The following is a 114,624-nucleotide window of genomic DNA, read 5'->3' on the forward strand; positions in this document are numbered from 1 at the left end:
TTGGGGAAATAAAAGATCAGGGTTCATTTTGACTTAGTAATAGCCTGGCGAGTCAGGGGTGAAGAGCCTGCGCTTGCACGTGGGGCAGCGCTGTGTTGTTTTGTTTGTTTGATGTCTGTTCCCCAGGGCCCAGGATCCCGAAGTTCGTCATTCAAGTCTCGACACCAATACCCTGCTGGTTCTTTCAGCGTTTCTCATGGCCAGCGAATTGAGTTCACCGGCCATTCAGAACAACCGGGGCGAGGGCGAGCTGTTAGATAAGGGGCTGTTTCCTGCGCCTACTTCGAGTTCCCCAGACCACATCGAATCGCAGCACAACTAAATGAGAAGCGCAGAAACGCGGAAAGCACATTCCAGAGGAGCTCTCGAGCAAACAAGTTGAAGGCCCCCACTTCGTACCGCGGGGAGTAGGTGGGCCCTCGGACAATGGGGCCCAAGCGTCCCCCCTTCTCCGCCTTTGAAGAGCGCATTGCACGTCAGCAAGGCAAGACCGCAGGGAGCCGCCGGGTGTGACACCGCCGCACGGGAGCCTACCATTGGCCGAAAATGGCTTCATCTGAGCGGACTCTCCCATTGGCCGAACATGACGCGACTTCCAGTCCTCGAAGGGTTTAAAAGGAGCATTCCAGAGAGACCAGAGCTTTTCCCTGATTCACCTCTCTCGAACTTCTTGCCGCGGGCCGCAGCGTCCGAGTTGCTGCCGGCCCGTAATGACTGTACGACTGTTACTTGCCTCTCACGTCTCTGTATATAATGTAAAATAAACCCTCCCAAGTTTTTTTCATCGCGACGTCCGTCCTCAAACCCCTACGCGACTAAGGAATTGTTGGCCCGTAATCTGTCCGTCACGTAGAAAGGGCAACTTGTGTGTTGGGCCGGACCACTCGTCGCCATTAGAGGGCGGCCGGCCTGTTTTCCTGCCAAGAGCAGGGACGCCGACAGTGACGAGCGTAGTTTCCAAAATGGTGGTGGTAGTAGCAAATGCCAGAAGTTGTAGTTGATGCTTCATTGCGTGTGCTTCATTGCGTGTGCCCGTGCGTCTTGATTTGCTGGAACTAAGACTGCATGGGCGACGAGCTGACGTGCAGCAATGTTCTGCTCCACAGATGATGCGTTCCAGGCGCTCACAGAAGGTGTGGAGCGGAGATTGCGCTGCTTAAGAGTAGCGAAGGGTTTGCAGGGCGGTTGTATTGTCACCCGGAGACGATGCCGTGGCAGCGATGGTCGGGGTGGCTACTTCCATGAATTTGTCAGCCAAAGCGGCCAGTCCAGTAAGGTCCATGGTGGCGGCTGCCGCCAGGACCATCTGCACATTATCCGGGAGTCATTGCAAAAGCAATTCGCGCAACAGCGCATCGTCAATGGATCACGCGTGTTTTCCGAGCAGCTGCCTCATTCGGCGAAGAAGCTGATTAGGGCGTCGGTCACCGAGTTCTTCAGCGGACAGAAGCTGATGGATGCGAAACGCTGTGAATCTGCTGTGCGCTGTAGCAAGGCTGCCTTGAGATCGTCATAGGTGCTGGTAGACAATGGGGATGACATAAAAACTGTTTACAGCGCAAACTCATGCAACCACAAAGTATAAGGGACAGGACACAAGCGCTGACTGCCAACTAACTTTTATTAACGGAAGACGGGTACCTTATATAAGGGGAAAGGCAGAAGTGAAGGGGGAAGGGAGTGATAGAACCGGGGAAAGTGACGATGCGCATCGATGAACGAACGTGCCAGCAGTCAACGCATTCAGGCGCGAAGAAACAAGAAAACGAAAAAAACTAGACAAACACTAGCATAAGGCAGAGCTTCATTTTTTGGAAGCGGCTGCTTACTGATTTCATTGTATCTTAGTATCCCTCGCCTTTTGCTAGTGTTTGTCTAGTTTTTTTTCGTTTTCTTGTTTCTTCCCGCCTGAATGCGTTGACTGCTGGCACGTTCGTTCATCGATGGGCATCGTCATTTTCCCCGATTCTATCACTCCCTTCCCCCTTCACTTCTGCCTTTCCCCTTATATAAGGTACCCGTCTTCCGTTAATAAAAGTTAGTTGACAGTCAGCGCTTGTGTCCTGTCCCTTATACTTTGTGGTTGCATGTGTTTGCGCTGTAAACAGTTTTTAGGTTAAATATTCACCAACTGGCCCAGAAAGAAGTTTTAATGAAGACAATGGAGAGTTCAACAAATCTGCTACCTCGTCAATGGCAGCGGGCGAGAGCTCTGCGATGGCGTAATGAAACTTTGAGGCTTGAGAGCGAATATTAGTGACTTGAAATTGCGATTCGGCCTCAAGAAACCACGCCGAAGGATGCCGGTCCCAGTACTGTGGGAGGCGGACAGCGATGGCGGAACAGGAGGGCTCACCGCGTTCCTCGGAAGGGTTCTGGCCTTGAGCTCTCGTAGCGTCGGTCTGGTCCATGGGCGTCTCCACCACAGGAGCGTATGGCAGTATCACGTCCGGAGTCACCAAACTGTGGCGACGAGCGACCACGTAGACCGGTAAAGTCTCGGGCTCACGCAGGAGAGGAAAAACCGACACTCGATCTCTTAGCGTAGCATTCGTTTTAATGCCCTCTTCAATACGCTACCCGTGCCGGAGTTGGCTTTTTGGCTTCCCTACGTCTTGATATGTTTAACTGATGGATACATGTCATATAAACGAGGGCCGTTTTTTTTTCAACCTCCGATAGGCTATAAATAAAAGACAGGTTCATCTAAAACAATAATTTTATTACCAAAAGATTAGTACAGTTACGCTTACTTTTCGACATAATCACCGAAAAGATTGAGGCATTTGTCATATCTGTGGACAAGCTTTGCAAAACCCTCTTCAAAAAAAGTTGCCGCCAATGAATTCAAGTAGTCCTTGACGTTGGTTTGAAGGTCACCATTGGTTTGAAAGCGCTTCCCACCAGGCCACGTCTTCAGTCCAGGAAAAAGATGAAAGTCACAGGGTGCTAAGTCTGGACTGTATGGCGGATTATCGAAAATGTCCCATTCAAAATGTTCGAGAAGCCGCTGGGTTGCTCCAGCAGTGCGTGGACGGGCATTGTCATGGATCAGAAAAACTCCAGCGGTCAGCTTTCCTCTTAGTTTGTTCTGAATGGCTCTACGCAAACGTCGTAATGTTTCACAATAAACAGCTGCAGTGATTGTGGTTCCGGGCTCCATAAACTCCACAAGCAACACACCTTGTTGATCCCAAAACACAGTAGCCATGGTCTTTCTGTTGTTGAAGGCTTTTTTGAATTTCTTTGGTTTGTTTGGTGAATTTGAATGCATCCATTGTTGTGATTGTCGTTTTGTATCCGGTGTGTCGTATTGAATCCAGGTTTCATCCCCAGTCACGATTGATTTCAAAAAGGTTGTCTCCTTCATCCTGATAACGCTCAAGGAACTCCAAAGCTGACGCCATTCGTCGAGTTTTGTGGCCGTCCGTCAACATTTTTGGGACCCAACGTGCACAAAGTTTTTTGTAGCGTAACCGTTCAGTAACAATAGAGTACAAAACGGTCCTTCAAACGTCTGGAAATTCCGTAGATAAAGCAGTAATGGTGAATCTGCGGTTTTCTTTAACCATTCTGTCATCTCGTTGAACCAGGTCATCTGAAACGACATATTTGCGTCCTTGGCCCCCTTCATCATGCACATCATTACGTCCATCTTTAAAATTTCGACACCATTCACGCACACCACCATCACTCATGAAGTTTTCCCCATACACTCGACTCATTCTCCGATGGATTTCTGCAGCACCATGGCCTTCAGCCTGTAGAAAACGAATAACACTTCGCAGTTCACACTTGGCGGGAGCAACAATAATGGCAGCCATGTTTACGTGGCTGTAGCACAATGCCGACTGACGCCTGAATGTCAACAATGGCGGAGTGTGTAGTGCGAGAGCTGCGCAGTCGCCTACAGCGCATGTCCGCCTTCTGCTGCCCGCGTAGCGTCTGCACGGAGCGATCGGAGGTTGAAAAAAAAAAACAGCCCCCGTATATGACATGTAATGTCCTGTCTTCGTTCAGTGTGCGTTTGTGTCACATCACGCTACAACCCAAGGATATGCCCTCTTATCATCATCATCATCATCATCATCATCATCATCATCATCATCATCAGCCTGGCTACGCCCACTGCAGGGCAAAGGCCTCTCCTTTACTTCTCCAACTACCCCGGTTATGTAGTAATTATGGTAATGTTGTCCCTGCAAACTTCTTATTCTCATCCGCCCACCTAGCTTTCTGCCGCCCCCGCCTACGCTTCCCTTCTCTTGGAATCCAGTTCGGAACCCTTAATGACTATCGGTTATCTTCCCTCCTCATTACATGTCCCGCCCATGCCCATTTCCTTTTCTTGATTTCAACTAAGATGTCATTACCTCACGTTTGTTCCTTCACCCAATCAGCTCTTTCCTTATCCCTTAACGTTACACCCATCATTCTTCTTTCCATTGCTCGTTGCGTCGTCCTCAATTTAAGTAGAAGCCTTTTTGTAAGCCTCCAGGTTTCTGCCCCGTAGGTGAGTACTAATGAGACACAGCTGTTATACACTTTTCTTTTGAGGGATAATGGCAACCTGCTGTTCATGATCTCAGAATGCCTTCCAAACGCACCCCAGCCCATTCTTATTCTTCTGATTATTTCCGTCTCATGATCCGGATCCGCCGTCACTACCTGCCCTAAGTAGGTGTATTCCCTTACGACTTGCAGTGCCTCGCTGCGTATTGTAAATTGCTGTTCTCTTCCGAGACTGTTAAACATTACTTTAGTTTTCTGCAGATTAATTTTTAGACCCACTCTTCTGCTTTGCCTCTCCAGGTCAGTGAGCATACATTGCAATTGGTCCCCTGAGTTACTAAGCAAGGCAATATCATCAGCGAATCGCAAGTTACTAAGGTATTCTCCATTAACTTTTATCCCCAATTCTTCCCAATCCAGGTGTCTGAATACCTCCTGTAAAGACGCTGTGAATACCATTGGAGAGATTGTATCTCCCTGCCTGACGCCTTTCTTTATTGGGATTTTGTTGCTTGCTTTATGGAGGACTACGGTGGCTGTGGAGCCGGTATAGATATCTTTCAGTATTTTTACATACGGCTTGTCTACACCCTGATTCCGTAATGCCTCCATGACTGCTGGGGTTTCGACAGAATCAAACGCTTTCTCGTAATCAATGAAAGCTATATATAAGGGTTGGTTATATTCCGCACATTTCTCTATCACCTGATTGATAGTGTGAATATGATCTATTGTTGAGTAGCCTTTACGGAATCCTGCCTGGTCCTTTGGTTGACAGAAATCTAAGGTGTTCCTGATTCTATTTGCGATTACATTAGTAAGTACTTTGTAGGCAACGGACCCTAAACTGATCGTCTATAATTTTTCAATTTTTTGGCGTCCCGTTTCTTATGGATTAAGATTATGTTGGCGCTCTTCCAAGATTCCGGCACGCTCGAGGTCATGAGGCATTGCGTATACAGGGTAGCCAGTTTTTCTAGAACACTCTTCCCACCATCCTTCAACACATCGGCTGTTACCTGATCCTCTCCAGCTGGCTTCCCCCTTTGCATAGCTCCCAAGGCTTTCTTTACTCCTTCCGCCGTTGCTTGTAGGATGTCAAATTCCTCTAGACTATTCCTTCTTCCATTATCATCGTGGGTGCCACTGGTACTGTAAAAATCTCTATAGAACTCCTTAGCCACTTGAACGATCTTATCCATATTAGTAATGATATTTCCGGCTTTGATTCTTAACGCATACAACTGATTCTTGCGTATTCCTAGTTTCTTCTTCACTGCTTTTAGGCTTCCTCTTGTATTCATATAGAAGGTTGTCGCCAAGTCCTGCACTAGGGTGGCCAATCCTTCTCTGGTGTGCGAGTGCGTTACCGGTTCTGGTCACCGGGATCAAGGCGGACTCCAGGCCTGTTTATGCAATTTTGTCAACACGCGGTTTTTTTTATCCGTTGGAAAATTGCGCGGATCAGGGATTCGAACCATGGTCCTTTTGCACGCGAGGCGGATGCTCTACCTCTATGCCGCCTCTTATCAAGCTCGGCTAAAACCAAATTGCTTAAATGGGGCGATATGTACACGAGCCTATGCACACTCCCTTTTTTGAAGGTATGCGCCACAGGTTATATTCCACAGGTTATTCCACAGGTATGCGCCACAGGTTATATTATTTTCCAGGTTATAAAAAAGAATCTAAACAATATCTGAGCAAACGCGAAAAATAGTACAGAGATCGATATACTGACCTAACTAGAAAATTTAAGCTGCTTAACTTGTCAATGCTGTGTTCAACACAAATCAGTACTAGGTAGCGTGGGAGGGGGTAGGACAACGCGGTAACGTCAACGGGAGGTTTCAACCTCCTGTCGTCGTGAGCTGTGTTCAAGTCAAGGACTTGGTCAGAGCAGTTTACAGAAAATGGGTCCTTAACCTCTAAAAGTTGAAGTTTGTCTTACAAGAACATTGCTAGTCCTTTTTCCCACGAGACCTTCTCCGACAACATGACTCAACAAGGGACATCATCAACATCGCCAATGCAACGTGTTGTTCTCGTGTGCGAAATTTTTGCATTCGAAAGAACTTTCTTCTTGAGACCATGCTGGCCCTGTTCGGGGTCATCATGCTTTCTTTTGGCCACGGGAAAGGAGTGTTCATGATCTTGCGCGCTGAGTGGCAGCGTGAGATTCGTCTTTCCAAAACCTTCCTCGGCGTGCAACTGCAAGGTTTGGTTGGGCTGCCTACCACCAGCGTCATGCTGGGGAAGTACCTGCAACCAGGTTACTGAGTTTCTCTGGGTTCCTAAGTTGAGGCCAATTCGTGAACGCGTGGCAAGTAAGTTCCGCAAGGCGACTGATAGTATTCACGTGCATAAGGGTAATCACCTTCTGGACGACATTGTGCAAGTCCTTGGCTTGCGACCGAATTCGGCTGTCGGTAGGACAAGGACGAATCCTGAGCTCCTATCTGTCATACGGTCAATTTCTCGACGGGTTATTGAAGGCGAGGAAGCGAGGCTGAACTGTGAAGTGGTTTATGCTTTATTACAATGTTAGCTACTACGTTCAAACTCCCTATAACACGTGCACCATTTTATCGGGTTGATAATGCTTTGGTTGTTATACAGACTGACTGAGAAGCAGGCTTTGCGGTGTGCAAAAGCAATTAAGTGTTTTTTTTTAAAAACTAATCATGCATGATGTTTTCGGCTTCACGCAACTCCGTTTCTTTGCCAAAGTGAAAGCCAGGGCCTTTCAGTTGCGCAAAGACACGAATTTAGAAAAAACTTGGAAAAAGGCGAAAAAATTGTCTAGAAGTGCTTTTAGCGCTAAAACGCATAAAAATGGTCTCCCTTTCATGGTGATAGTGTCAGAGAAGGATTAATGGTAAAAGGTACTAGCAACGTTACTGTTAGACAAACTTAAGCTTTTAGAGGTTAGGGACCCATTTTCTGTAAATTGCTCTAACCAAGTCTTTGACTTCATGAGTGTTCACGATGACCGGAGGTTCAAAGCCTCTTTCGTTGATGTTACCGAGCTGCACTATTCCCTTCCAAATTCTTTACTGCGGAATTGTGTGGAATACGCCATTGTCGAGTTCGGGGCGCTGAAGTTTCCTAGTGAGGTAGCCCTATCTCTGGACGATTTTTTGTGCTTCTTGAGATGTTATTTAGATTCTACCTTTCTCCAGTGGAACAACGGAACATAAATTAAAAAAAAGAGTGTGCGTTGGCTCGTGTATCGCCCCTATGTTAAGCAGTTTAGTTTTAGCCGAGCTTGATACGAGGCGTATGTCACCATCTCGAAGGCACCAAATGAACAATAGGTTTGTAGACATTTGGATGATTTTATTGTTTTTTTTACTGCACTTCTGATCGTTTTCAAAATGACATTGCGAAAATTTTAGTTTCGTTTTGTGAGCATCTGAGTCGTCTTGGTGTTACTGTTGAAAGGTCGTTCGAAGGGCTCATTAGATTCTTCGATTGCAAGCTTGTTTTGTCTTATGAACGGTTATGACCCTCGGGGAAAAAATCGCTTTTTGCCTTTCCATTCCGATCATTCTAAGCTGGTTGAGAGGTGTAAAGCGAGCATGTGTTTTAACAATAAGGTAAAGAAGTTATGTCAGCACTCCTTGAACAGTAATTTCTAGCAGCAGACTGGAACGGTAGCTTCCAGCAGCAGCCTAATGGAGGTTGATTAATCCATCTATGTCAGTTACTGAAAAAATAGCTAAGAAAACTTCGCGTCAAGACTGGAGCACACTGACTCTCACAATGAGGTTGCGTCTGATAAGAAATGTACAGATGTGATCCCATATATTCATCGCTCTTCGCGATAACATAACGCTGTTTTTTTTCACTTCCTGCCAGGATAAAGAACCTGAGGTGTAAAACTAATCCATCAAAAACAGATAAATAGAGGGTCTGTTCGATTTGCTGGTATAACTGTCAACCAGTTCACGGCGGTTCACGAGAAGTTCAGAAATTGTACAACTGGATTCCTGTGGTGCAGGCCCACTATAGACATTCGAAACGAATGCAAAGGTGCAAACACGGTATGGGCGTTATGTTATTTCAGACTAATGTGCATGGTGTGTGTAAGTTTGAGAGATCCTGAACTGCAGGTATGATCGGTTTTTTGGGCGCAGATAAACGCCACACTTGCGTAGACACATCAGGCGTGTGTAAGCGGAGTTTGAAGGATGCTCGTGCCCGTGTCCTGCGTCGTCTGCTGCGCCGCTGCTTCGCACATGTACGCCTGCACCAAGTCGGCACCGATAGTGGAATGGCTGCAGCAGAATCATGAACCAGCCTTGCACCTTTCCTGAAACTTTTGAAACGAACGTCCTGGTTCAGCGGGCGCCACTGCTGCACCGCTGAAACGAATGACAAGGTGCAGCAGCTAGTGAACTGGTTCAGGTGGTGTAGGCGAATCGAACGTACCTAAATGAAAGATTAAGAGAACATAGCAATAAAATTAATAAGTTACCATCTGATGACTTTCTCGCCCTTCATACTGATGCGTGTGGGTGCAGCCCTTACTTTGATAGGAACGCCATCCTAAGACAACATAGGGGGGGGGGGATATCGACTCGTTTAATCGTTGAGGTGGAAAAAATCCATTCGGTGGGTGGTTAATGCATAAGCGAACTTTCGATAGCGACATCGTCAAAGGAGTTATAATTCCCACGGACGCGGTGAATGTGCACCTAGCTGGAAATTTGAGGTAGTAATGCTTCTCGTAGTGTTTTTGTGCTCATGTGATGTGCTTCAACACGTGATCAGTGTGTGCCATTGCGTAGGGGGGAGGGTATATAGCTCGGCCTGTGATCGAAATAAACATTGTCGTTGCTAGCAGTGGTGCGTTTGTCTCCCTTGCTCTTCTGTCCTTGTGCCTTTTAGCGCTACAGCTAGTCCTCTAAGTGGCATTGCACACTAGTTCCAGAGATTGTGCTCACTGCCAACGGAAGCGGTACGGTGCATCTAGGAGCATTATACACAGTTCCCTGGATAGTCTGTACCTAGGTGACTCGGGGAAACGAGGGGCATTGCGCACTAGTTGTGGAGATTGTGCTTATTACGAAGGCCTGGTACCTCAGACGTGAGAGACGTCCGTTTATCCTGCCAACAGAAAAGCGATCGCTCAGTCCCCGCACACGCCCCTGAGCTCCGGTGCCGTCAGTTCTCCGAAGGATGCTGGCACACTCTTCATTGCTTCGTGCCATTTGTTGTTGTACATTTTCTTGGGAAGGTAGAAGTTAATTAGACGTTGAAAGGTGTAAAATTTTTGCACGGGGCGATTCACAATTGAACCAGTGGCAAGATGGATGGAGCAGGCGCGCACTTGAGTACATTGAGGACTTTCCTCAATTTCCAGAGAAGTGCCTGTGCTGTGTTCTGGCTTAGACAATGCAGCTGCTTTTTTCTGATGTGATAGCGCCATATGACTCACCGAGGGGAAAACTGTGCAGTTCCAAGCACTGTGGGAATCCTTGTAAGTGAAGCTTTTGCGTTGTTCGCTTTGATTGAAGATAATTAGCGGTGATTTTGTTGGAGAATGTTTCATTTCTTCAACGTTGATTCCAACACGAGAGTGATGAGTTGATGTTAAACGTTATCTCTTGAGCACCACTGCTGTTTGTCTGCATAGTAGACAAAACACACGGAGAGATGCTTGGTTGAGGCGTTGTTGTGCGCCATATTTCATAACCTCTGAGAGGTTTGAGCTTTGTCATTGGCTCACATGGCGCATTGCACCATGGCAGAAGTATTAAACTTCGATTGAATAATGGGACTGTAGGTGCCAAACCACAATCGGATTAAGAGGCACGCCTTAGGGCGAACTCCGGTATAATTTTGACGCCGTTGTTTTTTGACGCCTCCCTGAGTGTAAGTGCACGAACGCTTTTTATTATTTCGCCCTCGTCGAAGTGTAATTGCCGTGGTTGGGACGGAATCCGCGAGCTCGAGCTGCCATACCGGCAAAGCTACCGCGATGGGCACAAAAGTGTTGATTTGACGTGCTGCCGCTTCCGTAGACCCTGCGGTGCGTTTTGATTAATGTGGCTCAGCTTCTGCACGCCCTGCGTAAGTTGTCCGCTTGACATATTTGCACGGTATTTATTTTTCAAATATAGCAGAAATTTACCCTACCGTGCCTTGAACTTAAGTTTATCCTGTTTCCCCGCATTCGCTGCCCTGTCTACAGTAGTAGCGTTTCTTTTCCTTCTCACGTCACGTTTTCCTTATACCCCCTCCCCCCCTCCTCATGTATGTACCTTCGAGGTAAGTCCGAAAATACTGCACAGCTTTCAATATAGCCAATGCTTATTTTTCTGTTGTAGAGTAGTTTATTTCAGTTGGCTTCAGTGTGACATGTTGACTACTCCTCTCGACACGATCGGTAAGGGGACACGAACTTTCTTTTAGATTATGTGTTGGGCTGGGTGATAGGTGGTGAACCTATCGTTTGTGTTCAGCTCACTTGAATTAAGAATATCTCTTGTTCTGCAGGCCTCTGGTTCTTGCGTCGATTTCGTTCTTGGTAACAATAATTGTATGCACTGCAGGTCTTCAAACGCCACTGGTGCTTTTATCTGAACTTGGTTTCGCACATCTACAGGTAGCCCTTGTGTAATTAAAGCTGTAACGACCGGCGATGTGAGCTTAGGTTCCGTTTAATGCAACAAACGGCGTTTTTCGAGGAAGTACTGTAGTAGGGAACCACATTGGTATGTAAAGCGTAGAGCCGCATCCCAACTTTCTACAAAATAAACTGTTGGAGATAATTTACCCATCTAGCGATGTGTCCTGTTGGTTGTGTCATGCCAAGAAGGTGAGTCAATGCCTGGTGATCCGTGAAAAGGCTGAATTTTACGCCTTCTAGGTGAGTTCGAAAATACTGCACAGCTTTCAAGACGGCCAGTGCTTTCTTTTCTGTTGTGGAGTAGTTTATTTCAGCTGGCTCCGCCCTAGTATCTTCTTCTTCCTCCTGTTCTCCTACTTCGTCTTCCATGACTCTGCTGAAGCAGACCGCTTCAAACATCACTTACGAACGAAAATATTTAATTCGTTCCCTGCTTCACAGGTTTCAAGGTTCAATATAACGGATGGCCGTGAAACAAAGCCGAAACGAACTCGCCGCTGCCGAAATATTTTACCTGCTGTCTTTGTCCGGGCTCCGAGCGAGAAAGCGAGAAGAGGGTAAAAGCAAAAGAAACAATGACAAACGCATAAGAAAAATAAAATAAAAGGAGAACGTGCGCGTCGTCTGCTACCGGAAACGCGCGCCGCCGACGCCACCTGCAGCAAAACTCGCCACGCCGCCACGCCTCGTCACAAACAAACAAATGGACGCGGCGGTGGCGGCGGCAAGAAGAAAAAACACACGCACAAAAGAAAAGACGAGTTGCGCGGGAAAGGAAAAAGAAAGAACCGAAGCGGACGAACCAGAAACAAGTGGCGCGGCAACGCTTCGATGTAAAATGGCGCCGCCTGCTTTCTAGAGGCGCACCGCGTCGCTCAACGGCTCCTTCGCCGAGTTTTGCGAGATCGACTTGGCGTAGCGCTTTGCGTCGTCTGTTCCGTAGTGCGCTGTTGTCGCGGATGAGGCGTCCGTGTTCGCGACGCTGGTTACTCTTTTAAGGCAGTGCTCGCGAAGTGGTCATCCGTTCCGCTACTGGCGTACCGCGCGAACGTCCGCCACACGTCGGCTATTGCGTGTGATTCTCCCGGTGGCTGCTCTGTGGATGCGTTGGCCGGGCCCGAACACGTGGTGAGCAAAGGCTAGCCGATCCGTGGCAGCCGTTAAATTCGAGACTGCCAGCGAGCGCCGTCGTGTCGTTGAACAACCGTGTCTGCTGGTCGCCTTGGGAAGCTCGTCGTGTTTCCACCATGGAGCTCTACGTGTTCTGCCTCGTGTGCCTTCTGTGAGTACGCGTACTCGTGCATACTCATGCGCCCCGAGCATTGTAGCCATGTTCACCGATAGGCATCTTTCTTCGACGTGGAGTCTACGTTGATTTTCCTCACGAATTGAGCAGTTGCAGCCAACGCCCCATTTTACGCTCGATGTGATTGCAGGTTGAGTGCTACCAGTGTGCACTTAGGAATTTCAGTTCAATGCAGCCACGTTATACGCATACCAACCCTTGGTGAGTTGAGACGGTTAGATGTCCAATTGCTTAGCAAAGGTGCATTTTGATTTTTCTGGTCGTGCCATTTGCGGAGGAAAGAGGAATAAGCGGAAGCATTGCGGATGCAGTCATGGCGACAACTGATGTCAGGGCTACGAGCAGTGCTTTCAAATGCTACATGCGCAACTACGACAGAATGTGTCATCGAAGAGCTTTGGCGGGATTGTCGATAAAGTATTGATGTTTTCTTAAAGTTTACAATGTTCGGCTTGGTCCAAGATTTTACGAATATTCCTAATATTCCTTACAATCTTCCTAACGCCATCGCTTATAAGAGTGATCAGGAAAATTTCCATCATGTTCTAAGAACGCATTTTTCAAACTCAGCATAACCTAACACGTTATTTTTTTCTCGCTTCCCGTTATTATTCTGCTACTATCCCTTAAATACTGTTTTCTTATAGCCAAGTATCTCCCGCTGGCTCTGTAATTCTATTGATTATATTTTACTTTGTGAAAGCTTCGTTCAAAAGCGTTCGGTTTGTCCATTGTACAATTTTAACACCACATTACTGTATCATAGCGCATTTATTATACTGTATTTGTTGTATACGTATTCACATATGTAATTCTAATTATTGTATAATCTTTGAGTGTACTCTCCTCCCTTACACAATGCCTCTAAGGGCCTGTGATATATTTTTAAGTAAGTAAATAAATAAATAAATAAATAAATAAATAAAGGAAACGAAAGAACTCGCCAAGGGCAGTACTGCAATATCAACAACTACTTCTGAATGTAACGAGCAGCACGCGGAGCCAAGAAGCAATCTTTTGAGGTATTTTCAATTTAGTTCATGCGACCTGTGAACACCTGGTTTCAATATGAAATTGCGCGCAATGACGCAGCCGTCTTGAACCCAGTATTGCTAACTGGCGGTGACAACGAATCCCTCTGAGACACGACACTCAACGAATGCTAACCCAAATTTTACCTTCGTCATGTTATACCAACCTGCTGTAAAAGGATGAAGTCGTCAAATCGGGGCTTATTGCGAAGAGGGCATCCTTGCAGTGACGTGTTTTGTAATTGCTGATGAATTGTCCAAAAAATGATGTGGCTGCTTGTCCCTTCAGGTTGGTTGGGATGATGGGCCGATGTACTAGCTAGATCTCACTTCGTTTTGTTTAAACCTGTAGTTTAAACTGAAAACATACTGGGACATGGCAGATTTCGGAATCCCGACGACGTGAAGCGTGTTTGGGTTTCTTCGGAGGAGCCCGTCGACCAGTAGTGATAAGTTAGCGAGCCGTAGCGCCTCCTCGCCTGCATGGCTGTCCGCGCCACGAGGACGAAGGCGTTGTACGATGGTTGTCAAAGGAATAGTGGTGATATGTGCACAGAAATGTATGCGACAGATATCTAGATTCATTTAAGGTTTCTTTGGCCTTGTTGTCAAGGTGTCGTAAACCCAATTCTACGCATTGCTGTGCCCAAGAATGGGTACATGCCGAGTGGCACATGCGCAATTGCCTAAATTCTTGCCTACTGGGCAATACGAAGTTGGGCGAGTGAAGGAAAGCTGTGATATACGAACTGAGCAAAGGAGAAATCGCGTTGCTTTTTTGTTATTTTTGTGCCGTTTGGGATGAGTGTTCACTGATCTTTCTTGCATGGAGCAGCTAGTGCTAGGCAGAGCTATTGCTCTCAAGTCGATGGACTTAAAATTTGTTAATCAGGCCTTAGCTTGAAGGGTTTAAGGCCCAAACAATGAAACGTTCCTTTCCTTCGAGCGCTTCCTAACCTTACGTGAGGCCTCCTTACAGCGAAGGACCGATGGAGGAAGCAAGCGTACTCTGAAAGCTCCCTTCACCCGTCCTGACGTAAGGAGCGGTTGCCGCCACGCCTGGATTCGAGATTATCTCTTAAAAGCTTTAGGCGAACACCCGAACACCACTATTCAATAAAAAAGGTTGTATCGTCGCACAATCTTTAAGTTGATGAGCTATTATAGAGAAGCGTGGACGCTTTTTTCTAATTTTGTTTACTAATTTTAAAGAAGTAGCGCATTACAGCGCAAAACTTGATGTGCTCCAGCAACGCTGGCACGCCGGCGTCTTGCAACGCCTAGCAACGCCTAGCAATGCTTTCATGCCGCACGCGTGACTGAAACGAACATGCCTGGCAAGACGTACCGTGCTCGCGCTTCTCCGCAGGTGGGCGACAGTGCGCATGCGCAAGCGAATGCCACGTGGTTAAGCAGTGAGGTGAAGCGCTCGTTCAGGGCCAGGAGCGGCGTAAGGACGCATGAAGGTAGCTTTGGAGCTACCTTACGCTGAGGAAGCACCAAGGAAGCCTTCACCGAGGGCCCCTCAGTAAGGAAGCTTTCAGAGTGACATAAGGTAGCCTCACCGCAATGAAGGCTTCCTTAGTGAGGTAAAGGAAGACTTCATTGTTTGGCTGCTTATGCTGAGGAAGTACCAAGGAAGCCTTCACCGAGGGCGCCTCAGTTAGGAAGCTTTCAAAGTGACATAAGGTGGCCTCACCGCAATGAAGGCTTCCTTACTGAGGAAAGGAGGGTTTCATTGTTTGGCCCTAAGTTTCATTGCGTGATGGAACTTGATGAGTTCCATTGTATGGCATAATTTCACATACGACTTCCATCGTACTCATTATATTCCAACGCATCTGCTTCTGCAATTGCCTCTAAAAACCTCTTTAGCATGATTCTTTTTCTCCGCCTATAATTTTAATGCAAAGCATTTTCATCCGAGTCAACCCCGTTTCTGTCGCGTGTCTGGTATTTGGCCTCTTTCGCGAAGGAACGAGTAAGCGGAGCAGCCAGCAAAGGGAAGAGCGGTATGGCTAGTAATGGTATGTCATTTGTGCCCGAATAAATGTAACGGATTTGTGTACCGAAAGAAAGTGCATACAAGTACAAAACCACGATGACGTGAATGCCTCTCTTGCAAAGCTACTTTGCACCGAAACTATGGACAAACTTGCTCTGCATTTGAGGTTGCACGTGCAAGGCTCCGCTTGACTGCGAATCTGCTATGCTCGAGCTGCTCATAACGCTCTGTAGCAATTCTATTCGCCTTCTTGTATGTCTTCAAGGCAGTCCTCGACTTCCCGGGGGACACTTTGCTATCCAAGCAGACCCTAGGTCCTGCTGTTCAACGCCACATTCCCCATCGAATGCTTCCTCAATCTTCTATCCTCCTTCTTCCCACTTCCCTCTCGCCACAGACACTGAGACGTGCACCTATTAGGGCTGCGGAAGTATGCCTCTCTTCTTCACCTCCACCCTCGTCCTAGTTGACGAACTCAAAGCTAACGATCTTGATGCCGGTTGAAGGCGTTGGCACACACGTTTTTTTCGTAATGTGAGCGAGAAAAATTGAGGTTCCGGCAGTCCTGTACAGAAACAGCACACACACACACACACACACACACACACACACACACACACACACACACACACACACACACACACACACACGCACACACGCACACACGCGCACGCACACACACACACACACACACACACGCACGCTCGCACGCACGCACGCACACGAACACACAAGCTCAATTGCAGTTAAAGCGTCGATAGTCTACTATAGCTGGCATTCAGGGACGGAATTCAGTAACATTTGGATTTGGCACTGAATTATATGTCATGCAGTAATTAGCTCGAATGAGTTTCTTTCGAACATTCAACCTGCTGCTAACTTAGCGGCTACATGGGCATTCCGGTTTCCATTTCACCACTGTCTGTAGACACCCTGGAGCTGCCAGCTACTCGCAAACAAGCCCATCGGCTGCCTACAAAATCCGATCCCTCGTCCATCGAGTACTCTCCGGCGCCACATAGAAGAAGCAGACGCCGCACTCCCTATGGGCCCACTGGTGTGACATACCGATGCGAGCTGCACGGACGTGCAAGTGGTTACGTCCACCATGGCGCCTGGGAACCCAAACCCAAGTGCCAATTATGTGTGCCGTATGACAACTGTGGTCCCATCGCTTAATGCTGGACTTTGGTCGTACGAGACGCAACTAACTTGGCGACAGCTGCTTCCGCATCGCCTACATCGGTCACAATAATACGCGCAGATTCGACCTCGGCCATAGAGGAGATTCGGAATGCCAGACGAAGTAACACCGCTTGCAACAGTAAGTGTTGGTATGCACAGGCGCCCGGTCAGGGTCGGACACAGTGCATTCCATGGGACGCTACCACCTACTTTGAAATCACCTTTATTAAGTGGCCGACAAGGTGATTTCTTGCACCGCAAGGAGGTTGTCCGCCGCACCACGCCAGATTTAATCATTTGGTTCAAGCCTCCCAGCCGGCCTTACCCGCCGGGAGTAGGTGGTGTTGCGGAGACTCCGTGTGGGAATGGAACTTACCCCATCGGTCACCTGTACCTGGCCACATCCTCTACGTGGACCTTTATGGGATACGTGCACACATTGCTGAGCTCGAACTTCCGTGGCTACAATTAAACAGCTATTGCCGACATATGCCCTGGCCTAAACCTGATCCGATGGCGGCACATGGAAACAGTGGGTCTCCATCCCACATGACCGCCTGACTATGATTCTTGGCTCTATGGGACCAACCATGGAGTGCTACTGTTGTATATCGCTTAGTGGTGCAGGTCGAGGCATTTCTCCTTTGTGCCTCTCTCACTTTCTGTTGTATATCGCTGAAATCATCATGCATCCCCGCAACAATATATTTAATCGTGTATGCCGTTGGGCAAGCTTACGAAAAAAAAGAAAAACTACAACATTTCATTTCGTCTGGCCTCGACTACACAGAAAAAGTATAAATGGCAGCGCACGAACCATTTCGCAATACTACGTCATCGAGTTAACACCGTAAAATGATCCTTCTTTCCTCTGCTGCATGATAAGAGTGTAGTAAAGATGACAACTCGATGGCTAGGGTGGGTGTTTCTTCCTGGCAGTAGGTGCACTCTTCTGTGCAGTCGGCTGTGTTTTCTGGGCCTTGGGCTCTGCTGAAAGCCTTTCACGAGGTGTTTACAGAGCACACCCATTGGTTTAGTGGACCTGGCTCACTTTGATTCAAAGAGTTCCAGCGCTTGAATTTTTGTTGAGATTCGAAACTGATATTTCTTTTTGTGAGTTGGCGTTCTGATCGGGCATTGAGTTATTTTGATTAGAAATGCTTCTAAAATGAAAGATGCCTTTTTACATTCCTGTCAAATTAGCCAATTTTCGTTTTCTGTATTTGGCTCTTTAGTAATTCATTCATTCATTCATTCATTCATTCATTCATTCATTCATTCATTCATTCATTCATTCATTCATTCATTCATTTATACATCAAATACCCCACTTAACGGGTATTACGTAAGTGATGGGACTTCTATGAAAGGAAACATTTTTCAATGCGCTTCTTGAGGGCGCGGCTTGATAGTGCAACACAATGTCAGGAGAGAACGCATTCCAATCCTTTCAAGTTTGTGTAGAGAAGGATTGGAGATGAGAGGAGGTGTGAGCGTGGCCAGGATAAACAGCTTAGCTGTGAGTTGCACAAGGTGATCGGTGGCTAGGGGTTATAATGCAATTATGGAGCTGTGAATCATAGAATTTGTACAGAAGGAAAGGCGACATATTTTACGTCTAGATTCCAAGCTGGAAATGTTAACACGTGCCTTGAGTTGGGTGGCGCCGGAATGATGATTCGCCTATATGCGACATGCACTGCCGGCCTTCTTTGCTGTGGCACTCCCCTGCGAAGGTCGCCCGTGAGGACGATGGCACGACGACGACTGCATGACGCACATGCAACGACGACGCAGTGACAAGGATAGAATGACAAAGAAGGAATGGCGTCGGTGGAATGGCAAAGGTGGTATGACGACATTGAGGCGGCAATCCTGAAATAATGACGGTGATATAATGACAACGTGAAAACTACGGCACGAGGACAATGACATTGCGACGAGTGTATGACGATAACGAGATCACTAAGCTGGAATGACGACGCGGGCATGGCCACGACGAGATGACGCGGATAGCGTGACACCAAATGCATGTTAGCGATCGAAAGACGACGATGCAATGATGGCGACGGTCTGACAACGGGGGTACAATCCCGTTTAAGTGACAACACGATTAGCAAGGATTACAGAGAAGGAATGGCGTCGATGGAATGACGAAGGCACTATGACGGCGGCGGCGTGACGACAGTGACGAGTCTGATGTTTCTGAAGTTTGTTTCATTTATTTCACAATACTGTCAATCCCGATAGGGATTATTAAAGGAGTGGGCACAGGATCATCAAGAAAGTACAATACGAGCAAAATAACACTGAACAATCAAGAAGTAAGCATAGAAAAACATGGACGCTTACATTCATTGAATTACACATTGGTCTTCACACTATTGCTCCTGCAAAAAAAGAGAAAAACAAATTCTAGGTTGTGATAGCGAGAGTTTCTTCTAAATGAGTTGTAAATGTTTCTAATATTGGCTGGGCAGTAATAGCAGGGTTGAAGCAGTTCCACTCTCGCACAGCTCGCGGAAGGAATGGAAAGAGAAAAGCATTGCTGTTACAAGGAAATGCTTCTAGCGTGAGAGCGCGCTTATGTCGAGTCTGTCTGGTGTTCGTACTTTACAAAGGCGGCGGCATCCAATTTCAGCGCACTGTATAATACTAAGTATAGTAACTTTAATCGTTGAACCTTGGCTCGAATTTCGAAGGTAGCGATGCCTGCGCGAGAAAGAAGTTCGGTTGGTGAATCTGTGCGTTCAAAACGATTGTAGATAAATAGGGCAGCCTTTCTTTGTATGCGCTCGAGCGTATGAATGGTTTTTGGTATGTGGAAACCATACTATGTTGGCATATTCGAGTGCCGGTCTGATAAGGCTGACGAAAGCAACTTGCTTTGTCTGGCTGGTGGAATGCGATAAGGTGCGTTTGATGTAGAACAGTTTATTTATGGCTTTTTCAGCTACGTACTGCATGTGCGCATTCCAGCTGAGGTCGGATGAGAGTATTTGTTCTGCCAGTTCATGATCTGAGAATGCCTGCGAAACGTACCCCAGCCCATTCTTATCTTTCTGAGATGCAGTATTCCCTTAGGGCAGGTAGTGACCGCGGATCCGGATTGTCCTTCAAGAGAAAAGTGTATAATAGCTGTGTCTTACCAGTACTCACCTACGGGGAACAAGCCTGGAGGCTTACGAAAAGGGTTCTACTTAAATTCAGTACGACGCAACGAGCTATGGAAAGAAGAATGAATGATGGGTGTAAATAAATTATGGGGTTTTACGTGCCAAAACCACTTTCTGATTATGAGGCACGCAGTAGTGGGGGACTCCAGAAATTTCGACCACCCGGTGTTCTTAACGATGCACCCAAATCTAAGTACATGTGTGTTTTCGCATTTCGCCCCCATCGAAATGCGGCCGCCGTGGCCGGGATTCGATCCCGCGACCTCGTGCTCAGCAGCCTAACACCATAGTCACTGAGCAACCACGGCGGGTGAACGATGGGTGTAACGTTAACGGATAAGAAAAGAGCAGATAGGGTGAGGGAACAAACGCGAGTTAATGACATCTTAGTTGAAATCAAGAAAAAGAAATGGGCATGGGTAGGACATGTAATAAGGGGGGAAGATAACCGATGGTCATTAAGGGTTAGGGACTGGATTCCAAGGAAAGGGAAGTGTAGCAGGGGGCGGTAGAAAGTCACGTGGGTGGATGAGATTAAGAAGTTTGTAGGGACTACATGGCCACAATTAGTACATGACCGGGGTAGTTGGAGAAGTATGGGAGAGGCCTTTGCCCTGCAGTGGGCGTAACCAGGCTGATGATGATGATGATGGTTTGTACTAGGTGACGCTTTGGACGACGGTGCCCTTGAAACCGTACGGGAACTGCAGACTTGATTTTTTTTTTGTGACCGACTTGCAGACAGTTTTGTCGGAATTTATCACCATTTGCCAGTCTGCGACACCACTGCAATACGTTATTTAGGGATTGGTTCAGTTTTGATTGATCTTCGTGGTTATTCACTGTATGGTAAAGAATGCAATCGTCTGCAAAGAGGGGAATGGCTACTTCGACTTGCTTTGTTATATCATCTATGTACAATAAGAGCAGAAGTGGGGCCCGAACAGAGCCCTGGGGAACGCCGGACAAAACAGGGACAGCATCGAAAAGCGGATCATTATATTCTACGTTTTGGGAGCGGTTTGACAGAAAGTCATTGATCCAACGAACAAGAGGGCCGTTACCAAGCAGGCGGTTATGTTTGTGAAGCAATTTAACATGGGAAACACGATCAAACGATCAAACGCTTTAGAGAAATCCATAAACATTATGTCACCTGTTGTTGCTCATTAATGTTTTGAGCTATAGGTCCTGAAGGGTTTCCACGAGTTGGGTGACTGTTGATAAACAGTTTCGAAAACCGTGCTGGTTTGAATGGATTGAATTGTTGCTTTCCGTGAATTCTGTCAAGTGTTTCAAGATTATGTGCTCTAGTATTTTGCAGCACGTGCATGTTAAAGAAATTGGCCAGTGATTAGAAAGACAAGATGTGTCACCTGATTTTGGTATGGGAATTATTTTTGCAATGTTCCACTCTGCAAGAAGGCGGCTCTCACGGAGTGACTTTAAGAAAATTAAATGAAGAAACTTGCTTACTGATTCTGTGTACCTTTTCAAGAAACTGTTCGGAATTTGATCTAGGCCATTGCTTTTCTTTTCATTTAAATTCAACAAGAGAGGTAATATGCCAGCTTGTGATGTATTTGGGGTGCCCAAAACGCTTTGTTGGCAGTGGCTAGGGACGAAATGATTCAAGGAACCATTGTCCACGGTGAAAATGGATGGAAAGTACTTGGTAAATACGTTAGCTTCTTGCTTACTTTCCTGAGCATTCAGAGAGGGTACGTTAGAGCGTTTGGCGCTTAGGTAGCGCCATAATTTTCGAGGCGAGTTCCTGATAATGCTGTGTAATGAATTTTTGAGGAAACTGTTTTTGGCACAGCGTATTTTACTTTTTAAGGACATCGTTGGTAGTGTTATTTCTGAGTGAGTTTTTCTAAACATATGCGATTTTCTTTTCCTAAGTGTCTTTGCGCTTCAAGTGGATTATATCTCGACATGTCCAAGGACTGCGTTTTCTAGTTTTTCTTTGTACTCGGGGGACAATGTCGTTTATGCTGTGCCTCAGAATGGTTTTAAACTTGGTCCACACCACGTGAATAGTTGACTGCTGGTCGGAAGTGAGGTAACAAAAGTTGTGATATTTGTAGGCAAGGCAGGTCATGATAGCTGCATCGTCTGCGTCTTTGAACGAGAGCACTCGCTTTATACGACCGAGTGTTCACACATGACTTGGGAATTATAAAGAACAAAATAACAAAATATTATGATGTGGACAGATAATCTTCAAGAGGTTCACCGTGAACAGTATTCTCACGAAAATGGTCGCTAATTAACGCAACGTCTAAGAGTGAACTTGAGGTACCGACAAACAACCCTGGTTGGGAAATCGACAATTTGCGTCAGGTTATATGCTAACTGGATATCTGATATGGTGTCAAGCGTAACATTTTCCGGGGCCATTGAATTCCACCTTATGTCAGGCAAGTTGAAGTCTCCCGCCATTATTATTTTGCTGGTTATGTGTTGTTGCTTTTGTAATGAAGAAGAAGAGCACAGGAACAAGGCCAGCCAGATCGTCTCTTCCATGCCTGCTGTGCAACCAGTGGGCCACTCGGATCGCCAGTGCTTGGCGCGAGTGTGAGTCGTTCGGGCAAACAGCTGTTCCTGCCCTGCGTCAGCTGCCTCCTCGGTTACGAAGAGACGTTACCCTTGGAATTGTTCAGTGCACCCATTACAATTGGTGGAAGGTGCGGGGTACTCAAGAACATCTACAGCCTGGAACTCCGGTCTCGGACTCTGCCTCCCGTCATGCCTGACTCTCCCCAGCCGACGCCGCCGCCACCGCCTTTGCCTGCTCTGGCGCTCTCCCGCAACGTCATCCAGCGGTTTTCAGCGGTACGGATGAACAGGACGTCACTGACTGGTTGGCTACGTATGAACGAACGGGTGAGCTTGCACAATCGATGGGATGATACCGCCAAGTTAAATGCTGTCATATTCTACCTTGCGGGAGTGGCTCACCTGTGGTTTAAAAATCACGAAGCCGACTTTCAGTCCTGGTCCGCGTTCAAGACCAGTTTCGTTGCAGTTTTCGGTCGCCCTGCCGTCCACAAGTTGCGCGCCGAGCAGTGGTTACGAGAGCGAGCGCAACAACTCGGTGAAACATTCACCTGTTATATTGAAGAGGTTCTCGACCTATGCTAACGTGTGGATCCGTCTATGCCGGAAAATGACAAATTGAAGCACATTTTGAAGGGCATCGCCGATGACATTTTCCGAATGTTGATCGCCAAGAGCCCGCGCACCGTAGCAGAGCTCATAAACTTGTGCCAAAGCTACGACAAGTTGACGAGGCAGCGCGAGTTGACTAGGCGCCCCTCAGCGGCTGACGAGGCCCTCTCTTCCATGACGGCCTTCTCTGATCGTTCCTCCTTGCTCACACAAATCCAAGCTTTCGTGCGGGAGGAAGTTGCACGTCAGCTTTCTCTGTTACCCTTCGCTGAGCTACAGCAGCCGCTGCCGCAACAGCCTCCTACACAGCTCGCTCCTACGCTCCGGCGGGTTATTGAAGACCAAGTTGCTGAGGCTCTACCAGTGCAGCAGCAGCTGTACCCTGCCGCCGCGTCGCTTACATACGCATCCGTCACCGCGCAGCCCCCTCGTCAACCACTCGTTGCGCTACATCCTCGGCCGCCACCACCCGTTCATAGTCCCGTTCATCGACCTGCTCCTGCCTTTACTAATCCGTGGCGCACGCAAGACAACAGGCCCATATGTTATGCCTACGGTATTCCCGGCCACGTTGCACGACTCTGCCGCCGCCGCATGCTGCACTCTGATGAGTTTGTGCAGTCGCCTCCCTACGCCAACGTGCAGCCTTTCCACGACACTTATTTTAGTCGGTGCTCAGACAGGCCACCAGCCGAGCGCCCGGTCCTTACACGTCGTTCACCTTCCCCGCGTTGCCGCTCGTTGTCCCCCATGCGTCGGCGCCCTTTACCCACGCAAGAGGAAAACTAAGCGCCGCAGTTGAGAGTCAAGAACTGCGTCGCCATCGATCTGTACAAGTCCTCCATTGTCGCCTTCGAACGTTGTCGATCTTACTGTTGACGGCGTCCCTACCGTTGCGCTAATTGATACTGGGGCAGCCGTGTCTGTCCTAAACGAACGCCCCTCTCGCGCTTTGCGAAAAGTTACGACGCCACTTTCTGGGTTTTCCCTTTGCACAGCAAGCGAGGGCTAGCTGGTTCTCCATGCACTCAGTGAAGCGCTTGTCTTTGTCCGCCTTTCTTGTCTCTGAAGTTACTACTTCAATTATGAGTGAATAATAAAACAGCCTTGCCGCTCTTCGCTCGCAGTTCCCATACAAATACAAGGAGGGGAAGTGGGGATAGGGAAAAGGTGACGTGAGAAGGCAAGCAAGCGCTGGATAGAACTAATTTGAAGGTAAGGTGCGGTGCGTTTCTGCTATTTCTGAAAAATAAAGCCATGGAAAGATGTCTAGCGGACAACTTACGCAGCGCATGCAGAAGCTGAGCCGCATTAATTAAAGCGCACCGCAAGGCCTGGGCGACGCAGCGGAAACTGTCGACCGTCCAATCAACACTGCTGTGCCCGCCGCGATAGCTTTGCGGTTATGGCACTGCTCGAGGTCGCGGATTTGGCCGAGACCGCCGCATTTCGGCAGGGGCGAAATAAAAAAAAAAGCTCACGCAGTTTGATTTAGGAACACGTTAAAAAACACCACAGTGCCAAAATTAATCCGGTGTGCGCCACTACGACCTGCCTCATAATCCGATAGTGGTGTTGGCACGTACAGCCCCATAAACTAAGTGTAATACTTGTTCCACGGTGCGGTGTACCATGTGAACCAATGAAAAAGGTCGACCCTCTCGGAGGTTATGAAATACGGCGCACAACAACACCTTTCCCTTTGTGTTTTGTGTAGTACGCAGTCAAGCAGCAGTGGTGCACGAAAGGTAACGTTTAACGTGAAATTAAACATTCGCCGTCAACATCACCGCTAATTATCATCAATCTAAGGAAACAGCACAGAAAGCCTCGCTTACATCGATTCCCACAGTGCGTGGGATCTGCATAATTTTTTGGTTTTGTGAATCGACTTGCGCCTTACTATCGGCGCGAGCACTGAAGTTCGCACCTGCGCTGCCATTGCATACGTGCCTTTTTTCGACTGCAGAGTGCGCGTTGGTAGCGGCGGATATCGCAAGCTTGCTCACCTTACGAACAGTTTTAGCTCTGGTAATAAGGCTTCTTCTCCTTCGGTGGCCCCAGGTAGTCAAATAACTGTTCCAGTGCATCGTTTCTCCCACCTAGACAACCAGGAGCCCATTTATACGTTCTTTCTTTCCCTTTTCCTTCTTTTTTTTGTAAGCCCTTACAATGGTAGCCTCCGAATAACGTCATCAGCAGCAAAATTTCCCTTTTCAGGCTGTTAAAAAAGGCGACCACACATCAAGTCACGCCACCTAACGTGACGCGCCACTTTTTGTGCGCATCGCTCGCGCAATGTCCCGGTTCTTGGAACCTTGAGTATCTCTATGACCTGTGAAAAAATTATGCTTTGTACTTGTTATAATTACTCCCCCCCCCCCCCTTGCAGTGATGGCCTGTATGGTAGATGTGGGTTATCTGTGTAAATATATCAAGTAAATAAAGAAGCCATTGAGGTATTATAAAAATAATGTTTAAAAATCGACCACTATGTCTGCTTGTCAGGACTGGGTGCTTAACTAATGCTAGCCGGACCTAAAGAAGCGTAGGCTGGCTCGAGTGACGATGTGCGGAAGTGCTGAATGGGGGCGTTCTCCTTCGTGCAGGGTGCTTTCGACGATCGTTGTGCAGGGCATCTACTGCGCCATGTACTGCTCATACCCTCTGCCGGGCGGGTACGACCCGTGCCCTCTGCTGTCCCGCTTCCGGAGGAAAAAGCGATCCAGGCCTCCGCCAAGGTCCAACTCAGCCGAGGTCATGGTGCGTGCGCAACGGACATACTATGCGATGCGTCAGCGATCAATATGGACGCTAGTACCCTGGTCCCTGTGAATTGGCAACTTGAATATGTGAAATTTGTTCGCATTTGAAAGCTAAATCTCGCATTGCCTATGCGATGCAAGGCTAAAGTGGAAAGCAGTCTCCTGATTACCAAGATGCCCTAAAATCTACGCAATTTTAAAAGATCCATCCTTAGATAAAATATTTGTCTGCAAACATTCGCATCTTTGCACCTCGCAAATGTACGCAAAGTTGCCGGGCGACTGGCCACTCGAGGCATTGTGCCTGTAGTCGCGGGCTTCTTTCATGTTCGGAAAAACACATTTTGTAGTACGTATTGAGGAACAGAAAGCTGTATCGGGAGCTTTTCATGTCGCTCTGTAATTTTCTCATTGACACTTTTCATCTAACTGTAACATTTGAGAATTTGATAAATTATATAAAGCTAATTATCTAATTAGGCGGAATGAAAAATAGTTTGAGCATCTCCAAGCGACGGCAAATATTTCCTTTGTTCTGTCCAGCTACGTGTCATTTGTATATTTTTCAACTCTGGCTAATGTTCGCAGAGGAACCCTGTATATACCGACCTGCCCCCCCCCGCCCCCCCCGCAGGGAACCCTGAAAATTCGCACCTGTATATAGACTGTGAAGAGTTGTCAACGGGGCAATAAGTAATACGTAACCTTTGTAAATGAGCCAGTCTGCATTGTCTGAATTAATATTGATAGTGTATTGCTTGTGCATACATGCATGCATATATATATATATATATATATATATATATATCAGGATAAGGATGAATTAATGGCAATGAAAGTGGATGACAAACAACATTGCGCAGGGGTATCTTCTTGTTCTTAACTAACGAGGGTCTCAAAGCCGGCAACATTTATGCCTTGAGGTAGCGTGTGCGGATTTATTGACCAGTTGCCTTCACCCAGAAAAATCACGTACTCGTGACGCCTGCGGCAGAAAGGATGTTCAGGGTGTCTACCAACCGGGAAAACCGGGAAAACCTGGAATTCTCAGGGAATTTGAACAGTCTGGAAAAACTCAGGGAAAACTCAGGGAATTTGTGCTTCCATCAGGGAAAATTAGCTGTAACTTTATTGAAAGGGAACGAAAGTCGTGTTAATGCTGGCTCCAGTAACAGAGGAATCGCAACGAATCGTCATTGACGCCGTGTCATCGGCACGATGTATTGCCAGAGTAGTTAACGACCGATTTTCTAGACGCCCGATTTTTCGGACATGCCCGATAATTTGCATGGTTTTGCGGCACCACCACGTACTCCATATAGTCAATGTATATCGCCCTGACTGCAGGTCTGAAATGGCATTAATCAAAGCCGCCACCGCCGCTATTTTGATTATCTCGCTGCCTCGAACCGGCACTCTCGCAGGCAGATCCGCTGGCAGCCGTAACCAACGTTACTAGATTAGGTTCAGTTGTCAAACTCTCCGTAGGCGCCGTACATCGCGGGTGGCCCCTTGTCTTGGTTTGCCGCCAGAGGGCGGGAGCACCGCAAGTAGCTCTGCCAGGGCGCAGCTCTGCGTTGGCGAAGGGGCTTGAGTCCTCAGACTTCGCAACTTACGTACTCAGCAAGTGTTTTCACCGATGCGTCTTTAAATGTTTGTATAGTCTCGCGTTTAGGAGATTGATTTAAAAACTTTACGTAGCCGTGAAAATGCTGCTTCGCTGCCCCAGAGTGCGCTGTGGAGTCCTTAGTCCAGGGCCGCAGCAGCCCCGGCCATCCACTGCGCTCTATATTAATCAGCTGTTGCTGATGAGTAGCTGTAAGCAGCTGATTAGTAGTTGTAATCAGCTGTTGCTGCTTAGTACTAATTAAATATTAATGCGAACGCATGAGGCGATGTTAGCGCGACCACACGATGGTCCAAGAAAGTCACGGGAGCCCAAGCGAACCAATCGAGGCAGTTCACGAGGCCAGTCAAGGCACAGTGAATTAGGCGAAGTTAATTAAGACACAGGTAATTAAAATAGAGTTAAGGCCTGGACCTTTGGTGGTGGCAACGAAGTACATAAATAGACGAACTAATTTATTAATTAGTGAATTAAGAAGTACACTAACAATTATTGGATAATTTTTAATTAATAATGAATTCACTACGCATTACCTAACTGGGCGGATTTATAATAATTTGAATATCTCAAAGCTACGGCAAACATTACCTTGGTTGTGCCCAGCTACGCGGCATTCGCATATCTTAAAACTCTGGCTGAAGTTAGCTGGGACACACGGTATAACACACTCTCAGCACTTCATTTCGGGATAAAAAAAAATGAAGCTAGCACTATTTCTTTCATCAGAGCACCGCATTCACAAGTGCAATGTTGAAACCTACGTGAGCTTTGCTCCCTTGCGAGCAGACTTGCACATTCAAAGTAAGTTATCGCTGCAGGAACGGAGCATATATATGCATTCGCGTCACTAAATAAAATTGTATGATACGGCCCGTAAACTCTTCAAAACGCACGCGGCATTTAAAACGCATAAGAGTGTCGCAAAAATGCACCGAGGCTGCAGCAAAACACGCATATATACAACGCGCCAAAACACATAAACAACGGACAGTGCTTCGTCGCCCTGTCCGCGCCGTGCTGACCGAGCAAAGTGCGACAGCAGCGCCACGAGATGCGAGGATCGGTGGTGGGTCCACGCAGTCACGGGAGTTTGAAAACTGAACCTAGTCTAGTAACGTTGGCCGTAACCACCACCGCGGCAACGTTAGGCCTAGCTGCTTCTATGTTCGCTATTAAGCTTCTTGCCGTGCGGTGCTGTTTTTTTTCATTGAAAGAATTCGCCGCTATCACCAATGGCACCGACTCCGCCTTTGTAATCCTCGCGATTGGCTTTGAAGCTCGCAGAGCACAGCGCGTTGCGTAATGCCAGTCTCCAAAAGTTGGCTTCGCCTCAGCACACTACCGTTAGGCGGTGAAGCATAACAAGCGTGGGAAGGGGACAATTGTCATGTGTTCCTTAATTACACATGCGTGCACCCCGTCTCCTGTCACAGTACAAGCCCTGATATGCCTAATAAGCATACTGGCAGGCCTTCAGAGCTTTTTCAGACGTGCCTGTGGTAATTTTAGCCCTTAAAGACAGTTAAAGACATGCATTAATTTTTTCATTTCAGACTGCCCGTTTTTTTTTTCATTTTTTTTTGCGGCCCCTCGGAAGTCCGAAAAATCAAATGTTGACTGTACAACTGACCAAGAGGATGCTTCAGATGATCCATGTGGTGAAAGCGTGGTAGAAGGAGGATGAGAAGAGAAAGGACCGACGCACTGAGGAATTAACGGGAAAGGAAGGATGCCGCCGCCTTTTTGAAGGAGCTTGAGCAAAAAAACTAAGTGTTGGCTGACGCTGAGACACAGGTGTCCCTCATCCAAACCAAAATAAATTGTTTAAGCAGTGAAACCCAACACTGAGATGTTGTGTACGGGCTGAGAGTATGTCAGGACAGTTGAGGTTGACTTCCCAGCTGCTGAGAGAGAACCTTAGTTGTGACAAAGTTCAGGACCTCATACAGATGAGCTTGCTATCAGTTGATAGAAATAGCTCATATTAAAACAATATTTACTTATGTATGCATCTCCTTTTCATTCGTATTTGAAAATGTTCGACTCAATTTGGAATGGGCTTTACCATTTCTTTCGCTGTGCATTTTACTAACACCTTTCTTCTGTTTTCTTTTTAAATAAAATATATATTACTCCTTACTATTCAAACTGGATTAAGTCATTTTTTTTGTTTCAGCATGCTTACTAGAGAGTGACAGCATCGGGCAACGTGGTGTCAGCCTGTCTTGACATAAAACAAAGTTCTGGCTCATTCAGGAAATTTCGCAAAGGTGCTCAGGGAAAACCTGGAAAACTCAGGGAATTTGGAAATGTCAACTTGGTAGACACCCTGATGTTCCACATCCGTCGCCAAGGTTTGTGAGTGCAGGCGCTGGCTAAGACTCCCAGAGGAGTCAGGATACCTCGATTAGAAACTGTAATAAACAGGATACCGCAACGCTTCCTATAACTAGCGATGAGGTCGAAAGGTCCTTCCAAGACATGAAACGAGGAAGAGAGGCAGGAGAAAATGGAGTAAGAGTCGATTTAATCAAATATAGAGGAAACATAATGCTTGGAAAACTGGCGGCTCTATATACGAAGTGTCTATCGACTGCAAGAGTTCCAGAAAACTGGAAGAATGCAAACATTATTCTAATACACAAAAAGGAACACGTTAAAGAATGGAAAAATTATAGGCCCATGAGCTTACTCCCAGTATTATATACAAAATTCACCAAAATAATCTCCAGTAGAATAACGGCAACACTGGACTTTAGTCAACCAAGGGAACAGGCAGGATTCAGGAAGGGATACTCTACAATGGATCACATCCATGTCATTAATCAGGTAATAGAGAAATCCGCAGAGTGCAACAAGCCTCTCTATATGGCTTTCAGAGATTACGAAAAAGACATTTGATTCAGTAGAGATACCAGCAGTCATCGAGGCATTACGTAATGAAGGAGTACAAATCGCTTACGTAAATATATTGGAAGATATCTACAGAGATTCCACAGCTACCTTGTACACAAGAAAAGTAGGAAGATACCTAATGAGAAAGGGATCAGGCAGGGAGACACAATCTCTACAATGCTATTCACTACTTGCTTGGAAGAAAGAAGTATTCAAGCTATTAAACTGGGAAAGCTTAGGAGTAAGGATCGACGGCAAGTACCTCAGCAACCTTTGACTTGTCAATGACATTGTCCTATTCAGCAACACTGCAGACGAGTTACAACAACTGATCGAGGACCTTAACAGAGATGGTCTAAGAGTGGGGCTGAATATTATTGTGCAAATAACAAAGATAATTATGAATAGACTGGCAAGGGAACAAGAGTTCAGGATTACCAGTCAGCCTATAATGTCTGTGAAGGAGTACGTTTACCTAGGTCGACTAATCACGGGCAACTCTGATCATGAGAAGGAAATTCAAAGACGAATAAAATTGGGTTGGATCGCACACGGCAGAAATTGTCAGCTCCTGACTGGAAGCTTGCTATTATCACTGAAAAGGAAGGTGTATAATCATTGCATTTTACCGGTGCTGGCATATGGGGCAGAGACTTGGAGATTCTACAAAGAAGCTTGAGACCAAGTTAAGGACCGATCAAAGGGCGATGGAACGAAGAACGCTAGGCATAACGTTAAGAGACTGAAAGAGAGTGGCTTGGATCAGAGAGGCAAACGGGTCTAGCCGATATTCTAATTGACATTAAGGAAAAAAAAAATGAAGCTGGACAGGTCATGTACTGCGCAGGTTAGATAACTATGGGACCATTAGGGTTACAGAATGGGTACCAAGGGAAGGGAAGCGCGCTCGAGGATGGCAGATGACTAGATGGGGCGATGAAATTAGGAGGTTCGCAAGTGCTAATTCGTATTGGTTGGCGCAGGACAGGAGTAATTGGAGATAGCAGGCAAAGGCCTTCGTCCTGCAGTGGACATAAAATGGGATGATGATGATGATGGTAATGATGATGATGATGATGATACAAGAAAGTGGATGGGGAAATGGCGCTGTGGTAGGTCAATTGATTAGAGTATCGCACGCGACTTGGGATCATATCCCGCCTGCGGCAAGTTGTTTTTTCATCCACTTTCATTGCCACTAAGTTATCATTTCGTTTATTGAAATTGTGAGTACAAGTAATTTCCCCTATGTTGTCCTTGGCGTCTTCGTTTGTTGGCTTCTCATGATACGATTAATAAAAATTAATAAAAGTAAAATAATGAACCATCATGTTTACAAGTCAGTGACCCTCAAAGCTAAAATCTTAGAATGCATCATACCTCTACGAGTCGCATTACACAGAAGTGATCGATAGGTTCACCAGGTATGACATCTTAAAGCAACACTCACTAATTGATATGTGAAGCCATCAACATCTACAGAGAGGGACGATATCTTGCCTAAACTCACATGTAAGACCCTGAGAGTGTATAAGCATAATGGAAACTTAAACTGCATACATGGCTAACAAAGCCACTTTGAGATTTTCAAGCTTTTTTTGGAAGAGAAGGCGGACCAGCAGCATCCCCTGTTGAGTTGCTAGGGTCTAAATATAAAATAAACTGAAGATATATTTATTACTGGAATCGCACCTATAATCAAAAGTGGAATCTCTGTCGTGCGACTTGTGTTGAAAATTCACAAACTGAAATATTATTTACAGCTTGCTTGAAATTGTTCTTTCGTTTACACAAGTTTTCGAACTGCAGTTCATATTGTCGTGCTCTCTTCCAGTGTCAATTATGATGCAGTATAAGTTTTTACTGTTTTGAATGCTTTAACGCATTGATAGTTGGTTGCGTTTTGCTATCTCGTTTCGTTGACTGATATTTTTTTATTGATACGATACTGCGGGCTTTGCAGAGGCCCAAGCAGCGTGTGTACAAAAACACTTGAATAGACACAAGAAAAAATTAGCACATGTCAATCAGTAGCAGGTACACTTGGGTACATCATCGAGTAGCAGTTCAGTATGTGCAAAATATGGGGTTGAAATGTGAGCGTGGTGGTGCCGGTATGTCTGGTTGTTAAGGCTTAATATATATTGATTAGATCAATTATTAATTTATTACTAATAAGTGCTGAAAGAAAGTCAAGGCGCGATTTTTTTTCTTCGTAAACCTAGTAAGCGCATGACATTTTTTACCACAAGTTCCATTGGCGAACCATACTGCGAAAATTTAGAAAAAATAAAACGAACTGAATGTTCCATGATAGATTGTTAGTAATGGTGACTCGCAAGTAATTGTAGTTAGTAACCTCTTGTATGTCTGATGAACCTAGCTTATAAATGTGTATGAGTGTTTTTTTTCTACGTGTAATTCGTAAAATAATTCGTTCGTAAATGCGGCGTTTCAGCATTTGAAAAACTTACAATTCAAGCAGAATGCATTGAAAGGCGTAGAAAACAAGTAAAAAAAATGCTCCGATTATTTATCGCGATTGTTGTCAATGGGTGATCTTTCTGAATTTGGATATCACTAGGACTGCCAACTTTCCCGCCATTTTGTGACTTGCGGAAGCTATTGCTTTTCTTTAAGATGATGCATACAACATATGAAAAGCCGGAATACACTGATCAACCGCCGAAAGGATCTCAATAGAACTTTCCTCCTTAAAATATTTTTACGTAGCCAAAACAAATTTCTCGGTGACGTCCAAAATAATAATAAAAAGAGGAGCCTGGCGAGGCCGCGTCGATCATCTTGTGTACGGAAGCAATGCGTCTTCTGGCGGTGTCATGGGTCCGTCGTGAAGTAGGGGAGAAACGCACAAACACATGATGACCTTATGTTCTTTCTTTGGCCTGCTAATATATTTCTGAGCCGAATCTAACGTAGCAGCCCACTTCACTTTAAATATCAACCTCAAATTAACGTTTAAGTACACGAAACAATATTTGCATGCGTTCGTCATGCCTGTAGGAAATCGTGTCAAGGAATATAACAGTTTCATGGAATTGAGCTGCACGATAGAAGATGAAGAAACGTATGAGGGGGAAACGCTTTTCGTAACGGCCGTTCGAAGCATACGGAGCTCTTGGTACCGACGGTTGACTGTCTCGCATGAAAATTGCACAGGCACATATAGCGCGACGACCCTGAAATTCGACTGAACTCCATCGAAAATTTCAGAGCATATGAGGAAACGATTCTGGGGAAAGCCGCATGGTGTCGGAAACTTCGTGAAAAAAGAAAGATCGTCATCCATGCAAGAGTAGCATGAAACTACACATGCAGTACAAGTCCTTTAATTAACATTAACTCAATTCTCACCGTCTGATAATGAGACACGGCTGTAGTGAGGGGACTGCTGATTAATTTTAACTACCTGGGAGTCTGTAATGTGCGCCTAAAGCTAAGTACGCGCGCGTTCTTAGATTTCGCCGCCCTCGATATACTGCCGGGATGGAACTGTAACAAACATGTGACGCCCCCAAGGGCATAATGTTCGTTGGCTCGCCAGGCTTGGTGGCCTGCCAGGCTCAGTAGGCAACAATGGTCACCGCACCGCAATAAACACCGACGAGCACAGCTGCTCGGGCTCAGTCATCGTTGATCACCACCACGCTGCGGAGCGTCCGTATAACAGAGGGTGCCTCGAGCCCTCCCTTGTTCATGAAATCGGGCGAATCGTGACACTGCTGACGAGTACCCACGGATCGTCCTATGCCACTGCGAGCAGCGAAACACCGCCCCCTGTTGCTGCCGCCATGCCGTTGTACGGAAGGCTCCAGCCGCTCGCGGGAGATGGGTCCGCCTGGCCAATTTACGAGGAACACGTCCAAGTGTTCTTCCGGGCAAACGACACACCGGAGGCGAAAGAGCGGGACATTTTCCTGGCCAGCTGCGGGACCCACGAATCAGTCTCCTGCTCGACCTTCTCAAGCCAGCCACGCCGCATTTTAAGATGCTGGGTAAGCTGCTCGCCACACTGCGCTCGCATTTCAACCCAGCACCGTACACACTAATGGAGTGTTTCCGCTTCAACAACCGGAGCTGCCGGGAAGGAGAGAGCCTTGAGCAGTTCGTCGCTGCTCTACGAGGGTTAGCGACTGCCTGCATTTTCAGGGACCAGCTGGGCTCGCTCCTCCGGGACCGTTTCGTCTGCGACATCAACAACATCGCCATGAAGACGCGGCTCCTGGAGCTTCCCGATCCTTCGCAGGACGACGCCGTGAAGGCAGCGCTGGCAATGGAAGGGGCCGCCAAGGATTCCGGTGAGATCGCCCGTGCCACTGGCTCACCGCTGGCAGAAGCGGTAGTCAACAAGTTGGCGACAAAGGGCAGTACATGAGGTCGCTGTGGTGGTGCCCACTCCCCCTCACAGTGCCAGTTCTCTCGAGCCCAATGCTTCACGTGCGGGAAAACTGGGCACCTGGCACGCGTATGCCGAAGGGGGAGGACGAACAGCAAACTGCAGCAGCAGCCTGGTTCAAGCCCAGGTACCACACAAGCCCGCGGCCAGGGTAGTCGTCGCAAGGGTACGCGGCGGGGCGTGCGCCAGCAGGTTCAAGTTTTTCCGCGGCCAGGCTCCACTTCGTGGCTGAGGATCCGCCGATTTGCGACATGTGGCACACAGGCTTTGTACCGTCGTCTGTGTTGTACATGCTGACCGTCGAAATCTGCGGGCACCCCATTTCCATGGAGCCTGAGCACAGGGGCTAGCGGGTCTGTAATGGCCGGGAAACGGTTCAAGCGTACCTTCCCCGGCGTGTTCGTCGAGGCTTCGGGCGTAATGCTGCGCAGCTACTCCGGGCAGCTCTCACAGTTGTAGGGTCAGGAACATGTCAGCGTTCGCTTTGGCGACAGGGAGGCAACCCTTCCCCTTTACTTAACTTAGGGGTCGTCGCCGACGCTGCTGGGCCGAAATTGAATTCATGCACTGGGTGTTCGTCTGCCACAATACGAGGAAGCCAGCCTGCATGTGGTGAAAGACGTCGCCAGCCTCCTAACCGAGTTCAAGTCCCTTTTCCAGCCAGGGGTGGGCACATTCGCCGGCACGACGGCTGGCATCTATGTACCTGAGGGAGCCCGGCCACGTTTTTTCAAGCCTCGCCCACTGTCGTTCGCCCTGAAGGATGGGGTCAACCCGCAGCTGCAACGGTTACAGTGAGAGGGCATCCTGGTGCCCGTCAAGACGTCTGAATGGGCCGCTCTAATTGTACCAGTCCTCAAGCAAGATGGCAGTTTCACTTTCTGCGGGGACTTCAAGGTTACCATAAACCCCGTCGCTGCCGTCGAGAAGTACCCGTTGCCCCGGATGGAAGATCTCTGGTCAGCGTTGTTGAGTGGACAGAAGTTCAAGCCTGACCTCAGAGATGTTTACCAGCAGCTGGTGCTCCAGGATGCCTCCCGGAAGTATGTCACAATATCGATAACACTGGCGCTTACCCTTTGGCGTGGCCTCTGCCCGAGCCATATTTCAGAGGCAGATGGACAACCTCTTCAGGGGCATGAGGCAAATGGTGGTGTACTTGTATGACATCCTGGTTACTGGCAGCGACGACGGGGACCACCTGCAAAACCTGCACAACGTCCTCGCACGCCTGCAGGGTGCCGGCTTAAAGTGCAATGGCCTAAAGCTGGAAAAGTGCATTTTCCTGGCCTCCAGTGATGAGTACTTGGGACATATCATTTCCCAGGCTGGCCTCGGCCCGGCTCCCCGCAATGTTTATGCTGAGCTCAAGGCGCCTAAGCACCAGAACAAGAAGGAGCTTCAGAGCTACCTCGGCCTCATCAACATCTACAGGAGTTTTCTGCCGAACCTGTGGGAGCATATACAACCGGTCCATCTTTTGCTTCGAGATGGTCAGCAATGGGTCTGGAAGAAGGAGCAGGACTGGGCCTTCCAGCGCAGCAAGGAGCTAATCATCAAGGCTCCAGTGCTGGTGCACTTCGATCCTACCAAGCCTGTCGTCCTGACCGTAGATGCCTCGCCGTACGGTGTGGGAGCCGTCTTAGCGCACCGGGACAAGGATGGTCAGGAACTCCCTGTGTCGTTTGCTTCTCGTCGGCTTCATGCTGTAGAGCAACGTTACAGCCAGCTGGACAAGGAAGGCCTGGCCCTCGTGTTCGGTGTCGAACGCTTCTACCAGTGCCTGCGGGGCCGGAAGTTCGAGGCGGTCACGGACGACAAGCCGCTGTTGGGGCTACTGGGGCCTGACAAGGCAGTTCCCGTGCAGGAATCAGATCGAGTGGTACGCTGGGCCTTGAGACTGGCGGCTTACAGTTACCAGCTGGTTTACCGTCCGGGAAGGGACCTAGCACCAGCTGATGCCCTGAGCCGCCTGCCCCTGCCAGAGGTGCCTGATGCTGTTCCGGAACCTGCTGAAGTGTTCATGCTGGAGTGCGCGTACGCGGAGGTGCTCTCCAGATCTGCGGTATCGCAAGCGACCAGCCGGGACCCAATCCTGTTTCGGGTGGTCAAGGCGGTGTCCCGTGGGGAGAAATTGGTCTAGCAGTCCTATAGCCTCAAGGCCGCCGAGCTGAGCTTGCAGTCTATTGGGTCTATCGGGCTGCCCATTGTGGGGTTCCAGGCTGGTGATCCCACAAAGGCTCCGGCCCAGGGTCCTGCAGTCGCACGTGGGTCATCCTGGTGTGGAAAAGACGAAGTTGGTGGCCCAGTCCGTTGTTTGGTGGCCTGGCCTGGACCAGGACATCGCTGACATGGTGCAGAGCTGCCAGATCTGCCAGGAGCATCAGCGGGCCTCACGTCATGTGGAAATCACCCCCTGGCCGTTACCACAGAGATCCTGGCCCCGCCTACATGTGGACTTTGGGGGCCCTGCAAGGGCCATTACTTCGTGGTGGTGGTGGATGCCTTTTCGAAGTGGGTGGAGGTTCTACCTTTCTCCACTCCATCAGCAGGTGGGACCATTGCAGCGCTGCGACAAGTCTTCGCCGCCCAGGGGTTGCCGGACGTCATCGTGTGCGACAATGGACCTGCTTTCGCCAGCACAGAGTACCTGGCCTGGCTGACGAAGAATGCAATCCGCGGGATGATGGTTCCGCCGTTTGGCCTCATTCATTTGGCCTCCCAGTCAGCTCGAAAGACACAGCAGCTGACAGGCATTGAGTTCGATTCCGGGACGTGGGCAAATTTTTTTTAACGAGGAAGCTCTTTGGGAAACACGTTATTGGTTTCCTTTGCAACTTTGTACACTGCCCTCTGGTGGATGAAGATATTTTTTTCCCTTATTTTTCTAAGTAATTTGTTTACTTTATATTTTAGTTTTTGATGTTCCTAATGTCTTTCTAAAAACTAATTTGTCATAATGTGATCTTGGCACGTGTTTGTATTTATGAGTTAAGCCACGTGATCATTGAAATCACCGACAAAAAACCGACTCAGAGTGAGAGGGCAGCTTCCTGCCTACGTAACGTCGTGGGCATTTAACGATAGTTTTTCGCTGTGCCACTGAGGCGCTTCTGCTTGATTCATAGTGTTTGTCTTGCGAAAGTCTGTTTTGTTATTTTTTATTCCTGTTCATGCTTATTCGCTGATATTATTATTATTATTTTTATTGTTGTTGTTGTTGGTGGTGTTCTTCTTCTTCTTATTATTATTATTGTTATTATTATTTGCTTTTCAAATTATCACACTTAAGGACACTTCCCAATACCACCTGATCGACATACAACCGCCATAGTGTGTGTGTGTCACTCTCTAAAGCGAGATATAATTAAAGCAGTATTCCTTGTCGACCGTGCAAATACTGGAAAAGACCGCTGAGTTAAGCGTTGCATAACAAACACCGCAACGGACGGAACAGATTTAAGAAATGTTTCACGCTCGACTACAAAGCGAGCATCGGAATGGAGCCCAGCGCAGTGCACACCACGAAGTCTCTCGCGACGGCTACACGTGCGGTGCGGCCATGGGCGGCGCTCAAGTGCGCTCACTCACACAGGTTTTCGGTCGAAATATATTAGATTTCAATGTCCGGTCAAGCAAGAGAAAAGTGCAACCCTCATTGAGTGCTATTAAGAGCTGGCAGTTTGACAGAAGGCATTAGAATTTTTAAAGCTCCCTAATTACAAAAAAAACTTTGCGTAGTTGCAACTCGTGGCTAACGTTTCACGTAAAATGCACGTTTCGCGTTCACGTAACTGGATCACTTTGTTTAAAAAGGCATTAGGTTGAATCTGTATCTTCGCGTCTCCTCTCCCAGATCTCCATGGAAGACATGAAAGTGCGGGAGCCCGAGACGCCGTCGCCTGTGCCGGAGTACAAGACGCACCGGGGACAGACGGACGTCTGAACCTGAGCATCCTGGGAGCATCCGCAGATCTTTCTTTATCTCTGGTCCTTCGAAGATCGTGGTACAAAAGCAACGATGTTGAATTGGGAGCGTACAACAAGTCCAAGACGTTGTGCGCTGTTTGTGCGTAAAACATAAGACCGTCATTTAAGCCTGATGTGTTGATTCTGAGCCACGTGTAATCCATGCCCCAGGAAATTTTCACCGATCTCGTTCCCGTTGTATAGTAACCTTGAACGGAAGTGGTAATGACGAGGCACGCTCAGGCGCTGGAGGCTGTGCTCTAGTCCTTTGGGTTTCACACAAGCATTACGGACGGGCACATCCAGGTGACCGCGCTACTGGTTGGCAGACGGAAGTCTCTGGCTTCCGCCGCAGTGCGCCGTCATTGAGAGAGTACTGCCTCCCGTCCATTCTGCCGGCCTCGCCGTCCCGTTGAACTGCGTCAGTCGCGGATCGTGCACTAGCCAATACGACAACAAAGAAAATTTCACGCATGCTGATGCCAATACCTGCGTTCCGTTATCTGGGCGACGAGCTCCTTAGCACCAGCGCATGTTCTCGCGAGCTACCGCTCCTTTCGAAATGCGTAGTGCGTGCCGGAAGGAGTCGATAGGACGACTTGCAGTTAGCGTGTCGCTGAAGGGCCGTGTAAAGGAGGGAACATTGGGCGATCTTCGGCGTTAAGCACGCACAAAGGTAGTCTACTGCAGCGAGAAAGACAGTTGTGAGAATGAATGATAACGCATTACGGCCTACATTAGGTAAAATTCTTTTCCTACGATTCATTTCTTATTACGAGTGGCAGAAAATAACGATTACTGATAATCATGAAGTCAAGGCTTCACATGACCCACTGACAAAGTAGAAAAATAATGATAATACGGCCCCTGCACAACTGTTAATTCGACTATACGGATGCTGTATAAACAATCTTATCATTTTACGCTACGGGGTCGTTTTACTGTTATCACCGCTTATGAGCTTGTAAAGGGGGCAATCGTGTTCGTTCTTTCATGTACGGGTGACGCATAAAGAAAGCACACCTCACCTCGGATCGAACGAGAAACTCAGCCGCTTAACGGTAGAAAAAAATGGCATTGTGCGCTGAAAAACGCCCATGGTGTTCAGCTCGCGAAGATCTACCACGAACAAAGGGTGAACTCAGTAGGGGTTACCTTGCTGAGAGCTAACTCACCGCGATGTGTCCGCGCATCTTGCAAATGGATAAATTATGCGTGAGATAATTATTGTGCAAGACGACTTGCATACTTCTGCAGATGGACGGCGAAGTTCTTCTGGTTGCACGTGGTGCTGTTAATGTTTCCCAGGAAAACCGTGCAGCTTAAGTCCGTACAACGTGTACCTAACAGTTCAGCGTTCACAATGATTTTTCTCAGTAACTGCGTTGGGGGAACCAAACAACCAGTGAAGTGTGACAGTGTTTGTTTGTGCTTGTGTGCAATTCAATGAACTGTCTATGCGAGCGCTTTACTTTTGTCAAGCTTCCGAACCGGGACCATTCACCCAATAGCAACAAAAGATGCATCGTTACTTTCTCGTGTCTCATTGTTACGGTCCACATTGAACCTTTGTCGTTCCAGAGAATATGGTTATTACGGTTTGATCTCGTTAACTGCTTATTGTGTAGGGACAGTTTTCAGACATTCGTAATCCTCTTCAATTGCGCTCCGGTATCGAGCGGTGGTTTTCTTTTGTCGATGTCGATGCTGTCGCGTGCGAGGAGAAAACATTACGCGCGAACTTGCATGTTTAAGGTATTCGTCCCTTCCAGCAGCATTTCTCGAGATATCACTGCCATGCTACCTGTCCAAGCAATAGTGTGTTTGATGCATTATCGCGTTAGCACCGGACAACTGAAGTGAAAAGAAATGTGGCGGCGGCGGCCCACGCTTCGTTCACATTGCTCAGTTGCCTTGACACTGCGTGCGTGATAAAGCAGTAGGAACAAGAATGAGGCAAGTGTGCAAAGCCGTTATCGTACAGTGCACATTGGCGTTGTGTCGTGGTGCATGAGTTATTAGATAACAACAGCACCAAATAATTAAAGTCCATCAAATACAACACACGAGAAGAAAGTGACAGGACTGAGCACTCAGCGTTAAGGTTGTGCGGCGAAAAAAAGAAAACAAAAGAAAGACGCGATGGAAAGTCCACAAAACGAAACAAAGCGCCTGTCCAGGTTGTCTTGTGCTTTCTTGTCCTGGTTTTTAATTTTTCTTTGCGCTGCGCAATTTGGTTTTCCAGTGAAATGTAACAACTCGCCCGTGAGCGAATTCTTTCGGCGCTCCGTCTCGTCTATTTGTTGTTTTTTATATAGGTTGAGGAGGTTGAAATTTGTCTTAGCCTTTTAAAACGCATGAACTAGCCCAACTGCCTCCAATAGACAGCTATAGATCTCGTGGTGTGTGGGTTAGCTGTGCGCCAAGAGATAAGTGTGGTTCAGCATGCGCTTCTCGTTGCGCGAGAACAGAGCGTGTGCACTTCATTCATTAAAAGTGATTCAGGCGTCAGCGTTACACTGTGCACTTTGTCGATTCCTTATGAGCATTTAGTTTGTCATTTCAGAGTGAGTGCAATATCTCGTGAACATTTAGATGAGGTTTGCTTCGGTATTGCTGTTCGGGTGCAAGACCTGTATCTGTTAATTCCGTCTTGTGCGTGTCCTTGTACTACGTATTGTCAGGTGCGATTGTATTTCATAACGTCCTCTCTGTGTTAAAATGGGAACGAGCACAAAACCAACAGAAAAGACGCCGTGGCCACGACGAGCGCTCGCCGCGTCTTGCCATCGTCTCTTTTTGTTTCCGCATTTGGCACAGCTGACCGATATGGATAAACTAGCGCCTTTAGTTGCTCTGTTTAGTGAGAATGGGCATTTTAATAATCTAGGCAACGCCGAGGGTCACCAAAAGAATTGCGCTTAAATGATTAACTGTGGTCAACCAAAGGATGCCGCTCGAACCAGCGTTCCCACAATAGACTTGTCAGGAGAAGCTCAAATGTCTAACTGCTGACTCCATCGAGACGTTGTTCAGCCCTTGTTCACCACTTATTTATTACCACGTTTCCGTCCAGACCATTCTAAGTATGTTAGTCCGCCGTAACCTTCACGAAAGTTTAAAACGTTGGCGAAGGACCAACTACATCCGCAACGCTGACGGCTTTAAGGAAGGCACGTTACAGTTACACTTGCCTGTTAAATAAGTCGGAGCTGTCGACGGTGACATGCATCCGTGTGTGCGGCCAGTGTAAAACTATTTAGATAATATGGATCGTGCAAAGCCCAATATAGAGATCATGCACTAATGCTGAAACCCTGGACGCACTATCGCACCGAAATCTTTACGGTGAATAGCGACCAGTAAAATGGCTTGATGAGATCACTCATCACGCACACAGTGGCAATGAGAATACCTTAGTAACTTGCGATTCGCTGATGATATTGCCTTGCTTAGTAACTCAGGGGACCAATTGCAATGCATGCTCACTGACCTGGAGAGGCAAAGCAGAAGAGTCGGTCTAAAAATTAATCTGCAGAAAACCAAAGTAATGTTTAACAGTCTCAGAAGAGAACAGCAATTTACAATAGGCAGCGAGGCACTGGAAGTCGTAAGGGAATACACCTACTTGGGGCAGGTAGGGACGGCGGATCCGGATCATGAGACAGAAATAATTAGGAGAATAAGAATGGGCTGGGGTGCGTTTGGCAGGCATTCTCAGATCATGTACTAAATATGCGGCACTAATTGAGTAACATTTCGCTTTCTCTTTATGACATGCTGACATGCCTGCGGAGTAAGCGGCATGCGCTACAAGCGATGGCCGACAACTTAATGCCAAACCGAGCAGTCTTCCTGTGGGCAAGCGGGTGTGTAGAAGGGGGAGGGGGGATGCCTTCGTTTCTTCCTCTGCTTAGCGTGCTGTGCACGAGTGTGAGTGGTGCAAGCTCTTCACCACTGGGTGGGGGCGGTGGTTAGAGTTAGTATACCATGAAGGAAAGAAACTAGCAGGGAACACGACGCTGCGCTGCAAGTTTTCGCAACTCACCTCTTCATGAAGCCGTCCCTTCTTGCTGTTTAAAGCGAGTGCTATTATTTTTCTCTTTTGACCGTTTTCGTGCTTGGAATTGGCGCCGACGCATGCCCGTTCGTTGTCTACCCTTGTAGCTCTCTGAGACGCTCTAGCTGCTACCGCTATAGGTATGCTGATTAACGGCTCCGTTCTCCACGAAATAGTGAAATGAAGCAAGAAACGTAACCTAAATATCCTCACCGCAATAAATGTATTTGGTTATTCCTTTAATGGTGCGAGTCCCTTTCATGAAGCGTTCAGCTAATCGCTTACACTGACAGTCATCGTCGTTGTCGTCGATGGTTTCTGCACTGCCATGCATCCAGATGTCTGCTCGACTCAGCCTAGTAATTCTCGATACCGGTAGGTTTTAATGAAGCCACACTTGTTCGTCGTCTTTGGTAAACACTCCGTCTTCTCCCGATATGCTTGTGCCACCTTGGTAGTGTATGGGAGCTAATATAAGATGTGCATTTATCGTCTTCGTTGAAATGTGCGAGTGTTTCAGCCGTAATTTGCTGCCGGATCTCGTTTTTGTCGAAAAAGCGCGCAGAGGGCACGGCGATTGAAGGGCACTAAAACCCACCGCCCCACGATCACGTGCAGGGTCGAATTTCTTTGGCTTGAATACTTTTCTTTCGCTTGACCCCGCGCTCTTCTTGTTCCTCTCGTTCCTCCCTATTAGTACGCAGTGCACAGCATTCTATATTGTGCGATGGCCGAAACGAATACGAAACTCAAGTTAGACTATGTTAAAGAGGAATTAGCATGGTTTCATTTCCAAGCCATCCGGCTTTAGCGTTTGTCATTTGTGTGACTGCCTTGTATCTATTGTATTGCGTGTTAATTATACAATTTCATAATGAGCCTGCATCTTGTGGCCGCATTTCTACGAATAACCAAAACTTCATTGCAGTAATCGTCTTGATCTGCGAAGGGTTCAATGTGCCATTGTGTTTGTGCAGTTTCTTTTTCAGAGGCAAATAAACAAGATGTGTTTACACAAGCCTGCTTTTGTTTTGTTGAACAACCGTATTGACTTCCACTTCTGTAAGCGAAGCAAGGGATCCGGGGCTAGGGCTGCTTTTTTCAGCATGAACACAACAAAACAAGAAAATAATTAAAAAACGCATGCAGTTTTTTGATACAGACGGTTCAGGTCGTACAGTTTACAGGTACTATCTTGTGTGTCATAGGGTTTTGTCCTCGGACCACTGTTATTTCTGATGATACGTTTAGCCGATAGTAAAAGGTCACGTTTACAAAGGCTTGTACAAATACGTAGCTAAAAGGAAGCTGATTACACAATAATCGGCGTGAAACCGCACATGAAAGCACACATCACGCACCAGGCACGTCTTTTAATGACATCGCGCAAGCCATCGTCCTGGGCGTACGCTTCCATTTAGGGATTTGACAGTGCTTTGATCTAAAATGGTTTGCGGTGCACTGACGCGCATATTTTTAGCTGCACTTTATACACATCTGCGTTGACTATCTGTAAAACATGTACGATGAGCGTAAGCGAATCGATAAACGGTTTTTAGTGCACAAGGTCCTTGTGTGTATTGTGCTCACGCGTCAGTGCCTTCGTATGCGCCACCTTAGCGCTGTAATACAGTCATGCCATACCAACTAACACCCAGGCAAGGCACTTACTATCGATAGCGAAGCGCGCGCGTATGCACACAGACACGCACTGAATCGCTAAAAAAATAATCGATAGGGCATATCTTCACACAAAACAACCACAGAAAACAGTGGCCATATGTAATTGCAATTAGTAATCAACACATCAAATTGTACACACAAAAGTTAACTGAAAGTATCCCGAGTACATTTATTTAGCATGAGCAAGCATACGGGAATGACAACAACAGCTGGAAATAGTTCACCTTGTAGCGCCCGCATCTGCTAAGATGCGGGGCCCTCACAACAAGAACAACGAAATAAATAAAGAAGGTAGTGGGGCTAAGCTCCAGTATCGGCTCTGAAGCTTATGTATCGGTCGTTTTTCCTTTCGCGCTCTACAGCGACGACCTCGGACTGAAACTTGAACGAACCTGGAAACGATGCTGCACAATAAGTCCTCGCCGCGTCAAGCCCATCAACCGAGTCAAGCCCTTGCTTCCCCAATATCGCAAAGGTGCGATTTCAGCTGGCACCCTTTTGAATGCAGGGTCCCCAGGTGCGGCGCAATTCCCCCAAGGGATCACTTTAAGGTGATCTGGTCACTGCCACCCGAAGTATTGAATCACCTCACCGGCGTAATCGGGCAGCCTTTTTTGAAAAGCCGTATGAGCGCCTGAAGGCGAAGATCTTCACGCCTACCGTACCTTCGGAACCCACTCGCCTGCAACAACTTTTGATCAGGGAAGAACTTGAGGATAGACGCCACTGCGAAATGCTGCACAGGATGCGGCAGCTCTTGGCAAAGGTAACGCCTACACCCACAGCGGTCTGCTCAAGGTACTTTTCCTTCAGCGCCTTATCCAACTTGTTGACACGACACTAGACCGCATAGCTTAGCTCGCCAATGAGATCCACGAGGCTGTTGCTCCTTCGGAGACCCTTTGGTTTCTGCCATCGCGGCTACGCCTGAGACCTCAGCGGTCGCCTAGCTCGAAGCGCGTATTGACGCCCTCAGGGTTTCCGTTGATTCACTTCACGACCCCAGACGACGTCAGCACTCTTCAATCCCGCGTGCTTCGTCGTCCTCTCACGACAGAAAAGCAAGGTTGCAGCGAACCTGCTGGTATCACATGCGTTTTGCACATGGTGCTAGGAAGTGCACGCCAACTGGTCGGGAAACGACAAGGAGCGATCACTGACGGCCGTACGTGAGCCGTTCCCTCGAGCCTTCTTGCAATTACGGACAGGTTTGCGGGCATACGTTTCCTTATCAACTGTTCCCCCATTCAGAAATGATCGGCATTCGAAGCCTCGCGGACAGCCTCGCCGCGCCGCTGACGCCTCTACCATAGCGAAATACGGGCTTTGTTCACGTACCACTGACCTCGGATTACGACGCACGTCCCGCTGGATTTTCGTCATCGCTCACGTCGTCCATCCCATCATCGGTTCGAATCTCCTGTCTTTCTACATCCTTGACGTAAGCATGCGGTACCAACGACTCATTGATGACACTACTTGTCTGCCGATCGTTGGACTTCTATAGAGAGTTGATTGCCCCACTGGCATTCACAAACTTGGGCCGTCAAACGCTTACCAGAGAATTTGGGCCCAGTTCCCCGAAGTCACGTCCTTGCAAATTGAACAAGCCTCATAACGACACGCTTGCTCACCGCATAAATACACGTGGTCCCCCAGCATTTTCCCGTCCTCGCCGCTGGTTCGGCCAGCGTCTCACCGTTGCTAAACGGGAGTTTGAGCACATGCTGCAACTTGGCTTTACTCGTCCTTCATACAATTCTTGAGCTTCGCCGCTGCATTTGGAATCAAAAAAGGATCCGAATGGTTGGCGTTCGTGTAAAGACAACCGTGCAAACTGCACATGACAGCTACCTACTTTCCCATATTCAACAGTTTTCTGAATGGGTGCCACATCTTCAGCAAAGTGGCGTACCAGCAAAGGCGTACTGCTAGATAACAGTTAAACCTAAACGACATTCCCAAAACTGCCATCATGACGTCCTTCGGTGTTTTGGAGTTTGTGCGCATGCCTTTTGGATTGCGCAACGCCTGACAAAGGTTCTAGTGCTTTATCGCTGAAGGGATATGAGGTTTGCCACCAATCATCGCGTACGTCGATGACACGCTAATCGTTAGCGCCATTGCGAAAGACCACGAGCGTCGCCTGCGCCAGCTTTTGCAACGGCATGGCCGTGTCGTGAACCTACAGAAATGCGTCTTTGGAACGTCCGAGGTGATATATCGTGGGCTACTAAGATACCAGGATATTTCGTCTTTCGCGCCACTAAGCATCCTTCGGTTACCATCCCACGTAGAGGCTGTTAGGACTTTCCCGGTGCCGAACACTTCGTCAGCGTCACGAGTTCTTGAGCCTCGTCAGTTTTTCACGCCGTTTTATACCACGCTGCACATCCATACTGCAGCCGATCACCGGCCTATTGAAGAGCCCCGAAGCCAGTCTTCGTCAATACCATGGTCGCCTCAGGCTCAACCTGCCTTTTTGGCTGCTAAGCAAGACACCGCTGAAGCAACTCTGCTGATACATCTCTGTCCTGACGCACCGACTAGAGTGACGGTAGATGCTTCAAGTGGGGCCATCGGAGTGGTGTTGCAGCAGTATATTAGCACTGAATGGCGTCCCTTGGGTTATTTCTGTCTATATACTCGACTATACTATACTTAACTATACTCGACCTTATCTTAACATCCCATCCCAACAGTGTTTCTTCTGTAACACATCTACCAGAACTAAGTGATCACTCGGTACTGCATGCAGAATTATCCTGGCAGCTACTTCTGTGCAAAAAATCAAAAAAGAAAACACTTTACGATAAAGGTGATTACATCAGCATCAACAATGCACTAACCGAGTTTTACAACTGGTACATTATAGATTTCCCGAAACGCACAGTAGACACCAGCTGGACGCTTTTTAAAAATAAAATGATCGAGCTCACTGAGACTTACATAACAAATATCATTTTAACAGAGCGACCTTCGTCCCCATGGTTCAACAACATATTAAAACGACTAAATAATAAAAAAGAAAAGACTGTTTCGTAAAGCCAAGCGTTCCGATACCGCTCCGGCCTGGGAAAGGTATTACGTCAGTGAAAAGGAGTTTGATTCTTTGGCTGCTACAGCTAAACGAACATACTACTCAACGACACTCCCTAACATGTTGCAAAACAATCCCAAACAATTCTGGAAATAAACTAACCCAAATAACCGTAAACCATTATCATTATATGGTAACGACAATAACCGTGTTCCAGAACATAAAGTATCTGAAGTACTAAACTCTGTCTTCTGTTTCGTGTTCATTTCTGAAGTTAACACTGACCTCCCAGACGGTCCTTACCTCAACAACCCAACGATGCCAGACATAGCAATCGAAGCATATGGTATCACCAAGCTAACTGAATTCCTCAAATTAACATCATCAGCTGGCATCGATGGAATCGATTCCAAAATGCTTAAGAACACTGCGCACATCTCTAGTGTAATTTTATGCCATATCTTTCAGCTATCATTATTATCTGGAGTGGTGCCGCAAGACTGGAAAATAAGTAAGATAATTCCAGTACCGAAAAACGGATCATCGTCATCGTGCCACATTTACCGTCCAATTTCCCTCATCAGTGTTTGTTCTAAACTAATGGAGCATATAATTTGTTCTCATATTGTAAACTACCTAACATCCGCTAATTTCTTTATTCCTAATCAACACGGTTTTCAGAAAGGCATGTCTTGCGAGGCTCAGCTAGCTCTATTCGTTAATGATATCAGCTCGCATTTTGATCAAAACATGCCCATAGACGCCCTCTTCCTAGAGTTCCAAAAGGCTTTCGACAAGGTTCCTCATGAACGGCTCTTCCTAAAACTATCCCGCCTTAATCTTATCCCTTGTGTTCTCCAATGGATACGCAACTTTCTGACTAACCGTCAACAGTTCGTTTACGCTAACCAATGCTCGTCTAACTTATCACCCGTAATATCCGGCCTGCCACAAGGCACAGTCCTGGGGCCACTACTATTCCTAATGTACATTAATGGCTTACCGATAGGTTGTTCCTTCAAAATTCGTTTATTTGCTGATGATTGTGTAATCTATCGTCCTATTACTAGCGACGTTGATTGTCGCGCTCTCCAGTCCGACCTTAACGCCATTGAAACGGTGTAATAATTGGCTAATGTCCCTAAACGTCAAAAAAACATCGCTACTTACTTTCCATCGTCGCCAATAATCTATTTCAGCTGCGGCATTGCTTTTTCCTTTGCGGTAGTGCACGGTGAAGTCGTAACGCTGCAGCAGCAGTGCCAAACGCGGCAGGCGGCCACTCGGCTCGCTCAAGCGCCTCAACCAAGCGAGAGCCATGTGGTCAGTCTCAATCTCGAATGCCACTCCATCGACGTAATAGTCGAACTTTCGCAGAGCGAAAACTATCGCGAGGCACTCTTTCTTTGTCACCGAGTAGTTCCGTTCTGCCGGCGTCAACGAACGACTCGCGAACGCAACCGGTCGGAGAGTGCCTCCGCGCTCCTGAAGCAAAATTGCACCTAAGCCTAGGTCGCTTGCGTCTGTTTGAATCACAAACTCCCTATTCAAATCGGGCAGCTGCAATTCAGCCGTGTCAGCGAGCACCTTCGTGAGGCCACGCAGTGCCGCCTCCTGTTCTTGACCTCAAGTCCACCGTTCGTCTTTCCTCAAGAGCTTCGTCGAAGGCGCTTGCACTGCCGCGCAGTCTCGAATGAATTGGCGATAAAAGTTCACCAATCCCAGAAAGCGTCTTAGTTCGCCGATATCTTTCGGCGACGGGTACCTCAGTATAGCCTCGAGCTTATCCTTACTCGGCAGGATGCGGCCGTTGTCCAGCGTGAATCCCAAGAGCGCTAATCTGCTCGCAGCTATCTGAGCTTTGTTCAGGTTTAGCGTGATACCCACGGACCTCAGCCTGTCTAGGACGTCTCTCAAGTGGCGCAAGTGCTCCTCGAATGTTTTCGAATAAACCACTATGTCGTCCTCATATGCGAGGGCATGTTGCCACTTCGCGTCTCCTAGCACTCAGTCCATCAACCTTTGACCAAGCTCCGACCAAACGAAAAGACATTCTCTTAAATTGAAAGAGCCCCCGGTGACAAGTGAAAGCCGTTTTCTCTTTGTCACGCTCGTCCATTTCGACCTGAAAGTATCCACGACTAGCATCGAGCGTCGTAAAGTACTTCGCCCCGCCTAGGTTAGACACTAAAGAGGAAATGGAGGGTAGAGGGTACGCATCCTTCTTCGTAGCCTCATTCAGCCTGCGGTAATCTACACAAAGGCGATAAATATCGTCCTTCTTCGGGACTAGAACTACCGGGAAGCCCCATGGGCTGTTCGACCTTTCCACCACGCCTGTGTCGATGAGTTCGTCTTAGGCGCTATCAAGTGCTTTCCGCTTAGTCAAGCTAATCGGCCGAGGATTACATTTCCATGGTGTCGCGTCACCCGTGTATATCCTGTGTCTGACTAGCGTAGCGCGGCCCGGACGGTCAGTGAAAATCGCGTCGTATTCGTACAACAGCGACGACAGTCGTGCCCGTTCTCTCTCCGGCATATTGACCTCGGACAAAAGCGGGTGCGTTACTCCTCGCAGAACAGTGGCGCACTGTTGTGCCACCGTGTCTCTCTCCTCGCCTGTGGCCGGGTGTGTCCCACTCGCGCCGCGCCCGGAGACTGGCGTGTCTCCACTGACACGGGCGCTTTCGCGAAAAGCTTTAACGCACCCGTTCCATTCTCTCGGTAACCTCCGTTGCCGATGTCTATTATAATGCCCGACTTGACTAGAAAATCTCGACCCAAAATAACAGGCACTGATAAACCCAGGAGATGTACGAGGCGTTGTCGCCTGACGCGTTTCTCCCAACGGATCACTAACCTAGCTGCACCGCTAGATTGTGCTGTGCCGGAAGCAAGTCGGAAGGTGGTGTCATTATCTCTCAAGCGGATATTGTTCTCGCGGAGATGATGCAACACCTCGTCACCAAATAATGAAGCGCTTTCTCCGGTATCCATAATGCAGCGAATTTCTTTCGGGCTATCGTTAGCTCGATGAACGGCGCCCGCGAGTCCGCAACACCTCCTACGCGACAAGCCGAAGGCGCAAGTAACTGGGTACCACCGGCTATATTCGACATCGCCCCGCGGGACCCAAGGTGGATCACCGGCGGCCTCGGCCCGGCGTGCGGCCGCAGTCACGGGCGGTGTGCCCTGGTCGCCCGCATTGGTAGCAGCGGCCGCTGAAGCCTCGGTGGCCTGGGCGGCCGTCGCTCCACTCCGGCTCGCCGTAGCTTCCTTGAACTGCGTTCGGCGTGTGCCGCTCCGCCAGTCTCGCATCGGCCTCTCGTTCCTGTCGCGGCGCGCTGAGTGCGGCATTAGTCGGTGCTGTTCTCAGTGCATAGGCGTACGGGTCGAAACCGCGGTCTGATAACTCCCAACTACGCTGGACCTGCTGCTGGACCTGCGAACGATGCCGACGCGTCGAGTCTAGACGAGTGGAAAGTATCGCGCCGCCGTTCCACGCGCAGCGAGGCTCGAGTGACAGCGCCGCGGGTGGAGGCGGACGGTATGTTCGCGCCGCGAGGATGTCCCCCTGTAGACGCAAGCTGCCGCGGGAAGGCCGTTTTTTGTCGGTTCCTATGCCCCGACCAGACGCAAGACAACGAGCTACCCACCATTGGCTCCGATACTTCCCGGAACGGCACCCCTCCGACGCCGGCGTCGGGCATCGGAATGTGTGTGCCTTTGTGTAAGTAAACTGTTCTGCGGGGCGGCGGCAAGTTGACGATGAGTAAACGAACATTCGCCGCCTTGTATCGACGGTGGACCGAGTGTATAAAAACTGCTGTTGTGCGGATGCTCAACACACTTCCCTTGAGCAGTCATGTTAGACTGATACACTTCTCTTGAGCAGTCATGTTAGACTGATACACTTCTCTTGAGCAGTGATGTTAGACTGATACACTTCTCTCGTGCAGTCATGTTGGACTGACACTCTTTTTCTCAAGCAGTCATGTTAGACTGATTTAATTTCTGTAAATAAACCCATATTCCTCGTTCTCGATGAGAAGCAGTTCCTCCCTTCATCAACGTCCTCAGTGTGGATAAGTTGGACGACAGCATGGGCCAGCTACCTTCGAATTCATGCCGGACTACAATCTTGGCAACGGACCTCGAGCGATGGGATTGAGCACCCAATCCTGACAACTGGTGGCAGCGGTGGGATGGAAATTGCGACATGGTGCTGTATCTGCGGTGAGTGCTTGGTTCTTGCTTTGACTCTCTAGGCTTCATTTTGTGGTTGTTCTGTTTAGAACTGTAGGGAAGCTAGATTGTTGAGTGTTAGCTAGGTTGTGTTCTCCTAGCTAGATTTAGAGAGCAGAATCAAGGCAGTAAAGCAGCAATCATGGAGTTAAGGACACTGCTGAGAGACGAATTGTTGATTGTTGGTGAGGAACTTGGCCTAGATGTGCGCAAGGAAATGCTCAAACCGGAATTATTGGAGCTAATTTCCAATCAGGCCAGTGAGGAAGATATTGAAATGGGATTGGAACTTCTCAAAAAGAGAGAGAAACGGGAAAGAGAAAGAGAAGTACGGGACAGAGAAGAACGGGACAGAGAAGAACGGGAAAGAGAAAGAGAGGAACGCGATAAAGATCGCGAGTTAAGAAAAGTGCAACTTGAACTTGAAAGCAAACGTTTGGAGTTGTCTCAAGGAAGTGAAGGCGCTCTGGGACGATCAAGTGAGGCAGAATCGTACCGCATGGACAGGCTATTAAAGCCATTTGAGGTCGGGACCGACATAGGCTTGTTCCTAAGCAAGTTCGAAAGTACTTGCGAAAAGATGAACTTCGGCCCAAGTACATGGCCACAGCGGTGGCTGTCTATGTTGCCGTGTGAAGCGGCGGAAGTAATCGCCAGATTGAGTGCACAGGATGCATATGATTATGCAAACGTTAAGGCTAGTCTCCCGAAGAAATACCGCCTTTCAGCCGAAGATTTTCGGCAAAGGTTTAGGAGCACAGGCAAGAAAGATAGCGAGGGCTATCCGGAGTTTGCATATAGCTTAAAGGCCAACCTAGTCGAGTGGCTTAAAAGCGCGGAAGCGTACGATAGCAGAGACATGATCATTGAATGCATGTGTCTAGAGCAGTTTTACAAAACCATCCCCCAAGCTGTGAAACTGTGGCTGCAAGATAGAGGTAATATAAACACTGTGGAAAGGGCGGCTGAATTAGCCGAAGAGTACGCAACCCGTAGAAAGTTGAACGCCGAGGAGGGAAACTGGGACGGTCGAAATGGACCGCGGAAACCATTTCCGTTCAAAAGAGGTGCGCAAACTAGACGATCGGAGCCTGTAGACATGGCGGAAAAGCCCGCAGAAAAGAACGAGGAGAAACGTAACGGAGAAACCGCACAAAAAGAACAGAAAAGAAAATTCGAATCTTTTAGACCAATTCGCTGTTACAAATGCCACACACGGGGACATATAGCTGTAAACTGCGAGAAGTCTAGCGTAGTTTTCTCCTACGTCGAGGAAAAAGATGAGAATATGGAACTTTTAAGTCCATATCTTCACGACCTGCAAATTAATGGAAAACCATGCCGAGTGCTAAGAGACAGTGCCGCCACGATGGACATTGTCCATCCGTCTTACGTGACGGTAGATGACTTCACCGGAGAAGTAGCATGGATAAAACAGGTTGTAGAAGAACACAGCGTGTGTCTGCCCATGGCCAAAGTCAAAATCAGTGGACCATTCGGGGAGATAGAGACTGAGGCTGCAGTTTCCAAATTTCTGTCACTGCAGTATCCTTACATCGTTTCGAATCGTTCGAATCAGTTACTGCGTGACAAAGGGCTCAAACTGGGAGAGGGCATAGTACAAGCATTGACCCGAGGCCAAGCTCGTAAGATCGCGGCGCTTTCGGCCGAAAATGCTCAAGCTCCTCCAGCGGAAGCAGAAAAGGGGATAACTTCAATACCCGAATCCGAGCTAGGCCCAAGGGACAAAAGAACAGTTGAGGAAAGCCTGCCAGCTGACCAGCTCAATGAGAGCGTAGCACTAGTCAGAGTTCTAGCCTGCAGGAAGAGCAAGTAGACGCGCTCACAAGCGAGACAGGGTCGTTATCACCGGCCTCAAAGAGCTTTGATCAGCTCTTACGTGTGGATAGAGAGTCACTGGCAGCTGAGCAAAAGAATGATGAGAGCTTAGCTAAATTACATGACACAGCTAAAGAAGGCATTGCTAGGCGCAACGTGACGATACATGAGAGAGGAGGATTGTTGTATCGGCACTACAGAGATCGAAAGGGTAGGATTTTAGATCAGTTAGTCGTACCTACTAAGTATAGGGAGGACCTTTTGAGTCTCTGTCATGGGAATGGGTGGTCCGGCCACCTAGGCATAAAGAAATCAAAGGAAAGATTGCTTATGGAATACTACTGGCCTGGCTGTTTCAAAGACGTCGAAAACTTTGTAAGATCATGCGACGCCTGCCAGCGTTCTGGTAAACCAGGAGAGACATGGAAACCTGCACTGAAGGCAGGCCCTTAATAACAGAGCCTTTCAGAAGACTTGTAATAGACACGGTAGGGCCTCTTCCAAAAATAAAATCGGGCTACAGGTACTTGTTTACCATGCTGTGTCCGGCTACCAAGTTTCCAGAAGCAATCCCTTTGAAAGAGCTCAGCTCCAGCGAAGTAGTAGACGCGCTTTTGACAGTGTTTGCACGAGTTGGGTTTCCAGCCGACATTCAGGCAGATCAAGGGTCAGTATTCACGTGCGCACTGACTTCCACATTCTTGCAGAAGTGCGTGGTAAATTAATACACAGTTCTGTCTATCACCCTCAGTCAAACAGTGTAGAGAGGTGGCATTCGGTGCTTAAGCGAGTTTTGCGTGCGCTATGTTACGAGCACAAGGAGGACTGGGAGAACTGTCTGCCGGCAACATTGTTTGCTTTGCGAACGGTTCCACGTGAAGCGACAGGGTTCTCACCAGCAGAACTAGTGTATGGGAGGACACTCCATTCTCCACTGAGAATGTTAAGAGAGATGTCGGAGGAAAGAGGGGAGAGTCCAACAGTGGTTGAATACGTGCTAAATTTACTGGAACGGCTAAGCGCAACCAATGAACTAGTCGGAAAGAACATGGCAATAGCTCAAAAGAACGCCAAAGTCTATTACGACAAGAATGCGAGGCTTCGTACGTTTAAAGCCGGAGACCAGGTAATGATCCTCAAACCTTCAAGAAAGAACAAGCTTGAAGTTCACTGGGACGGCCCCGTTAAAGTGTTGCACAAACTTTCAGATACTAACTATGCTTTGAGAATGCCCGGTCGCAGAAAGGAAGTGAGGATATATCAGTGTAATTTGATGAAGCCGTATGTAGAGCGGAGCGGAGTCGTTAACTATACCATCAACGAGCCGGATGGCACTAGTACCAAGTTTAAGGAGTATAGGGCGACCTCCAACTCTGCAATCGGCCTAGAAGAAGTAGTAGAACACTCGGTAAGCTCGCACGCTCTAAGACCCGAGCAGCTAGATGGGCTAAAAGAGGTGTTAGCGGAATATCTCGACAGATTCAGCGATCGGCCGGGTAGAACCGAAATAATAACGCATGAAATTGAGCTGACATAAACCGAACCAGTAAGATCAAAGCCTTACAGGGTGTCTCCAAGACAGAGAGAGATTATGGAGGCAGAGGTACAGCGCTTCAGAGAAGGAATGTGCTTGTTTAGTTTGGGCCGCCCAGAAGGTGTCGTGTTACTTCTACGGAGCGAAGTTCATCTTCGTGACCGACCACTGTCCTCTGACGTGGCTCAATCAAATGTCACACAAAAATGGCCGGTTGCTCCGATGGAGCCTCACTCTCCAAGAGTACAACTTCTCCGTTAGATATAAGAAGGGAAAGTTGCATAGCAATGCGGATGGTTTGAGCAGGCTAATTTGAATTCTGCGTTTGAGGGTCCCGCCTAAATTTTAGGGTTACTAGTGTTAACTTTATTAGGCGAAGAAGATCCCCTCTCATTTAGCAGAATTCCCTCCATGATTGCTGAATTTGTCAGCAGGAATTTGCTTCAGAAATTGGCATAGCGAAATGCAGCATTTTTTTGTTTCTGCACTTATGTTGTTTTTTTTTTTGAAGCCTACCGAGTCTAAAGTGAGAGCCAATGCACGTCATCTCGGCGCAGAGCCGTGTTATGGGGTTCATTGTGCAGTTGCCTGTCCTTGTTGGGTATTTTGGGGCGGTGACATCAATACACAAGTGGTCGCTGCGAGCCAAGACATCAATCCCCCCCTGACCACCAGCCGTTCTCTTCCTGCTTAGCGGTTGTCAGCGCTAGACAGTCGAGATTTTTCGGGCCATGGAGGCGCTGTTAAGAATGGCGAGCTGCAAGGCGAAATTGCCACCCAATTACGACTGGGGGACAAGACGTGCATCCCCCACTCTCCGTCGCTGCAGCTAGGAGGCGTTCGAAGAAGCGGGCGCTTTGTGCTGAAAACCGCCTCCATCCACCAGCCCCATCGCCGTTGTGACGGAACGAGTTCGGCGCGCGAACAATGGTGCCGGAGCTCTCCAGCGCGGACCTGATCTGCTACGCATGAGCAAGCTGCCGCGGGAAGGCCGTTTTTTGTCGGTTCCCATGCCCCGACCAGACGCAAGACAACGAGCTACCCACCATTGGCTCCGATACTTCCCGGAACGGCACCACTCCGACGCCGGCGTCGGGCATCGGAATGTGTGTGCCTTTGTGTACGTAAACTGTTCTGTGGGGCGGCGGCAAGTTGACGATGAGTAAACGAACATTCGCCGCCTTGTGTCGCCGGCGGACCGAGTGTATAAAAACTGCTGTTGTGCGGATGCTCGACACACTTCTCTTGAGCAGTCATGTTAGACTGATACACTTCTCTTGAGCAGTGATGTTAGACTGAGTCATGTTGGACTGACACTCTTTTTCTGAAGCAGTCATGTTAGACTGATTTAATTTTTGTAAATAAACCCATATTCCTCGTTCTCGATGAGAAGCAGTTCCTCCCTTCATCAACGTCCTCAGCGTGGATAAGTTGGACGACGGCATCGGCCAGCTACCTTCGAATTCATGCCGGACTCCAATCTTGGCAATGGACCTCGAGCGATGGGATTGAGCCCCCAATCCTGACAGTGTATGCATAACGAGGTGTATGCTTAGTGCACGCACAAGAAGCCACTGCTTTCCTAATTTCTTTTCTCTACTACTATTCACGAGTATTGAAGTGCCAAATAGCACTGCTAACATCCTACTGCAAAAGGAAATCGGGCAAATTGTGGCATTAATGAAATTAGAGTTTCACTCGTAATGCGAAATAATGATGCAGTAAGTAGCTGGTGAAATATGCGCTGGAAGCTTGCTTCATGCGATGTTTGCTGAAGTGAACACTTCTCAATGCAAGTCAATAATCTCCTTTAAAGACGTAAAATAAGTACAAGTCATATTTGTGGGAGTTGTGCCTCCCAGTATTGAACTGGAAAGACTCGACTTTTCTTCGTCCTTTTTCATATCTGGACTTGGCCACTGGTCTCCACCAAAACTACCCTTTAGCTTCTTACTGCCGAATTCATTTGGGTTTTCTCAAACCTACATTTGGGCTACTCATTGCTAGGTCTCGCACTGTGCTTGAGGAAAACAAGACACCAACAGCCCCATCCAGTAAATCTGAGAAGCGAAGCACTAGAAGAAGATTAATGAAGCAGATGCACCCAATCAGGGTCATTACATGTAAGAAGAAAATTTAACTAGGACTGCCTTCCGAAGTGGGAAGGTGATGTGTGAGAACTTGAAGGCGTGGCGGCCAGCTCTATATAAACTACACAGACATTGAACAGATGTTAGCCAATTATGGTGCCTGTTAGCTTGATCGCGCTCTCCAAGATCAGTATTCACCACGAGTGTACCTTCAGCAGAGTGGCTGAAATGTAGAATTGTGGACTGGCAATCTTTTGATTGTATCTTTGAATACTCGCAGCACAGTGAGAACTTTATTTCCAATATTCTAGCAAGAAATTTGGGAATTCCGGTGACAACACCAGTAGACATCAGAACAACCAGGGAGTTAAACCATAGCAGTTATTGCTGTAAAAAAGAAGACTAGCATAAGCACAAGAATTGAGATTGGCACACTACATACATTTGTTCTGGTAGTGGTCCACTACTTTGGTGCTACACTTAATGATCTCGGATAAGTTTAAGGAGCAGGAATTTAACCCAGAAAAGATATTACGCTTAACAGCTGTATTTAGTATCATTTTGCCTATGCAGCTTCACATAACCCTGTCCACACCTACCTAAAGCACCTGAGTGGCGTCCTGAAAGAAAAAAAATGAGCTTTTGATATTGCTTTGGAGAAAATTCACCTGTTTCGACGTGACAGCATACATACATACTGGAATACCTGCATTCAGTATAACTTATCACCAGCTTTTAAGTCACCTTCTTACCTTATCAGCGAATCATTCCTGCAACCAAGTGTGCTGGTCCGGGTTTTACCTGCACTTCCACATGTGCAGTTGGTAAAAGGTTTTGGCTGTTTACTGTAACTTGATATTTCAAACATTTGGTTGCAAAATAGGCTTTGGCAAATCTGGCACCCCTAATGCCTAGGCAGGTTTCACGAAAGGCCACCAGTACCTCTTCGTTGCAGACTGTGCTCAACATCCTTGTTGGTTCGACTGTAACCAAGAACCCATAAATGTTTCCTCCAAAGCGACTGGTATTGGTGATGCTTTGATGTAGAAAGAGGATATTTTCGGACATGTCAACCTGAGGCCAGAAACCAATCTGGCACAGGTGGAAATAGTCTCGTCTTTCCCAGAATGTGGTTCAGCCTCGTGAGCAACATTCCTTCAGTCAATTTGTACACTGTCAATGTGAGTGAGACTGATCGAAGGTTGGCTGTGGCGTCAATTTTCTTGCTTGGTTTCGGTCGTGGCATCATGACCAAGTGTTTCCACCCTATGGGGAATTTCAATATTACAAATTTTATTGACTACAAGCAGTAGTGCTTGCTTTCTCGTTTCGGCAAGATTCCTCAACATCTGCAAGGTGACTTCATCTTTGCCACATGCGCTTTAAGTGTTGACATGCTCGAGAGCAACAACATGTTCTGGCAATATAAAGAGGCTTTCCATTCCTTCCTTGGCAAGGGGTAATTATGGTGCGTACAACTCTGGTGACGGTCAGTCACTCTTAGGTAGTTGGGGAAAGCACCTGCAGCTTGTTCCTCAAGTTTCTCAGATGTGCACTGGAGATCGAGCAGCGTCTTTTCAATAGTATTACTGTATTTGGTGCATCCTGTTATAGCCGGGAATGTTTCACAGCTTAGTGAGACCTATACGTTCAAATGACGCGCAGTGGCCCATCCACTTGTTTCTGGCAGGTTTCTTAGCATGACATCTTGCCTGCTCAGTCTTGCGCAGAACACTGATCAACGTTTGTTGCATGCAGCCACAATTTAAGTATGCAGTATGCAGCTTGGCTTGTGTGATAAGATAGCTCGCCAGCTTAGGCAGCGTTAGCAGTTACAGCGCCTCTGTGGAACTAGCGATGCGGTCTATAAAAGCCGCTGCTTCCTGATAATAAGGGTTCCTTGGTTGTTGCTTCTTGAAGGTGAAGGACGCACACTTCTTTGTGTCTAGTTACGATGTAAACACGGTGTAAGAAGTGACGCCCGCCGATCTGAGGCACCACGGCTCTCGGACGTCAGACTAGTCCTGAAACGAGGACACCGCGGGCCCGCTAAACGGCGCCAGACGCCGGACAAGCCAACAGGTACCTTACAAGGAAAGAACAAGTAAAATGGATTTGTTTCAAATTGCTCCACCCGAGCCCTTCAGTTTCGCAACACCCAACGACTGGACTTCCTGGAAACAGCAATTTCTTCGCTTCTGAACTGCATCTGGACCAGACAGGAAGCCAGAAAAGAGTCAATTCCAGGAGATGGCTTTCGCCACAAGGACCACAGTAAACCGGTCGACAGGGTTTACGCCAGCGGCTATTCTTCTCGGTCGCGAGCTCCGTTTTCCTATTGAGCATGCATTCACCAACGGCTCTGAATTGCCAACTTGCAATTACCCCACGTTCACACAAAATCTTTCCAGCCGCCTGGCCCACACTCTGAAGGAGGCCAGGGAAAACTTGGACCTTGCCCGCCTGGAACATGGCAACCAATACAACAAAGGCAGGCGGCCCCTGGAGTTCGCGGTCGGTGACGAAGTGCTCCGCCGAACGCACCCACTCAGCGATGCTGCAAAAGGGTTTGCTGCTTCCCTCGCGCCTAGATGGGATTGCCCTTACGTGATCACGAAACGTATTTCTAGCTTGGTGTACCTACTGCGGGAAAAAACATGGCAGCAGAGTAGTAGGGCCCGTCAGCTTGCACGACCTCAAAGCGTACTACGAGCGCCCATCAGACAGCTAACCGTGCTTCCGTCATTATACGAGTCCAGCAGTTAACGCGGCTGTGTCCTACATCCGGTATCTGTTAATCACGACGTTTTTACATATGCTGTCCTTGTAGATATCCTCGCCTTGCGCAGAATGCCACGCTACCACTCCAACGGGTGTCACCAGCCTGGCTGCCACGGCGGCCCATCGCAACATCACCTACGTCGTCGGTCTCTCACCCAGGCGACCGATGTGCGCTAGCGTCGGTTGGGCGAAAAGTGCATTGTCGCTGAAAGAGCGCACGCCTTGAGCGCATGCCAATTGGAGCCGTCACGTGCAGCGCCGAACGACGCCAGACAGCATTCCAGCCCATCGCGTGCCAACTGCCCCGAACATTTTGCTTCGCAACAGTCGTGATATACTCGACTAGGACGATGCATGGTGCTGTTGGACATAGCGTTGGACATAGCGTTGGACATAGTGTTGTTGCAAAGTGTTGTTGCAAAGTGTTGTTGCAAAGTGTTGTTGCAAAGTGTTGTTGCAAAGTGTTGTTGCAAAGTGTTGTTGCAAAGTGTTTTTGCAAAGTGTAGTTGCAAAGTGTAGTTGCAAAGTGTTGTTGCAAAGTGTAGTTGCAAAGTGTAGTTGCATAGTGTAGTTACATAGTGTAGTTGCATAGTGTAGTTGCATAGTGTAGTTGCATAGTGCTGTTGGACACCCAGGTGGGTGTCCGGTCTTGTACGGGGGGGAGTGTCGGGCCCTTGGCACTCTCTGCAGCGCGCCCGTGGGAAGCCTTTGAATCGCGCGCCACAACGGCACTCGTCGTGTCGGGCCCTTGGCCCTCTCTGCAGCGCGCACGGGGGAAGCCTTTGAATCGCGCGCCACAACGGCACTCGTCGTGTCGGGCCCTTGGCCCTCTCTGCAGCGCGCACGGGGGAAGCCTTTGAATCGCGCGCCACAACGGCACTCGTCGTGTCGGGCCCTTGGCCCTCTCTGCAGCGCGCACGGGGGAAGCCTTTGAATCGCGCGCCACAACGGCACTCGTCGCATGGAGCATGCGCATCGATCGCGGTAGCGTAAGAACTCGCGCGGGGACTGCCGGGAAGGCGGCTGCCCGATAAGAAGGCAGCGGAGACGGCACTCGGGGCTTTTTGCGGGGCGCGGGCTTGGGGAGGCGCTGGTGGGGCGTGGCCCGTCTAGGTTTCTTTTACCGAGCGTGCTGCAGAGCAGGGGGAAAAGCGTCTTTGCATTGTGTCTGCATGAAAGAGTGTTGTTGTTCTTGTTGTTCGCTTTTGGGACTATCCGCGCGCCTGGTTCGGTGCTTGCTTGCTTTCTGCGCTTTATGCATTCTGTTATCGCCCGAAAGATTGTGTTGGTTGATGGTTGGTAGCGGCCGTTCTTTCCTCGCTCCCTTTCGCTTGTATATTTGGTTGCCTCGCTGTTTTGCTGCTTGCCTCTTTGCTTTTGTTGCCTTTTGCTGCTTTGCTTCTTTGCTGCCTGCTTCCTTGCCTTGTTGTTTTCTGCTATTGGCCGCGAGGCTGCGGTAATTTTGAGTGTTACATTCTAGCGTAAACTCAAGCGGTTTTTGTTCCTTGCGCCTTTGGTCCTTTGTCGTGCTGGTCGCGGCTCGCGGAACCCCTGAGCGAAGGCTGAGGGGCCTTCAAGATGCATTGGTGTATCTAATGGGACCTCAAGCCTAGGATATCTTCAAAACGTTCAAACTTGAGCCTGGCGACCAGATGTTTGAGGTAGTACTGTAGGAGTACGAGGCCTACTTTGTTCCTCGACGGAACATCATTTATGAAAGGGTCAAGTATAACACCCAAACGCAACAAGACGGTGAACCCGTTGATATTTTGTTACTGCGTTGTACGTGCTTCCTTCCACGTGCGACTACGGGGAGATTCGAGATCGTCTCCTGGTGGGCCTCCAAGACCGTAAGATCTCGAGGGCTCTGCAACTTAATCCGGACCTAAAACTACAGATAGCATTGTCGGTGGCACGACAGCACGATACAGTCAACCAACAGCATGCAGAGCTTCACCGCGTGCGAGAACAGGAAGTGCACCAAATACAGTCCTAGAGGAGCACGTGACAAGTGGGGAACAACATACCTCCGCCTGTAAGTGGAAGCAACGTTCCCAAACCATGCGGCTGGTGCGGAAGAAATAGCCACAGTCGAGCGTCCTGTCCAGCGGAAGATGCAGTCTGCGGAAAGTGCGACAAAAGAGGACACCTCGAGGCGGTTTGCCGATCAACCAGAGCTGTCAGGAACGTCGAAAACCGGACCGAGGAACCAGGCTTCCACGGAGTCGCATCCCATTCATCTGCTTACAGGTGGGAAGTTCCCGTTCTTATTGAATCCTCGAATTTGGTATTTAAAATAGATACTGGCGTGGACGAAACGGTCATTCCGGGGGAGCTCTTCACTCGCATCTTTCCCGCGACAAAACTTCAACCAGCAAGGCGCCGGCTTCAGGGACCTGATGGTAAATCCCTTGCCATATCTGGTATGGCTGCCATGAATATGACGTTTGCGAGAACGAGCAGCCGCGAGGACGTGTACGTAATTCAAGGCCTCCGAACCTCTCTTCTTGGGAAACCAGCAATACAAAGGCTCTGCGTACTATTACAAATCTACGTAGTGAAGAAACTGGACCCCGAATCTGACTTTCCACAAGTCTTCCAGTGTCTGGGGTCCTTCAAAGACCAGTATGACCTCAAGCTGAATCTAGAAGCAAAGCCTTTCGTACTGTCGTCCCCAGGTAGAGTCTCCCTGCCTTTTGTTAAAAAAACAAGACTAGAGCTTGAGCGGATTAAAGCACCAGGCGTCATTTCTCCTGTTACCGCGAGTCTACTACAAAGTGCGCACCTATGGTTGTCTTTCTTAAAACCTCGGGCGCTGTTCGAATCTGTGTTGACCTCACGGAACTCAACAGATACGTTCAACGAGAATGGCATCCTATCCCGGCCGTCGCGTACACCATCGGAATGCTACGGGGAGCCAGCATGTTTTCGAAGCTCGACGTGAACTCTGGTTTCTGGCAGATACCGCTGAGGGAAGGGAGCAAAGAATACACAACTTTTGTCACGCCGTTCGGGCGATTTTATTTCAACAGACTTCCGTTCGGAATTTCGTCGGCCTACGAACATTTTCAAAGACGAATGGGACATGTTCTTTCAGGACAGGAGGGAGTCGTCTGCCACATGGACGATGTGCTTATTTGGGGTGCCACGCAGGCGTAGCATGACGAGCGGCTTCGGGCAATGATTGGCCACCTCAGATATGCGGGCATTACTTTGAACAGAGAAGTGCAAGTTCAGTGTCACCGAGATTTCATTTTTGGGGCATACACTCGGGAACAACGCAGTGCGTCATGATAAGCAAAAGTTTGACGCAGTGACAGAAGTGCCACATCCGACGTCCAAGACAGAGCTACAGCACGTGATGGGCATGGCAAATTATCTGGCCCGCTTTGTGCCCCGCATGGCGAAAGTTCTTCAGCCTCTTTCTTCCATGATGAGCTCAAGACAGGATCTTGTGTGGGGGCCCGCGCAGGAAGCCGCCGTCAAGAAGTGCAAGACTCTTCTTTCATTGGGCCCTGTTCTGGGAACCTACGATTCAAAGAAGGACACAGTGGTCACAGCAGACTCTTCATCGTACGGTCTTGGAGCTGTCCTGCGCCGAAAGTAAAGATACGGTCAGTTCAATGTGATTTCTTATGCTTCCAGAACTCTTACAACCACCGAACGGCGATACGTCCACATTGAAAAAGGACTTGCCCTCTTGTAGGCGAGTGAAAAGTTCCGTTATCATCTCGTAGAAAACCGCTTTAGCCTCGAGACAGATCACAAGCCACTGGTATCTTGGGTCAAATGGAGTTGACGAACTAACAACGAGGCTACAAAGGATGCGCATGCGTCTGACGCGCTACACGTATGACATTGTGTATGTTCCAGGCAGGGACTTGACGATGGAGGACGCGCTTTCTCGGTCACCTCTTCCACAAAACGGAATTCCTAAACTGGAGGACGAGATCCCAGGCTATCTGCGATTGGTGACTTCGTCAGTCCCGGTAACAGCGCCGAGTTTAAAGCTTATCGCCCAGGAGCAAGAGCAAGACCCGGTATGTGAAGCTCTTATCAACCTGTGTACAAAAGGCTGGCCAAGCCGTCGAGACGTTGGGTTTGACCTGAAGCCTTACTTGAATGAGTGGCAAAGCCCTGCCCTTGTTGAAAACCTGCTCATGTGCGGCTCTCGGATAGTGATCCCACCGACACTACGGCAGCCCGTCCTTAAAATAGTTCACGAGGGACACTTCGAAATCGAGAAGTGCCGGGCACGTTCCAAGAGCTCAGTTTGGTGGCCAAGTATAGACGCGGACATTGAACGACTTGTTAAGAACTGGAACAGCTGCCTGACGCAGACGACCAATCGAAAGTTGCCTGTGCATTAGACCAAGTTTCCAGATAGGCCATGGCAGCGCATTGCAATGGATTTATTGTGTCTTAAGGGAAAATGGTGGCTGATCACCACGGATTATTTTTCACGATACCGGGAGTTCGTACCGCTGAATAACCTCACTTCATCAGCAGTAATAAACCACTGCAAATCCATTTTCGCCAGACACGGGATTCCGGAAGTAGTTGTTCCCGATAATGGGCCGCAATTCTCTAGAGCCTTCGGCGCTGAATTTTCAAAGTTTGCATCAGAGTACAACTTTCAACACGTGACGTCTAGCCCTCGTTATCATCAGAGCAACGGAATGGCAGAGTCCCCAGTGAAAATTATCAAGGGCTCCTTAAAGAAAACTGCTCACGCTTACAAAACTCTTCTGGCCTACAGGACAAGCCCACTGAAGAACGGATGCAGCCCCGCCGAGCTGCTCATGGGGAGACGACTGCGCACGGCCCTGCCTGCGTCCTGCGAAAGCCTCCAGCCTCGGACACCAGACTTCCAAGAACTGGCAGCTTTCGAGAGGCCGCAGCGTCAGCGCCAGAAGAGAGACTAGGACCGACGCCACGGAGTGCGCGATCTGCCCGAGCTGTCTGAAGGAACAGACGTATGAATCGTAGACCTCCAAAGAGACGGAGTCGTTCGAGGAAACACCGACGAGCCCAGATCGTACTGGGTCGACTCCGGGGAAACTTTTCTGTGTAGAAATCGCACTCATTTCGTCCCGCTACCTCCGACTGGTTTAGAAGACGGCCGAGGAACAACAAAACTGACAGCGGAATCACCTGAAATATGCAGTGATGAAGGAAGCAGCGCGCAACAGTGTAACGATCCCTGTCACAATCACACACGAAGCGGAAGGTGTGTGGTTCCTCCAGAGCGATTTCAACCTTCGTAACAAGAGTGGCTTCATTCAAAAAAAAAAAAGAGAGGAAAATGTGTGATAAGATATCTCGCCAGCTTACAGCACCGCTGTAAGTCGGCGAGATCTCGTCAGCAGTTACAACGCCGCTGTGACACTAGCGATGCGGTCTATAAAAGCCGCTGCTTCCTGATAATCAAGGTTCTTTGGTTGCTGCTTGTTGAAGGTGAAGGACGCACACTTTTCTGCGTCTAGTCGCGAAGCAAATAGCTTGCTCACCCCAAAGTTGCAGCAGGTGCTTGTCAGGGCTGGATGTTGCCCCAGTAAGCTCTAGTTGGCATGTCGCTCTTTGGAGTATGCAAAGGATGCGTGTTGCTAGCTATTCTTTAACACTTTCACATTCTGCAGACTGAAGTGCATCACGGAAATGATCCCAGCCTGAAACTCTGATTTTGTGAATATGGCACATTTTCACCCCTACATCAAGTGTTATATCGGATAATGGTCGCTGCCTCTTGGGGCAGAGTCGCACTGACGCTATGGATGAAGGCCCCAGTTGCCCATGCTACGTAAGTGTACTGCCCTTCTTGTTTTAATGGAGGGTGTGGCAGTTGGCGATGTAGGCGTCATTTGTTAATTTGAGGTCTGTGGTGTCTGCTTCGTCAAGGTGGCATCATCTTGGCCGTACGTTTTTGCGTCCCCAATGTGGATGATGTGCATTGAGCTCAACTCGACTGTGTATTCTGTGCACGGGAAAGCGAATTGGAAGATGTTCAAATCAAGTGAAGTCGCCTCGGCTGGGGTGCCTGGTTTTGGCGCAGAGGTAGACCAATGCGAAAACGGCTTCTTTTCACTGCCTTAGCCTGCAGCGCACCACCACAACCTTCTGATGAGACATGATTATTAAAGCTGCTCTTTCCGTACCCTAATTCAATAATAGCCAATTTTAGGAGCTGCAAATTCAGCTTAGTTCGGAAGCTTGTTGATTTTTTAGGTACTTCTAGTAGCTTATTGCTTGGTTAATTTTCTAGTTGGGCATGACATGCTTCCTGCTTAAGAAAGACCTGTTTAAAGGATTCTTGGAGTAATAGGACAAGCAAATCCCACTGAGTGATCACTGCGTTTGTCGCAAAATGTGGGAGTGAGCTAGGCAGATGCTGTCACGACAGCATAGTGTTTAGGTTGTATGAGTATAGAAGAAACAAAATTGGAGTTCTGAAGTTCAAAGCCCTACTTTTACAGCTTCTCGTTATACTGCTGACATTAGAGAGCCTTAGATTAGTGGACGCAAGCAGCATGCGTAAACAAGAACCCTGTTTGAGTACTTCTGGGAGCTATGTGGTTTGCATAACCAAGCAGTACACGAGTCGCTTGCATTCTTTTATCCAATAGTATTATTTTCATTGTAAAGCAGCCAATATCGCAGTAAGTCTGATCAAGCTGCATCAATATCCTAGAAATTTTTAAGCACTTACAGTGTGTCGGTTCACTATTTAAAGCACTTCACGACACCCTTGGCCACTAGACTTGTGCTTTCCAGGATTACTTGCTAAATAACTCTTGAAGTGTTTTGATTGTTTTTCTTTGCTGTAAGGGTAGTTTGACAGTCCTAATAAATTTGTCAAAGTGAAGGTCTGGGCTGTTGTGTTGGCCATGTCATTCTGAAACTGTTAGGTCTGTCACTTAAAGCATTGTCAACTTTAAGAACATTCACCTCACTACATATATGTATTGCGGTGGGACCATTCAGCCTGTGAAAATTAAAATACCGGCAAAAGGAGAGTTCGAAAGCACTTGAGATTATAGTAAAGCGGGCGGGGCAGTATCTTCAGGGTAACGGGGACATCAAAGCTGGAACTATAGGGCTGCCATACATCCCGTCACCGCAATACAGTTTGCTTCATCGCATCAGACAAATGTGTTGCAGTGAAGTTATTGCAGACACATATACACATTCATGCGTCAAAACTTTGGATATAACGCTGCGTCCCATTGCTAAAACTAAGAGCGCGAAAAACGGACAGCAGAGATGCAGGTGAACATTACAGAGCACAGTATTAAGTTCCACCTCCTGCTGTTCATCGATCCCTAAGTACCAATAATATTAAACATCTACTCTGCAATTTAGTTCGTGGAATTCTGGCAGACCACGTGATGTCACTAAAGTTCAGTTATGTTCACAGCACTACGCCACTATTGTCGTAAAGTCAACGATAAAAGTAAATCATATGAAGTCACGGATAGCGCACTCGCGCTGAACACGATTAAAACATGCGCTGCCCCATTTCAAGGACGTGTGAACAGTTCTGAGCAAACTTGACCATAAGCATTCTATTAGTTACGTAACGTAAGTCGTTGCGAGGAACACGTACAATACCTCCGGCTACGACGCCCGTCAAGTAAAGGTGCATGTGCGATGGGATCACGCTGCCTAAAAGGGCGAACACGGCGACGCTGTTACAAAGCGCCGGTTCGCAAATTGCATTGCCGAGGCGCTACGCCACTTGCATATTTCGATCGTCAGCACCACTGAATTCTTCAGAAATACGGGTCTCACACTACCGGAGTTCATCGAGACCAAAAGCCGATATGCTACACCACTGCTACTGCACGACTTTTCGCCAACAAATACTGAACGCACTACGGAGAATTCGCACGGATCATATGACTAGCGGTTGGCGTGAGCCTGAGATACAATGCGCCACGGCATCACTTGGCGCCACCATCGCGCCTTTTCAAAAGTCCTTAAACAATCCTGTCCCTATGCACCTAGGATCAGTTCACGTGAGGGATTTTTGTATATTTAGACCCACGCCTCGGCTGCGACGGAGAGCAATGACGTTGGTACTGGTGCAGCCAATCGCGCGCGCCTCTCTCTCTTTTTCGCGCATTCGCGTGAGGTTGCGCTGGAGTTTTCGGCGTACAGGCAACAAACGGGCTGACGGACGAATCAGCTAGCCATATACAGCTTTGCTGTAAAACACCATGATCAAGCTAGTTAGTGCCTTATCTGCCGTGCCTCTGCTGAAGTAACACGTCGCGTTTGGTGTTAATTGTGTTAATTGGACAGAAGCTCTTGTTATCTGCTAGGAATTACTATAGTCAGCACGTACACATAATGAACGTAGCCTTGTCGGAGATGGCGACCACACAACATCACTTGGCGCGAAAACATTGTCTACGTGACTGTCCCGCACAAGGGGCATGGCAGGGATGTGGCGCCACCCATCTACACAGTGGGGAACATTCGCGCGTAGCTCCAGACAGCTCCACTATGTGGCTGTACCCATCCGCATCTGAAGACCGAAACCAGAACTTAATCACGGACACAACACCCCCCCCCCCCCCCTAAGAAGGTTGCCTTGCACCAATAGGCTGTCGTATGATTCGTGCTGGTCGTTTCGGTATGCTGGATTCGGATTCGAGTGGATGCGATGACGGTATCCCACGCCGGCCGCATTTCGATGGGGGCGAAATGCGAAAACACCCGTGTACTAAGAATTAGGTGCACGTTAAAGAACCCCAGGTGGTCAAAATTTCCGGAGTCCACACTACGGCATGCCTCATAATCAGAAAGTGGTTTTGGCGCGTAAAACCCCATAATTTAATTTTTTTTTGATGACGGCATAGCTGGTGTGCTGTCCGCTGGATTACTCCATGCCCCATGTGAGCGTTGCTGAGTCTTGTCTGTCCAGCTTAACTTCGCCGGTATGCTTCCTGAGCTGGCTTAGATGACGTCTCAGAATTCTTTCTGCGTATTTCACAAGCCAAGATCTGTGACCCATCCTCATAAACCAGACTTCCTCCCGTCCAGTACGGCCCCATGCTGAATTGTTTTACCCATACGGCTTCTCCTTGCATGAGTTGACGTATCTTGCGTATGTTAGGTTGCGCAGCCTCCTGCCCTTCCGATGCAATGATGAGGCCCAACTGGTTTGGCAGCTCCCGCCCGAACATGGCTTCAGCCGGTGTTTGCCCGGACGACTGATGCACAGTGGTATGCTGCCGAAACAGAAAACGTGACAAGCGAACACTCAGCGAACAGGACGAATCTCTGGCCAGAGCCCTCTTCAGTTCTCCAACATAACGTTCTGCTTGCCCATTTGTAGCAGGGTGGTAAGGGGCTCAGGTTACGCTTCAAATGCTATTTCTCTGGTAGAAGTCTTGTATATCGAAAGACACAAATGCAGCCCCATTTTCCGACACAACCTTGCGTGGTATGCCAAAGGTGGCGAATAGAGAGCGCAGCACACTGATGACTGCTACTGACGTCACGCTCTTCATTGGTCGCACCTACACCCACTTGGGGAAATAATCGACAACCAAAAGGTATGTCCCTCTACTGGACCTGCGAAGCCCACGTGCAATGTGTGCTATGGTGTCATTGGCTGCGTTCAATTTGGAACTGCAGCCTCTTTGGATCGTTGTGGGTGCGCTGGCACTGGTCGCATGACTTCACAGTTTCGATCTCGGCGTCCAAGCCAGGCCACCAAAGATAACTGCGTGCAAAAGCTTTCATAGCTAAATTTCCACGATGGCCCGCGTGCACCAATGAAATGGTCTGTTCTCGTGCTCCTGCCGGTATGACAATTCTTAAAAGTCATGTTTTCTTTTTGCCTCAATTTAACCCACACAAAAGGAAACACAAAGGCAACACGGGCGGCACTTCGGACTGGTTTGTGTATATATATTCATGGGTCACAGCCCAAATCAAACTAGTTGGAAGTGCCGCCCGTGTTGTATTTGTGTGTCTTCCTTTTGTGTTCGTTAAATTGCGACGAAAACGTGCCTTTTAGCAAGCACCAACTAGGCCAACAAGCCGTTCTGTTGCAACATATGACAATTCTTGAGCCCTAGCTGATGCATCCTGGATGGATAGCAAGTTCGGTGGCTCTTCTGCGGTATGGGGTGAAACTGTCTCCCTGCAGACGCTGCACGGTGCCATTCTGTACTCTTGCAATGACCTCTGCTCAGCTGTCAACCGCGGTCGTGGTAACGCCTCGAACATGAGCACGTCCCCAGGTGGGTTAGGTTATTCAATGCAGTCTGGCAGATGCAGTCTACTCCGCGCATCCGCATTCTGATGACGACTACGGGCACAATACTGGATGCCGTAGTTGTATGCTGAAAGTTTAAGGCACTACCTTTTCATTCGGGGTGAAAGCATTTCCGGTACCGGCTTCCGTGGTCCGAGAATCCCCAGTAACGGCTTGTGGTCAGTCATGAACGTGACTTCTCGACCCACAATGTACTCGTGGAAGTGGGTGGCCGAAAAATCTACAGCGAGTCCTTCACGGTTGAGTTGTGCATAGTTACGTTCGGCATCACCAAATGTCCGGTTTGCAAATGCAATCGGTGCCTCTCTGCTTTAGCTCTCAGTGGAGCAAGCATGGCACTTACAGCATAAGGTGAACTATCACATGAAATCAAGAGGGGCTCGTTTTTCTCAAAGTGTGACAGGACAGTCCTCAACAACAAGCATTGTTTGAGGTCATCAAACGCCTTTTGATGCTGTTGCCACTTCCAAGTCTTGTCCTTTGCCAGAAGTTCATACAGGGTTCATACAGCCTCATTTACTGTACAGCGGTAGTCACCGCAGGCACGCAAGCTTCCGTCTTTTTTCCGCACCCATACTAGCGGTGTAGCCCAGTCTGAGTGTTGGACCGGCTCCCAAATACCGTCATCTACGTACTTGTCAATCTGCGCCTCTGATGCTCCGCGCATGGCAAAGGGCAGAGGCTGTGCCTTCAAAAACTTGGGGCTTGCCCCCTCCTTCAGTTCCAGATGTACTGGCGCACCCGTGTGTCCTTTGGCGTCTTCACGAAAAATGTCTACATGCTTCTGTAGCAACTCGGTCAAACGGCCTTTCTCCGTTCTCTGGTGAATTCCGTGATGCTCGATGCCCAGCCTGCCAAACAAATTGCGTCCCAACAAGCTGCATCCAGTGCCCTGGACAACAGGAAGTGGCAGCTTGCAAGCTGTGTTCTTGTGACGAACCATTACTGCCGCAGTTCCGACAATCTGCCGTTGCTGACCCGACCACATGCGCACATGTATGTCGTACTGCCGCCGAGTGTGTGCCATACGGTTTGAAATGTGTCTCTGCTAACCATGGTGCACGGTGCACCGGAGTCGACCTCAAAAGTCACAGGTTTTCCGTGCTCTGTAAGAGTCAGAGTAAACTTCGGGGTGCTGAATCTCTCTGCCACTGTACGGAGGTCATGCAACGTTGAAACCTCAAGTTTGGTTTGCTTAGTCACTTCCGCAGTCGGTGAAGTTTCTAAGATGCTGCGCTGGTATGTCTTTGCCTCAGCCTTCTTCCTCGAGATGCAAGCCTTGGCAATGTGCCCTTGTTTCCGGCAGTAATTACAAATAGTACTGAACTTACACGTCTTGGGACTCTGCGAACCGTCGCAACGCCAGCAGCGTTGCGCTTGGTGAGAATGCGTCTTGATGCTAAGGTTGTGGGATCGTTCCCTACCTGCGGAGATGGAAGCACTGTCGCCGGCACGCCTTGCCGCCTTGTTGACTTCCGCGTGATCAGCTTTTATCTGTCGTTGCTGCTGGACGGCGCTTTCCGCTCGAATGACGAAATCATAAGCCTTGCAAGAGGTCAGATCCTGCTCTGGAAACAGTCGCTGTTGAAGATTCTGGTCGCGGAGACCACACACGAAGCGATCGCGCAACATCCCATCTAAAGGCAGAAGCGTTGGATTGCAGCCCGTAGCTTCCTCCCTTGTTGGTGGCGTCACCGTAGCTGTTGACATCGGCAGCGTACCGAAACGGCAGCTCGCAGCCAACTTGCGTAGAGCGGTAACGTAGTCGCTTACCGACTCGCCTGGGAGCTGATCTCACCTTTGGAAAATCGCACGACTGTAGACTTCGGACGGACGAGGGTCGTAGTGTGCCTGATGTGCGGCCACGATCTCGGCATAGCTTTGGCCGGGCGTCTTTGGTTGAAGCAGCACACAAACCACGTCGTAAATTTGAGCACCGCGCAGTGTAAACAAGTGTGCTGGTTGCTTTACAGGGCGAGTCACATCGTTCGCGTCGAAGAAAAATTGTAGCTGGCCGAACCACGATGCGCAGTTGAAGCCAGTAGACTCCTCCAAACGTGCAGCAAAATTATGCTCGCGTTCAGCCATGGCTAACTCGAGGCTCCACGATACCCTCTGGGCTTCCCTGCCACGGGTGATCCCCTACGTCGCCGATATAATGTACTAGGAAGTACTTTATTTCGCACACACACATAATGAACGTAGCCTTGTCGGAAATCGCGACCATACAAAATCTCTTTGCGCGGAAACGCTGCCCAAGTGACTGTTTAGCACCAGGGCCTTGCCAGGGATGTGGCGCCACCCATCGACACAGTGGGGAACGTTCGCGTGTAGTTTCGGACGCTCGCACTACGCGGCTGCACCCGTCTGCATCCAAAGACCGAAACCAGAAGTTAATCACGGACAGAATAGCTGTGATAGCTGTATTCTTGACATAGATATATCATATCATATCATATCATATCATATCATATCATATCATATCATATCATATCATATCATATGACCACAAAAGCGAATTGACGACGTTAGTGCAATATTTTAAAGGTGCATTTTGTTAGGTCCCAGTCGCGATGTCTTTCTCTAATGAGCACAAGGTGAAAGTGATCCTTGCCTTGGGAGGCGCAAATGACAAGTGGAAGGCCGCCAATATTAATCAGTCATGGAAGTGTGGCGGAAGACCAAACGCGTCGACTTGAGACAAACCGGCGGCTCCAATAAACGGCGGCGCAGGACTCCATCTTTGCGCCCTAGCCTAAGCACGGATGTTCCAGCATTTACGATCTCAAACCTTCATGTTGAGGTGCGGGACATGGCCGCCCAGGTACCACTTTTCAAGTCATCAGCTTAGAGAATTCTAAACGATGACCTTTTACCCATCCTATAAAAAGCACGGATGCTTGCAAGATAGCCACCTGTAGAATCATCTAGATTTCTCGAATTAGGTCCCCAAGAAAGCTGATGAGTCACTGGATTATTGTGCAACTTAATGTGCACAGAAAAGCCAATTTTCACACAAACGCCCGGGCAAATTTCCATAATGCCCATTATTGAAGTGACCACAGCGCAAACCTTCGGCAGTGACTCCTTCGGCAGAGACCCCTTCGGCAGAGACTTTTATCAGCGGCGTGTGAAATGCACGTCAATGATGTGTGTCTCAGTATCACTTCTCTTTCCAGTAAGCAAAGCTAATGACTCAATAAAAAGAACACTTCTAATAGTTTACACTATTCATTAGAGATGGAAACATCGTCACTTGCATGCAGAGGTTATTAGTTTATAGAGCGTGGCCTAAATAACTATCATGAACCAAGATTCTAAAAATAATTCATTTCTCGAAGAAAATCTAGTGGATATTGTTTCCAGTACATTGAAGTAGTTTCCAGGATTTTTTTTCGTTGCTGAGCTTCACTTAGGTCATTGTCATTAATTATTTAACTGGAGACGCACTATCATAATTATCAAAGTGCCAATGAGGCATTTAGGTACAGCCAGGGTATTGCGGTATTTCAGTGGTAACTGCGATATTTTCAGCGATATTTTCACCAATAGCTTACTAATTTTTTTCCGACTGATAAATAAACCCTGCGACATATGATGAATACCACGTGCTGCGATACCACCCGCATCATAAAGCAGCGCCCTCGAACAGGCTGTTTCTGACTTAGCTGGAACAAAATGAAGGAAATAAAAATAAATCAGCACCCAACGTACCACTCCGTACAAGTGGTTAACCAGCGAAGCTGAAAGTGCAGCCGCGGTGTTTATCACTGGGTTAATCTGGATGGTTCATTAAACGACGGCTTGGTAGGCTGCCGCATGATCGGTACGCAATTGCTGCTTGTGCTCGGCAGCACGAACCTGTTCTTGTTGCGTGCTGCAGCATCGGGACGGCGTAGACGAGGTTGTTCCCGGTTCTGCTCGCGGCGTTGCTGATCGAAAGCTGCCTGCTCCTCAGGAGTACGTATGACGTGTCGCCTACACATGTCGGAGCTGGAGAGAGAGTGCTGAGCGCCCACTCGGCTGCGACGGAGAGCAATGACGTAACTACTGGTGCAGCCAATCGCACGCCTCTCTACCATTTTGTTTTTTCGCGCATTTGCATGAGGTAGCGCCGGAGGAGTTTTTCGGCGTACAGGCAACAGGCGGACTGATGGACCAATCAGTCAGCCATATAGAGCTTTGCTGTAAAACACCGTGATCGAGCTAGTTAGTGCCATCGTCACCCCTTTGTCCGCGTCATACAGTCGTCGTGATGCCGCTATGTTCCTGAATGACCTTGGCAGCGAGTGCCACAGCAAAGTGGGAGGATACCGAAGTATGTCGCATATTGCCGAAGCGCGCAAGTCCCAGAATTAACACTACAGATGTTAAATTATTGTGACTTAAGGAATGCTGTGTTGCTGCATTAATCATTCTTCACCATCATCACCAGCCTAATTCATGTCCACTGCAGGACTAGGCATCTCCCACCGATCTCCAGTTACCCCTTTCCTGTACGAACCGATTCCAACTCGCACCTGCGAATTTCGTAAATTATTCACCCCCCCCCCTAGTTTTCTGCCGTCCTCCACTGCACTTCCCTTCTCTATGCACCCATTCTGTGACTTCAGTGGTCCACCGGTTGTCTAACCGACGCATTGGTTGAATGCTAATCGCATTACTATCGACAGTCATTTTGATGTTAGTTGTTAGTTTTGATCTTTTGTCCCCGTTTTGCATTACATGCAAGCTTCAAAGCAAAAATTATCGTTCGAGCAACCCAATAAGCAACCTTACTAGCCTAGAAGCATGTAGTAGATGCTAGTGTATTTTCAACAAGGGTGAGTACCGATGCACACTGCTGCATGCGAAGGTGCACTCGCCATTTGATTCCATTTGAGAGTTATGCTCGCTTCTGTGCTTGTAATTTCTTCCGCTTTAGTTCGTGTCGTAACGCATCGCTAAATGTGAAGCTTTGTGGCTGCATCCAATATATACAGCGTGGTTGGTTCATGCAGGCCCATCTTCGTGCAAACTTCTAGCACATTCATCAGCATGTTCAGTGCTCATGATGCCCAGCGGTCTGGAGCACTTTGGCGTCGTAGTCATTGTGACGATGAAGCTCTCTCATTTCCAGCACTAGTTGGTCGTGTGGCCCACGTTGGAAGCTCACAGTGGAAGTTCCAAGAATGCGTTATAACCACTAAAGACGCTCCATTTTGGCGCTTTTTCCAAGAATAACACAGAAACGCGCGTAGCGCGGCGCATTGCTTCTGGCTCCGCCAGCTGACGTCCTGTGAAAATTCTTAAGTCTTAAATTTTAGGGTGAGAAAATTTGATGGGAAGACCACAGATTCTGCACGCCGACAAGCAGTTGTGGAGGAGCTGTCAGTGAAAATTTGAAGATGGTCCTATGCGTCCAAGATAAGTTGACATAGCTGCTTGAGAGCTGTTGACGAGAATGCTGCTTTCATCCTTCTCCCTGATATTGAAGAGTGAACTTGTGGTCGAGCCACACGCTACAGAGATGACAGCAGTTATCGGCCGACGTATTATCTCTAGGGAGGCAGCAGAGGTGAGAGGACATCCTTTGACAACGATCACCCGGTTGGTTTACTTGGAGCGACGCTAAAGTGGTGGAAAGGAATGTGTACACTGTGCCAGATGTCGGCTCTGAGCTTTTCTATGGTAAGGTCAGTCATGACTTGGTAATCCTGAGTAATTGAAATGGTTTCCGCACTTCATCTGCGCTGTGGCAATCAAAAAGAAACGCGTAGATGAGCCTGAGTACCTTGGACTGTGCGTCCTTTAGCTTTGCAAGTATTGGTCAGTACAATTAAGCCCTATTGCAGATACCTGAGAAACATAGTCCCTTATAGTGTGACATCACGTTCTGGCGTATATTTAATGTTCTTCGACCAAGAAATTTGAGTTAATCGAAAAGGGTTTTAATGGTAAACTTTAGCTCGGGGGCTCCTCTGTAATGTCGTGGGCGAAGGAATCGTTTTTCTCGGTAAGCGCAGTACTGAATTTGTGTTGATTTTATTTTATTCAGAAAAAAAGTGCACTTTAATGGCTCTAAAAAGTCGAATTTTCAGTTCAGCTCTACATCAATTTATAAAAATTGTTCAACATCGCAAACTTTTAGGAAACAAAGCTATCACGTTTGCAAATGTGTTACTCAGGGAAGATAATGATATCACAATTCCGTGAACTTCACCTAACACTGCCTCTAATGTGGACAAAGCTGTTGTATAATACACCACTCTGAAATTTGGAAATAATGTGTGAGTAGGACTTTTTGCAAAATTAGCGTAAACAGTGTAACAAATGAATGTAAGCCGTCGCGTCATATATAGTATTTGCCACTTTAGAAGCTCTAACAGATGCACTTTACAGATGGGCGATATGTGTTTTGGTGCAAAATTAGACATTCGTAAACTTCGTGTTTCGATTATTTTGAAACACGAATTTTCGGCAGAGAGAGAGAGAGAGAGAGATAGCAAATGATAAATGACAGGTAGGGAGGTTAACCAGGACTGAGCCTGGTTTGTACCCTACACTAGCGAAAGGGAAAAGGGGAAAGAAATTTCAGCAGTTTGTTCAAACAACTACCGGCCTTTAATTAAAATTAGCCTTCGTACAGTCAATTTCTTTTTCTTTCTCCCAAATGCAAAAAAAAAATCGTTCAGGTGGGCACAGTGGTTGTTTCATAAAAGCGCTTCCGCGTTTTACGTGTATGCGAATAGGCGGTGTCGTACATGGTCCCGCGCCAAATCTTTCTCTTTAGCGCTTTTTGGGGAGGCAAGACGTGGACTTCACTGGACGTCTCGATTAATGATGACTCCCAACAATCTGTGCATCCTGTTGTAGCAAACGTGGTGCCCTTTCATGAATATGGCGCACGACGCCGTTAGCGTGGGCCCAAACGCTGACTAGCACACATTTATCCGGTGGTGTTTGAATGCATTGCTTGCTCAAGCACGCCGGTATTGAAGTCGACACTTTTCGAAATCTCGCGTGCACTTGAGGACGTAGCATACTTGACGTCCATAGGCAGGGGTCCTATAACGTAAAACTATTCCAATATATTTTTAGTTCAATCTCCTTGACGTCAACTTTGCCTGCCGACGCAAGCATCGGGCGGTCACCCGCAGGGTTGTTTGAACAGACCAATCAAACGCTCTCCTCGTTGATAGGAGGTCATTTTTAATTGCCTGAAAAACGAATAACATGGTGTATACACTGAGCGGCTTCTCTTATCTAATTGGCTGACAAGAGGCGGGGAGCATGTTCAAGTGGAGGGTGATTCGAAGCGGCCGAGCCAGTGCACTGAAAATCGATAACCGCATAAAGAGGCTGGTGCCAGCGTCTGCGATTGGCTCGCTTTCCCTTACTTAGCTTGCGGTGGCTCGTCGACAATGGCGGCGGCATGCAACGGAACCTTAAGAATGATGTTAAAACGGATCCTCAGCAAAGAAAGGTTGGCATAACGAGGTTGTAAACGTGCCAAAAGTGCTCGAAAACTTTACACGGCCACGCAAGAACCTTTATTACACGCAAATAAACCCAGGCTGTCCGGCAGGTGCGAGCAGCGAGTGCCTAAGCGTTTGGCGGCAGCCATCTTTTATTCCTTTGGGAACGGGGCAGCTTGCGGCTATTCAGAAGAAAATTCAGCTTTGTGGGGCATATTAATGCATCTTTGACCCATACACGTCACTTTGACGCAGTGAGTTTTTGCGGTTTTGTGACCTCGCGTGAGAGGCAGGTGAAGTGGGCGCAGCCCGAAAACATTTACCAATAACCGAGGGCTAATGGCGCAAAGGCGTTGAATCAGAAATAACTATTTTTCTTTTGTTTGGTCAAATCATGCGTAATCAGTGTGTAGACGTCATATCAGATTTGGGAGCTATCGCGGTTTTCGTGACGTCGCGTGACAGACAGGTGATGCGGGAGTGGTCCAAAAAAGTTTTTGACCAATCGCGGAGGCCTGATTGCAGAATTTGAACAGAAAAGTTTCGGATAGTTTTACGTTATAGCGCCCCAGATGTCACCTGCGTACGTTGACAGCTTCCTAGCACTCAAATGGTAGGCGTTCGACAACACCGATGCGTGTGACTCAATATTGCTCAGATCTAGACGCCACCTAGTGAAACACCACCAGAACTGACGCAATCGCTATAGCAGCAATTAAAAACTTAAGAACTTCATGGTCCGGAATGACTTCAAAAATGTGGCAATACACTTTCATCTCGCCCATAATTTCACACACTAAATATATAGTGTGCAAAAATGACCATTAGTACATTTTGCCTTCCTTTCCGCAATCCAAATTAGGGCGCACAATTTCGCCATGATATGGTTATATTGATGAAAATTCCCTACCTATTACGCAGCCCCATAAAATTCCTTCACGCAGTGAACAAGGTAACGCTGCTCTAATTTTAGTACTTTCAAGCGTATTCACAACGTTGTGAACACAGTTCGTAAACTCCACTTTCACCATACCATAAATTCGGTCACAGTTACAGGCTTGAAGAGCCTCACAAATGCTGTGGCATTTAGGGAATGTTTGCGATTGTAGCTGCAGCGCGCACCATAGGGGACTGTAGAGCTTCTTTGTTTAGTCTGACTGCTCTGTTTCGGAGGCCCAAGCCGCCAGCTGAGTATAACTCCAATAATTTCGTTACTGAGATTTCAATCTTAAGGTTTGCCAGCTTGTTCCATGGAATCTTCTTTCTTTTTGCCAAATGAATTTATGTTGTATTACTTCAAAACGAAATTAGGGTGTGTGATTTTTTTGTTTGTGCGCATGCTGTTTGTTTATAAGGCTCTATAGATTCGATAACATCTATTTAAAAAAGAGATTTATTTGCATAACTTTAGAACGTCCTTAGAATGTTAAATGTTTATTTGTACTGCGCCGTGCGGTACTTTGCTTTATAAGTTTGAGGTATTGGAAAGCAATGACAATATAGACATTGTTGCCACTATATTTTTGCAGTCATCAAGTATCTTGTAACTTTCAAAATTGTGAATATGTGTATAATCTGCTGTAAAACTTCTCGCTTACGAGGGCTGACACCTTTAGCCTTAGTCTACCCTTATTTGAACGCATGAGAAGCAAAATTCAATTGAATTCCACTAGTTGTAAGTAAAGCGCTGTAGTGTTCACGATGGTCTCTCTGTCTAGGTTGTACCCGCGATCTTTGGTTTTTGGCACTTCTTGAAATTCACTACCATGAAGTACAAGCATCCACTCATGTGGACAAGTCCATTACACGAACTACACGGAAGAGAAATAAAGAGGGATAAAAAAAGAGCTTCAGGCTGACCATGACAGCCAGGTGCTTGCATTCTTGATGGAGCTAACCTGAAACTGAAAAAAAAAGAGAGACAGAGGGGAAGCCTCGGTTTCCACGTAGCTGGAGACAAGCAAGTGAAGTAACGCACCGTGGTGCACGCACACTCCGAAGGCGGAGTCCAGGATGAGAGGGACGCATCGCTAGAATACGGCCCTGGTGCTCATTAATAAGGCTTAGCCGCAACGATATCATTATTAATGAATTACAGGCTGAAGGAACAGCGCTCGCTAGACGCACGGCGCTAAGCCCTTCATTAGAATATTCTATACTGGCTTGCCGGGCGCCCTGCTCGAGCTCTTTGTCGGGTCTGCTACTTCTCCCTACTGTGCTTGCCTTTCCTACCCACTGATCCTGCAGCGAGTTCCTTTCCCCTTCCACTTGGCATCCGGCCTTCATTGAGATATGAGCCGGTGTTCTTTCTTTTCCTTCGCGCAGTTTTTGAAGGGAGGATTTTAATAAAGACACGCTCGTAACTCACGAACACGGAAATGCGCGCGTTCTGATGGCACAGAGCGCACGAATTTGCATTTGTTTGCGAATAACTTGCATTTCGACTTCTGAAGTAATTTCATTTCATTTATTGATACAGTTAGCCCAAATTTGGGCTACTACAGGGGTGGTAGGTCGCAATACAAGCAACAATATATTTACAGGACAAAAAAAAAATAAAAGTGCATTTTGGGCAATGCACTTATAATAATACCATGCCCAAAACAGCATGTAATACAATACCCAGGTGATTACAGTATTACCATTTGGCCGAGTTATGGTATGCGTACACAAGTGCTTTTGACATTTTCAAGAAAGTCTTGTATAGATGACGTCCTTACTATTGAGTCTGATAATAAATTCCATTGTTTTCTTGCTCTCGGAGAGAAGCTGTACTTAAAACAACCATTACGAGTAGTAGAAGGAGGGATATACATACTGTGGCGATGATGAAAATAGTTACAGGGATTAAAGTGAAAATAGTCATCTTTATCAATTTCAACATGGCCATGAATAATAAGAAAAAGAAACTTCAAACGGTCATACTCAGTTCGAGACTCTAGAGAGGGAAGTTCTTCAGCAAGTTCACATAACGGGGTAGGAGACTCGTAACGTCGATATTTGTTAAAAATAAACAGTGCAGCAAGTCGCGGAATTTTATCCAGCTTTGACTGATTAGATGAATTGTATGAGTCCCACACAATTTTTTCATACTCCACAGCTGGTCGAATCAAAGTTTTATATGCGACGCATTTACCATCAGGAGTAGCATTTTACAGATTTCTTCTAAGCGACCATAAAGCTTTCTGGGTAGATTGGTAATCAACGTGTTTATTCCAACGAAAATACGAGGTAAGCTTTAAATCCAAGTATTTAAATGCTGGTACTCTTTTTAACGCGACACCTTCAATGAAGTAAGCGTAATCAATAATACTTCGTTTTCTAGTGAGAGACATGTAAGCCGTTGTTTCAGACTTCAAAACCATTTGCCAGCTGTCACACCGATTTTTTACCTTTTGCAAATTCGAATTTGAATTGGGTCGATCGGCAGGTGATCCAATACGGTTATATAATACGCAATCATCTGCGAAGAGTCTGATGGGAACTGTGATGTCTTGCGGCATGTCATCTATAAATACTAAAAATAACAGGGGGCCCAATACACTTCCCTGGGGCACTCCAGAATCTACAGGTGAAAAGGAAGGCCGGTATCCCTCACATGCGACAAATTGGTCCCTATGGCTTAGGTAGGACGAAAACCATTTGGCTAAGCAAGGGTTTTTGAATATAGTTTTAATTTTGATAGCAACTTTGGGTGCGACACTTTATCAAAAGCCTTGGCCGGATCTGAGAATATTATGTCTGGTTGGCCTCGGTTACTTACTGTATATGAGAGATCATGACCAGGCTCTATTAGTTGAGTCACTGTAGAGAGTCCCTGACGAAACACGTGTTGGCATTTGTTTAGGATATGGTAGTTGTCAAGGTAGACCAATAGTAGCTTAGGTATTATATGTTCAAGTAGTTTCGAACGAGTGCTAGTGAGGGAGATCGGCCTGTAATTTTTAACATCTGATTTGCTGCCGCTTTTATGAATTGGGATAACTTTAGCACGCTTCCATGCGCTAGGACAGGAACATTGGTTGATAGATGCCTGAAAAATTAACGTTAGATATTTAGAAACCCAATCTGCGTACCTGTGTAAAAATTCATTAGGAATTCCGTCATGCCCCATACTTTATTTAGCATTCATGTTGAGTAAGAGGTTAAATACACCCTGTTCAGCAATTTTTATGTCTTGAAAAGGCGCCCTTCCAGATTCATCTGTGAAATCGGGCAGGAAGCCATTATCGCTTGTGAAGACTGACGAGAAGAAAGAGTTGAAACCCTGTGCCTTCTTCAAAGCGCTATCTCCAGTTTCATGCGAACGAGACGCAGCTGGGGGGTTAATATATCGCCAAAATTTTCCGGAGATGTTTTTCAGAAAAGATTGTAATGCGACATTATAGAACCTATTTTTAGATTCTCTGATTCGCCCTTTTAACTCTCGACTCATACTAGAAATGCAGCTTTTGTTGGTTGGCCGGCAATTCTCTGAAGAAACCGTTTGCTTCCATTTTAGCTTTCTTTTTGCATGAATGATCTCTCTGGTTATCCAGGAATTTTTTCGTTTAGTTGTTTTTAAACGCTTCGGGACAAAGGTTTGCACACAGTGATCGACCATGTTTGAAAAGAAGTTCCATAGGTCGTCCATGCTTGCACCAGAATGAACCAGGCCTAGGAACTTATCTAACGACAGTTCGAGGTAATCTAAAATAGATACATCATCGGCTAATGTAAAATTCAAGACCGGTATTTTTGATGCATGGAGGAGCTTGCGCACAGACATATTTAAAGACGACACTACAATTTTATGGTCCGAAATACCATCATCGATGTCACAGCTCATAATAAAAGGACATAGGCGATTTTAAACGAAAACGAGATCTAAAACCGTTGAAGTTGCCGCGCCCACTCTTGTGAAGCCAGAAACAATTTGAGTTAGGTTAAAATTAAATGCAATATTTAATAACTGATCACAACTCCGTTTTTCAGTTCCGCTTGAAGAATTCGAAGCCCAATAAATTCCAGCCAAATTAAAAGCGCCCACAAGGCATATGTTGTCATCTGGATGCACGTGCAAGTTCATAAAGGTTTCCAAGTTTTCTAGTACTCCTACAGGGAGATTGGGAGGCCGGTAAACACCACCGACTAGCAAATTACTGTCATTCAAGGTAGTTTTCATCCGGACTGTTTCGAGATTGCTTGGATCATGAGGTACCGTAAAATGAATGTAACTTTTCACAACTATTCCTAACCTATCTGAGCAGCGTGATGTGGTATTTTACGGCTGTTCTTGCACTTCTTGTTACACTAACGTCTACTTACGAGCCAACTTCCCTATACCTATGGTTTTATGAGGTGAAATAGTCGTTGGCCTACCTGTGCTACAAATACTTCAACGCTCAACGTCTGTTCCTTTCTACGTTTTCTAATCGCCATACCACAAGGTACATATGTAGGAACCCATTAAAGCACGTGCTTCCTCCCCGCTTTGTCCAGGCATGTGAAGATTGGAGTAAGGCCAACACCGTGATATTCTCAAACATCATCATTTTAAGGGACACCATCGCATATCTCCGTTACGAATACAAATGCTGTTATCCGATGCGTTCATAACCGGTCCCAGATGTACGAAAAAGCTCACGCTGTTAATTTATTCATCGCGATGAATACCGTCCAACTTTACCCCGAAAAACCAAAACTGAATGGCTGAAGAGCGCAACTGCAGTGTAACGCCATAAGCACATACCACTTTGTAACATGACCGGTTCCGCGTCCTCGTCTGGCGAGCGTCCCTGTCAAACAGCGATCGAGTTCGCTTCCACCTCGCCAAGCAGTTAGGCATAAGACAGTCGCGTTTTCCTTCGTTGAGAGTATATATAGCAGTAGTCTTGTGTATTTCTACTTGTCTGAGATATATGTTTGGTGTCGCGCATCTGCAGGTCACTATGCCGCTATCATAATGTCGGTGCCTGGTAGCTGGTCTTCCGCATTGCGAATTCATTCCTTGAGTTAGCTGAGGGAGCAACTGCACATTCACGCTTGTGCCACGGACCAGGGTCATAATATAACGATTCTATTCAAACGCCATTCCATTTTTTTTGCATTTAGCACTTCGTCAGTGATCGGAGTGCCGCGCCGCTCAGGTTATCATTGGGATCGGCCAGTCGGTAGCGGCGGATAACATAGGAACAGAATTGAGCCAAGACTACGATATAGTGCCCCATGAACACCCAACCAGATTCAACTCATCTAGGAAAGAGGTGCTATCTCCCATTGAAAGTATTATTCTGAAGTTAGAACACTGCCTTCGGTGTTATATTATGTATACTATGGCATTAATCATTTTACTTTAAAGAAAATATAGGAGTGAATCGATTTTTTTGGCATTGCAACTATGGTTGGCTACTATGTTACACCTATCATATTGCTACACGCGTGTGGCATTTGATTGTTTGAAAGGGGCGTGTGGGCGCCATCACTCGAGAAAAAAGAAGAAATAGCAAACTGAGCTCGCGCGGTGAATCTAACCGGTCAGCGCTGCAACCGCTTTTGTGAATATAACCTGCAAATAGTTGCTCGTCTTACTGACTCGTCCTTCGCGTAACATTGTGGTGGAGGTGGAGCGTTCCCCGTCCTCACCACGGAGCTCCGAAGCGGCCACACCGTCGTCTTCTCAGCCATGGTTTCCAATGAAACTATCCCGTCGCCACCTACACCTGCGGCGCCAACCACAACGTACTTTACGGTTCCTAATCTCCGTGTTATTGGGACATTCTTCGCCCAAAATGGCATTGACGTCGACGACTGGCTCAGCATGTATGAGCGTGTTAGCCAAAGCCACCACTGGGACCCTGCCATCATGCTTGCCAATGTGATTTTTTATCTGGACGGGACACCTCATGTCTGGTTTCACACCCTTGAGGTCGAGATCCCCAGCTGGTACATATTCAAAGATATGCTTCGCGACCTATTTGGCAACCCGTCAGGTCGCCAACAGGCTGCGCGAAAAGAGCTTGCCACCCATGTCCAGCCTCCGAATCTCCTACATACAGGAAGTGCTCGCGCTTTGCCGGAAAGTCGACTAGCACATGACCGAGGTTGACAAGGTGGGCCATATTCTAAAGGGCATTGCGGACGACGCCTTCAATTTGCTGGTCCATAAGGACGTTTCTGCCGTCGACGCCATCGTCAAATAATGCGGCCGCTTCGAGGTAGCCAAAAGCCGCCGCGTCGTCCCACAGCTTCCCCGGCTCCCAAACACCCCTGCCACGTCCTCTTGTTCCGCTCTTACAGCCACACGACCATTTAAAGAGAACGTCACACGTATCTGTTGCTGTGAGATTGATCCGGCGAGTCCGGCCCCCCTTTATGCACGACCCCTTGATGGTACCTTCAACCAAGCTGCATCCACTATTTCCGTTATTAAAGCAGTTGTGCGGCAAGAAATTGCAAACGTTGGCATCCCTACTGCCGTCTCTGTCTCCCGACAGGATTCGGCAGCCATTCCCATGTACACAACCTGTAAGACCATGATTTCGCTCCCAGAGCCAGCAATCCTGCTGAATGGCGAACCCCAGACGACAAACCGATCTGTTTCCGCTGCCACCGCGTTGGTCATGTAGCCCGCCACTGCCTCGCCATCTGGATGCCGCCGTACTGGAGCTCATCCCTGGATCTTCGCCCATACGCCGACGCTCACCGTTATTCACCTCGCCGTCTGTACCCTACTTCTGATGCCCCTGACAGCCGCTCCTCCGTGCGATCGCCGCCGCCTCAATGCATTCGCTCCCCGTCGCCCTAACCTCTCTGCTTTTCCTCGCCAAACCAACGGACGGGAGACTAGGGCATGCAGCTCTTGGAGTTAGTGCTGCATCCCATTCGTTCTGTCCAAATCCTCCGTTGACGCTCCTCACCTACACAAACCTAATTGAACAAGACGTAGATGGTGTTCCGTTGTCGGCATTAATTGATATAGCAGCCCAAATTTCCATAATGAGCGCTAACCTATGTCGTGTTGTGCCCTCAAAAAGTTCTTACGCCTGCCATCACTCGAGCCGTACGCGTCGCCATTGGCGCCACTGATGCCGTGAATGGTATGTGCACTACTCGCATAGGAATTGCTGGCCGCCAAGTTCCAGTCCTGTTCATTGTGCTGACCACTTGCCCTCATTACCTAATCTTCGGGCTCGACTTTCTGACGACGCATTCTTTACTCATCAAGTTTTCCACCGGTACGCTGTGCGTCGAGCTTCTTCTTTCAGACGTACGCCCCAAACAACCGAACGCCCTCTGCACTACATAGTTTGTTCGCTTACCTCCAAAAGCCCTATGGTTCGCCGAATCGGCCTTAACGGCAACCGTGCCTGATGGTGACTATGTCGTCACACCTATTCGTGATGTCCTCCTGGCGCGCGACATCTCTGTGTCACACTCCGTCGTAACCATTGCCGCTAATCGGATGTGTTTCCCCGTTATCACTTTTGGCTTGAAGAAGCAAGTGTTTCCTGAAGGCATAGTGGTGGCCACGCTCCGGTCAGTGATAGACGACCGCGTCACTGCTTTTGCAGCCGACGTGTCTCCAGATCCTCCTGATTACCCGCCGGATGCCTTGAACCTCGACGGCCCGTTACGTCCCTTGGTCGCTCCGAACCTCGCACCTGACCTAGCAACCGCCCTATATCGCCTTTTGCTATACTATCGCGACATATTTGACACTGACAATAGACCACTTGGTCAGACGTCCCTTGTTAAGCATCGGATAAACACTGCTGATGCTGTTCCCATACACCGCCGACCGTATCGCGTGCCCTCGGCAAAACGGCAAGGTATTCTGCAGGAAGTAAACAAGATGCTCGTCAGAGGCATTGTTGAGCCCTCGTTGAGTCCATGGGAGTCGGCGCTCGTGTTCGTCAAAAAGAAAGATGGCAGGTGGCGTTTCTGCGTTGATTACCGCCACTCAAACCGGATCACTAGAAAGGACGTTTGCCCTTTACCACGAATCGACGACGCTCTTGACTGTCTTCACGGTGCCAAATACTTTTCGTCGATGGACCTTCGATCTGGTTATTGGTAGATTCCCTTCGATGAGCAAGAGCAAGATAAGACCGCTTTCGTCACTCCAGATGGCCTCTATCAATTCCAGTTTATGCCGTTCGGTTTATGCAATGCCCCCGACATGTTCGAACGGATGAACCCCTTATGTAACCTCTTATCTAACACCCCTGATAAAGGGGCCTTTAAAGAAATAAACTGACCTGACCTGAGCTGATGATGGACTCTCTGCTTGAAGGTTTTAAATGGTCAACTTGCCTTTATTACCTCGACGACGCCCTTGTGTTTTCCCCTACATTTGAGACTCACATTGAGCGCGTCGCAGCGATCGTTGACGTCTTCCGCAAGGCTGGGCTCCAGTTAAACTCATCGAAGTGCCACTTCAGGCAACGACAGATTACAGTGCTAGGCCACTCGTCGATGCTTCCGGCGTACAACTCGACCCGGAGAAGGTTCGAGCAGTAATGAGGAACGCGAGGTGGCGTCACCACGTGTGGACGTGTCTCATCGGCTCCGTGAGTTTTTGGGTGTAGCGCCCGTTCGTTTTGCTATATCCTAGTGGCTCTTTCACGCGACATGTGTGAAGCCTTCCGCGACGTTTTGAGACTATTTTTGAAGAGATCTGTGCATTAGAACGCTTATTATTGTGACTTTTGTGGTTCCTCGCCTATGAGAGCTTGGTGGCTCTCCGACGCCGTAGGCGTTGACACGCCTCGTGCGGGCGTCATGAACCCGGTTGAGGTAATAGAAGCGGAAGATCTTTTCCCGGACGAGATGCTCAAGTGGCGACAAACGCACATATACGACGCCGCATATCAGGACCCACTCCGCAATGACGCCATCGCTGCCACGGGCAAGGCTGCTGTATGGAAACAGATGATCTCGAGGAATAAAAAAGTGAGGCCTCCCAAGTTACTCGAAGGCTCATACAAGGCTATTTTTCGCATTCGCGGAGGCTTCGACGCCTCCGGCTTAAGTCACTTCCAACTCACCGAGATTCTCTCTACGGCAACCGGCTTTCCAGCCACTGTGGAGCTGCGCCAAGACATCGTTACCATCAACCCCACCACCAACACAGTTACCCCCAGCACGGAAAGCTGCGATCGCTTGAAGAAATATCTCGCCATCAAGTCGCTCACGACCGACGGCCAAGAGCACGAAGGCACCTCCTACAGCGTTCCAAATTCCAAACTCCGAGACGTGCAAAGGCATTATCTACATCGACAGAGTATGCCTGGGAGAAGTTATCTATGAAAAAGACATTCTACCCATGCTTCGTGAGTGCAACCCACAAATACACTTTTTAGAAGCCAGACGAATGGGAAAAACTTCTGACGCAGTCCTCGTGACTTACTTTTTTGGGAAAGAAAATTCCTTCTTGGGTCAAATATGAAATGGCGATGCTCCGGTGCAAGCCTTTTCGACAAAGATTGGAGGCCTGCACACGCTGTTGGAAAGTTGGACATCGACCGGACGTGTGCCCTACGCATACTGAGGATACTTGCCATGAATGCGAAACTGTGAATCCTCCGACTGATCATGTGTGCATTCCCAAGTGTGTACTATGTAGTGGAAATCATGAGACTGGATCCATTCAGTGCGCACTACGATATAAGCCCAAAATCTCACTCGCCAAGACTGACAAGACTCCTCCTCAATCCAAGACCAAGTCTTCTGCCTCGCCCAAGAAGCAGGGACAACTTCCTAAGAAAAAACAAGACGAAGATTGGCCTCTCTTATCCGCTGTTCCATCTAACAACAAATCAAGCTTTCCGCGGGTAAGCTGGGCATTGGTAGCTTCCCACAGCTAACCTAAACCTAAGCAACCTGATGCCCCAATCTATGCCCTCTTACAGCAGTTTCAGGAAGAAAATCGTCTTCTGCGTAAACAAATTCTCGACCTCCAAACCCCTTCTTCATGTACGACTACTACCACTCTATCTCAACCCTCTACAGATGAACAACCCACTGTAACTCCCTCCCCTGTCAGTGAGAATGGCGATCAAACTCTAACCATGGACACTTCTCCTCCTCCCACTACCATAACCGCCACCAAGCGCAAATCTATTGATGATGCGAGAGATACTTGGGAAGAACACGATAAGCTAAGTCGTAAACTCACTGCACACATTTGAAACTCTAACAATCGCTTTGAGGCCCTTGAAAAACGCATGGATGCCGTAGAATCCAAGCTTGAGTCCCTCACTACCAGCGTTCATAGCCTCAGTGCCCATATAAATGCTAAATTTAACGAGGATGACGCGCGACTTACCCAAATTGATGAGCGATTCAATCAAATTATCGAAAGACTCGATCGACTACATGGCCGCATCCCCTAAGCGCTCTAAGCTAGTTGTGTGGCAGTGGAATTGTAGGGGCTTTTCGAAAAAGAAGGCCAGTCTGCAACAATACATAGCCAATCTCTTACAACCGCCCGCAGTCATTGCTTTACAAGAAACGAATGATTACGTTAAATTCCCCGGATGCAACACATTCCAATGCAAAAGATGCGAATGTCCCAATAGTGCAATCCTAGCACAAGAACATTTGACTGTTACTTGCTCCCATTTCGAGAGTATCGATATTAATCACGACTTCGTAGAAATGCTTCCCAAAAAGACCAGGTCGGCTCCTATTTACAACCTTAACGTTTGCAGCTGTTCCAGCTCTAAACATCACCGTTTTACTACTGTTTTTGCTCGTGCTAAACAGGAAGCTCGGAGAAACCTGCTCCTCATTGTTGGCGATTTTAACTCTCCAAATCAACTATGGGGTCACTCTACTTCCACACCTAAAGGACGAGCTTTATGGACCCACATTCAGGATTATCAACTCACCCTCCACAATGACTTCGACATACCCACTCGCTTAGGAAATAGTGACTCCATAGGTACATCACCAGATCTCACCCTCACCTCTCGGGTTAACTTAACTAAATGGGAAAACCTTCAAATCAATTTTGGTAGCGATCACTGCGTCATACAGATTTCTGTTACTTTCTCTCACAAGCCCTTTCACACTCTGCCTCCCAAACTTACGGATTGGGACGAATTTCAGAAAACTCGCGCAAATAATGCTCCCAATTTCATACTTGATCTACAGCAATGGATTAGTCAACTCCAAACGGACGTTGACAATCATACTACAACTATGCCACCTGATGCTCCTTTTCAAACAGCTGACGCCAAACTATTACACATGTGGCAAGCAGAGGAATCAGTATTAAAGCGGTGGAAAAGACGCCGCCATAACCGCAGGCTTCGCATCCATGTAGCTAGACTTGACGATGACATTAAAACATATGCGACCCAACTAGTTAATCAACAATGGGGCCAAGTATGTGAGAGCATGCATGGTAATCTCAGTAGTAAAAAGACTTGGCAACTGCTGAGACATTTGCTTGATCCCTCGACCTCGCGCGCGCAACACAGTTACTACATCACTCAATTATTGCACAAACACAAGGATGATATTCCCCATCTTTCTCAGGAGCTTGCACGGTTACACCTCCCTCCTACCACAACTCATGAGAATTCAGATTATACAGGCGAGGTTAATGAACTTCTCGACGCCCCAATAACGGAGGTAGAAGCTCGACATGCCTCAGCTTCCCTTAAAACTACATCTGCTCCCGGTATAGATAATGTAAATAATTAATTACTCCGAAATCTGTACGACAAATCAATCTCTGCCCTCACAGAATACTATAACCATTGCTTCGATAACAGCTCTCTTCCGAGCTCATGGAAAACCGCTAAAGTAATCTTTATTCCCAAACCCAATAAAGACTCTGACATAGCTAATCTTAGACCTATTTCCCTCACGCCATGCTTGGGCAAAACGCTCGAACATGTCATGCTTGATCGCTTCAATAAATACGCGGAAGACAATCAGTTATTCCCGCCAGAGATGATTGGCTTTCGCCAGTCGCTTTCGTGCCAGGATGCCATGCTAAGGCTTAAGCATGACCTTCTCACTTCTACGTTTAGTAAAGACACTGAAGCGATCTTAGGACTCGACCTTCGCGGTGCATTCAACAACATAGATCATGGATCTATCTTACGTGAACTGAATGTTATTAACTGTCGTAGAAAAATGCATGACTACATCCGCGAATTTCTCACCAATCGGACAGTCGTCATAAGTCTCAATAATCAAACTTCACCCCCAATCACCCTAGGTAGCTTTGGCACTCCTCAAGGATCTGTGCTCTCACCGTTTCTATTTAACCTAGCTATGAGGTCTATTGCTGGGAAGCTAGCACAAATACCGCATCTCCAATATTCTTTATATACAGACGACATTACCCTATGGATTAAGGGTGGCTCGGATGGCTACATTCAAGATACCTTACAAGAGGCTGCAGATACAGTGGCTACGAGAGCCGGGTTCATGAACCTCGAGTGCTCGCCCACCAAATCTGAGCCGTTACTTCTATCCGCAAATAAACGCGTTACGCCGAACATTCAGATTAACATTAAGGGGAAGCAAGTTCCCGTAGTATACAAAATCCGTGTACTTGGCATGCACATTCAATCTAACCGACTCAATACGTATACATTTCAAACGGTTAGTGCCAGCGTAGGTCACACCACACAGCTAATAGGAAGGGTTTACAATAAGCACGGAGGTCTCCGCGAGGCAGAATTGCTAAGACTGGCACAGGCGTTTTCTGTCAGTAAAATCACATTCTCCTTTTCCTATCTCCACTTAACTAGGAAGATAGTTAGTTATCTTCCTCCACTCCCAGAAAGATAAAGTTAATTCACTGATACGCAGAATCTACAAATCTGCCCTTGGAGTGCCAAGTAGAGCTTCTACTGAGAGACGTTTGGCGACAGGTACCTTGATTACAAAATTTTAGTGAGCTCGCAGAAGCCCATCTGACCGCCCAATACCAGCGCTTATCGAGCACCCACAGTGGTAGGCACATCCTAAAGTTCCTATGTTACCCCAGCACCCATGACCAATGAGAAATTCAATATTCCCTACTCGATACATGAGCACTTTCATATCCCACCTCTCCCTAAGAATATGCACCCTGTTCATCACGAACATAGAAGGCAACAACGAGCGAAAGCCCTGCAGAAAAAGTTATTTAACTACAAAGACGTGCTCTATGTCGATGCAGCAGAGTATTCATGTGGACACAAATTCACCATATCAGTCGTTGACTCCAATGGCAGTACTGCGACGGGATCATCAATTATAGGCTCTTCCTCGGAGGTGGTGGCCCTTGCCGCAACAATACCCAATTACTCTGTCATAGTAAGTGACTCCAAAACTGCCATACACAACTTCGGAGCGGGTAGGGTTTGCAGGACAGCCCTAGCCATTCTATCTCACAATCCGCCAGCTCAACTTCTGAGTTCAATCTGGACACCTGCTCACGCAGGCCTAATCGGCAATGAAGCGGCCCACCTAAGTTCTCCAGCTTTCACGAACCAAGCGCAGGCTAGACTAGGGGACGGTTCAGATACCAATAATCTTCCTCCAGCATTCACCTCCAAAGACAGATTACTTACATACTACGACATTTGTAGGCATTACCGCCTAGGTCGCCTAACCCTCCCTCCTTTAATGATTCGGTCGTCACGCACACACGAGGTTTTATGGCGTAAACGACAGACTAGCACTTTTCTACCTCCTGTCTTACGTCACAAAATTCATCCGGGAATATACCCTACTTCAGCCTGCAAGTTTTGTCCTGCTAGCAGAGCGGACCTTAACCACTTTATGTGGCAAAGCAAGAACCACTGCCCTCCCTCTAAACTTTGTAGAGTTTTAAGTAGTAGGGAGCTGTGGGGGGCTGCCATGCGCAGCTACAACCCCGAACATCAGGAAGCTAAGCTGAGGTGGGCTGAGGTGGTAGAGGAGGCCTACCGCGAGTAGGATAACCTCCCTCGCCTTCTTCCCGCAGCCCCTTTCCCTTGTGGGGATCGCACGCGCATCCCGATATCTCCGGAGCGGCCACGCGGTTATCACGCGATAATCACGTGCTCGCTCGCGGAGGGTAGCGGGGAGAGGGCACCCCCGCCGCTCCCGCTACACTTCGCGCCTGGCCGCGACGCTGCAGCCAAGGCACCCCGTTCCCTCCTTTCCCTTTCTTGGAACTGGGGAGACTCCTCTCCGCCGCTCGGGTAGAAGCGCTATTCCCGGCCGACGCACCATCAAATATAGGGGTATTACTCAGGCTCGCGCGTGCGCACCTGACCCTTCTCTGGATCGCACAGCGCCGGCGGAGCGGCAGTCGCTCCCTAGCACTTTCGCAGCAGCCCTAGCAGTCAGAGCTGTGACCCCTAACCCGCGGTTCGCAGTGAGTTGCGACCACGGCGGGTTCAGGCCAGTGGGGACAGGGTGAGTCTCAACCTAAGGTGTTTATTCACCTTAGAGTACAGTGGTTCCAACAGACAACAACAGCTACAACACACACAAATACAACACATAACACAACCACAGCGGCGGAGCATTCCGCACGTCTGGGGTGAAACAACCGCACAATGTGGGAACCACAAAAGAGGCTGATAAGAGTTCAGCTCACCCAAGTGGATCCGCGCTCGGGCCCTGGGGCGGTGAGTCGCACACAAGGCCGGGCGCCACAGGGGGACGGCGTGCGGCGGTCTCAGCGGCTGATTTGAGATGCGGCCGTTCGCAAGCTCTTTTACCGTGAGACAAAAATGCGTCGGGGGAATAGCGCTTCTACCCGAGCGGCGGAGAGGAGTCTCCCCAGTTCCAAGAAAGGGAAAGGAGGGAACGGGGTGCCTTGGCTGCAGCGTCGCGGCCAGGCGCGAAGTGTAGCGGGAGCGGCGGGGGTGCCCTCTCCCCGCTACCCTCCGCGAGCGAGCACGTGATTATCGCGTGAGAACCGCGTGGCCGCTCCGGAGATATCGGGATGCGCGTGCGATCCCCACATCCCCCCCTCCTTAAAATAACCCTTTAGCCGATAACCTCCCTCGCCTTCTTCCCGCAGCCCCTTTCCCTTTAAGATGGGATAAATAAAGTTGTCTCTCTTTCTCTCTCTCTCTCGAGCAGTAACGGCTTTTCCTTTGCCTCAGTCTGTCATAGACGTCGGCAGTTTTGTGCGGCTCTGTTCTTATTTCAGACGGTTCAGGAAAGATTACGCAGCAATAGCTCGACCACTCGCTGAACTTCTGAAGAAAGACGTGCCTTTTAAATGGGGTCTCCCTCAGGCTGCCGCATCTTCACGCCTTATCACGATTCTCACCAAACCACCGGTATGGGGCCACTTTGACCCGTCCGAGCCTACAGAGGTCCGAAACGATGCCAGTGGTTATGGTATCGGCGCCATCTTCATCATCATCATCATCAGCCTGGTTAAGCCCACCGCAGGGCAAAGGCCTCTCCCATGCTTCTCTAACTATCCCGGTCATGTACTAATTGCGACCATGTTGTCCCTGCAAACCTCTTAATCTCATCCGCCCAGCTAACTTTCTGCCGCCCCCTTGCTACGCTTCCCTTCCCTTGGGATCCAGTCCGCAACCCTTAATGACCATCGGTTATCTCCCGTCCTCATTACATGTCCTGCCCCAGCCCATTTCTTTTTCTTGATTTCAACTAACATGTCATTAACTCGCGTTTGTTCCCTCACCCAATCTGCTCTTTTCTTATCCCTTAACGTTACACCTATCATTCTTCTTTCCATAGCTCGTTGCGTCGTCCTCAATTTAAGTAGAACCCTTTTCGTAATCCTCCAGGTTTCTGCCCCGTACGTGAGTACTGGTAAGACACAGCTGTTATACACTTTCCTCTTGAGGGCTAATGGAAACCTGCTGTTCATGATCTGAGAATACCTGCCAAACGCACCCCAGCCCATTCTTATTCTTCTGATTATTTCAGTCTCACGATCCGGAGAATCCGTGGTTACTACCTGTCCTAAGTAGATGTATTCACTTACTACTTCCAGTGCCTTGCTACCTATCGTAAACTGCTGTTCTCTTCCGAGACTGTTAAACATTACTTTAGTTTTCTGCAGATTAATTTTTAGGCCCACCCGTCTGCTTTGCCTCTCCAGGTCAGTAAGCATGCATTGCAGTTGGTCCCCTGAGTTACTAAGCAAGGCAAAATCAACAGCGAATGGCAAGTTACTAAGGAATTCTCCTTTAACTCTTATCCCCAATTCTTCCCAATCCAGGTCTCTGAATGCGCCGTCTTATCGCAACGCAAACACGGACACGACTGCGTTATAGCGTACGCTAGCCGGCTCCTGAGAACTGCAGAGCGCAACTATTCGATTACCTAGTGCGAATGTCCTGCTCCCGTCTAGGCTGTTTCAAAGTTCCGCCCATATTTATATGGCAAGCCCTTCTCAGTAATCACAGACCATCATGCTCTCTGTTGGCACTCGTCACTCAAGGATCCTACTGGCAGGCTCGGTCGTTGGGTCCTCCGACTAGAAGAATATCCCTACACAGCGACTTACAAGTCGGGACGCCAACCAGGACCCAAATAAGCCTCTCTCGCTACCCAGTCGAAGTCGCGACCTCTACGTCTAATGCCGACACCGACACCTGTGTTCTCTCCGTTTTTCCACTGCTCCATGTCACAGACGAGCAGCGCCCTGACCCGTCCTTGCGTTTCTTCATTGACCGCGTGAAATCGTCACTTGCCGACAGCTCCATTCACTTATTCACATTCAATATGGCGTACTCTACTTCCACAACGTGCACCCCGATGGCCCTTCATCACTCCTTGGGTTCCCTAAACACCTTCGATCGGCTCTTCTCCACGAACTTCACGACCTCCCCGCGGCCGGTCACCTGGGTGTGTCAGGTACCTAAGAACAGATCCGCCGATGCTTCTTTTGGCCAGGGCTAGCTCGCTCCGTTCGAAGATACGTAGCTGCGTGTGAGAAATGGCAGCGACGCAAAAAACCATCGACGTTCCCTGCTGGGTACCTTCACCCAATTGACATTCCTGAGGAACCGTTCTTTCTGGATGGTTTGGATTTAATGCAAAAGGATAGACAGTTGGGCGAGTTGGTAGGGTAACATAATTTTGGCTTCTAGCGCGAAGTCAAACACGGACACAGAAAGGAGTAGACAGGACGAGCGCTAACTCTCAACTAAATTTTTATTAAAACGATGAACATATATATAGGTGATTGCAAAAACCGTAGCATAAGAACATGACAAGGTAAAAAGCATCAGTTAAACATATCAGGGAGGTATGGAAGTCAAAGAACAAAAAATTACTGTAAATTAGTACACGTATTGCAAAGGTACTGAAATTCACAATCTAACAGAGACAGCAAAGCCTGACTGATGCAAGTGTCTCCTAATCTTTTTATGTGGAATGCCTCGATAATTTCCCGCGTGGTTTGGCATCTGTGTCTAGAAAGAATTTTTGTGTCTTCAAAGAAAGGTTTGCAACCACAATCGAAACAATGGGCCGCTAAATGTGATGCATTAGGGTCGTTTAGTGAATGTTTGTGTTCTTTTAGTCTAATGTTAATGCACCTGCCGCTCTGTCCAATGTAAGTTTTCCCGCACTCGAGTGGAATCTGATAAACTATACCCGTGTTGCAAGGCACTAAAGGGGACACATGTTTAACTGCGCAATTATCTTTTCTTTTTTTGCCTTCCTGTTCAAGTCTCTTATTTATGAAAGGGCACATGTTAGACGACTTGCGTGGTGCCGAGAAAACGGTACTGACGTCATACCTATTGGCCACATTCCTTAAACCATGGGACAAGCTATGTATGTAGGATACTACAGCAAACTTTGTTTCTTTTTTCTGTTTTCTTGTTTCGTACGGGGGCTTTTTACCCATTTTAAAAGTTTTTCGCAGATTAATGATAATAAATGCACGGGATAGCTAGCCTTTCCAAGCCTTTCTATGTGTTGTGAAAAACTTTGTTGCATATTGTGCGGACATGACTTAGTAATGGCAGACCTAAGAGTTGAATAAGCTATCCCCTGTTTAACAAGTTTAGAATGACAAGAAGAAAATTCTAGCAGTGGCTTCTTGGCCCTAGGCGAATAATTCCAACAGACATGCTCATCCTGGAACGTTAAGCACAGATCTAGAAACTGTACTTTGTTGCCCTGGAGCAGGTGGATCGCTGTGGCCATGGTTTACGCCACGCGCAACGCTATCACCCGAGCACTTCCTACAAGCTGCACCACAGGTGCCGCCGATTTTCTTCTATATGACATCATTCTTTTGCATGGAGCTCCGCAAAAACTTCTCAGAGATTGTGGCCGGGCATTCCTATCAAAAGGTATCGCGGACATCCTGTAGCACTGTGCAACGAGGCACAAGCTATCCACGTCATACCATCCGCAAACAAATGGCCTCACGGAGCGTCTCAATCGCACTCTCACAGACTTGCTCGCGAAATATGTCTCTTCAGACTACACTGACTGGGACCTCACTCTATCCTTTGTCACATTTGCGTATGATTCCTCGCGCCACGACACAGCCGGTTATTCCCCATTTTTCCATCTGTTCGAACCAGAACTAGCACTGCCCCTCGTCACAACCATCCCTGTTCACGCAGCACCACAGTGAATATGCACTTGATGGCATCGCCCGCTATGCCCACGCAAGGGAAATTGCCCGTGACTGCCTTCTGAAATCCCAAGAGAGTCAAAGGCGTTTGTACGACTGGCGACACCGAGACGTGCAATTCCAGCCTGGTTCTTTGGTGCTTCTATGGTCTCCGTCGCGTCAGGTCGGCCTGTCAGAAAAACAGCTGTCTCGTTACACAGGCCCATACCGAGTACTTCGTGCCGTGACTCTCGTCACCTACGAGATCGCCCCTGACGCCCCAGCTGCTTACCAGTCCAGTAATAGCGTGCACGTCACACGACTGAAGCAGTATCACCCTCTCATTGATGACATTTAGACGCTCCGGAACCTCACTTCTACTGCCGGGGGATTATACTACACGCGTGTGGCATTTGATTGCTTGAGTGAGGCGCGTGGGCGCCATCACTCGAGAAAAGAGAAGGAAGAACGAACTGGGCTCGCGCGGTGAATCTAACTGGTCAGCGCTGCAAACGCTTTTGTAAATGTAATCTTTAAATAGTTGCTGGTCTTACTGACTCGTCCTTCGCGTAACAATATTTTGATTCACATATCCTGTCTTGAATGCGTTTCCAAGAAGAAATTCGAACAGTGCAGGGAAACTGAAAGCGTATGTGGCAGTTTTGCACGAAAGTAGAAGCATTGATTGAGATGCTTAAAGTAAGGAGAAACATTTATTTCTGATAGGTCGGGACATCTTGCTGGTAGGGTGTGGCCCTTAATTCAAGTCCTCATTGGCTCACGCCTCTCCGAGTGCCGGATGGATCCAGAAGATGCCTAGTTTGTTGCACCATACAAATTGCCGTAAACATTCCACTATATACTATACTATACTATACTATACTATACTATACTATACTATACTATACTATACTATACTATAGTATACTATACTATACTATACTATACTATACTTCCTTTGTAGCAATTGCTACAAATGGGTGGATGTCTGATTTTCCCTTTATTCTGTCTTAGGAATGCACGTTGCACAGATAACTCAAACAACTCTCAACCGAGTGTCGTGTGCAGACATGTCTTGAAACAGACAGTAAGCATTTTCCGCATCTCCTGTAGTGAATACTGTTGTAAGTAAAATTTCAAATTTTATAAGCACCGTATATATTGCAAGGTTAGGTTTCACATGCCCTTAAACATTCCTCTATATACTAAAGATAGTGTCACGCGTAAACATAATCGTTGTTTAAAAAGTAACTGTACAGTCAGTCAACAAAAATTGTGATGGTAATATGGAATGATATCACATCTTCATGGGTGATATGATAGCGCATGACCAGTGGCTCATCTACTAACGCCTGTGGGGCGCACTCGAAGGAGGCGTGTAGGAGAACAAACTTCACACACTGTAATAGCTGCAGACAGTCATAGGAATGCACGTTACACAGATCATTCAAACAACTCTCAACCGAGTGTTTAACAATGTGCAATGTCGTGTGCCGACATGTCTTGAAACCGATAGTAAGCATTTTCCGCATCTCCTGTAGTGAATACTGTCTTAAGTAAAATTTCAAATTTCATGAGCACCGTACACATTGCAAGGTTACATTTCACGTGCCCTTAAATATGACTAGACATCCCTCACTGATGCTCACCCAGATTGAGTTTTCATCTATTTGGTGCCGAATAATCAATGATTTACCAGTGCACAACAGATGCACAACCGAATAGGGAGACACAGCGTTGAGCAAATGAAACGCACTGAAACGTACAGAACTGAAACATTGATCTGTCTAAATCATTTTTACACAAGGAAAACAGAAGAATCCAAGGGATGCGAGATAAAAAATAAATGCAATCTGCAGGCCACAAGCCTCAATTATCTTGCGATAGGAAATCGCGCTTGTTTCTCGACATTGCCGACAGAAACCACACTGACACCACTGTTATCTCGCTCCCAATATTTTTACGCTTGTACTGTTTCTCTCGTCATTCGATCTTTTCTTCGACAATTACAGGCGCTTGGTATAGAAAGAGGCCAGCAGCCACAACAGCGATAATGCGTTATACCCAAGTTATTGAAGGTGGTCGTTTAGGCCTTGTCTAGTTCGAGCTACGTACCCACTCTTGCAAGATAACAGAAAGCAGTAAACTACGCATTCAGCACACAGCGCGAAAATGTTTTTATGCTTGGAGGGTACACCTTGGTCTAAGGCCTGAGGTGCCGTCGACTCGAGGGCACATTTCCTGGATCTTCTTATTTGCCGAAAATGCTGCTTTCAGAACAGCTCGTTCGCTAACGCACTTTAGAATGTGCATGCAGGTGGGGGATAACTTTGTATTTTGCTTTGTTAGCACATTGGCATGTCCACCACCGCTAAAATATTCTTTATTTCATCTCAGCATTCTTTTTGCAACAGATCTTAGGAAGGTATCTGACATTTTAGGATGTTGTTTCAGAAAGAAATGCTGTAATTAAAATTAGAAACCTTGTGGATGGCTGCAACGGGCTTACACAGGCAAGTATGAGATTCCTAATACCAGCCGATGTAACATAAAGAATGTGCGCTAATAGCTTTGTGTAAACAAAACATCTGATGCTGACGTTAATTTCGCAGTGCTATTTAGTCCGCAGCAATTTATGCTGTTATATTATACAGTGGGTACATTTTATACTTTTGATCGTTTTCTAAGCCTGGCACTTACTAACAGTGTAAAATAATAGTGGAAGAAGCATCATATTTAGAAGTGTTTGCAGGGGTACAATATTCAGTAGGCGTCTATTTTTGTAGAGTGCCTCGTACTAGCAGTTAGCACCGGTCTAAATGCTTCTGTATACGCAACAAATCAATCTTAGCACAGCCAGAATATTAATTACTAGAAAGCATGAATACAAAGGCATTACAAATGTATAGTTGAAGCAAAGCTAGAGAAAAATCAATAAACTTCTCCGAAAAACGGCAAAAATTAAACTGCCACTTTGACGGAAGAAAAGGTATATATCATAAGGTATCAGACATTCACCGCAAAACCTTAGTGGATGCTATAAGTCACAGTTTCCAGCGGGAGAAGAAGATGTCAAAGCCAATGCCACAACGGCTCAGTGCACTTAATTTTCAGTTTCTTTTACTGGTACTCGTGGGAACGTTCTATTGTGACGAGGCGGATGTCTGCTACACGGCTCAACCGCGCCCATATCCCAACGCGCAAATAATCACTAACGCGCGATTCACTTCCCTGCGCCAGCAGTTCGTTTGTACGGTGCTGCTTTACTCACCGCAAACACACTACAGATGATTCAAACGAGAATGAGAGCAAAAGAAAGCAAGAAATCAGAAAAAAACAGTATTTGGCGCTCGTGGCGAGATACATTCTGCTTGGCTCAGTGCCTTAAAAAAAAAGACAAACAGATGGACGGAAAAGCGGCGTGGCAGCAGACGGCAAAAGAAACATGGCCGTTATAATTGCTCGCTAGTTCTCCCTGCCTTTGCGCCCCGTGGCAGGCCTGCATGAAGAAGTGTGGCGGCAGTCTGTGCGCGTGCTCCCAGAGTTCTAGCTCCGCACAAATTTGGCGCAGCTGTTACCTTCCCCTGGAAGGGTTGCAGCGGAGAGCTGCCGACTCGTTTCCCATCCCGCCCTTTCCCTTTCGGCGTTCCCTTCGTAACTCGCATCGCCGGAGCCGGTTGCCAGACGCTCGCTCACATTTAATAACGCGAAGAACGGTTCCCGTGTTTTAATGACAACCTTGCACCATTTCTCGGGCACACGGTGCTCGCATTATTTTTTTGTTCATTTGATTATTTGGTGTGGTGGTTGGCATACAAAAATATTTCGAGGAACAGACGGCTGTCGGCAGGGGGGAACGTATCCTGACTGATGAATTCCTCTGAGCCAGGGATCAAGCGCTATGCCGTAAGCGTGGCCACAGAATATCTGCGTTGCCTGTGTATTTTGGCAAAATTAATATTAGCGCTTACAGATGGAGGTACTTGACCTGCTTCAACATAAGTAAAGTGTAAAACTGCAGTTAGGTGTAGAATAACAATGGTTAAACATAGGGTAGAAGGAACGAACTGAGCGTTGCCTAAGCAGACCTGTGCCATCAAGCAGTGCTTTTATAGAAGGAGGTGTTATCATGAAACAAAAAATCGTCTGATAGAAACGAGGAAAATAACGCGGCCGCTTGAAAAAGCGAAGTTATTTGAGTAGACATGGTGGTCTACTGCCGAGCATGAGGTTGCGCGTTGAATTCATTGTAACTAGGGCCGAAATTCGACGACTCCCTTGGCGAGCATTAGTTGTACGGGAAGGAGGTCTAGTTGGTAAAAGCCAAACTGGAACCCTTCACTAAGGCGTATCTAATAACACACCTAGTTGCAGTGGGATACTAAACCCAACTAGTGAATGCCTCTTACTACAAAGTGAATCCAGTCGTTGCAGGCCATAGCGTAACCGAAGGAGCTCGGGCGACCACTTCTCGGGCGACCACTTCTCACCGCCTAACAAATGTTATCGCACAGCACAGGACGCGCCTGCATGTAAAAGAAGTTTCTGGAATGTTATCAATGGTTCCGTTCACTGTCTTTCACCGCAAGTTGTGTAATCTGATTACATGTATGCGTGACGCGAATATTGTAGAACTTTGTGGAAGACACGCGGGTCCCAGCGGTTACTCTGGGACATTTGATGACTGATCTATAAAAGCCGAAGCGCTTGACCCGCTGATCAGATTTTCGACGATCGGCGACCGTGTTTGCCGCTATCGTTGTGCTATAAGTGCAGCCTGTTTTTGTGGGCACAGGTTCACCCAATAAATGTTAGTTTTGTCTTTCACAGTATCGCTACTGTATTCTTCATACGGGGGGGTCACTCCACATGACATCTGGTGGAGGTGCTTTTCGTTCATGTACCGGACGCCCCCGACGAGCCGTGATGCAAGCCCGGACCGCAAAGAGAACACCAACGTAGTCACAGGCCATCGAGCAAGCCGCCGTCTTCAACAGCTGCCCCGGAGCACGGACTTCTACCTGCAAAGACCCCGAAGATTGTGGCCAAGGCAAACGCAATGGCAGCCCCAGCGTCCCTCATCGTGCTGCAGCAGCCCAGGGAGCCTCCCACTTTCCGCGGTTCAACATTCAAGAACCCGGAAACCTGGCTCGAGACGTATGAGAGGGACGCTGCATTTAATAGCTGGAACAGCGACGACAAACTGCGACATGTCTTCTTCGCATTGGAAGACGCTGCCAGGACGAGGTTCGAGAATCGAGAAGCCACCTTAATGACGTGGAAACTGCTCCTAAGCGGCTTCGTGCAAACGTTTACAAGCGTGGTGCGAAAACAGCGAGCGAAGCTCTACTAGAAACCAGAGTGCAGCTACCAAATGAGACGATCGCGATCTTCACGGAGGAGATGGCCCGTCTTTTCCGGCACGCCGGCCCGGAAATGTCGGAGGAGAAAAAAGTCCGCTTCCTGATGCGGGGCGTCAAGCAAGAACTTTTCGCCCGACTTATTCGTACCCCACCAAAGACTGTAGCTGAGTTTTCTGCAGAGGCATTGACAATCGAGAAAACTCTGGAGATGCGCACCCGGCAATATAGCCGCCAGGGGCTCCCGCTGCAGTACGCCATCCTAGGACTGGGTTCCGACGACCTTCAAGAGACCATCAGGGCCATCGTGCGCGACGAACTTCGCAAGGTCCTGCCTTCGCCGCAGCCTCAAGTGGCCTCGATCACTGACATCGTGAAAGATGAGGTTCAGCGATCGCTTGGGGTTCCTGAGGTGCATCCTCAATTACCGCAGCCCCAGCCAGAAGCGATGACCTACGCCGGCGTCGCACGCGGCGCAAGTGGCGAAATTTTTCGTCGAGAACATTCTGCTGCGACATGGTGCCCCAGAGGTCCTCATCACCGACAGAGGAACAGCGTTTCCAGAAGAGCTCACCCAAGCCATTCTGGAGTACAGTCATACAAGCCACAGGAGGACAACTGCCTACAACTCTCAGACGAATGGTCTCAGGGAGCGCCTGAGCAAGAGCCTCGCCGACATGCTAGCAATGTACGTCGACGTCGAGCACAAGACGTGGGACGCGGTCCTGCAGTACGTAACCTTTGCTAACAACACGGCGGTGCAAGAAACAACACAGATCACGCCATTTAAGCTGGTTTACGAAGAGAATCTTGACGTCGCGAGCTCGCTTAAGCGCGCCGAAGAAGCTCGACAGCTCGCCCGCCTACGGGTCAAGAACCAGCGGCGTACCGACAGCCGACACTACAACCTCCGACGACGCTTCGTCGAGTACCAGCCCGGTGACCGTGTTTGGGTTTGGACTCCTATACGCCGACGAGGACTGAGCGAGAAGCTTTTGCGTCGCTATTTCGGACCGTACAAGACCATCCGACGTATTGGCGCACTGGACTATGAGGTCGTGCCAGACGGCATTTCGCCATCACAGCGGCGCCGCTCACGACCTGAAATAGTCCACGTTGTTCGACTCAAGCCGTACTACTAGCGTTAATTAACTTTTGGACTTCGCGTAACTGACCGTTAAACTTTGTTTCTTTTCGTTGTTTTGTTACCTTTGTTTAATAAGTGTCCTCTTGTGTTTCGCTCTCTTACATTTGTAGCATGGGGACGATGCTTTATTTAAGAGGGGGTAATGACACGTGCACTTATTTATCTTTATCGGGCGACCACTTCTCACCGCCTAACAAATGTTATCGCACAGCGCAGGACGCGCCTGCACATAAAAGAAGTTTCTGTAATGTTATCGATGGTTCCGTCCACTGTCTTTCACAGCAACTTGTGTAATCTGATTGCATGTATGCGCGACGCGAATAGTGTGGAACTTTGTGGAAGACACGTGAGTCCCAGCGGTTAGTCTGCAACATTTGACGACTAATCTATAAAAGCCAAAGCGCTTGACCCGCTGACCAAAGTTTCGACGATCGCCGATCATGTTCGCCGTTATCAGTGTGCTATAAGTGCAGCCTGTTTTTGTGGGCACAGGTTCGCCCAATAATCGTTTTGTCTTTCACAGTATCGCTACTGTGTTCTTCATATTGCTACGGCACAATATGTGCGATCACGAAAGGCCAGCAGTGTGAAGACGACGACAACGATTAGATGCTAGGGCGGGCTGTTGCCTCTTGGCCTAGCGCAGCGTATTTTCCTTGTAAATATATTTGTACATAGCTTTTCGTCTGCGTCATCCTACGTAACATATCTGGTGGAGGTGGACGTTCCCTGTACCTCGTCACGGAGCTTCGCAGTGGACGGTACGTCGAGCCTTCCTTCATGGCTCCCGGCGACGACAACCCGACTCCGCCGGCTCCGACCCCTCCTGCCACTTCGACGACCTACATCACTCTCCCCGCTACCCGTGATCCTGGCGTATTCTCGGGCCACGATGGGGAAGACGTCGACGACTGGATCAGCCTGTACGAACACGTCAGCCGCAATAACCGGTGGGACCCTACTATCATGCTCGCCAACGTAGTCTTTTACCTCGGTGGCACACCTCGAGTTTGGTATCGCACGCACGAAGATGAGCTCACCAGTTGGGATTCGTTCAAGCAAAAGCTCCGAGACTTGTTCGGCAACCCCTACGGTCAAAAACTTGCCGCGCAGAAGGCGCTTTCCGGCCGTGTGCAGACGTCAACAGAGCCCTATGTCACGTACATTCAGGACGTTCTGGCTCTGTGCCGCAAAGTTGATGCACACATGCCTGAGTCGGACAAGGTATCCCACATCCTCAAAGGCATTGCCGATGACGCCTTCAACTTGCTCGTATTCAACAACGTTGCGACGGTGGATGCTGTTATCAAAGAGTGCCGCCGCCTGGAACTCGCTAAAAGCAGACGTATCGATCAGCAGTTTGCCCGTTTGCCCAACACCCCAGCGACTTCTTCCTGTGCCGACGCTCCTCGTCCCAACAACACCGGCGATATTACCAAGATCGTTCGGCGTGAGATTGAGGCCGCCTATCCAGCTGCCTTCGACTCCAGCCCCACCAACGCACCGGCAGTCACGGTTTCCCTGATCCAGGCAGTTGTCCGCCAGGAGTTCGAAAACATGGGCCTTCACACCATCTGCTCGGCCCATCACCCTGATACCCATCCGGCTTCTTCGATTCCGCCCCGTCCGGCATCGTCTTACCAACCACGTTTCCGCAACCCAGCTGAATGGCGCACTGCTGACGACAAGCCCATTTGTTTTCACTGCCGTCGCATCGGGCACATTTCTCGGCACTGTCGAAGTCGCTGGACTTCCCCGACCCGGTCCGCTTATACTGCCTATTCTCGCCCCTCGGGTGGCCCTTCTCGTCCTTATGCCGCACGCTCCGATAATGCCACCACTGACTCTCCTGCGCCGAACCGCCCCTATTCTCGTTCACCTTCGCCCCAAGGACGACAATCTCGCTCTCCCCAGCCCCGTCGCTCCTTTTCGCCGACTCCCTTCGGACGCCGCTCCCAGCCGGAAAACTGAATGATGCAGCGCCTCGAGGTGACGCTGCATTGCTCCCTACGCCGCCAAATCCTCCACTGACGTTGCCCACCCATCTGAACCTTCTTGACGTGCAAGTCGACGGTGTTCCTGTATCTGCTCTTATAGACACTGGGGCGCATTTGTCGGTAATGAGCGCGGACTTTCGTACTCGCCTGAAAAAAATAATCACGCCCGCCACGACGCTTGTTGTCCGTGTCGCCGATGGCGGAACAGCCCCCGTAATTGGTATGTGTGCCGCCCGCGTCTCCTTCGCCGATCGCTCAACAGTCGTGCTATTCACAGTCATCGCCCACTGTCCCCACGACATCATCCTCGGCTTAGACTTCCCCTCCGCACATTCTGCTCTCATTGATTGTTCCGCCAGTACTCTCCGCCTTGACCTGCCTGTTCTGGATCCCGCTGAACCACACCCCAGTCGCCTCAGTTCCGTCGACTTTGTTCGCTTGCCACCTACGGCACTGACCTACGTTGACCTAGTGTCATCCCCACCAGTGCCCGACAGGTCACTATATCGCGGCTCCTATACAAGACGTCCTCCTTACACACGGGATCACGGTACCTCATACCGTTTTATCTATTACGGCTAATTGCGTCTGCCTGCCCGTGGTCAATTTTGGCTTGACGACACGAGTGCTGCCACGCGGGATGTCTCTGGCCCAGCTTTGCTCATTCGAAGATCACTCAATAGCATCTATTGAGGTAGACAGCAATTCAGCCGATCCTCCTCTACCATCTCAGTCGACAACTTGCACCATCGCCGACTTACAGAAAATGATTGCGCCCGACATGCCGTCCGAGCGCGCTCGTGAGCTCTACCGCGTTCTGTTTTCCTACAACGATATGTTTGACTTTAACGATCGTCCTTTGGCCCAAACTACAACTGTTAAACATCGCATTAATACCGGCGATGCCCCTCCTATTCATCGCCGCCCGTATCGAGTGTCACCGGTTGAGCGTCAAGTTATTCACGCTGAAGTTCGCAAAATGCTTGCCAATAACATCATAGAACCGTCATGTAGTCCATGGGCGTCACCGGTTGTACTGGTAAAAAAGAAGGATGGCTCATGGCGCTTTTGCGTCGATTATCGGCACCTTAACAGGGTTACCAAAAAGGACGTGTATCCCCTACCTCGGATCGATGACGCCCTTGACTGCCTCCATGGTGCTCGCTACTTCTCTTCTATTGACCTCCGCTCCGGCTACTGGCAGATTGCTGTGGACGATCTCGACCGCGAGAAGACTGCTTTTGTAACTCCGGACGGTCTTTATCAATTCAAAGTGATGCCGTTTGGTCTATGTAACGCTCCTGCCACTTTCGAACGCATGATGGACTCCCTTCTTCACGGTTTCAAATGGTCCACATGCCTGTGCTACTTGGACGACGTCATAGTATTCTCCCCAACGTTCGCTACGCACCTCGAGCGCCTCTCGGCAGTCCTGGACGTTTTTCGTCGCGCCGGTCTGCAACTGAACGCATCGAAGTTCCAATTCGGCCGTCGCCAGATTACCGTCCTTGGACATCTCGTTGACGCGAACGGAGTGCAACCGGACCCAGGCAAGATCCATGCTGTTACGCACTTTCCTGTTCCGAAGTGTGTCAAGGATGTGCGCAGCTTCATCGGCCTTTGTTCCTACTTCCGCCGTTTCGTGAAAAATTTCGCGGCCATAGCACGACCACTAACCGAGCTTTTGAAAAAAGACGCCCCTTTCCAGTGGGGCGATAACGAGGCCTCTGCATTCTCGCATCTAATCGACGTTCTCACAACGCCTCCCGTTCTGGCCCATTTCGATCCTTCTGCGCCTACCGAAGTTCGTACTGATGCCAGCGGTCACGGAATTGGCGCAGTACTGGCACAACGCCAGCGCGGCAACGACCGTGTTATCGCTTACGCCAGCAGGCTCCTCTCACCCACGGAGAGCAACTATTCCATCACTGAGCGTGAGTGTCTGGCCCTAGTTTGGGCGGTTGCGAAGTTCCGCCCATACTTATATGGCCGACCCTTTTCCGTTATCACAGACCATCACGCGCTTTGTTGGTTATGCTCATTGAAAGACCCTTCAGGAAGACTTGGTCGCTGGGCCTTACGCCTCCAAGAATATTCGTTCTCTGTCACCTACAAATCTGGCCGACTACACAAGGACGCTGACTGCCTGTCTCGCTACCCGGTAGACGAGCCTGACGACGCCGACAGTAGTACCGCCGACGGCATTTTCTCTGTGTCTGCCTTCGCTAACATCGCCGATGAGCAGTACCGAGACCTATCGCTGCGAATACTCATCGAGCGTCTGCGCTCTACACCTACCGACGCATCCGTTCGCCGATATGTCCTCCAGGGCGGCATTCTGTACCGAAGGAACTTCCTCTCTGACGGATCTGATCTTCTTCTCGTCGTGCCAAAACATCTAAGACAGACTGTGCTCTTTGAGATGCATGACGCACCTACTGCAGGACATCTTGGCGTAACCCGCACGTACGACCGCGTCCGCCGCCGCTTCTATTGGCCTGGTCTCGCTCGCTCCGTCCGACACTATGTTGCTGCCTGTGATACTTGCCAGCGTCGGAAAACACCTCAGGTGCTACCTGCCGGTCATCTGCAGCCGATCACTGTCCCTGTGGAACCGTTCTTTCGTGTTGGATTAGACCTCCTCGGTCCCTTTCCCGCGTCATCCTCTGGGAACAAATGGGTAGCCGTCGCAACTGATTATGCCACCCGATACGCTATCACGCGGGCTCTCCCTACCAGTTGCGCCACTGACGTCGCGGACTTTCTCTTGCGTGACATTATCTTACTTCATGGCGCCCCGCGACAGCTGCTCACTGACCGTGGTCGTAACTTCCTCTCGAAAGTTATCGCCGACATTGTACGTTCCTGCTCCACTCAACACAAGCTGACTACCTCATACCATCCTCAAACCAATGGCCTGACAGAGCGGTTAAACCGTACTCTTACCGATATGCTGTCAAAGTACGTTTCCAAAGACCACCGCGACTGGGACATTGCCCTTCCTTACGTAACATTTGCGTACAATTCTTCCCGGCACGACACCGCCGGATTTTCTCCCTTTTATCTCCTGTACGGTCGCGAACCTACCTTGCACCTTGACACGGCACTTCCTCCTGCTGCGGTCTCAACAAGCGAGTATGCGCGCGACGCCATCGCCCTCGCCGACCATGCACGCCAGCTTGCCCGGGCTCGACTTACGGCCTCACAGACCACTCAGCAGTGTCAGTACAACGCCCGCCATCGTGACGTACAGTTTTCGCCTGGTGCGCTCGTGCTCCTGTGGTCGCCCTCTCGTCACGTCGGACTTTCAGAGAAACTTCTTTCGCGATACACAGGGCCCTACCGCGTGCTGCGCCAGGTGACGCCTGTGACTTACGAAATTGCTCCTGTGGGCTCAACCTCGTCCTCTCCTGTGGCATCTCGTGATGTCGTACACGTCAGTAGGCTCAAGGCCTACTACACTGCTTGCGAGTCCGATCTTTAGTCACTCCGGGACGGCGCTTTTGCAGCCGGGGGTAGTGCTACGGCACAATATGTGCGATCACGAAAGGCCAGCAGTGTGAAGACGACGACGACGATTAGATGCTAGGGCGGGCTGTTGCCTCTTGGCCTAGTGCAGCGTATTTTCCTTGTAAATATATTTGTACATAGCTTTTCGTCTGCGTCATCCTACGTAACAATATGGTCACTCCACGTGAAAATATAAAGGAAATGAAAAGAAGCGATCGTTGTTATGTTGCGGAAGCTATGGCTTATGACTGCATCTGGCTGGAAGTTTGCCGTACCGCCATGATATTACCTGGTTATGAACTAGCAAATGCTTTCAAAACATACTTTGGCATCGTGGGTGAGAGTTTATATTTCACCAGCTAGCCCTATTGCAAAACCCAGTATCCAGTGCGCCGGATTATGGACCCTGTGCCGCGCGCTGGATGGTGGGGTGCTGGGCAGGTGCGACGTACTGGGAGGCGCTGGCTACTGGGGTGAAAAACAGCTCTAGCGCATTAAATACACGGTGCCTGGACACCGTATGTATTTCTTGAATACAGAAAGCAACAGAGAGCGTTTTAGTGCAATAAAAAAAGAAGAAAAAGAATGTAAAAATGAAAGCGCTCCGAACAGGACTCGATCGTCCGACCTACTGATCCCAAGCCAAGTACTTCACCGCTACGCCATGCCAGCATTTTTTTCTTTATTTGCAGCTTGGCTACAAGCTTCAGAAAAGTTTGTGATCATAGATCACGCTCATTTTATATGGGCTAAAGTATCATGCATTGACACCACATATTCATTACAGCCATTCGTTTTGTACACGTCACGTACGTTCACAACCATTTCCACAAAATATTCATACAAAGATCGGCCTTTAACATCACAATGTCTATATGCCAACAGACTACGCCAGACTGCGTGCAGCCCAAGTCCACCTCCATGTCTCCATCCATCTGTTCAATATCGTGTTCAGTTGGTAAAAAGAAATGCCATGTGGATTGAGGGGTAGGTCTATCTTCAAAGTTCTTTGTAATATATTCCAAAATAAAATCGCATTATGACAATCAATGAAGACATGTTTAGTCGTTTCAGCTTTGCTGCATAGAAAGCATCTGCTTCCCCATGGCATCTAAATCTCTTTTTCCTCTAACCACGTTTTAACAGGCAAGGTTCGCGTGTGAAGCTTAAAGAAAAATGTTTTAACGTTTTCCGGTACCCACATATTTTTAACCCTTTTAAGTACGTCTTGCCCAGGTTCTTCTTGAAACATTAACCGATACAGTGAAACAGGGAACACACTCTCAATGAGATCCTTCATTAGACGCTTTCTTTTTACATTGGAGAGATACTCAAGGCGAAATCTTGCCCTAAGGAAACGATAGGATGTTACAACTTCACGCGAGAACCTTGAAATTGTGTAAGAGAGCCAATGGTCGAAGAAACAAAGAAAATCAGGCATAGAAACTGCTAACATGGTTTGAAAGAAACAACACAAAAACGGGTCTCTTTCGTCCCTTATCAATATGAAACGTGATACAACTTGCTGAAGAGACAAGTGGCACGCCGACAGACCACCTTTCTTTATTCGACAAAACAAATTTGTCCTTGGTGTTCGGTCCCATGTAGAAAACCAGATAAACGTGGCAAAAATTCGGTGAAATTTTTTAATGTGCTCACGTGTACAATACAGTGCCTGCAGAAGATACATAATTTTCGCAGCGAGAAAAACGTTAGATATAATGTCACGTGCGAAATCGACAATTCACGGCCACCCCATGCTTCGGCCATCGCACGCATTTCATCCGTTTTTTCGAGCCAGAGTGACTCCTTTTCACGATACCCATCCAAAGGACGAACACACGGTGAAATGACACAACGACGAAGTTTTAAAGAATGCCTCACCAACTAGCCCAGCACCTAGTTTCATTGAACCATCCAAAGGTGCCCCCAGGTAAGTACTAGTGGTCGTGAGCCACCAGATGTTTTCAAAAACACAGGGCGCGGCTTTTCAATAGTCATGCCATTGACCAATACTCTTTTGCTTATTGATTTCACTGCCGCTTTTCTCGCAAAACCTTTCAGTAATTCCTAATAATGAACTAACACTCTCCCTATCTGCAGCACATAGGGCAACGTCATCGGCATAAACTAGAACACGTACTTCACAGGATTCTATCTTGAACCCCCTGATTTCTGTACTATTAGCTGTTTTTCTGCAGTGCGGCTCCAAAAATAAAGCACAAAGTGAAGGACTGAACGGACAACCCTGTCGAACGAAAGAGAGTATTTGTATGCGTTGTGAAAGTTCACAATTAACAATTAAATTGGTACGGGAGCTTTGATATACGATTTTGATACCTTTACACATGACGGACCAAGTCCCACATAATTAATTAATAAAAAGAGAACACTATGTCCTACCATGTCAAAATCCTTAGCTAAATCTATTGGCAGCATCGCTACCTTGAGGAGAGCGCTATCGCAATATTCTAGAATGCTTTTAGCTGTGTGAATATTTGTAAATATTTTCCTACCCCTGATGCCGCATGTCTGATGCGGCCCAACTAACTTCTGTATAACTCCCTGCAGCCTTGCTGCAAGCACTTTCATGAAAACCTTGTGGTCAACATTTATTAACGTAATATGCCTATATCATTTTACGTAATATATTTCTATCTTTGCTTTTGGGGATTAGTATGGTGTGCACACGATTGAACGATGGAGGTAAAGTCCCCTGCTCGAGTGCCTCTGAATATACTTAATGCAGTGCTGTTGCCATATCCGTCTTGAACGCCTTGTAAAATGCCTCGGTAATCCCATCCGGACCAGGAGATTTGTCCGAGCTTAGTTCCTCAATAGCCCTCCCAATCTCTCCCATACTAATATTCATTTCTAATAAATGCGTTTCCTCTTTGCCTAGCGTTGGCATTTCTGCCAAAAACTCATCCTCGTTGCCCGGTACTTCTGGCTCACGACAAGCAAACATCTCTCTATTGTAACTTTCAAATGCCGTGATGATAAATTTCTGTTCTTTGAATATCTCACCAATATATTCTATTTAAAATGTTTCATTTCCTCGAGCGTACCCCTTTTCACCTGACAAAACTCGCTTTGTTGGTACTTTCCCCGCGAGATATTTTTCAGCTCGTGCACGTATAATGGCACCTCTGTATTTATCCTCCTCTAAGCTTTCTAGTTTTCTTTTAATACCTTGCAGTTCTCGCGTCACCAAACCCGGATTAGCTGTTTCGATTCGCATCGTCTTCCAACTCCTACCGCAGACCCATTTGAGCTTGATACTTCATATGTCCACCTCTTTCATATGCCCACCCTTTGTAAATAACTCCCATTTCTCTGCGGCACTGCGTAGTGTGTCATTAAAGAAGTGCTCCATTTCTTTTTTTTTGTTTGGTCCATGAACACGCCATTCTTGGTTAGCCTGGCGTTCAATTTCCACCAATCCTATTCAAGTTTTCTTTTTTGCTTTTGGCCGATCTCAAACGTCACAGAAAAAGCACATAAACATGCACGGATAATTCGCCATGTCAAAATCGAGCAGCTTTAGTTTCGCATAGCTCCGTTTCGCACAGACATGGTAGATGCGCTATCGCCCAGCAACTAAAACTCACGCCTGTACTACAAAGAAAAATTTGCTGTCCGTATTGAGCATCATGCTCGGAAGTACCACAACATCTATTTTCACTTGCGTTTGTTATTTTAACTTCGAAAAAATTCCTAAGTGAACCGCCGACCCGGGACGCTGTATAGGCTGTTACTGTCGATTTCGATAGCCGCTTCTTGTTCCTCACGCGAGGGATATGCAAGGTTTTGTTAGTTACGCGATGCCTTTCAGACAACACGTCTGTCCAGTCATATATATTCGTCAGACAAGCGTCCCTACCGGCAAAACTTGCTAGAACCAAGAATGGTAAATCATCATTGGCCAAGCTGGCCATCATGGGAAAGTTATTGGAAGCCAAGCAAGGTCTGTGTGTGGCTGGAGTGACAAGCCTACCATTGGCGAAGCACTGGAAGGCCATGCATGGCCAACGATGGGAAACACCTCTTGCCATAGCTGGCACTGCAGTAGAACACCATGCAACAGCCAAGCATATTCTTGCTATGGAAGCCAAGCATTTTGGCCAATACAATTTCTATCCCCAATTGTTTAGTTTTTTATCTTGGCTACATATGAATGCCCTGCTACTTTTTTGTAGATATTTATCTGTACCACACCAAATATGTCACAACAGAAACATTTTCGGTGTTTCATTTTTATTTTGCGCTGAAGAATACAGTTGCATCAGATGGAACATGTCTTAACACAAAGAAAGCATAGAATACACAACTACGTGAACCAATGAACTGTCACATCATTTTTTAAAAAGGCAGAATTGAACACAGCGGTGAAGAGTCAATATATCCAGTTCCTTAACAGGGACATCAGTGAACTACACAAGATGACTGCACATATAAAGCTAACAAGGGACACAGATGGCCGAACCACACATCATTCGACTGTCTAAAAATGAAATATCACAAACAATGAAAGGGTGAAATACAATTATGTGAACAAATAAACTGTTACAGCATTTTAAGAACGCATATTTGAACACATCAGTCAATATATGAAGTTCCTTAACAGCGACTGCAGCAAACTATATCACAAAGGTTATTGCACATATCAAGCCACGGGACACAGAAGGCACAGCTAATGCTCTCTTTTAGGTGGCCGAACAAGGTGACATCATTCAGCTGTCTAAAAAATGGCTGTGGCTTAGCTAAGGTTAAGCCCAGGATGCGAAGCATACTAGCCTTTATTTTAGTTGTTCAACCACTGTTTAGCCTGGTGAACTGCTGTTGCTTGGCTATATTTGGTTCGGCTAGACGAAGAAACAACTCATGCGTTACTCTGCTTCGCCTTCAAGAGTGGAACGCGACAGCGTTCCCGTCGACCCGCCAAGGGGTGTAAGAAAAAATTGGAGGACGCTTAAGCTTCGCCTTCAAGAGTGGAACGCGACAGCGTTCCCGTCGAACCGCCAAGGGTTGTAAGACAGTGGGCTACGGCACAGCGACTACGCGCCCCGTATCGGACGTGGTGAGCGTCGAGCAGCGCCGCGTTCGGCGCGGCAACGAAATGTGCGCCTGAGCAAGCGACGCACGCCTGAGCCTTAGAAACAGCTCGTTTCTAAGGCAACACCGCATTCACTAGAGACGCTTTTGTACCGCTTTGAAGCATCGAACTCGTGGCTGAGTGTAATAAAGACAAAAAAAAAACTCGTGGCTGAGTGGTAGAGTCTCCGCCTCACACTCCGGAGACCCTGGTTCGATTCCCACCCAGCCCATGTTGCAAGTTGTTTTTTATT

General features: G+C 48.0%; 1 protein-coding gene across 1 annotated transcript; it reads left to right on the plus strand.

Moving 5' to 3' along the window:
- Positions 1 to 11,921: 11,921 nt before the first annotated feature.
- LOC135918880 (uncharacterized) lies at positions 11,922 to 43,777 on the plus strand. Its single transcript, XM_065452567.2, has 3 exons — positions 11,922 to 12,431; positions 25,636 to 25,789; positions 38,587 to 43,777. The coding sequence occupies exons 1-3, from the start codon at positions 12,397 to 12,399 to the stop codon at positions 38,674 to 38,676; spliced, it is 279 nt and encodes a 92-aa protein (XP_065308639.1). The 5' UTR covers positions 11,922 to 12,396; the 3' UTR covers positions 38,677 to 43,777.
- The last annotated feature ends 70,847 nt before the right edge of the window (positions 43,778 to 114,624 follow it).

The sequence above is a fragment of the Dermacentor albipictus genome, chromosome 9 (assembly GCF_038994185.2).
Source record: "Dermacentor albipictus isolate Rhodes 1998 colony chromosome 9, USDA_Dalb.pri_finalv2, whole genome shotgun sequence".
In the NCBI taxonomy this organism is placed as follows: domain Eukaryota; kingdom Metazoa; phylum Arthropoda; class Arachnida; order Ixodida; family Ixodidae; genus Dermacentor; species Dermacentor albipictus.

What these genes read in the sequence shown, in the direction of transcription:
- LOC135918880 (XM_065452567.2), top strand. Translation starts at nt 12,397, where the DNA reads ATGGAGCTCTACGTGTTCTGCCTCGTGTGCCTTCT. An exon ending in TTCTGCCTCGTGTGCCTTCT is followed by an intron (nt 12,432 to 25,635) that starts GTGAGTACGCGT and finishes TCCTTCGTGCAG; the next exon opens with GGTGCTTTCGACGATCGTTG. An exon ending in CCAACTCAGCCGAGGTCATG is followed by an intron (nt 25,790 to 38,586) that starts GTGCGTGCGCAA and finishes CTCCTCTCCCAG; the next exon opens with ATCTCCATGGAAGACATGAA.